Genomic DNA, 144,179 nt, shown 5'->3' with positions numbered 1-144,179 from the left:
TCCGGGTTTCCGGTTCAATCCCCAGGGGGCGTGCAGGAGGCAGCCGATGGATGTTTCTCTCTCACATCCACGTGTCTTTCTTTCCTTCCTCTCTCTCTACAAAATCAATAAAATTAAAAGTCTTACAACCATTTTGGAAAATAATTTAGTACTATTTAGTAATGAGGAAAATACACTTACTCTTGGGTTTGGTATTCCAAGCCAGTGCTTAGATCAAATGGTACACATATGACCCGAAGTTTAAGTACAAGATTGGTCAGAACGGCATTGCCTGTGGTAGTCTCAGACTAGAAACCATGAAGACACTGGCCTACATTAAGTTGGATAATTGTATGTTTTGCTCACAGTGTAATAGTAAGCAGCAGTTAAAGGAAGAGACCACAGCTACATTCAACAAAATGCATAAACTTCACAGACATAATGTTAGATGGGAGAAGATGCAAAAGAATATCCAATGAAGGCACAACATTCACATAAAAATTGCATTCATATACAATTCAAAACAGGCAAAACTCAACTCTAATGTCTAGTGATATATATGTAGATAGGAAAACAATAACGCTAGGTAAGAAAATAATTGCCTCATAAATTGAGATAGAAGTTACCACTCAGAGGAGGATTGGGGGGTTGGGAATGGAGATGGGCTTCAGTGGTGCTGGTGATGTTGCATTTCTTCACCTGTGTGCATTTATGTGTATATAAATATTTGGGTATAGTGAAAAATTTTTGTTGACATTTTGAGCCTTTATTATGGGAGGCTGTCCGGTGCATGGTAAGATTTAGCAGCATCCGTGGTCTCTACCCACTAGATGCAAGGAACACCCTCCCTCCTGAGAACCAAATGTCACCTGGAGAGCAAAATCAGCCCCCATCCTCCACTGAGAACCACTTGTACAGTAGTTTTCTAATGAAAATCTCCACTATTACAAAGAATGGTTGTTACCTTTTCAAGATAGCCAACACAATTTTTTTTTTTAAATCCTCAACAGAGGACACCCTTCCATTGATTCTCAGATAAAGTGGGAGGCAGGGAGAGAGAGAGAGGGAGAGAAACATCACTGGAGAGAGACACACCAACTGGATGCCTCCCTCACGACCCCAACAAGGGCCGGGGATCAAACCAAAACTGAGGTACATGCCCTTGACCAGAATTAACCCTGTGACCCTTTGGTCCGTGGGCTGACGCTCTAACTACTGAGCCAAAACGGCCAGGGCACAACACAGATTTTTACTTGAACCTACAAGCTTTTTAACATAAGTAAAAAATGTGTGTATAACTTTCCCAGGAGGGATGTTTTCTTTTGCTCCTCCTACTCCTGAGTTTGAAGTTGCTTCTATTTTCTAATCTCTTTATCCTGTAAGATTTTCAGGGACAGCATTTTTTAGAAAGGACTTTTAAATCACCTTCAGCATATGTGATGAAAACTCTTTTGTATGGCATAGAATAAGATTAATGGAGAAAGTGCTATATTTCAAATTATGCATCAGAAAATAAAACTAGGCCAATATTTCTGGCCCTTTATATGGGAAAAACAAGTGTTTTTAAAGTATCACTTTGATTTATTTTCATTGCTATTGGTTGAAAGAGAGAGAAGGTGAAAACTTGACAATGCAGTGCATGCTTTCTATTACAGATGTTTTAAAGTACATGTTCTTTTATTTTAAGTGCATTTTGAGAAAAAAAAAACTAATGTTGTAATTCATTATGTCTTAGGCAGTGTCATAAATCTGTCATAGAATATAGGAAAAGCGTCATTTAGTTATGTTGGAAAGAGGATTATTGCTACAGCCCAACCACCTGTATTAAATTGAGTCACTTAAAAACTTGAGACTGTGTGTCTGTGTGCCCTCGTCGACAGACGCAAGCAGTGACTGAACACCAGTTACATCTATCTGTAAAAATTCACTTGAAAACATATTTTCTTTGGTTATGTTTAAAAAAAAAAACTTTAAAAGAAATAAATTTAATAAATGCCTAAAAGCATAGGATTGAATCAAGTACAATACTTTAACTTTATAAAGAGGCAAAGCATATATACACATACCTATATTCATATATTTTAAAAAGTATTTTAGAGGGGTTTTTTCCTACATGCTTTCATTGATTTTAGAGAGAGAGGAGGGGAGAGAGAGAAATGTCGATGTGAGTGAGGAGCATCAGTTGGTTGCCTCCCATATGCACCCTGACTGGGAATCGAACCCAAAATCTGGGTATATGCCCTGGCAGGTAATAGAACCTGCAACCCTTTGGTGCATGGGACAATGCTCCAATCAAGCCATACCTGCCAGGGCTTAGAGGTTTTTAATCTACTTTGTTAGTATTTAGAATATTAAGGAAAGGGTGAACATATTATAAGTGTTAGTATAGTATTATCAGTGCTTGCATTGTGGTCCCGGAGTCATCTGGCACCAGATTGTAAGAGCCAATTGATAAATCTTCAGAAATTTTGCTAGTTGGTGGACATCAAGTTGGTAGTTTGAAATCAGATATGGTGGATTACTTAGAGCACAGAAACTGGCAAACTCAACAAATCAGAATTTTTGGCCTCAGGGATGTGGGTTGTTGTTTTTTAAAAATATGTTTTTATTGAGTTTTTAGAAAGAGAGGAAGGAAGAGAGAGATAGAAACATTGATGTGAGAGAGAAACATCGATCGGCTGCCTCCTGCACACCCCCACTGGGGACCGAGCCTGCAACCAGGGCATGTGGCCTGACTGGGAATTGAACCAGGACCTCTCCGTCCATGTAATGATGCTCAATCACTGAGCCACACCAATCGGGCAGGATGTGGGTTGTTAAACATTTACCAATATGCCCCTGATGGTTGGGCTAAATGGTGTTACATAGAATCTATCCTACTACATTTATAATTTTCAATTATTACTTTATGCTTTAGTAGCAAACTGTACTACTGATTTATGTGAACTATGGAGTTTTGTTTTAGTTATCGTTTCTCTTATAGAATACACCTGAAATGTTCTCCCAACTTCTACCAGGGAACATAAAAATTCCTGCCAGGCAATTATCCCAAAGTATTTTATTAGATAAAAGGCAAGATCGCCTGCATTATCTAATAATTTAATGTATCTAATATTGGATTTCAAATTTTTCTTCTTTTTTTAAAATACATTTTTATTGATTTAGAGGAAGGGAGAAAGAGAAACATTGATATGAGAGAGATACATCAATTAGTTGCCTCCTATTGAAACAGAAACCTGGGCATGTGCCCTGACCAGGAATTGAACCAATGACTTTTTGGTGCATGGGACGACTCTCAGCCAACTGAGCCACACTGGCCAGAGCAAGATTTCAAAATTTTCTTTGATGACAAAGGGAGAAGAGCTTGAAATAGGGAAAAAATTATACTTAGGAATGCAAAATTAAGTATATTAAATTTTATATCTATAAATTTTGTAAGTGTATTAAAATATATTTTGTTAATCCTCACCCAAGGATATTTTTTCCACTGATTTTTACAGAGTGGAAGAGAAGGAGTGAGGGAGAAAAGGAGAGAGAGAGAAAAAGAAACATTGGTGTGAGAGACACATTGATCAGTTGCCTCCAGCATGAGCCCTGACTGGGCCTGGGGATCGAACCTGCAACCCAGACATGCGCCCTTAACCAGGAATCCAACCTGAGACCCTTTGGTGCATGGGCCGATACTCTAAACACTGAGCCACGCTGGCCAGAGCACAAAAGTGTATTAAATGTTATAAGTGAACAATTGTTTTCTACTTTCACTGAAATGTAAACAAAACAAAACAATTTTTAAAAATACATGATTTAAGTTTCTTGGGAAATATTTGGTTTAAATATCAAGAATATTTACTAAAATGAGCTCTGTAAGTTGAATTTCCATGTAGATACCAAGAACGGATAATTTAGTTACACGTTTTATTTCCTTGGAGCAGAGCAATAAGCTCAATGGATACCTGTTCCTTTCCAGTGTCTTCTCTGCAATAAAAATAAATCTTGAATAAATGTGTTAAGTGCACAACAACAGTTCCTGACTTCTCATCCTTCAGGTGCCCAAAAGACAGCAGGTATTTGTTAATAATAAATGCAGTTTCGATTCTTCTTTTTGTAAAGGTTTGGAGCTAAACTCAGAGGTTCTCATACTTTCATGTTATCGTGTCTCTGTGTCTGGAATGTTACCTTTCCCTCTTCTTCGTCTGTTCTTTTTCTGCCTTCCTGTCAGAGTAGCTCTAACGTGTAAGATTTTTCACAGCATGTTCTCAGCCTTCCTATTCTGAAATGCTCTCGACCATCCAACACTTAACTGTTATTATCTAATGCATTATCAGTTAATGCCTTGCACACTAAGAACAGATATTCATGCGCTGTGGCTCTACAGACTGGACTCTAACCCATGGTCTGCACACACCAGACAGAGCACGCTCCATACAATTTGTTGAAGTGAAGACACCAGCTGGTATGCTCCCATGTCCAGGGCCTGGTAATTACTAGAGATCACCAAACATTGTAGGCAATTTTTATACTTGGATTCATGGACGTTTTTTGTTTCCTCTTTGTGCGCAATTTGCCAGATTTGAGACACACAATTGCTCTAGAATAAAATTTGTGACTCCCTCGTTTCCAGTTTCCATTTAATCCTACTTTAAAATCGACACACAAATGCCAGGTTCAGGTAAAGACCAAATATCATGTATCAGAGAGTATAATCACAAAGTCCTGGGGGCAAGAAGTCACAGAAGGGGAACTTGAGGATTTTGTAATACTGGGGTGATTTGTCCTAATAATGGTTGGTTAAACCCCAAAGAGAACCACAAGAAATTATCAAATAAACTGTACAGTATCTCCCCTTACCTATGGGAGATATGTCATAAGACGCCCATTGGATGCCTGAAACCCAAGATAGGACCAAATCTTATATATACTATGATTTTTCCTATACATACATACCTGTAGTAAAGCTTGATTTCCAAATTAGGCACAATGAGCGATTAACAACAATAACTCATAGTAAAATAGTATAATTGTAACCATACACTGTAATGAAAGTTGTATAGATTTGGTCTCTCTCTCTCTCAAAAATATTCTATTGCACTGTCTGTGCTCACCTGTTCCCTGAAGGAGGTGTTTCATGGCTTCTCTCTGGCGTATCTGAATTGCCAGCATCTCTCCTCACGCACTTCGGGGCCACTGTTAAGTGAAATAAGGGTTGCTTGAACACAAGCACTGTGATACTGCGGAACTCAGTCTGATGACCAAGATGGCTAATAAGTGACTAGCAGGCCGGAGGAGCCTATGCAATGGGGAGACACTGGACAAAGGGGTGATTCATGTCCCGGGCAAGGCCTCAAAAGATTTCATCATGCTCCTCAGAAGAACTTGCAATTTAAGACTTATGAATTGTTTATTTCTGGAATTTTCCATTTACTATTTTTGGATCATGGTTGACTTCAGGTAACTGAAATCTCAGAGAGTAAAACTGCAGAATTAGGGGGACTACCGTATTAGCAACTATAATATGTACTTCTTCCCCCTTTCTTTTTAAAAGAAAACTTATTACTATTATTATTATTTCAATAACAGTTTACATGCAATATTATTTTGTGTTAGTTTCAGGTGTACAGCATATTGGTTGCTTGAGGGGCAGGGGCTTGGGGAACTGGGTGAAAAAGGCAAAGGGATTAAGAAGTACAGATTGGCAGTTACAAATAGTCATGGGGATGTAAAATACAGCATAGGGAATATAGTCAATAATATTCTAATAACTAAGTATGATGCAGTTGGATACTGGAAATATCAGGGGGAACACTTTGCCAAATATTTTACTGTCTAACCACTTAAATGTACTTTCTTGATCGACAGTGTGTAAAGGCAGCTTTTTGTACCCAGCTGCCGTTTGTATTTCTTCTATTCATAGTGTCTATTCATAGGTTATTCAAAGTGTTTTCTATTTTCCTATTGGGTTGTATGTCTATTTCTTAATTATTTGCAAGGCTTTTTGGCTATCAGAAATGTTAAACCTTTGTCTTGTATATATTTCAGGCCATTTTGCCTGGTTTGGTTTTACTTAAAAAATATTTCTATTGTGTAGCACACTTTCCAGAATCCTTTTATGGCCTCAATGTTTCATGTTACTTAGTTTCATGTTACTTTTTGAAGAGCATTTGTTATTTTGTGCTTTTTAAATTAGTTGATCTGAAATTTATTTTGATGTACAAATTGAGGTATATATATATATATTTTCTTGATATAAAGGAAATTGCCCTAACACTATTGTGAGTTAGTACAATGTCTCCCACTGACTTGAAACACCATAATGGGCACTATTAGTCTACATCAAAATGAAATTCCGGAGGACAACCACTCTTCCTAGCAGTTTGGCAGTCTTATGATTTGTTCCAGCTAGCTGAACAGTATCGGTGTTGCCTCTGGACTAAGAAAGCCCAGAGCTCCTCGCAGCATCTCCTTTTCTCCTTCCCTGCAAGGACCATGGAGGAGGCTCTGCGCTGAGCTGGCAGAGCTACAGAACCGAGGCGGCGGTATTGTGAAGGTCCTGTCCCACGTTCCACTCCCCAGGGAGTCTCTGATCCAAGGTGGTTGCTGTCTGCAGAGAAAGGGGCTCTGTGAGTCAGCTTCCGAGATTTTGTGGGTTGTTTGACTGCAGCCCCAGTCTTCCTTTACCCTGACTAGTAGACCATTTTCAACATATGTAAATAACCTTATGGTTTTGTTTCTCGAGTGTTTACTCTGATCCATTAATCTATTTTCTTCTTCTCACCCAAATAACTCCATCTTGTTGCAACTTCATAGCAGATTTTAGTATTTGAGAGGGCAAGATCTACGTCATCGTTCTTTTTCAAAATCTTGTTGGCTAGTCTTTTTTTAAATTGAATTTATTGGGGTGACGTTAGTTAATAAAAGTATATGGGTTTCAGGTATACAATTCTACTATACCATACTGTTGTCTATGTCCAGGAGTCTTTCTTTTTTTTTTTTTTCTTTGCTTAATTCCTTCACCCTTCTCACCCAGCCCCAACGCCCTCCTCTCTGGCAGCTGTCAATCTGTTCTCTGTATCTGTTGGTTAGTCTTAAACATTACTTTTTTGTTAAGACAAAAGTGTCATTTTATTTATTTTTTATTAATTAATTAATTAATTTTTGTTACAGATTTCTCCTTTTTTCCCCACTGATAGCCCCTCCCCCTACCTCCCCACCCTGTCACCACCTTTGCTGTTCATGTCCATTGTTCATGCACACATGCATATAAGTTCTGTGGTTTATCTCTCCCTGCCACCCCCTCTTCAGGGGATTGTCAGTCTGTACCCCACTTCCACATCTCTGGGACTACCCCGTTCCTCAGACTGTTATGTTTATTATATTCCGCAAATAAGTGAGATCATGTGATATTTGACTTTCTCTGCTTGGCTTGTTTCGCTTAGGATAAACATTACTTTTTTTTTTTGTATCCTCACCCGAGGACATTTTTTGATATTTTGTTCAGATAGAGTGGGAGGGGGAGAGAGAGAGAGAAACATCGACGTGAAAGGGACACATTGAGTAGTTGCCACCCGCACAACCCAACCAGGGTCGGGGACACACTGCAACTGAGGTACATGCCCTTAGCGGGAACTGAACCCGGGTCTCTGGGGACCGCAGGCTGACGCTCTAACCGCTGAGCCAAACCGTCCAGGGCAACATTACTTTTTAAGATAGATTTTTAGAATTCTATAAATTTAAATTCTGGTTGAGTTTTAAATCGCATTGCGTTAGATTTATAGATTAATTTAGGAAAATTGATATCTCCACCACATAAAGTCTTTTAGCTTTTTAAAAAAATATGGTTTGCTTGTTTCTTTAGTTTTTTTTTTAAACAGGTTTTGTTGCTCTTGAATGAGTTATTTGCCTATATTACATTTTAAAATTAATTCTTACTGGTACATAGGAAGATAATTGACTTGTATATGTTTTTCTTATATGCAGGTTTTCCTGAGCTCACTCACTAGTTTTGAGAAAAATTTGTGATTCTTTTTAACCAAGAGGTGGTTCTAGCATCGCTATTTCTCAAAGCTTAGCAAGGTTTCTTCTGGATTTGTTTCTAGTCACTAGCCTGAGACAATTCAGTACATTTTCATCCTTATGGTTTCTTCTACCATCTGTTCTAGAAAATGTCCTATTTAAATTCTCCCTCCATCTCTTGTTCCTGTAAGGCATTTAGCAAATCTGTTTGTGTAATTAAATTCCTGTACTATTATTACCTTATGGACTAATTTTACAACATTGTGTAGCTTCTTTAATATTTCCATATCAGTTTCACCATTCTCAATAGGAAAACCGTTGTTTATTATTTCGATACCCTGTTGTTATGGAGTTTGTAATCTTAATACAATCTTTTTATCTCTCACTGATTATCCTCTTAATATCAAGTCCCAGGTTGCCGATTTTATCAAGGTCTTTTTGTTACTCTGTATTAAAACTTTCTACGATTGAAATATATGCTTTTATTTTGCTTGGCAAATTGTTTTCTTACATCCGTTATTCAATGTTTAAAAAGGGTTCAGGATGGAAAGGACAGATATCTGATCTGTGCAGATAAATATTATCATATTCTTTTGGGTCTTTTTGGAACAAGTTTAACAAAAATCCTGTGAAGTCCTATGAGCACTTAAATGCCATAGTGTTAGAATGTGTGTGTGCCCAAAGTCTTGGAAACTATTCTTTCCAGTATCTTTTGCCCAAAGAGGCACCTCACAGGACAGTCCTACTCACAAAAGGTAAAAGGGGAGAGGTAGTTCCCATTCTGCTTTTTGGAAATATCACCCATACTCACAAACACGCCATGCTGCTCTTGAGTGTGTCATCAAAGGAAGACAGTGAGTTAATCAGAACAGTGTAGATTATACCTCAGTGACAAAGAATTGCAACTTTGCAGAATGACATTTTTATAGATGAAAGATGGCCACAATTTATTTTGCTGCTTCTTGTCGAGGATTAAAGTCTAATTCACCTTCCTTTTAATCTGGTCGGGCCTTTGGTGATTTGACTAATAAAATGTGGTAGAAGTGACATTCCTAGATTTCTGAAGCAAGATCTTAAGAAGCACTGCAGCTTCCCCATGGGCCCCTGGGAACTCTTGCTCTAGAGAAAGGAAGTATGAGAAAGGAAGTACGATGCTCTCAAACTGCCATTCTGAAGGAAGTCCAAGTAGCCACACGGAGAGGCTGCTTTGATAAGAGAGGTATTTCATCAGTCCTCAGCTGTTCCAACGTTCCTGTACCAGGTGCTAGACATGTGAGTGCAGAAGACTTCAAATAACTCGAGCCTTAGCTTCCATGTGTCTGACACCCTATGAAGGAATGCAAGGAAAAACAGCCCAGCTGAGCCTATCAGCTCCCAGAACCATGGGACATAATATTGGGGTGGTTAGCTATGCAGCAATAGCTAACCCAAATAGGCTTATCATAATGGAAGTTTATTTCTTGCCTATTCAGAGTTCATTAAGAATACAGGGGACCATCAGGGCAATTGTTCCTCATGACCCATCTCAAAAATTCAGGCTTCTCTGGATTTGTAGACTCCTAGATCATGATCCTCCCTCTAAAAGTTCCACAGCAGGAGAAGGGAACACCAGAACATATGGCACCAGTGATTAAATGTTTCTACTTGCAAGTGATACATTCACATCCCTCCTGCTTGCTGACCATTGGCTAGAACTGTTACAATGGTAGACCCAACTTCAAAGAGGGTGTGGAAGCCTACTTCTCTGCAGGCTGGGGAAGAGAGGGACTGAATATGCATCTACCACATTCTTCCTCTCTTTCCTGCTATTGTGTTAGTTCATCAGAGGACAAGGTATTCGTTTTCTGACTTGGAGCCATGTATTTTTGTGTGACCATAGCTGCCCCACAGTGCTACCAGTGGAAACTACTCTAGGGACAAAAGCTTTCTCCCAGTACACACACATGTACACACACACAGTACACACACACACACACACACACACACACACACACACACACACACATATATATATGTTGTTGCTGTTTTGTTGATTTTAGAGAGAGAGAAGAAGGGAGAGGGAGAGAGAGAGAGAAGCATCAATGACAGAGAACCATTCATTGATCAGCTGCCTCCCACACACTCTCTACTGGGGATTGAGCCCACAACCTGGGCATGTGCCCTGACTTAGAATGAATGGGTGACCTCTCAGTGCATGGGACAACACTTAACCAACTGTGTCACACCAACCAGGGTTCAATCTTCTTAAAACTATAATTCCATTCTTTAGACACGTAGAGGATGGAGCACTGACCTATTGCTGCATAACAAATTATCCCACATTTTAATGGCTTAAAGCAACAGTTGTTTCACAGTTTCTCTTGGCTAGAAGACACACTTAAGCTGTTCCTTATGGCTCTAGATCACTCTTATGGCTCAGTCATCTCAAGAGTTGGGGAAAGATCTGCTTCTAGATTACTTTTATGGTTGTTCACAGGATTCAGTTCTTCAGAGTTGTTGGACGAGGCCTCCATTCCTCATGTGTTTGGAAAATGGGGAGTAGCTTCGTGTTACTGGAGCATGGGGGATTGTAGGAATGGTGGACCATAAAGTAGGCAAAACTGAAGCTAGATTGTGAAGGACTTTGTGAACCATGATAAATGAATTTGACTTTAAGAAAAATAGAGAGCCCTTATAGCATGCTGTTGCCTCCGAATGATAATATATAACCTTTTCTGAATCATAGCATGAGTTAGGTATTATATTTATCTCACTCAGTCTTCACAGCCACCATTTGCAGTATGTTCTATTATCACCTGCTATTAATCAAAACCTTGGTGTTTACTAGTTATAGCTCCAAGTCACATTGGTAGGAAGTGTCAGGCTGAGATGCCAATCATGGTTCAATAGCAACTGCTTCCCCAACCCTGCCTGGTCTGTGCCACCATACCCTTGAACCTATGCATTCTTTCTGTATTCTCTCCTACTCACCTTAGTCTGTAGGCCAATAAATGCAGTTTTTGAACACACATTTTGTATTAGATACAGGAAAATCTTCAGCAATAGTTCTCTTTCTTTCTTTCTTTCTTTCTTTCTTTCTTTCTTTCTTCTTTTTTTATTATGAATTGTTCTTCCTTTTTTTATGAATTGGTTTCAGGTGTACAGCTTAGTGGTTAGACAATCATAATTTACATAGTGTTCCCCAGCACCCCAACCAGCACCATATATATTTATCACAATATTATTGACTATACTTCCTATGCTTTACTTGCTTCCCCGAGACTATTTTGTATCTACCTACTTGTACTTCTTAGTCCCTTCACCTCTTGTGCCCAGTTGTCTCTCTGTATGTATGAGTCTGTTTCAATTTGTTTGTTCATTTGTTTTTTCTTTAGATTCTACATATAAGTGAAACCATATGGTATTTGTCTTTCTCTGACTGACTTACTTCACTGAGCATGATACTGTCTAGGTCCATTGATGCTGTTGCAAGCAATAGTTTCTTTTGTCCCAGATATGTTCTCTTTTTTTTTAATTTTGAAAAATTTTCAACATACACAAAAGTAGACAGAATAGCAAAAATGAACTTAGATTCAACATTAATTGGTATTGTGCCACTTTGGTTTCATCCATCCTCCCTCCACTCTCCAAATTTTATTTCTGGAGTTTTAAAAAGTGAATTCTAGATAGCCTATTACTTCAACCATAAATATTTCACTATCTGTAACCAATAAAATTATATAGTCATAACACCATTATCACAACCAACAAAATGAATAGTAATTCCTTAATATCATATCTTATTTTAAGAACTTTTAAAAAACTAATCATATATATATAAAAGCTGCACGGAATAGAATTATAGAATTCACATGAATGAGTCTTTTTTTTTTATTCCTCACTTGATGATATTTTTCTACTTATTATCAGATAGAGTGGGAGGGAGGGAGAAAGACAGAGAGAAACATTGATGTGAAAGAGCAACATTGACTGGTTGCCTCCTGCACAACCCGACCAGGGTAGGGGAGGAACCGCAACAGAGGTAGGTGCCCTTGACCTAAATTGAACGCGCGACTCATTGGTCCATGGATGCTCTAATTGCTGAGTCAAACCGGCCAGGGTGATTCCTTTATTTTTATAAGCAAAATAAAATGTTTTCAGTTGAGTTTATAAGATTAATCTGGTTAAATAGGACAAAAGTCTTAAGGTCTGGGCAGTTCTTACTAAAATGCTATTCTTGCTAAATGTAAAAATGTAGCACAGTATTTTACAGGTGCAGCTGCGATCAGGATGAGCTTGACAGGAACCCAACCTGATAAGTGAGTACAGCCATCCAAAAAGAAGAATCAACATGTAATTGACCAAATAGTGTTTGTAAGAATAGCTAAGCTTCCCTTAGGGGAGACAGAGCTTTGAATATGAATCCACATTTAAAGTAAATAAAACTGCCTTTCAACAACTTTCTAGAATAAATCTCCTAAGCTGCAAACCCCTTGAGTTCGATTATAATCTGTATATAATAACAGTGACTCTTAGTAACATTTATTTCAGGAACATTTTCCAAATTTACAGTAATTTATAAATTTGAGTCATATTTTGATAAGGGCAGGTTCTACATAGAATTTAGCTACTATGAATTAACACCTAACGCAGGTAAGAGCTTCTCTGGAGGCAAAATTAACCTTTATTTCCTATAAGTAGTGATTGTAGATTCATGTCATGTACCCTGCAATAATCATAGTTCTATAGCTTTGTGTTAAGCTCAGTTCAGAAATTACATACTTCTCATGATATATTGATCTCTGTCAACCGATGGTTGTTGGTGCCAATTCAGTGCCAACAGGAATCCCTAATTTAGGATACTGTGAAGAAGGAAACTTTATTCAGTGCAAAACAGCTCAACTGTGATACAGTACAGGCTGTACGCTGTGAAATAGTCCTGGGGCCAGGCCCTTCTCTAGCTAGACATCTCTGCTCCTGGCTGGTCTGCTCTGCTCTAGTGAGATTATCTTCTGAGTTTCAGCTCAGTGAGGGAGACACAGCCTTCACTCTTACCTGGAAAAGGAAAATGGCTCTCAGAGCCTGAGGGGAGCTGTCTTTTCTGGACCGTGGTCCTTGATTGGTCTGTCTTCATGCAAATGAAGACTCCACATCTTTGAAGTTTAATTGGCCCAAAAGGCACTGTCCTGATTGGTCAGAATAAAGCCACTCTGGTTGCTGGAGATGCACAGCTCTGCCTAGATGGGGAAAGATTCAGTCCCATTGTTTAAAGTAGGATTTCAGGAACTGCTTTATAAAGGCTGGCTCAGGCAGCAGAAACACACTGCAGGCAGGTAGGTCAATATAGGCTTCTCCTTTAAGTGACATTTACCCGAAAACCCCCTGTGTAGAAATGGCTGCCAAGCTCTGTTTTTAAACGTTTTATCCCAGTTAGCCACCAGGAGCCCTCCTTAGCCCTCCTTAGTAGGTGTCTTCTTTCTCAGGGTTCACATCACATTACTCAATTTTATACTTTGAATTCTTATAAAGCACACTTTGAAAAGCTCACCAAGCCTCTAATTGTATTTCAATTATATGCACACGAGTGTGGTGGCCTCCAGGTACAGTTGCACTAATGTGTACATGCAAAGAAATTTGGAACTATTTGACTGCTTTTATTTTAGATCTCACAAACTGCAGCCCAAAAAAGTGTGAGGTTCATTTAATTACAACTGGCAATGTTCTTATTAACTGACTCATTTTTATCTATTAGTAACCATGTTTTAAAAGTTTTTTATAAAATTAAAATTATTCTTGTAAAAAAATACAACTGCATAGTCTGTTTAATTTAACTAATACCCCTAATTAGGCAATGATATTGCAAGGCACACCTGCAGAGAGTACTTTAACTTTCTTTGCCCTTTCAGCAAGAGAAGCCCACCACTCCCTCCAATTTTCATTAAACAGGTTTACTTTGCAGTCTATTGTTGTTATTTTTGCTACCATTTGAAGAGGGGATGAATTCTTAAATTATTGGCCATGTTTCTCTTTAGAAAAACCCACACGCGCCAACTAGCCTGGGCACACGCGGTGCGTGTTCTAACTTAAGCAACATCCAGTCATCTGTTTATTTTCTGCTCAGTGGTCAGGAAGAAAGGGAGGCCGTTGCCTTGGCAACAGACACCCGGGGCAACGGCGGCAAGTCTTGGCGGGAGGGGGCGTGGCCTTAGCGCCCCGGCTGATAAGAGGCGGGGCCTTAGATCTGCCTCGGAGCATCGGCTATTGGCTCGGCCGGGAGGAGACGCGCATTGGCAACCTCGCCGGGTACCTGGAAAGGCCCAGCGGTGCAGCGAGCGAGGCATTGAACTCGCCGCTCCCTTTCCCCACACGCCCTGTCGAGGAGCCTCGCTCCGCGCCCCAATATGGCGGGCGGGCGATGCGGCCCGCGGCTGACGGCGCTCCTAGCCGCCTGGGTCGCGGCGGCCGCGGCGGCGGCGGAGGAGGAGGCCGTCCTGGAGCACATTCCGCTGCCGGCAGAGCGGAGCATGGTGCTTCCTATGACCGCCTCCAACTGGACGCTGGTGATGGAGGGCGAGTGGATGCTGAAATTGTGAGTGTGCCCGACCGACCCGCACACACTGTCCTCGCGGGTCCGCCCCGGACGCCGCACTCCCCGCAGGGCTCGACCTCAGGCCCCAGGCCAGCTGTGCCACCGACCGGCCTGCTCGCGCTGCGCATGCGCCGGCCTCCGCGGGCACCGCCGCGGGCGAAGCGCTACCCTCTAGTCGCTCGCCCGGCGTGCCCCTACTTGAGGGAACGTGCATTAGGGATGGGTGGGTGAGCAGCTTACCGAGGAGAGGGCGTGGGAGGGGGACGGAGAAAAGCTGCAAGAAAATAGCATGCATTTGATACAGCTCTATAGGTAGAGGAGAAAGGGCGGTCATTCAATGACATTTATTGCAGTACAGTCACGTAGCCTGGGCTAGGCAATGTATTTGCTGAAGGAATAATTGCAGCACCGTGAAGGGCAGGCCAGTTTGTACGAAGTATCTTAGTCATCATTTTGAAGATCTCAAGATGTGAAAAATAAAGCAGAAAGATGGGTGCTTTTGAAATTTAAAAACAAGCCTCAAGTAAATATTGATACGTGTAATTTTTAGAGGTAGAGCTTTCTGGTTAACTATAACTTGATGTGCTAGTGTCATAAAGAAAGGGGCATTAATAAATTGCCCCTTTTGAACAATAGAAGGTAAACCGTGGGTAGTACCTTTTCCTGAAGGGGATGGGAAAATATAGCTTCGCGTTACGACCAGGCAAGGGATTATCATAGATAAAATTAATTCATATGAGGAAGAAAGTGATTATTTGCAAGATTTGAAGTAGACGGGGCAGATATTTGGATAGGCTTGAGAGACCATTCATGGTGGTCTGGCAGAGAAAATGAAGAATGGAGAAAAGATCAATATACATACGTAATCATTACTATTTGATACTAAATGTTTCATTGACACAGACTTTCACATAATTGGATCTCTCCTTCATTTGTCCAAGACTAAATTTTGAACCTTTCAATTTACATGCAAGCAGAAGCCTATGAAGTGAAAGTGTCCCTGTGAGATCAGGGCCAAAAGTTCTGTCATTTGGCAGATTACATTGTTTAAAGAACAGAATGTACAGTACCCCTCAAATATAACTTACCTTTTGGTCACAAAGAGAGGGATATTTTAGACCTCAAAGTAAAATGCCTTTGGTATAATAATAAACCAATGAAATTTTTAAAGAGATCTGTAGACATGAAGCTCTTATTAAAATTAACCACTTAACTACTTTGAATGGAGGAGTTGAGGAGGTCATTTTCCTTTTAAGAGAGAAACTTTTAAGCATAGTGGAGCTTCATTCTGAACTGTCATGTCTGTAATAATTGTAAGAGGTTTTTTAGAGAGGCTGTGTTTTGTCAGATCGTACTGTAGACAGTTCTTTTTTCAGGAAGTGCTTACAAAATGGAGTTTTCTAGATGTCAGTTTTCTGAATCTTACTGAGTTTGTGTATGTACATGATGACAGTCAAAGCGAAAGGCCCCAGCTCCTTTATAGTTACTTTTGAAGTAGCTTTTTTTTTTTTAAGTAAAACTAAGAACACTAAAGCTGAGGTAAGTGTAAGCCAAGTTAAGCTTGTAAATAGGCACCGACCAACAGCTCTTATGCTTGGCCTTGCGGACAGTTCAAATTTTACTTCTTCATAAAGGTACAAGCCTAGGTGTAGTAATCGGTTGCTCTAAACTTGTCACGTGCCCTTTGCATGGAATGTGTTTGGACTGTGAAACAAGGTGAGACTTGTAGTCCAGAAGTCAGTAAGTTAGTAGTTCTCCTTTCATCCAGTGCACTCCCGAATAGGAATCAAGGCTGAAAGAGGATTTCAACCATTGCATCCAGCTTTCTACATACTGAACCTAGGTGCTTGTACTGAAGAAACATTGTGGCTCTTGCACTCTCAAAAATATAAAATTCATTATCTTCTCAGTACCTCTAATAGGCCCACTATAAATTTTCAAGAATTCATTCAAATAGCCAGTCAGATTTTTCCCCTGATATATATAACAGAGAAAACCAAAATATGTTAATACCAGTTTTTGCCCGGCCAGTGTGGCTCAGTGGTTGAGCATCGACCCATGCACCAAAAGGTCACTGGTTCGATTCCTGGTCAGGGCATATGCCCAAGTTGTGGGCCAAATCCCCAGTGGGGGGCATGCAGGAGACGTCCAGTGGATGTTCTCTCTCTCCCTCTCCCTTCCTCTCTCTAAAATCAATAAAGAAAAAAATTTAAAAAAGAATAGTTTTCATGTTAACACTTTGTTCAGGTGAACTAGTCATAATAAATGGAAATTGTTTGAGGTCCACATTGTTAGATGGTGTATTTAACTTCTCTAAAGAAGCAAGTTAAGCTTTCTGACAGTATTAAAAGTTTAACATTACTTTGAATGCTTATATGCTTCCTCTCTTCTGGGAAATTTTTCTTTTATATTCCACTGTATACAAAGCTCCTATAATGCAATTCCTGATTATATTGGTATCAGTAATGTAATTCATAGGATCTACCAGTGTTTATCTGCTTTGAGACATGAAAAGTTTTTATTGTAAAATTTATTGTTCTGCCCTGGCTGGTTTGGCTCAATGGTTAGAGAATTTGGCCCATGGACCAAAGAGTTGTGGCTTTGATTCCCAGTCAAGGGCACATACCTGGATTGCAGGTTCTATACCAGATCTCCTGCCCCGGTCAGGGTCCAGGGTCGTGTGAGAGGCAACCAATCTCTCACGTTGATGTTCCTCTCTCTCCCTCCTTTCCATTCTATCTAAAAATCAATGGGAAAGTATCCTCTGATGAGGATTAACAGTGGTAATTTTGAAACATGATCAACAAATTAATATATTCTACTTTCAGTCAATTTTTTTGGATCCGTGCAATTGGATTTCCATTTTCAACAAAAGCACTCTTTGCTAAGGAGAAATATCAGTTAAAACTATATTTATAATTCTGAAACCTTTTTTCAGATTTGAACAAACTTCTATTACTACACATTGACTTTAATGCTATGGACTTATATATTCAGTTTTTATCTTATTTTTTTGCCTGCAAATGTTGTTTTATAATTTCTATCCCCATTTCTTCCATTTCTCTATAATTGGCTTTCTGTGCTTTTTTCATCAACCTCTGATGGAAAATTTGCTCTTTCTCAAGGTTAGGAAAGATTATCTAATCTTTAAAAGCCTTCTAATGTTTTATTTCCATTGTTTCATACTATCTTTCATTCTTTCTTTGTAACTTTTGCTATTTTAAATACTTGGTTGGCTCCCATCATTCACTCTTTGAGAAAACTATTTTTGTTCTTTTGAAACAAAAGTATGCGATGTAATACATTCTGTATACTGTTCTGGTGCCTCCCCCCTCACCCCAAAAGAAATATGAAGATATCCAAATAGCTTAGAGTGACCCGCCTACCTTTAAACTGATACACAGAGAAAAAGTATTCTTTGGGTTAAAATTCCTCAGTAAAGCATATAGATTGTTATATTAAGCACTATTCTTTCTTACTTTGTTCTTGGGATGATCATGTTTCATGTTAAAATTACTATTAGTCATGTGGTGGTGGAAGAAAACCTCATTTATTTCACAAGGACCTCTAGTATTGCTTTCTCAATATCCTTATTATATCTAGGGAGAACATCTATAACATTTTTTTTTTTTATCCTCACCCGAGGACATTTTTCCATTTTTTGTACAGATTGAGTGGGAGGGAGAGAGAGGAAGAGAGAGAGAGAGAAACATCGACGTGAAAGGGACACATCGAGTGGCTGCCACCCGCACGACCAACCAGGGCCGGGGACAAACTGCATCCGAGGTACATGCCCTTAGCGGGAACCAAACCCGGGTCTCTCCGGACCGCAGGCCGATGCTCTAACCGCTGAGCCAAACCGGCCAGGGCATCATCTATAACATTTTTTATTCATTTATTTTTTATCCTCACCCGAGGACATTTTTGCATTTATCTTCAGGTAGAGCAGGAGGGAGAGAGAGAGAAAGAGAGAGAGAGAGACATCAACGTGAGAGAGACACATCGAGTGGTTGCCATCCACACGACCCCAGCCAGGGCCGGGGACAGTCTGCAACCTAGGTACGTGCCCTTAGCAGGAACCAATCCCAGGACTCTCTGATCTGCAGGCCGACGCCCTAACCACTGAGCAAAACTGGCCAGGGCACATCTGTAACATTATTGCCTTGCCTTACCCAAGTCAAATAGTTAGAATTTCTTGCAGTGTAAAAAAAAGAATGTCTTGCTTTGGTGGTTGAATTTTTGAAGTAGTCATTGTTCATCATGTGTCAGTTTCAGAGTCGGGGATCTGGTAAGATGAAAATGAATGAGTTACGATCCTTGATTTCAAGGGGCTGGCATCTACTGTATCCTAAAGGAAATAAATATTGTATGTAGCATTCATTTATTTACTAAATATTTACTAAATATTTCTTCTCTGTCTAGCACGTAGCAGTGGTTCTCACTAGGGCATTATTGGCATTTTGGATTGGCCAGTTCTTTGATGTGTGGGGATGGTTCACACATTGCAGAACCTTTGGCATCCCTGACTATACCATTCTGATAGTCGTGTGACACCAAAATAATTTAACAATTTCCGTCCCCTATGCACTTTTCCTAATATGTCTGAGTGAAAACCACTGTTCTGGGTACTGTTACAGGTATTTTAAAACATGCAGAAGAGGAATTCATAAACTAACATCGAAGTATTTGATTTTAAATTTCTTCCACAAAGGATATTCATCCACATCACCATCACCATCACCATCATCATCGTCACTGTCATTTCAGTCACAGTGAACAGTTATATTGATTATATTACAGGTCCTAATGCTGTCTTATTTGATCATCCAAGCAGTCTGGTATAGAATTATCATTCTCATTCACTAGAGGATATGAAAACTTGGAAAGACTAAAGCTTTGACCAAGGCTGGATCCCTTAGTAAGTTGTGGGCAAGGCCAGAACTGGAATGCAGACCTGAGCTTTGCAGTCTCTGATGCAAGCCAGGGCAAGTAGCTGGGTAGTGGAGGAAACTGAAGGAAGGCACAGAGTCTGGCTGATTCGCACTTAGGATCTCAGCTTGCCAGCACCCTGGCCCACATTAGGGGAGACCTTTTCCAAATGGGGTTCAGAGGCCTATCCATGGTTTTACCATTTTTCTAGTTTCTGCAAATGAGCGTTATTGCTCACCACTCAAACAGGCGCTCTGACTTCCCATGCCTCAGGGAAAATTCTTTTTCTTTTTCGGTATGTGCCCCTAGCCAGAACTGAACCCTGGACTCTCTGGTCCGCAGGCCAACGCTCCAACTGTTGAGCCAAATTGGCCAGGGCGGAAAATTCTTTTTCACTGTGACTTTTGTATCTAGCAGGACCCATATCACAGTTTATAATTATAAATTAATGTATATGCTTTTGTACTGAGTTTTTGTCTGACTCCTCCTCTAGATAAGAAGCTTTTAAGAAGAGGAACTAAGTTTTTCTTCTTCCTGTTTATCTCCAGAGTCTTAAGAACTATCAAGTACTAGGTGTGTTCAATAAATACTTTTTGACTAGGTGAATGAATAATAGACTTTATTTGTTTCTTTAATGAAGAGCTTCCTCAAGCATATCACTGAAAGAAACATATTTTCTTGGGTACTAAGGATAATTACCCTCATCTACCATTTTTCATTGGTGTAGTAAACATTTATTGTGGCCTAGGATCTGCCAGGCTCTGTTTAGGTACAAGCTATGCACCAGTCACCACCTTCATGGAGTATTAATTCTAGTAAAAGTAGTGAATTCCATTTTCTCTAGCAAGTGTAATGGTTTTTGTACAGCTGTTGATTATTATTTTTCCTCTACATTTTAAATAACATTTCCTAGAAATAATCTTCTAAAGAAATATATTTGAGCATAAGATTTTCAGCTCTTGGATCACTAAGGGGTTTTTCGGATTTTCCAAAACCAAGCATAGCACTTGATGTAGTGAAGGCATCATTTGTTGGCATTTTGATTTAGATTCACTTATTAAATCACAGAAAGATGAACCTACTATATATACTTCTTTCATCTTTATTGTCACGGATTCTTCTGAGTGTTTTGGTCACAGGAAGTTCTAAGTGAACATTAATTTTATCTGTCGTTGCCCATCTCACTTCTGTAAAGATAAGAAGAGAATGAACTGGGAAACACTGGTGAAATTCGAGCTAAGACAAGAAAAATTGCCCATTATTGGAGAATAAAAATATATTTGTAGTAGAATTTTATTTCTAATAAATATAATTAAGTAACTCCTTCCCTGAAGTGTTTAGTACACTTCATGAAATCTCATACCAAATTGAGTTATACAGTTAAAGAATCAAGGGCCTTCAACCACCTTCCATACAGCAGAACTTAAGTATAATTTGTACGTGAATACTAACATGGATAACAAAAACATGTTGTTGAATTTTGTTTTTTAGAAATGGTTAAAAACAGTGAACTCGATATCCTAGTTACTGTAATTTAACAGTGTCTTGGCTATCTGGAATATGTTTCAAATGTCTTTATGAAGCTTACTAATTTCGTATACCACTGTGATCTGTAAAATATTTAACTAGGAAAGATACTGTTTTACAGTTTCCATGAATATAAAGGTACTAATTTCCCTTGGAGGCTCTTAAATTGAAGGAAGATTAATTTATATATAAACTTAAAAGTTGGGCAGGTTCATTCTTTATCATAATTAGGGGAAGACTGCCATTTTGAACTAGTTTTAAGTACTATAAATGAATGTTGCATTTAGTCCTTTCTGATGAGTTTTACTTATGCATGTGTGCATAAATAAACTACATTTTTATATATTCATGTATAGACGGAGAAACAGAGAGAGTATGAAAGTCACATACCTGACTTTCCTTTGGTCCCTTGAAGTATTTTAAGTACAGTAGGTTGTAAATTACTGCCTAAATGACTGTCCCTTACAGAAAAATATGAATAATTTAAGAAGCTTTGACAACAAAAGACCAATTTCCACACCTGAGACTTGAAGCTGGCTTATCTGCACCAAAAGAACACAGTAGGATGATGGTGGATTCCAACACAATGAATTCTGATTAAATCTCAGACAGAATGGCATTAACAGTGCTACAGGACCAGTGGGTAGCAGCTACATAGAAAATGGAATATCTGAAATTACCTTGCCCTGGCCAGTGGGGCTTGATCTCCTGTAAGGGGTGTGCAGGAGGCAGCCATTGATGTCTCTCTCCCTCTCTTTTCTTTCTTTAAAATCAATAAAAACATATTAAAAAGATAAATAAATAAAATTACCTCAATAGCGTTTGTATATATTTTTATATAATAGCCTGTCTAGAGATTAGGGATTGGGATTTTTTTTAAGTGATGAAATTTGTATGCTTTACTAATTACTGAAATCGCAAATGTTTCCATATGCAAAAACAGAGGTTTAGGGAAACAAAGCAAAGAGGATCTAGAGTTCATTGAATTGCACTTCAAGATTTCTTTCTTATTTTTGGTAATTTCTTTTTTATGTCTCCTCTTTCTCTCCCTCTTTTTCTCCTTCTCTCGTCCTTCCTCTCCCCCATTCCCTCCATCTTCCTCTCCCTCCCCCTCCCCTTCCCTCTTTATTGATAGTAGGTATTATTTTCCTTGGAGGTTTTTGTCAGGTAAATACCTCCACCTGGGTTCTTGTTCTGTGTGGTTTTAGGTGACCTTAAACAAGTCTCTCTAAACCTGCCAGTCTGCCAGTGAGTTTGTAAGGTTCAGATGAGCTAATGTGTCAGAAAAGTGCCATGGAAATGTTAAAGAAAAACCACAGGCCCAAAATGGCGTCACTGGTGCAGAAGGCCCATGGTGCCAAACCTAAGTTTAACACCTGATCTAATGGCAGTTTCAGCCTTACCAGGAAACATAATCTTAATCAACCAGTCTGGAATTTTCTGGTCAATCACAAGTAAGGTAATCTGTTTGCTCCCCACCCTAGAAAAGAAGAGGCAATCTGCATGATAAAAACCGCTCTCTCAACTCTCTTCCCCCAAAGAAAAGGTGTCCTGGTTTAAAAATAATCCTTTCTTTTCTTTTGTTAATACTCCTTTGCCCCACTCTTCTTCCTATAAAAACTCTTCCGTTTTCTGCAAGGCCACAAGAGTACCCTTCTAGTTGGTAGATGGGATGCTGCCTGATTCATGAATTGCTTAATAAAGCAAATTCGATCTCTAAATTTACTTGGTTTAATTTTGTGTGTGTGTGCTTAATAGAAACCAAGCAGTATATTACAAACATAATTAGTGTTAATAATTGTTCATGATATGTGCTTGCTTTACCTGTGTCATCTAATCTCCCAGTAACCTTCTAAGAGAGCTGCGGCTATCTCATTTTACAGTTGAAGCTAGGCATGGAAGAATTATTAACCTGCCCAAATGTTATTGTTGTAATTAGCTAATTTATTAATATTAATAATAGGTAGAGAGCAAAGGGGAGACCAGACATTATAAACATGATTATCTGGGCAGCTTCACCAGGAAGCAAGATTCAAGCTCCCTGGGGAACTACCTATCCATTCCCAGCAGATCGCCGGGGGAAGGGTTCCAACAAAGGGGGAAATGGGTGCATGCGCAGTGAAGTTGGGGTGACATAGAGAAGGTGCTTGCATGTCAGCACTTTCCCCTTTGTTCCCTTTCCTAAGGCATTTTCCCCCTATGTGTATGTCAGTGTAAGAAACATTCAGACCTGTGAAGAATTCTGTGAGTTCATTTGAGCCAAACTGTCGACAGATGCCGGGAAACAAAACCTCGGTGGATTGAGATAATGCTCTGGAGAATGGCAGTTTTGCACCTTAATTTATACATTACAATCAAAAGAGAAGGCTAAGTGGGTTACGTGTGAAATCCATTGGTGATACATTAGGGAGGTGGGAAAAAGCAAAGCAGAGAAATCTCTGGGATTGGGTTAAAAGTAAACGATAGCCTGGCTGGTGTGGCTCAGTGGATTGAGTGTCATCTCATGGACTGAGAAGTCTCAGTTCGATTTCTGGTGAGGGCACATGCCCAGGGTGTGGGCTCGATCCCCAGTAGGTGGCATGAAGGAGGCAGCCGATCACTTTTCTCTCTCACAAAGATGTTTCTATCTCTCCCTTTCTCTCTCTCTCAAAAACAAACAAACAAAAAAATCAATAAAAACATATTTAAAAATAAGCAAAATGTTAGACACATCTTTCTTTTACATAGGTAGGTACAGGATAATTTACAGTCAACAATGAACATGTTACTAACAATGAGGGGATTTGTGCCCCCTCACTCTTACCCTGGTGAATAGGTTGTGCCCTGAGGGGTCTGATAAAAAGGAAGTTACCCCTCATTCCAAAGGTATGTTATTGTTGGTGGAAAAAAAAAGGCAACAGGCTCAATTAAGGTGAAAATTGACCTTTGTCAAGGAAGATGCCTGCCTAGGACACGACTACCCGCCATAAACTGCTTTTAGTTAAAAAATTTAAATTTCAAACCATTCTTGGTGGTTATTTTAGGTTTTTGAGTTTGCAAGGCTGTCACACAGCCCTTCCCTGAGCTTGTCAAGTTAGCATGTGGCCCCTTTTTGTCCGTGTGTGTGTGTGTGTGTGTGTGTGTGAGAGAGAGATGAGAGAGAGAGAGAGTTATATGGCAGGCATTCTTTCCTACCCCTGTTTCTCCCCCATATCCCTTCCCTATCTTAACGTATAAATAATAGATGCCACATTTTGTAAAAACAATTCTGGAATCAAAAATGGAAGATAACTTGGGGGAAATTGATGTTTCTATAGTGCTGAGCCTGCTCATCCAGAACTTGGTATATCTTTTTATTTAAGCAAGTCTTAAAAAAACCTAAACTATTTATTATGACAATTTTTCACAAAATAAAATAGTGTAATGAGCCCTCATCATCCATCATGCAGGTTCAATAGCTATCAATATATTGCCAAGCTTGCTTCATCTGTATACCCAACCCTCTACTCTTTGGTGGCATAATTTACATATGCTAACATTTACCCATTATACATAAACAATTCAGTGATAACAAGTCCTTTTTAATATTACTGTATTCCATCAATATTTTGACTTGAGTTAAAGGTTTTTTAAAAAGTATACTTTAAACAGATTTAAGCAGATTTTTAAAATATATTGTCCAGTTGGTGACATCTTAAAATATTATTCTAAGTGCCCATGATTTTTTTGTCTAGAGTATCCTGTTCTGTTTTGTGAGCATTGATTAATTTGTTTTATTTACTGCTTTCTTCTTCTGAGTATTAAGCCAAACAAAATCTCTCTCTAGTTGTACTCATGTATTTTTGTGACATTATTCTGTACATGTTAATATTCCTTTTAATTGTGCCATATGTTAGTATTCTAAAGTGGATTTACAGCAAATGTTTTGTTTGTTCACAATAATTTATATTAAGCATAGCCCTACCAGCTCTTTAAGTCATCATAAGGAAGATCTGCTCTCAAGTTCTTTCCATTTCAAATGGTATTTTCCTTTCTACATTAGTTTTCTCGCACTGCTGTAAATTACCACAAACTTGGTGGCTTAAAACATCAGAAATTTGTTCTCATAATTCTGGCATCCAAAAATCCCAATTTCACATTTTAGCATAGATGATCCCCTCTGGAGGCTCTAGGAGAGTATCCATTCCCTGCCTCTTCTAGCTTCTGGAGGCTGCTAGAATCCGGGGTGCTCCTTGACTTATAGCTGCCCCTAACACCTGTCTCCATCTTCACATGGCCTCCCTCTGTGTCTCTGTGTCAAATCTCTTTTTTCTTTCTCTTGGAAGAAAGAAATCCAGTCATTGGATTTATGGCCTAACCTAAATTCAGGATGATCTCATCCCAAGACCTTTAATTTAATTATAACGTCACATTTACAGGTACTGAGGCTTAGGCCTTGAACATACCTTTTTAGAGGATCGTATTTGATCCACACTTTCTAAACAGCAAACTTCTCTGGATTCCCATTTTACATCTGTAGGCGAAATCCTGGACAACGTCAGAGCTTTGTGGTCTGAGTATTTGTGATATTTTCTAGGACCATGGGAAAGCATTGTAAAGCCATTAGCGTATTGCCAGTAGGGATGCCCCAGACTTCCAATTCTCTCTGCTTCCATCTTATCCTTCCCTGATCTGTTATTCACAAGCTGCCCAGTTATTTTTTAAAAATGTAAATCTGATCATAATTCTCTTACTCTTTAGAATTTACCATGGAGCTTCAAATAAAGTCCTAACGCATTATACAATTATTTTTAAAGGCTGTGGATAATGTCTTCACCCTATTTCTACTTAGAACATTCTTTGGCCCTGGCCATTTTGGCTCAGCGGTTGAGTGTCGGCCTGCGGACCAGAGAGTCCCGGGTTCAGTTCCCGCTAGGGGCACGTACCACACACAAAAAACAAAAAACATTCTTTGACCCCTCTCTGGCTAACTCCTAACTTTAGATCTTGGCACAGAAGCATTTTTCCTTTGTGGGCCCTTCTGAGACCACCCATCTCCTGAGTGTCTACACAACATCTGTTCCATACTCTTAATCGTGGTATTTGACACCTGGATTGTTAATTTTCCCTGTACTTACCAATGTTTATCTCTGGATTGTATCCACAGGAGAGGAGGTATCACATCTGTCTCATTCATAGTTGTGGCCTCAGCTTCTAACATTGTGCGCAGTTCAGGTTTATTGACTGAAAAAAAATTAGTGTTAAAACCAGAGTTCTCGTTGAAGGGCCAATTTTTTCTAACTACTTCTCTTTAGGAAAGTGTTGGGTAGAGCTGGTTTAGCCCATAGCTTCTACTTCCTTTCTTGGACTGGTCCAGAACTGCCATAGATCTTTGGAAGTGACTCACATACTTGGGGACTCACTAGCAGCAGACTTTCTGGTCTCTGCTCATCAGATCTGTAGCTTTGATGGATCCTAAACTGGTTGGCTAGTTTCGGGACTCCCTTGTGAAAACTGTCCTCCTTTAGTAGAGTGGTCAAATAGTGTTCTCCCTCAGAAATCAAAAGCTGCCTAGAAAGTGACAAACTTTGGGTTGATTGTAAGAATAACTTTGAAATAAAATGTTTTATGTATTACAGTAGTTTGTGAAAATCTTAAACTTTGGCTTACTTTTTCCCAGTGAATTAATATTTATACATTAAATTCTGGGGGAGATACGCTGCTGTTTTTTTTTTTATATCAAATGACTTTGGAAAGGCTTTGTACTTCCTTTTAGATAGTTTTATTTTTTTAATTTAAATATTTTATTTTTCTATTTAGTTTTAAGTTATTTTCATATGTTTATATTGATTATCTATTCTTCTTTTATAGTTATGCCCCTTGGTGTCCATCTTGCCAGCAGACTGATTCAGAATGGGAGGCATTTGCAAAGAATGGTGAACTGCTTCATATCAGTGTGGGGAAGGTCGACGTCATTCAAGAACCAGGTACTGTACATGTTGAACATTGAAGGCAATCATTTGTTACTTTTTATTTTGAATTTTTTCAGGCATATAGAAAAGTTGAAGACTAGGATATTGATACTCAAGAACTGACTACCTAGAATCAACAGATAACATGTTAGCATATCTGGGTCTGTCTATGTATGTGTGTGTTTATACATATATGTTTATTTTTTTACTTTTGTTATCTTTTGCTGAATCACTTGAAAATAAGTTGCAGATATCATGATACTTTACCTTCAATACTTTGGCATGTTAAAATCTCCGTAATCATTCCCCACATGCCTTTTTATAGTCTTTGGAACCAGGATCTAATCAAGGTTTAGCATTTGCATTTTTTTTTTTTTAATCCTCACCCGAGGACATTTTTTGTTGTTGTTCAGATAGAGCAGGAGGGAGAGAGAGGAAGAGAGAGAGAGAGAAACATCAATGTGAAGGGACACATCGAGTGGCTGCCACCCGCAGGACCAACCAGGGCCGGGGACAAACTGCAACCGAGGTACTTGCCCTTAGCGGGAACCAAACCCGGGTCTCTCTGTACCGCAGGCCGACACTCCAACCGCTGAGCCAAACCGGCCAGGGCAGCATTTGCATTTGATTATTAGCTATTTAATGATATAATTTATCAAAAGAAAGGGGAAAAGGCTAGAGGAATGTTTTAAATTCTTTAAAAATATACACAATTTGCATTTGTAGTTTAAAAAATAACTATTATACATAGATTGAGAAGAAAAGTTGGGTTTTTATTATTCTAATCTCAAATTTGACTATTTTCAAACTTTATTAGGCATTTTTTCTTATCTACATTTAGTTCTACCTATTGTATTCCTTTACAAGGATAAACAGAAAGTAGGTATGGAAATGTAGCTATTACCTTTCTTTAATAACTGTGAGTTCCAAAAAGATCAAGTACAGAATTACCAGTTGCTTGAGATGAACATTGGTAAGCACAGGGATAATTAAAATTGATGGTGTCTGTTAAGATCAGTGTGTTGACATACCAATGGAGAGAGATTTCTATTAAAAGGCATTAGTCCTCAAGCCTCCATCCACCTTAAGCATCTGAATCAAAACCACTTCTGCCCATATGCATTTAGAGGTGGAAGATTATAGTTATTAGTTCATGGTTTTGGCTATTATAATGAGTTATTCTGTTTGGAGATCAAATCATTGCAATTCCATATTTACTGTACACTTGTTTTTATCTTTTAGTAGTTTGAGTCCAGAAATCAGGTGTAAGCCTTGTTCATTTATGGGCACAGACACATTTTATGAGGAGTTTCTTGAAAATATAGCTGGCCTATTTACAATGTAGCCACTCAGTATACCTGCTATGAATTCACAACATGATTTGAGTTAAAAAATTAAATAGTTTTGTGATGGATTCACAAATCTGAAAGTCTAATTGAATATAGTTTTTTCATCTAAAATGTTGACTTATAATTATTTTTTCTATTGTGATAATGAAGTAACAAATTGATTATGATGAAATAGTCTAAAAACAAATTTATCATTGACTCATGCTATCTATGTAAATATAAACAATATATATTTGACATATTTTTCAAAGAAGAAGGAACAAAAGGTCTTTGTGTTCAGGTATTCTATATGACTAGTGAAGGAGCAAAGTCTGAAAAGGATATGTGATTGTTTTATGTATTAAAAGAGTTTTTTGTTTTGTTTTTTATCCTCACCCTAGGACATTTTTCCATTTATCTTCAGATAGAGTGGGACGGATGTGAGAGACACATCAACTGGTTGTCTGCCACACGACCCCGACCAGGGCCCAGGACGAACTGCAACTGAGGTACATGCCCTTGTTCGGAATCAAACCTGCGACTCCTTGGTCCATGGGCCGACGCTGTAACCGTTGAGCCAAACCAGCCAGGGCTAAAACAGTTTTTTACAGTATAGGCTCTAGCCCAGCTGGTGTGGCTCAGTGAATTGAGCGTCATCCCATGGACTGAGGGGTCCTGGTTCAATTCCCTGTCAGGGCATATGCCGGCGTTTCAGGGCTCGATCCCCAGTAGGGGGCGTGCAGGAGACAGCCCATTGATGTTTCTCTCTCACTTCCTCTCTCTCTAAAAATAAAAACCAATACAAACATATTTTACAAAAATGCGTCAAAGTAGAGGCTCTATAATTATTTTAAATGATAAAAACTTAAAAACTGTAACTCATAATTAAAAATTAGGAGACAAACTTTACACACTTGATTATTTGAATGGCCTAGAGAATGTTTCACTTCAGATTATGCTGTTGTATAAGTTTAAGTTACAATCCATTTTCAGTTGTGTTTATTCAACAATATTTCAGTTCCCCATGTACCAGGCCCTGTTCTGGATACCAGTGATACAGATGAATGAGACAGGGGGATAAGGAGACAGGAGAATAAGGAAGACAAAGACATGGCCCCTCATTGAGCTTACATTCCAGTGAGGGAGATAGACAGTAACAAAAATGAAATGGAAAATAATATCTGATGGTAGAAGGGCTATGAAGAAAAAGATTGCAGGGTAAAAATGTAGAAAATATTACGAGCCACTATTTTGAATTGGATGGTCAGGGAGGGCTATTTGACCAGAGGTCTTGACATGTTGGGGAAGTGAATTTCAACAAGTTTTCGGGAAGGAACATTCTAGGCAGAGCAAAAAGTATGTGCAGATGGGAGTATACTTGGCTTATTTGGGGAACAATATGGGGGCAACTGGGGGACTCAGGTAAATGAGTCTGGAGAGGTAGCCAGACCATATAGGGTCTTGTTGGCCATGGCAAGGAGTTTTGATTTCATACTAAGGGGTAAGAAGGAAATTAGTGGGAGGTTTTGAGCGGGCGAGTGACATGACAGATTTATGCTTTAAAGAATATCTTTGGCTGCTATGTGAAACATTGTCTACAGGTCAGAAGTGGAAGCAAGAAGAGATGTTAAGATGTTGACTGCAGTAATCTGGAGGGAGAAGAGGGTGACTTGGACATGTAGCAGCTATGCTAAATGTCTGGATTTGAAATACTACATTTGGCTGGAATGTTCAAAGGGATTTTCTGATAGATTGTTGCTGTAGCAGTGTGTGGAAAGAGAGAAGATGGAGAGGACTGAAGGAAGAGCAGGTTTGGGACAGATTTAAGTTTGAAATGTTTATTAGAAATCCGAATAGAGGTGAGCTAGAGATACACCTTTGAGGATCATCAGTGTAGATGGTATTTGAAATGATGGGAAGGACTGAAATTACCTTGGAAAGGTGTTCAAGGATTGAGAACCGGGGGCTCCAGCATTTAGAAGAGAGGAAGTTCGAGCTCTGGCCAGTGTGGCTCAGTGACTGGACTGACAGGGTGCGTGCAGGAGGCAACCATCGATGTATCTTTCATATCAATGTTTTTTTCTCTCTCTCCTTTTTCTCTCTCCCTTCTACTCTCTAAAAATCAGTGGAAAAAAATATTCTCAGGTGAGGATTAATAAAAAAAAGAAAGAAAGGAAACTCAAGCAGAAAAAAGGAGAAAGAAGCTGGTGAAGTGGGAGGGAGATGGAGAAGTGAGGGCTTCTGGAAACCAGATGAAGAGAGTGTCTTATGTGGTAATTTACCAGCACGCCTCGGGGCCCTTGTCCCTATTCTTGGAAGCTGTTTGAGTGTTTACTTCATTTTTATAGAATCTAATATCCTGAATGACAGTGGGAAGCCGTTGAAATGTTACTATTTTTCCTCACAGTTGAGCGTTTTACTGGGTATTTCTGTGTACAGATTTATATGTGATTATAGATCTCTATTAGCATATTCTTTCATCAGGGCTGCCTTGCCACAGCGTGCTAGTAAGGGATAATTTTATTTCTGTTCTCTGCAAAATTTGGAAAGAAGGGACAGCAAGGATTTTTGAAGTATCATGAATAATTCTTTAGTTATTCCTGTAACTATTCCATTGGTATATTTAATAAGAAATATATTAAGGATTTTAGAATTATAAAAACTGGGGATTGTAAGCACATTGCATTTTCACAGCTGAGATGTGTAAGGGAAAGACAGCCCTTAGGTTAGGTAATGTTACATTGCCTGCTTAATATTGCATAGACCAGGTGATGTTTTAGTTGTTGACTTTAGGAAATTAAATTTAAGAGTATTAGATGTACTTGAACCTTCTGTTCCATGCAGATGAGTTTAGTTGCCAAGGACAAAAAAACAGTAGCTGCTCAGAGAGCACCCATGGGTGATGGTATTTCACTAGATTAGAGGTAAAGCATACCCCTGCCACGGCCAAGAATAAGCTTTGTGTTTAAAACCACTGATTGATTTTATTTTATTATTATTTTATAATGACCCGAGGACATTTTTGCATTTATCTTCAGATAGAGCAGGAGAGACTGAGGGAGGAGGAGAGAGAAACATCAACATGAGAAAGACACATAGAGTGGTTGCCACCCACAGGATCCCAACCAATCCCAACCGATCCCAATCCCAACCGATCCCAACCGGGGCGGGGACAAACTGCAACCGAGATACGCACCTTGAACGACAACCAAACCTGGGACTTTCTGGTCCGTGGGCCTACGCTCCAGCTGCTGAGCCGAACTGGCGAGGGCACCACTGATTGATTTTAGAAGCCAATTTAATTTATTGTACTTCAGTTAGTGTTAATAATTTAATTTTATAATTATAAAAAATTAAAATTAGTCTTTTGTGTTCTATTATATTGACAATTTGTTTCAGTCTCAAAGATAAGGTTTGCTCTACTTTTTATTTTCTTTCTGCTTCCCTCTCTTTGTGAGAATTAATATTTAGTTAAGCATTTACTTCAGCCTCTAATTGTGTTAAGCACTTATATACATTTCAGCTTCATAACAGCCCTTGGAAGAACAAACTGTTTCCCTCTATACTGTTCAGAAAACTGTGGCTCCAAGGTAACACAGCTAATAAATGGTAGAGCACAAGTTAGTATCTATTCCTGTTTTCTTACTATAGAACTTAAGTAATTTCTTATTTTTTTAATCTTCACCTGAGGATATTTTTCCACTGATTTTTAGACAGAGAGGGAGGAAGGGAGAGAGAGTGAGAGAGAGAAACATTGATGTGAAAGAGACATGTCAGTTGGTTGCCTCTGGTATGACCCCAACATGCATTGACCGGGAATTGAACCTATCACTGTTCAGTCTGCAGGCCGATGCTCTAAACTCAGCAAAACCAGCCAGGGCATAACTTAAGTAATTTCTATTGTGTTTTTGCATATCAAAATATAGTTTCCTGTAATAATTTTTCTCCAATCTTTTAATTCTTCTTTTTCCTTTGCTATATATATTTAAAATAAACTTGATAATAATTTTTTTTTCTGAATTTTGGATTAATGCTTTTTTTTTTTAATGTTGCGGTATAGTTTTCATTTTGAAGTGATAGTTGACCCTTAAAGTAAAAAAGACATGTAGGCCCTGGCCGGTTTGGCTCAGTGGTTAAGCATCGGCCTGCGGTCCCATGAGACCTGGCCTGGATTTAATTCCTCCTTCCTGCTAAGGGCACATACCTTGTTTGCAGTTTGTCCCCAACCCTGGTTGGGTTGTGCGGGTAGCAGCCACTCGATGTGTCCCTTCACGTCGATGTTTCTCTCTCTCTCTCTCTCTCTCTCTCTCTCGTCCTCTCCCTCCCACTCTATCTGAACAACAACAACAAAAAAATGCCTTCTGGTGAGGATAAAAAAAAAAAAATTCAAAAAAAAAAAAAAGGCATGTAGAAATTTTGGAGACCTTATGGTTAAACTTTATCTCTTGTTTCTCCCACACTTACTGAAGTTTGTTGCAGTGAACCATTATGCGCACCTTAAAATGAGCTTCTGCCATGCTGTTATAATTCTTTTTCTTTTCTTTTATTCCTCACCTGAGGATGTTTTTCCATTCTCATGAGACAGAGTGGGAGGGAGGAAGGGAGAAACAGAGCCATGTCGACTGGTTGCCTCCATGTTACACTACCCGACCAGGGCCAGGGACGAGCTGCAACCCAGGTATGTGCCCTTGGCCAGAATCGAACCTGTGACTCATTGGTCCACGGGCCGACGCTCTAACCGCTGAGCCAAACCAGCCAGGGCTGTTATAATTCTTAAAGGTCCACTCTTAACTTGTGTTTAAACCCTGAAGCCATAACCCAAGATGGTACTTCTCTGGTCGAAGTTGGCCATGCTTTAGCTTTCCAGGTAATGAATGTCTCCCTTGAGACTTCATAACATTGGTGTTAAAGGTTAGAAGACATTTATGGAACACTGGCATGAGACCCAGAGTTTTCTTATGTCTTTCAACCTCTCAGAAGTGACATTTATTTGAGATGAACTTTCTGGGGTGTCAGATCTTTAAGGGCTTAGTCATTACCATTATCTAAGGACTACTTTGGCTGCTCTTGATTTTGTTGTTGATTTTACTGAATACATCCTCAGTGACAGTACGTATGTTATTCCAGACAACAAACAACTCATATCTGAGTTAGATGCTGTAACCTTATTACTGTTCCACATGGGTTGCCATTTGAAGAAATATTAACAAATGTAAATGGAAGCAGTCTTGAGGTGCAACAACTTATTAATAATGGTCATTTAAAAAATGAATCTTAATGCTTTTGTATATTGGTACAACCGTTACAGAAAACAACACAGTGATTCATATCAAGAGCCATAAAATTCTTATACCTTTAACCTAGCAATTTTGGAGCATGCATCCTGTTACACCTTCCACCCTGAATCAGAAAAATTTGAGACCACCTGTCGCTGTGTTTCTTTTTTCTCATTTTCTCTGTATTCATTGATTTCCATGGGCACATTTATTAGTAAAGATATATATATGTTATATTATTCAAAATAATGTACAGTTTCCAAAGTACTTAGTAATCAATAGTTTGTGTTTGTCATATTCTCTCATTTTACTCCAACTTTGAATCAGAGATTTAAAGATAGAAATTAACAGCTAGCATTTATTTAGTACTTATTATACAGCAGATTTTGTTTTCTATGTGCTTTATAAATGTAAAATTATTTAATACTAAAATACTATGAGAAATTATGATGCCTATGTATAATAAGAAAACCAAAGCCCAGAGAGTTTAAATTTAATGTCCCTGGTTAAAAACTTATAAGAGTCAGGCCCTGGACAGTTTTGCTCAGAGGTTAGAGTGTCAGACCAAAGAGTTAAGGGTTCAGTTCTGGACAGGGGCACATACCTCGGTTGCAGTTCGATCCCTGGCCCTGGATGGGGTTGTGCAGGAGGCAACCAATTGATGTGTCTCTCTTACATCGATGTCTCTTTCTCTCTCTCCCCCTTCCTCCCCCCCCCCCCCATCTGAAAATCAGTGGAAAAATATCTCAGGTGAGGATTAAGAAAAAAGATTAAAAAATATTGGCTTTTGTCTTCAGTTATAACACTTATTAGAAATCTACCTATGTAATGTGATAGAAATAAAACCTAAATAGAAACTTGAAATGATGGGCTGCTATTTGTTCATTCCATTTAAAAAAATTTTTTTCCTCACTGGAGGATTTTTTTCATTGATTTTTTTTTTTTTTTTTTTTTTTAGAGAGAGTAGGTGAGGGGGGAGAGACATCAATGTGGGAACTACATCTATTGGTTGCCTCTCACACATGCCCCTGACAGGGGGTACGGGGATCCTACCTGTAACCCAGGTATGTGCTCTTGATCACTGAGCAACACGGACCATGGCTGTTCATTCCATCTTCAAAGATCATATAGTCCCTGACAGGTAATTCAGTTGGTTGCAAGTTCTATCCCTGGTCAGGACACGTATGAGAATCAGCCAATGAGTGTGCAAGTAAGTGGAACAACAAATCAATTTCTCTCTCTCTCTCTCTCTTTCTCCCTCTTCCTCTCCCCTCCCCACCCTCCCTCTGCTTTCCTGTTTCTCTCTGAAACCAACGAATAAAAATTTTTAAAAGAGCATAATTCCCTAACATTGTCACTCTCCTTAGATGAAATTTTTGCGTGGTTATAAGAATCTCTAGTAAAGAAGTGAGCTGTGAAATTGTTTATAATTATTACTTTAAGCAAAAGCCTGTGGTAAGTTTTAAGCTCTTAGTATTACCAACACTTTCTCTTGGTAATTTGGAGTTGAAAATATACTAAAAGATACCCATCCATGTTCCCTGCTAGAGTGGAATTCCAAGCACTATTAGGTTAGAGGTGAAAATGCCCTGTAGTCAGAGATTCATGTTAACAATTCTCAAGCTGACTTCTCAGGTTACCTGTGTTTTGTTACTGCCAGTAGTACATCCTTTAAAAAAAAGTACAATGATAAATGTATGGAGTAAATGATTTTTTTTTGGAACATTGACTTTTACTGCCTTCAGAGTACTATTTTCTTTTAAGTGCTATAGTGCTATTTTAGACTCTGTTTGGTTTGATATGAGGAAAAAAATAGCAAATCCTTCTTTCGGAAGACTCATCACTAATCAATAAATTATTATGCTAAATACAAATTTAATGTATAAAATGGTATAAGCAACTTTTGTGTTATTAAAAGTAAACCTTCAGCATTTCAAATTGCAAGTGACCACAGTGATGTGACATTTGAGCTACTTTATTTGAATAAATACTTAATTTTGTCCAAATTGTTCTTCAGTAGAAAAGGCAGAAGTGATGAGAAATGTGAAAATGATGTCTGTCATTTTTCCATGCTGGCCAGGAGGATCCTTTAACTCTCCTTCTCTTTGGCAATACCAGGCTGCTCATTCTTGGTGCCCATGTAAATATTATTTGTAAACCTTTAAAGAGTAGGGACCTGTTCTTTACTCCTAGTGTCATTCAGGTTTTATGGCATGCTCGTTTCTTGATATCATATATGTCTGCTCATAGTTATAATTGTAAGTATTAAGGTATTTCCCTCTGCTGCTAACTGGACGGTAAGTTCTGTGAGAACAAAGACTACACGTTTTTGCTTACCTATGTGTCTTGAGCAGTTATCACTATTCCTGGAACAAAGAAGATAATTAGTAAATATTTGCTGAGTTATTAAAGGTTTTATTTGTCTTTGTTTTCACATGTATTTAGCAGAGCATTTGATATACAATTAGTGTTTAGTGAAGTTTTGCTTTATTGAAACATTGAGAAAATGTTTAATGTACATATGGTCTCTATGGTATTTGCAAATTTTATAAAAGTGCAAAGATTACACATGATCTTATTTCAAATTCTTTATTATTATTTTAAAACCTACATCTGATATAATAATGCCTTTAATTGACTGAGTCCTTCACTATGTGCTTAGCATTTAACCTCCTGAGATCATCTAACTTTAGAACAATTCAGTCAGGCTTTAATACACCCGTTTTGCAAGGAGGTAACTGAAACTCAGAAAGGTTAAGTAATTTTCTGAGGTTATAGAGCTAGTAAATGGAGAATTTAGTATTTAACCCAGGTTGCATGATTCTATAACCTGCCCTGTGAGCCACCACACAATTCCAAGTGATGTACAAGACAGAAAACTCCCGTGTAACGCATCGGAGATAAGCAAGTTGTAGGTCACTGACTGGAAAATATTAGGTTATAAAAATGGGTAAAAATGGACTTTTTTTAGGTCAAAGTAATAAACAGTATATGTGATTTAATACTGTGGTTATAAAAGCAAGCTCAAGGCTTCTTGTTCTTATAATTTCAGGTAGGTGCTTGGGTTAGTCGGAGTTTGACTTGTAACTTTTTTGTTTATGCTTTTTGTAGGTTTGAGTGGCCGCTTCTTTGTCACCACTCTCCCAGCATTTTTTCAGTAAGTTTAAATACTTTTCTGGTCTTGTAAATATTAGAAATCAGTAGGTGTGCACCAAGCATTCTAAGCTGTTTTCCATACCATCGCACATTCATCTCTGCACTGGAAAGGAGAGTGACAGCTCTGTGGGGTGATAGCTGGTGGGAGAGGGAGACCCAGAGCGCTTCAGGGAAATGAACCTCGTTTTAGGTAGCTAACTCAGGGGGCAGGTGGGTAGAGAAGATTTTTCTGATGACATAAATAAAAGGTGGAATGATTTTATTTTTTTATTTTTTCCTTTATTGATTTGAGAGAGAGAGGAAGTGAGAGGGAGAGAAAGATAGAAACCTTGATGAGAGAACATCGATTGGCCGCCTCCTGCATGCCCCACACTGGGGATCAGGCCCACAGCCTGGGCATGTGTCCTGACAAGGAATCGAACCGGCCACCTTTTTGGTGCACGGATTGACGCTCAACCACGAGCCATACCGGCTGGACCAGTGGAATGATTCTTAATGGATAAGTCAGAATTGGTTAGACAAGGTAGAGAAGGCCTTTCCAGATAGAGGAGATACCACGGAAAAGCCCAGGAGAAAATGAGAACTGAAGCTAGTTCTTTATGGCTGGCCCAGAGGGAGTAGTGGGAGCACCTGGAGGACTGTGAGGCTAGAGGGGCTCAGGTAGTAAGAGGGGAAAGAGAAAGGAAGGGATGAGTTCTGGAGATGCTTAGGATGTGGGATCACAGGGACTTGGTGACTGATTAGCCCTAAGGAAGGAAAAGCTTGTGATGACTACCAGTAGGCCATGTATAATAATACAAGCTATTGAGGAGCTTTAGAATAAGATGGAGTTTGGAAGACAGAGGCCAAAATGGAGAAGGTAGTGTGAAGTGACTACGTAATTTCAAATAGGTTTAGGTGGTAGTCTGATTTGAGGATCTAAATCTCAGAAGACAGAGTTAGACTGGAGATACATATTGGGAATTTCCCAGCACAAAGATAAGAGTTAAAGTGTGCGTCGAGAGAAAGTATGCAATGGGAATAGAAGTAGGTCGTGGACCTACAACCTTAGGACAGGAAGTAAGGAACTGAGAAAGGGTGGTCAGAGTAGGAGGAAGTCCAGAGAGCTCATAAAAGCCAAGGGAGAGGAGGAGGGAGGGGGTGTTCAGTAGTGGCAGTGCCAGTGACAGACAGAAAGTGCTCTATGCCTGTGGCACTTCGGAGTCATTGGAGATCCCCAGTATGAGCAGGTCCATGGAGTCGTGGAAGCAGAACCCTAAGTCACAGGGTTGTGACTGAGTAATATATGAGGAGAAAATGTCGAGTGTGGATTCTTGCCTTAGGAGGCGTGGCTGCGGGGAGAAGGCAGGAGAGGGGAAGATGCATGGGGGCAGGTGAAAATAGCAGGTGTTTTGTTCATTTTGGGGGGGAGGGGCTTGAATGACATACATTTGGAAATGCAGATATAGTTTTTAAAACATCATAATCACTGCTATTATGCTGTTGTAAGAGAAAAATTGAAATACTTGGTAGCAAAAATAAAAAGGTAACTTGGCAGTAACTTTGCTTATAGTCACAAATTTTGTGGTGGTAAAAGAGAATGTTTAATGCTTTCTGTTTTGGAATCTCTCATATGTAATAGATTAATATTTATGCATGCTTTCTGATTTATGCCTAACTATAACTTTTTCTTCATTTGAGCCAAATTAAAATTCAGAGTGTAGTTCACATATAAAACCAACAGTTATTTTGATTTTTATTATCTGTAGCACTTGTTATTTTAATCATTTTATCTATTTGTTTTTATAATTTTTAGTGCAAAGGATGGGATATTTCGTCGATACCGTGGTCCCGGAATCTACGAAGACCTGCAGAATTATATCTTAGAGAAGAAATGGCAATCAGTTGAGCCTCTGACTGGCTGGAAATCCCCGGCTTCTTTAACGTAACCTGCCTTTTTTTTTAATGGGAAGGTATTACTAATGAAACAGGTTGTATCAAGGGAACAGTTCATGCATCTTGAAAGTCTACGTTTTTCTTCATATTCACATCTGGTCATCCAGGCTACACATGGCCATGCTTACCCCATGTTGTGTTTCTGGCTTCACAGCCCACGTGTGTTTCGGCTGGCTGTTAGAGTCCTGGGAAGCAGGGGCCACCTTCAGGCGGGTCGCAGAGCCCCCCCTGCCGTTCTTGTTGAGCCAGCGGTTTTCTCGTCATAAAATATGGTGTTGAGCACATTGCCATTCTTTCTTCCTTTTAAAACGTTGGTAAGATGTGGGAATGACTCTTTTCTTGAATTATAGTTCAGGAAGGACTTGCCCTTGTATGTAGAAATGCAGCCTGTGGTCCTTTGATGGCCTAGCAGAGGGTAACCATGATGATGAACTGCATAATACTTGGTGAGGTAGGAAGGGCCTAATAACTTTGTCCATAGTTGGTTTTAATTTCGAATGAGTTGTCTTATTTTTCATTAATTTTGTTAGTATATACAAGTGTAAGGAATATCCCTGCCAAAAAAAAATTAAATTATGTAATATTTCAGGAATAAGTCATGTAGTAGCATTTATATAACACTCAGGAAATACGTAGCTTAGTCTAAATGCAACTTTCATTCTGTAAGTATCTTGAGTCATCATTTTATGCCAGATACTGTTCCAGGTGCTGGATATTCAAAAGTGAACAAGGCAGACGGGGGCCCTCTGCTCCCCTCAGGTAACTAAAGTAACGCAGATTAAGAAAACACTAGGGATATAAAGAATTGTAGGCTGTTTCAAACAACAACAACACACCTTTACTCAGACGGAATAACTGGGGACATGGGCCTCCATGGGAGGAGGGCTAGGAGAGGTCACTGAGGGGAGGACCGTAAGTGAGACCCGAGGGCAGAACAACCTAGTCCGGTGAGGAGCAGGGGAGGATATTCCCAGGAATGGGTGTGACACGCCTTTGGCCCCATTTGGAAAGAGCTTGGTGTGCTGGGGAGCAGAAAGGTGGCGGGGTCAAGACAGTGAATGGTCGGGAGAGTAATATGTACATAAGCCATGAGAGAGGCAGAAGCCAGATCACACAAGCCTGACCACATTGAGGAACTGGATGTTATCAGTCCCTGCAAGGACAAGGTGACTCTCAGGAGAGGAGACTGGGAAGGGTGGGAATGGGTAGGGCAGACGAAGGCTGTTGCTGTGTCTAGCCTAGGGCTGGTGCTAGTGCTTATTGGTGGCAACTGGGGATAGAGAGAATGGGTGGATTTAAAATATTTTGAAGGTAGACCTGGCTAAGGTGAAGGAGAGGGAAAATTCATCAAAAAGTCTCTTGTGTTTCTGGTTTGAGTGCTTGGTGGATCTTGGCACCAGTTACTGACTTGAGCAAGAGGAAACCAAAGGTTCAGTGGTAAACATGTCAAGTTTGAGATGCAGTCTCTATATGGAGCTGTCAAGTTGGATGCATGGAGGTGGGTCTGTGGAGAGTTCAGGGAACACAAATACAAAACGTATAGATGGTATTTAAAGCTTTAGAAGGGAGGAGATCACCTAGAGAGAGAAAAAGAAGTGCTTGGGACCTCGATACAAGACACCCAACATTAAGTAAAGTTGGGTGAAGAAGGACTCAGGAAACTGAAGACTAGTACCAGTGACTCAGGATGACAAGTGAGGGTATGCGATTTCCTGGAAGCGAAGTAAATTAGGGTGCTCAGGAATGAAGAGTAGTCACTGTGTCCCTTGTTACCAAGAGGTGACAGAAGATCAAGTCTGACACATGGACGCTGAAGGAAGCAGTGTGGGGTCAGTGTGGCTTTCACAAGTGATATTGGAGTAGTGAGGACAGAAGCAGAGTTGCATTGGTTGAAGATAGGGTAAGGAAGAAGAAACAGCAAGGGTGGGCTCCTCCTTGGAGACGTGAAACTGGAGGGCCATGTGAGGTCCAAGGATGTTTTTTTTAGCCCAGCTGTTGTGGTTCAGTGTTTGAGCATAGACCCATGCACCAAGAGGTCGCCAGTTCGATCCCTGGTCAGGGTACATGCCCAGGTTGTGGGTGCGATCCCCAGTGGCGAGCATGCGAGAGATGGCCAGTCGATGTTCTCTCTCATCGATGTTTCTATCTCTCTCTCCCTCTCCCCTCCTCTCTCTCTAAAAATCAATAAAGAAAAAATTAAAAAAAAAAAAAAGATGAGAGAGGGTAGAACTTGTTTTCATGCTGAGGAAAATGATCCAAAAGAAAGGAAGAAATTGCGAATGCAGGAAGAGCGGTTGACAAAAAGAACCACCAAGTCATTAATTAGCCAGAGGGCTGGGATCCAAGGCACAGTGGAGGAATTAGACTGGGGAGGCAGACAGACTTTCTCTGTCGAAACAGGAGATGGATGCAGGTATGCCAGGCTCAGATTGGGTGATGGGAAGATAAGAGAGATCACATTATGGCTTCTGATTTCACAGTGACATGTGAGGAGCGTTTGTTAGCTGAGAGGGGTGTGTGTCAGGGTGTGAGGGGAAGCGCAGGAGCTAGCCTGTCAGGTGGAGCCAGAAAAACGCTGTATTGAGTGCTCACTGAGGGTTGTGACTAAGAACAGTCAGCTGGTCATCTGGTTTTCCCCCAGAGACATGCGGCTGCCCAAGGTTGGGGTTTTGCCAGGTATGTACAATGGAGGGAGAAAGAGCCAGGGGATTTGAACAGTGACTGAAATGATGGTGTGGAGTTGAAGCTCTGTATGAACACGAGTGAATCCAGGAGACAAAGACAGAGTAGTGCAGAGAATGGGAGGGTGGATCCTGTGACCTGAGTTTTGTTTTTTCACACCAGTGGTTCTTCTTCTCTTTATTTTTTAAGGATGTCTGGAATGGCTGGTCTTTTTAGCATCTCTGGCAAGATATGGGTAAGTAATATACCCTTTGTGATTATCTTTGCAGAGGGTTGGTTTTTTTTTTTTTTGTATTTTTTTTTTAAGAGTAAGAATGTAACTTCTAAACTATAGGAAAATAAACATCGTAAATACTTTTATAATTTCACTTTCATCTTAAGCCACACAACTACTCTCACAAGGGGTCCCCTGTGGACGTGTCTTTGTGTAGTAGAAAGGCGTAAACTAGACAATGACCAGTGACTACTGTGTCAGAGTCATGGTTTCTTAGATCAGCAATCATCAAAGCTGAATCAGGCTTATGGGGGTATACTTCATCTTATATTCCCATTGTCATAATCTACAGAGCAAAGATGATCTGAGCCTGAAAGGGATTCTCTGTGTCAGGGATCAGCAGACTGAGGGCTGGCCACCTGCTTTTGTAAATGAAGTTTTATTGGAACAGCCATGTTCATTCATTGCCTGTTGTCTATGTTTGTTTTCCCTCTGCAAGGGTAAAGTTGAGTAGCTGTGACAGAGACCATGTGGCCCATAGGCCTCAGTACTTACTCTCTTTCAAGAGGAAGTTTGGAGCTTGCTGTATGTGATTGTATCCTTCACTGAGTGCTTTCAGTGAATTTGAACTGTTGTTTAGATGAAAACGGTGGACAGTTATGTCATCTTGAATGTGTCACAAAACCTTGTTCCCCGTTTTTGTGTAGAGTGAGCTGAGTCCTGCCAGATTTAACACAGTTGCTGTGGAATTAAATATATATACTTAAAGTATTCCACATCTTTAGAAATAAGTTCCTATATTTGTCTTTTCTAAGCTGTGTGCAGGTCAGGGTGTCCTGTGCGGAACTTCATATTTGAGGAGCGCAAGAAGACTTTTCGTTTCTCATGCATTGACATATGTTGAGGGAAACTTAAGAACAACTTTTTGTGAACCAGATTTTTGGTTGTTTTTTGTTTTCTGTGTTTTGAGATAGACCACCAACTTCATGTTTGTTTGTTTTTTTAACAACAGAAGCTAAATTGGTCACTAGGATACAGTGGTTTTTGTTTAAAATTGGTAACTTTTTTTTGGCAATTGTGTATAATATTAAACTGGCATTTCCCTTCTCCAGGTAGTATGAGTTGCATATGGTTTCCTTCTACTGTTTCCTTAATATTGGTGCTACGAGCTTTGTGGCCTTATTATAATGTCTAATTTAATGGGAGAATGAAAATACATGGATGTCAGCACAGAATCTATAATAAGTGCAGATCAAGAGATGAGTTTGTTCTGTGGGTTGAGTGCTTTAGGTGGAAGTTAGTCATGGCTTTCACACACTGTTAGAGTTTTACTTTCAAACATAGTATCAGGGAACAAAAATAATGGCCCTGACCACATACAACTTGGTATTTAGTACTTAGATAAACAAGAGTGTAGACAAGGAGTAACAGTTTTGTATTACATCATGTAGATGTTTACAACATGTAGCGTTGTCCTGTCAAGGTCAGGAATGGGTGTTTTATCGTTAGCTATGCACAGGGGACAGCATGGATGGATTCTGTGCGGATGCACTGGACCGCAGAGAAAGGGCCAGTGTACAGTCTATAATGTTTCTTTTATCTAATGTTAATACCATATATATATTTTTTCTTTTTGGTTAGCATTAGCCTGGAATGTTTTTCCATGGTCAGTCTTTTTCTTGTTGTGTTTTAAGTGAGTCTTATAAAAAGTATATGGCAAGAAGTAATTCTTTTAACTGATCAGTGTAGTCCATTTATATTTATTGGGATCACTAACACATTTGCCCTGATTATAGATTGTGTGTGTGTGTGTGTGTGTGTGTGTGTGTTTTTTGGGGGGGGTATACCTAACTAAAGGAATGCAAATGGTTAGGTGGGTAGATTATTTTGATCTTCTCATATGTATGTATACATTACCTCAAAAATTTGTAATAGAAATCTGGTATTATCCCCTGTATCATCATCTAGGTTGCCCAAGCTTTTTGACAAAATTTTTTAGTTTCTTTATTCATCAAAAACAAGTTCCGAGCCTTTCATGAAATCTCTGGGAAGGGCTCTCACCCACCTGTGTTTATAGAATGCAGCCGTTGTCTCTGCAGAGAGTAAGATCTCTGGCCTGGTGGGACCCGATCCTTGGCTACCTTGTCAGGTCTCTGGTTTCCATGTCAGCCTCTAGGTACAGTCTTCAAGTGTTGCTCTTATAGAACCACTTACTGAAACAGTCTTCCCAACTGACTACCCAGCCAGCTCCCTCGCCTTCCTTGCCCTAGATCCTTTCATCAGTACTGAATGTATGATTGGGGGAGATAAATCTGTTTTTAACTCAAGTCTAGACAATATAAAACTAGTGCCACCATATTAACAATGAACAGAAGAAACACAGCGGGGGTGGGGGTGGGGGGCTGAGAGAGAACATGGCTGGAATTAAAAGAGTATGAAGTCTTCAAGACAAGGTGGAAACAGGGAGAAGGAAAGAGAGTGGCTGATGCCAGTAAGGCAGACTGTTGACGTCCCCTCAAGCTCTTATCCTGCTGAGAGCTTGTGGACAGATGGGAGTCAGTCCTTCCTCAGCCAAGGTCTCCCCTCGGTGGGTCGTTGGTTAATGTAAATGCCTCCATCGGGGAAAAGTAGGTATCACCCGGTGGGGAGAAGGTAAAACAGTATGTACAGTTTACGCGGAGTGTGTGTTTGTATATAGGAAAACGCCAAGGGGAGAGGACTCGGTATCAGCAGTGGTTGTTTCTGATACTGAAGTTATGGCTGATTTTAAAAACACCTCTTATCTTTCTCTGCATTTTTTATTTTTCTGTGTGAAAAAGATAAAACAGAAATAGGAGCACTAGCTAGAAGGTCGAAGCATACTGAACTAGTGACTCCTTCAAGTCCTCGAGTTTCTGCCTTAGGAGTGGAGCCAAGCTTGCGGGTTGTGGCTCTCGGGAAGCCAGAGTTGCTCCCAGGGCGTCAGGCTCTGAACTCGGGGGTTCTGTTGGAATCTGCATTGGCTTTCTTAACTCTACACCAGCCTACCATATGTTCCAGCTTTGGATAAACCCTTGAGGTTAGGAAGACCCTGAGTAGTTCCTAAGCCAGATTCTGTGAGCTCCCTGCTGTCAGCTGGAACCCGGGGTCCTTGGGAGGTCATTTACACCACTGGGGGCCAGGAGGTCATCTCAAGTGTTCTTTCCTCCACCGAAATTCAGATTGTTCCCAATCTAGTCATGATGGTAATCCCCAATATATTTTAATTTTTACATAAACTCATAGACACCATGGTCACTTTTGCTATAATACCTATCCTCATGTGTAGTCTTGACATGTACCCACCTCACAGGAGTCGCTGAAGACAGACAACTAGAGGAGTGTCTCAGAGTGGACATCTTCTAGATACAGAATTGATACTGACTTCCTACTTATATTAGCAATATAAATTTTTTAAAATTTTATTCAACTTAAAAAGTTGCTTAACTTCATGAACAATGTTACTCTAAAGGGCAGTGTGCGGTGCGGGCAATGTCCTGAGAGGGGCGTGCAGAGGTTGACCTTGGAGGCTCCCCGTCAGAGGTGGTGCCACAGGCAGGTTCGGGATCGTGGGCTGAGGTTTTGTCTGTGGGCAATGTTTGGAGAGACTGCAGTTTTTCTGTCTTCTCGTGTCTCTTCACAGTTAGCTACAATGATGCAGGGGGGTGTTATTTTTTTCCAGAGACACAAGTCATTGTTCTCCACCTTGTGTGTATGTCTGAGCCCATTTGTTTTTCCTGCTATAATCTGCTGTTACTAGAACACTTTGAATGCCTAGCATAGAACCTGGCATCTACCACGTACTTGATAACTGGTTTTTGTTAGTTATATTCATAATTATTGTTGTCATCATTAATTTACTTTTCCCTCTGATGAGGCAACAAGAAACATTTTGTTTTTATTCTTTTTTTTTTTTTAACAAATAGGGTTCTCTGGCAGTTGTACAATGTATGTGTACTTCTGCTAACTAGGTTTAGCATTTGAATGTACTTAAATATTATTTGATTTGATTTGGTGAATTTGTGCTGCTTACTGAGCTAATGCAGTAACTTAACTTCTTCTCAACGTTACTGTTACTATGCAGACATATGGCCAGTTTTAGCTGCAGTAAGGTATGCTGCATCTTTGGGAGGATAATCTGTGTGATGGAGAAGGTCTAATGCTTTGTAAATGTCGCGTGATGAGAAGTAAAGGCCATGGTTATTTAGACTGGAGAATAATAAGAGTGTATTTCAAAACTCTGAAATACCCCCTGGGTTTTAGGTAGTGGTGTCTCTTCTCTTACTGTTTTGTTTTTCTTTTTCTCTTGTACCTAATGTCTAGAACAGGATTACAGTGAGATGGTACACAACCACAGGGTACATCTCTTAATGCCTATCGGAGCTGCAAGGCTGTGCCTTGTTGCACGTGTTGAAGAGGTTATAACGTGAAAGGGGAAGGGAACCCTTGGCCATTGCTGGAGAAGTCTTCTGAGCTGCTCCCACACAGGGAATACGTTTTGAGGATTCTGATCAGTCACTGAAAAGGATATAGGGCTTGTCCTTAATAAACTCCTTTGAATATATCATGTGACGTAGGTAAGATATAAATTCAAAAGGTTCTCTATCCTTCTGGGCTAGCCCAGCTCTGAATGAGACTGTGCAGCACTGGGCTGGATGGGCGGTGCACCTAATCCGACCTGTAGCAGTTCACGTCCCAGAGAAAGTGCTGGCCTCCTTGGAGGGAAGGCTATACCTGATCTGTGAATGTGTCGGCCTGGCTTCATTGCTTAGATCCATCTGGCCACTGGAATGTTCTTATATATTCTACTCTGATGGTATCTTCATTCAGCCTTCTTACACAAATCTGTGTGCAGCTCCCATTGGCTCTAACGTAGTCATCGATAATAATATAAGGTGTCAGGCCCATCAGACAACATTTTTGTGTACTTTACGGAAACAGAATAGAATGCTTCCTTGCAGTGACCACACATAATATTGAACAAGGATCAGTATTTTTCACAAGTGAAAACCGTCATTGCCTGGCAATGAAAGAAACAAACAGAAATCTGAAACTGAATTAAATCAGTTTTAATCAGTGATTTCCTGGAAACATATACAGAAAAACTTCAGGTATTTAGAACCAAGAACCCTAACACCTTTAAGATACTCTAAAATGGTTTTTCACTGTGGTGGTAGATAAAGTAAACAGATAAAGGTTTATGTCTGCAGCTGTGAAAAAACAACTTGATTAATGAGACTTTAGCAGTAATCACCTAAAAGACCACATTTTACCAGAGTTTATTAGGGTCTCTGTAAGAAGCTCACATACATCCTCTGAAGTGTAAGGTGATACAAGAACGTTGAGGGGAGCTTATACAAGTGAGCGGGTAGGTAGAATGGGTAGGAGTGTGACTCAGTGCAGTGACGCAGAGGCTGTAGCACGCTGCACTCTGGAAAACAGGAGGCTTCTGGAGGGTTATTGCAGTCATTGACTTTGCAGAAAGGGCATAAGGTACTGTCTGGAAGGATTTATAACTGCACATTACTGATTCCAACCATATGAGTATATTATTTATAGAACAAGTTCCAGAATTCGTGCATCCATGGGTCAGCACAAAGACAAACTGGCTTTCTCTGCTGATTCTTTGATACATTTCAGAGATTAATCCTGATGATGGCACAGAGTGGTCAAGAAAAGCCTAAACTGTATTCAATACATAGAATTTTCTAACATAGTTGACCTGTGCAATACATTTTAGAACTTCCATGGAAAAGGGTTTGACTAAAACATTTTGAAATCCCAATACTTCTCTTGCCTGCTGGGTTCCCAAATGTTGGATTATTCTTAATAAATAATTGACTTGGCTGAAGACAGAATGACCAGTGGGGTCAATAGATGACAGTTTTACAATTCAGGATTGTTTGTCTTGCCAAAGAATAGTTTAAGGATTTGCTAGTGTCTTTTACTCACCTAACAAATATTTATTAAACACTTTGATTACATGTTTCATTGTCTAAAATACTTGCTGAGACTTTAGATCCGTCTCTTCAGTTGAATAAGAAATTGGAGAGGAAATTTCAGATTATTCTAGATTAGCTGAACAAGCATTTGTGTTTATCATTCAGGCTTAACCCAGAATGAAATATATTATTTAATTGTATTGACATTTATAAACTGAGACATCAATGGGAAATACTTGAGTAATTTAGATTTTGAGAAATGTTAAATTAAAATAGAAACTTGGGCTCATGGTTAGCTATCTCCTGTGGTGTCTGTGCCTGCTGATGGCGTTCAGCTTGGAACCCGTTCACTGTGTGCCCAGTAAACAGCTGGTGACTGTTTTTTAAGCTGTAATGGCCTGAAACCAATGAGCACTGGATCGTCATGGCTGCTGCCAGTCCACATCTAAGTGGGCTTTGGCTCCACACTTGTAGTTCATATCTAATTTCTCTGTGATTTTACCATGGAAGTAATGTCTAGCTCAGGTCGTATCTCTTCATTTTTTTTAGTCTTTGGTATCAAATAGAGTTCCAGAGAACAGTGAGCATGAAGGGATGTGCACTCTACTCAGAGCCTGATGAAATCTCATTTCCTCATGATTAGTTAACTGGGGAAACCTTTTTTCTACTGTTGCATTTTAGGTTTTATGGTGATTTAGGAGAGTTGTTAAAGGTAGATAGGGGTAGAGAAATGAGAGTCTGACTAGAAAGAGGAAGTATGGAGACATTGAAAATTGTAAGTAGTATTTAGTTCCACCTAAAAATAGGTCATGGTCCAAGCAGTTTAATTTTTTATGAATGCCAAATTACAAGTACATATTGAGGTAAATATAATTATTAGCGGAGCTGACCCAAAAAATCTATCATCATGGAAGAAGGGACTAGAAAAGCAACTCTACCAGAGTTCTATCAGATCATGAACTCCAAAGAACTATAACTCTTACTAGATACCACCTTGTGTATTACTCTGAGATTCTCAGTGTTGTAAAGATTGACTTGTTCTTGAAGAATCATAAACCACTGGATGACCTTTGTGGGAGCTCCTATATGTGGAAACAGTTTGCCAACTTGAGTTATAGCCACAGCAGATTTAAACATTTTTGGTCCTCATTATAAGTAATTGTTTTTCTTTTGATTACAGCATCTTCACAACTATTTCACAGTGACCCTTGGAATTCCTGCTTGGTGTTCTTATGTCTTTTTCATCATAGCCACCTTGATTTTTGGCCTTCTAATGGGTCTGGTAAGAGATAATAATGCTAATCTCTTTTCCTCTCTTGAAAGCCAGATAGATGGGTTTCATGCAGAACTACAAAGCAGCCAAGAAAGAAAAAGCCCACAAAGAAACGTCATTTTGTGTGTTATCTAAGTAGTTAAATAGCATTTGCTTGTTCGATTCTGCTTTCAATGGTAATTTGAGATATAATGGAAAATTAATTAAATCATGGTCTCCTAACCCTATCCCTTAAATATTCTGGAGATGTGTGCCTCCACAAATATAGGCAGTGAGGAAAGGAGAACTAGAGACCGTACTTGAATTGATAGTTTCCAAGACCACCCCATCAGCAGGGATTTCACACGTTGCCTACTTGATTGCAACACCGTGGTGATAAGGCCAATGCTGTGGATTTGTTCTCCAGTAAACGAGATGATTTTTTTCTTGTTCATATCCTCCAGTTAAACCTCTAATCCTGGCCAGCTGCTTATACATACACTCTAGTTTTCCCAAGGTGGATTTTATGAGATAATGTTGATTAAAAAACACAGACAGCATTGTGAAAAAAAAAAAAAAGGCAGATGCAAAGCACATCACATGTCTACTTTGGGTATAACAATCAGTATCTAGTAAGTAACTATGCATTTTTCTAAACCTAGATGTTTTAGCTAAGAGTTGGAATAATAAATTTATTTATTTAAGTGTATAGGCAGCTATAAGTATTTTAGCATGTTTTGCTCCTTGATTTAGTTTTTTAATCTTTCTCTTTACCTACACTTGATCAATTTGAATTAATATAAATATAAATTATTTAAATATTAATATAAATTCTTAGAAGTCCTTATAGTACATATCATTCACATAACTCCTAAATGCTATATGATAAGAGTAAGTGGTGATTACAAATATTTATATAAAAAGGACAGACTTTTAGTTAAGTTTATCTTAAAAGTCTGTCCTTACATTTTATAATGAATTTTGGTTCTTTAGCAAAGTCTTTTTTTTTTAATCCTCACCTGAGGATATATTTTTATTGATTTTTAGAGAGAGGGAAAGGGAGGAAGTGAGTGGGGGAGGGAGAGAGAGAAACATCGATCCTGTATGTGCCTACCTGTGGACTGAACCTACAGCCTTTTGGTGCACTGGGCAATGCTCCAATCAACTGAGCCACCTGGCCAGAGCTAGCAAAGTCTTTTAAACATAAGCTTGAAGTATTAGTAATTGTCTTTATAACAAGTCATAAGTTCATATGACAAAATCTTATTCCAGGGAGCCAAAGAGGCTCAATTTTATTTTGCCCTGAGCATGCTTGCTTCATATTATGGTTTATATTGAGATCCGACTGCTGATGTTAACCTCATGGGTAGGGATAGAACTTAGATATGTCATTCATTGAGTCCTAGGTATGTTCCATTCTGATGCATTAATCTTACTGCTATCAACATGTCCTTAATGCTCTGGCCTAAAAGGATTTGACTTTGGATATAAATTTGACCTTGGATGTAAATAATTCTCCCATCTATAGTCTAGTGCTAGATTTTTCTAGCAGAGTATTCTTTCTGAAGCTACACGTGTATGAGGTTCTTTTAGAAGAACAGTATGAGATCCTAGAAGATTATGAGTGGAGTTATGGAGAATGTAGATTGAGTGTGAGCCTATTGCAAGACCACTAAAAAGTTTTCTTAGCATAAAGAGTCTTAGAATTTTATCTTTGAGGTTGACTTTAAGCCCAAGAAGTCACGTCAGGTCTGCCTATGCCCTAAGTTCATTTGGAAACTTACATTCCAATAATTGGTGTAGGAAGGTTATTAGAGGCTTGACCTGAAGAAAGAAGAGAGTTGATTCAAGAATCAACTGATTCTTGTGATTAAGTGATATAAGGTAGTATCCCTTTATAGAAGTTGGGAAGAGGACTTTGTTTAACAAAATAATTTCAAAACCATAATGGATTCATAAATTGTTTGTTAATACATTTTCATAGAATAACGTACACATGTCTACTCAAAATGCCTTCTCTGCCACTGCAATATGTGTTAAAACACAACAGCTAGAAGATTTGTCTTGAGTGAGGTCTCCAGGTGTGCAGTTCGTGCTCTGTGTCACCTCTGCCAATAACTGGGGGCCGATAGTAGAGCCCAGGCATGCAGTCAGGTGAAGCGTGGTCTTGGCGACCTTGGAGGTTCTCCTTCCCTCTAAGAGTTTTTGTGGAGGGGCAGGATGAGAGATAAGTTGAGACAAGTGTCCCATAGGTCTCTCGGCCCCTTACCCTGCCCTCTGGATGGCCCAGGTATTTGTCACAAGTAGGACTTCCCACCCAAGCCCCACCCCATCTCATTTTGTTGTGAATACCAGTGTTTCTTGTCACTGGCAGATGTTTTTTCTTTCTTTTGCAATATGTCAGGACCAAAAATTTTCCCTTTAGTTGGAATTAAGAAATGGAAAAGAAAAAACGGAAAAATATTATGGCCCTACCCAGTTTTGCTCAGTGGTTAGAATGTTATCAGCCCTCGGACCAAAGTTTTGTGGGTTCAATTTCCAGTCAAGGGCACGTTCCTGGGGTACCTGGGTTGTAGGGTCCATCCTTGGCCCTGTCAGGGATGTGGGGGAGGAAACCAGTCATGTGCCTCTCTCTAACATTGATGTTTCACTCTCCTCCTTTCCCTCCCTTCCACTCTGTCTAAAAAAGAAATAAATGGAAATATATTCTTGGGTGAAGATTAACAACAACAAAATATTTCCCTTGAATAGTTAGCTGATAAGCACTTGACTATCACATTAAAATGTAAATTTTAATCTCAGACTTTTCAGATAGAAATATTTTCCTCTTTGGTATTCAAATTAATTGAATAGCTGGAATCCTGTCCTCTGCAACCCACAGAACCTAGTGCATCCTGGTGCCCACCACCGGTCTCCTCAGACTGGCATTCAGAGCTTTCTCTTCATCCAAGAGCCCCCGTGGTCCAGTTTGTTATAGTGTAAAGGGGCCAGACCTCTGGTGCCACCCAGCTTCTCCTGACTGTGCCAGGCCCTTAATCAGCCGCCTCCTGATGCATTTTCTTGGTCCTTCCCAGGGCCATCACTGGCTGTCCTCACTGTATCTCTCAAGTGTCAGTCAAAGTGCTTTATTCCTTTCTCTCTTGAAACTCAATTTTCCATATTGATTTATAAGTAAACTGCCACTTTTTCCTCTTTTTAAATCTTGCCCCCCAGATGCTGACATACCTTGAACCTAATGAACCAAATATTGAGTAAAATAATAAATGAAAATACAGATGGTAGTAATCCTGAACAAAATGTAGGATACTCATTTCATGTTTGTAAAATTGAATCAAAAGGGCTAGGACTTAGTTCTTTAAAATTTTAGAATACCTTTAAAACGCTGATGTAGGAAGTGCTATTGCTGGTGAGGAGCAGCCCGCATACAGACTAGTTCTGTGTGTCCTGAAGAGTGTTCAGTGGGCTTTGTAGACATTCGACTCTGACTCCTGTTCTCAAATAGGAGTATTCCCTGTACTGTGTCACATGTAAAAATAGGAACTTCTTACTTGTACCCTTTTCTTGTTTTGAGGACTTCTGACCAACTGCTAATTATTTACCTGTGAATATCTGGGTGTAGAAGCAAGGCTTCGTTTTGAGGTTCTTTGGCACTAAGTGCCCTATCTACTACTCACTGTAAAATCACCTTTCCCCTCCAGGTCTTGGTGCTAATATCGGAATGCTTCTACATGCCATTTCCAAGGAATTCATCGGACGGTCCTGGTAAGTGTGATCAACTCCAGCAACAGAGTATTGGGGGGATTCTATGTTATGCCTTTTTGCTCATGTAAGTGGTGGATTTCCCCGATTTGCTGTGTCACCAAGCCACTACCACTATCCATGTCCTTGAAATATGTTCTCTACATAAAGTTGAATAAAAATTCTCTTTTCCTCTCTCTTAAATTAAGGACTATTTTGTTTTGGCAATTTCTTTTTCCCTTTAAGTGTATACCCTTCATTAATCAGTTGACACCTTTCTCTTCAAACTAGAATGAAAAGGGAGGGAGGGGACCCACATGTGTGGTCTCTGCTGTTTGCCCATAAGTATTCGAAGTGCTTTAAAAGATATCCCCCCAAAGTTTTGCACTGTTCCACACTTTCTAAGACCAGATGGTCCTGGATTTGCATGTTTTTAATCCTATTTTGAAAGTTTTCATGAAAACTTTTGTGAGACTTTGCAATTGTTGAATTTTATAAAGTCGGAGTTTAAATAAGCTTATATTTCTTTTTAGTTTTTAACATTTAAAGGCTTTGGACTTCTGCAGACACGGTCATGCACCACTTCAGGCTATGGGACATGCGTCAGTAGGTGTCCCGGTCTGTGTGCAGGCGCCGCGGAGCGCCCTTGCCGGGCACAGATGGCGCAGTGCACTGCTGTCCTTGTGGTGTGCCGCGCTGCAGACCACAGGGACAGCAGTGCACTGCCATCTGTGCCCGGCAGGGGCGCTCTGCAGACGGCGGGCGGGCTGTGGTGTGCTGGCGTGGTGCAGTGGGCCGCGATGCAGACAGCGGGTGGGTTGTTTACACCAGTGTCGCCACGCACGAGTGATACATGCGCTGCTGCGTTACCACGGCTGCAGTAGGACTTTTTCAGCTCCGTACAGTTTTCCCGAACCGTTCTGGTAAGTGCAGGGCGTCCCTGACGGAAACGTTCTACTGCGGCATGTGACTGTAATTAGAGGTATATTGTGTTCCTTAGAATTCTTAGAAGTAACAAAAAGCCAGTTTACAGCAACAAAGGGAAAAAAGGAAAAGTTATTAGCACACACAATGGAAAGTCCAGGGATGTTCTAGCTTTAAGCACAGCCCCAGGGATGTTAGATTTCTGTTTCCATGTGACCAATTCAGTGGCTGTCAATAACAATAGCATTCACTGTAGAAAGAGAGAGCGCTTTTCCTCTGGACTCTGGCCAAAAACTGCTGAGGAGTACTCTGGCTCAGTTTGTCATGTGGTGAACCAGTCACCATGACCGGTGCGTGGGTCACTGAGCCTTCTAGAGGGTACAAAATACAACGCCTGAAGGAACCTTTGTCCTCCCTGCTCACATGCTCTGCCAGAGTCAACATGGTCAGTGAATCTCCTGAGTGGGGTGGAGAAGCCCTGGATGGGGCTAGGATGCCAACCAGAGATGTGTCCTGTGGGATCAACAGCTTTAAGCTGGAGAAAACATTCATGTGGCCCTACCCCATTTTATCTCACAGCCGAACACAACTATTTGACTGCTGAATGAGCATTGTTCATTCAGAGGTGGTTTCCCTCTTCCCTCCACAGAGCAGAGTCGGCAGTCAGATGAGGCTCATGGGGCTGAACAGTTGCAGGATGCAGAGGACGAGAAAGATGATTCAAATGAAGATGAAAACAAGGACAGCCTTGGAGATGACGAGGAAGAGAAAGAAGACCTTGGCGATGAGGACGAAGCAGAGGAAGAGGAGGAGGAGGACCACCTGGCTGCCGGTGTGGATGAGGAGAGGAGTGACAGCCAGAAGCAGGGGCCCCTGCGGGAGGCCCAGGAGGACGTAGTAGGACCTGAGGAGACCACAGGAGGTGCCCCTGAGCAGCCTCGTTCCACTGACTCAGAGGTGGCGGAAGACACCCTGAGGCAGCGCAAAAGTCAGCATGCCGATAAGGGACCATAGGGGTGCAGGCGGTGTTTCCCGGAACAGAGCAGAGGCAGGTGCCACCTTCCCTGTGGTCTGCAGTCTAAACCAAATCCTCATCGTTCCTGGGCGGGCAAGCTGCTCCTTAAAAACGGTCTCTAGTCATGTAGTCTCGGCATTAAGCCTAATTATATTAATGAGAATCTTTCAGGCATGACAATCAGGATGCGTGGTGTTAGGATATGTTTGGGGGCTTGGGGTGGGCACAAGTTTATGTACCTGGGGCTGGAGAGTGTTGACCAGAGGAAGCAGCGCCAGCCCCTGTGAGGACTGTTCATCCCCAAGGCTGCAGCCCCAGAGGCTGGAAGCCGGGCAGCCCGGTCATCCTCACATGTAGCAGGAGTCTGGCTTCCCCTCGTGTTAAGTATTTACTTTTTTCACTCTGTAAGAAACATCAGGCATCATAGTACAGGGCCACCATTTTAGAGGTAGACATCGAGAGGCCCTGGATCATTGTGGAAAGGAGCTTGGAACATCCCGATTCTGTTTCCTTTGTTATGTTTTGTTTCTCACCTTTGACATTTTCAGCTTTCCCACCGTGGGCCTGCGGGCTCCCTACACCCCTCACAGCACTCCTAGTGAGCGGACTCAGACAGCAGCCGGGCGACACCAGCTGCTTTGGTCCACTTAGGGTGCAGGTCATCAGAGCCCGCAGCCCGCGAGGCCAGGACTGCCCCGCTGCTCGGATGCAGTGCCGTCACCTCCAGAGTCAACAGAAGTAGGGGTTTCACGGGAGAGTTTGGTTGTTTTTTGCCAAAAATGTAGTAATTTTTTTCAAAAAGTTTCTTTAGCAATATTCTTTTTCAACCCCCAAGTCCCTAAGTCTCTCCAGTACAAGGTAGTCTTGTGAAGACAACTGGAGTATGGTGGTGTTTTGTTTTCATCCCAAGGGGTTCCCTGGTCTTGAACCACTTTCATAATAACTGAAAGACCATTTCAGGTTTTCCTTTAGTGATGTGCTTTTGGGGAAAGAATTAATGAAATTGAATATGTGGAAATGAAAGATTTGGTTTCATTTCCTTCTTCCTTAATCTTGTAAAGAATTTTATCCCTGTAAATCTCTCAATGCTCAATCTACTAAAAGTACCCAGGGGACCCAATTTCTTTTAAAAAATCCATCCATCTACTTCTGCTTACCTGATTTATGTCTTAGAATAAATTCATAAAATTAGATTCCAAACTTATGAAAGATGACTAAAGTTGATTCTACACCCCTTGGGTCCAGACAGAATAATAACTAGTGCAGGCTTATGAAAGTCAGAAGTTTCTGTCCTTTTAAAAAAGAAACATGCAGTGTACTGTTATCTTGCTGTTTAGATAACCCTTTCCTCACTTAACTTTGAACACGGGGTCACGGGTGGGGGAGGTTCTGAGACGAGCTGTCCTGTGCGTGAACGAGCCTGTTGCAAGCCTCACACAAAAGGAGTTTTTATTCTGCCAGAATCTAATTTTTAGAGCTGGTTATTTTTCATCTTCCACTTCAGTTCTCTGACAGCTTCATACCATAGCACGGTGCGGTTCACTGAGTCTCCAGCTTTGGGCAGCTGTGATGCTGGGGAGATCCCGGCCGGGCCGAGGACGTCCGATCTCTCCTCCCAGCCCTTTACCCTCTGCGGAGCACCCTCAATAAAATGCTTTGATCCCTCCTCCTCCAAGAAAGAGTCACCAATAGTTTTTCTCTTCAGAGAGCAACACAACCTCAAGTTTGAGGCTGTCAGAAAACTGTGGGATGGGAAAATCTTGGTTTTTGCTCATGTCCTTTCCCTCCCACCAGGTAGGTCCCTGACACATCTTAACCCAAAGTGCCATCGTTCTGATGGTGGCAGCTCCAGCTCCCTGAATCTGGGAAGCTCTCTGGATCATTGCTGAGCTGGGCACGCCCTCCTTCACTGGGCACGCCCTCCTTCACGGGGTTCTCTTACAATCAGCGGAATCATGTTTTCAAAGATCATCAAGTTCAAGTTCAGAGCTATAAACTAAGAAAACTTTCAGTTGGACTTTTCTGTATAATCTTCCCCCCATAATAATTTTTTTAAATGGAGTATTTGACTAGAGGGGAAGGAATGAAGACATACAATCTACTTTGGCTTTTTAGAAATGTAAGGCCAATTTCCAATTGGACCCCGAATAGTATCTAATTATATAATTTTGTAAGAGAAAATGTATTTTCTTTCTCAGCAATATTTAAAAATATTGGAGTGAGGGGAGAAAAACCATCTTGGAGAAGAAAATTCATTAAAAGTTTAAATGTCTGGCTATGAGAACTATTTTTCCTGTTTGTTTTTTAACATCCTGGCAAAAGTGGGTTTTTTACCAAATGGTCTGATAAATACACATCTAATTTCATGTCTTTCCACTTGAGACTTTTAGGTTTGTTTTCAGTACTGATTGTATAAAACAAAAGGGAAAAAGTCAACCTAAAATAATTTGAAATTAGATTAACATTTCAATAGGATTTTAAGGGTATTTCTTATAGATAATATATTTATTCCAGAAGTGCATGGAAACATGATTTTGATTTAAAAAGTAAAAAGTAATCATGCTTCCCTATATTGTAATATCAGTATTTAATTACACATTAGTATTTTGTATAAATCTAAGGTAGGTGAATTAAAAGTACCTGGTTTTGAAGTCGGGGTGTGGTGGTTTCTGGGTGAGTAGTTGGAGCAGGGCGCCTTTTCATTGATTGGAAGGAAAGGCTGAACTTCTAGCTGCCTTTTTCTTAGTCTCTTTTATTCCTCAGCTCTTGCTGGATCTGCTGCACCATCCCAACTTGCTTAGAGAGCTCATATCGGGGTAACACACGGGCAGCCCCTTCCCTTGAAGTAGAAGCATTGAATGGGTGAGAGGCAGACTCACTCAGCTCACAACCTCCGTTCATGCAAACGACCCCTGCCAGCCTCCGGCCTCTACAGGAAGAAATTCAAGATAACTACTGTAAGGAAAAGTGAACAAGCTTTGGCCAGGTTGGCTTTTGACATTGGAGAAAGCCAAAATTTAGCTATTTATGGCCGAAACCCCTTGATAGCTAACAGTGTTGCGACATGATTTGGGTATACATACACCTGCGGAACCTGCATCCTGTAACACCTTTGGGGTAGACGATGAAGATGTCTCTCAGGGCCTGGACAGTTTTGCTCAGTGGTTGGAGCATTGGCCCAAGGACCAAAGAGTTACAGTGTTGATTCTGGTCAAGGGCATGTACCTCAGTTGCTGTTTGATCCCCGGCCCTGTTATACAGGAAGCAGCCAATTGATGTGTCTCTCTCACATTGATGTTTCTCTCTCTCCCTCCATGCCTCCCACTCTATCTGAAAATATCCTCCTGTGGGGATTAAAAACAAAAGTCCTTCAGGGAAAGTACTTAACATGTAACTTTTTATTACCAAGTCCTTCAACAATGGAGCCTGTGTATTGCTTTTATAGTATGGGAAACATGAAAGAGTAAAAAAAAAGTAGATAAGCCCTGGCCAATGTTTCTCAGTGGTTAGAGTAATGGCCTGCACACCAAAGGGTCATGGGTTCAATTCCCAGTCAAGGGCACCTACTTGGGTTGCAGGTTCGATTCCCAGCCCTGGTCAAGGCATGTTCAGGAGGCAGTCAATTGACATGTCTGTCTCTCTCACATCAATGTTTCTCTCCCCCTCCCTCCCACTCTCTAAAAAACAATGGAAAAAATATCCTCAGGTGACGATTAAAACAAAAATAATAGGGTAGGGGCACCTGAGATTTTGGCATACAACCTTATTAAATTGGGAGAAAGAAAGGAGATTGGTGCTTTTGCTAATGTATCAATATTTATCTGTCTTTTAGCTCAATGTTGAAGTGTTACTTCTGCCAGCGTTATAAATGTGGGGTAGACCCATCCTGACAAATGTAACAACATTTTGGAAAGTATTCATGTACATCTTTTGTGCCAACAGAGAAGTTCCTTGTTTAGTATGTCTTTACCTCAGTCCTACGTTTTGGTCTTCATGAGGATCATAGCTTGTCCTGAAGGTCCAGATGTGGAGTCATCCAGTCTGATGAACCTCTGACAGCTTTCCTGAACCAGGAGGTCCAGTTTGGTTCTAAAGCCTATGATCCCTTCAGATCAGGGCATGGCCTTCAGATGGCTTATTCTCAGTAAAGTTACCTGTGAACTGTGATACTGTATATGTGACTCGTATACCTTTGATGTGTTTCCAATGTAGTTTAATTGTATTTGTTACTAAATAGCTTTTTTGTGCAAATGCAATTTTTATACTGAAAATACTTATTTGTATTGCAATACATTATAAATTTATTATTTATATTCTTTGTAGTAGTCTTGATTATTTAGCCCAGTGATACTTAATAATTTTTCTCTTCATCCATGTATTATTTGCTTCCTCAAATAGTATCTGCAGCAGCTGGAATCAAGATGTGAGTTTCTAGCAGTACATTGCCTGAATTGCAAAGCACCTTAATCACAGAATTGTACATAATCCTTGATCCTGTGTTTTCATTTTCTGTAAATTTACATTCACCTCAAACCCTAATGATAGTGGTAAGTAAGTAAAAACAAAACCATCTATTGCTTTTATTTTCACAAAAATTATTTGCCTAGGAAGTGAAAAATATGACTTTGTGAAAGAGAATTTTTCTCTGTATCCATCCTCCATTCTTCTGTTCACTTTTCTTCTTTATCTCCTTCGTCTTGACTTGATGATACCCAAACCATGTGCCTTTGTCAGCTCTGGAAAGTGCACAGAACCATGGAGGACCATCAGAGGGCTCCTTGTCACAGCACAGTGTGTTGTCCACAGAAGTTCACTGCACTCACCTCTCAGGTCTCCCTGTGTCCTGAGGGCTAGGGTGGCCAGGGCAGATGGTAAAGGAGACTGTCAATCCTTCAGGACACTGCCGACCTGGTGTCCTCGGGTATTCAGAAGACCGCACCCAACACATCTGTCACGATAGCAGTGGAAAAGCACAAAGGAGGTGAGGTGACCCTTACAGACATCTTTGGGGACTAAATTAATGGAGATTAAATTTTTCACTTTTGAAAAACAGTAGGGAGGAATGTGTAGAAAGAAGACCGCGATTACATTTCCATACCATCAAGTCCCTCCCTCAGAGAAATTGGCTCAGAATACATGTCTGTAGAGGGAAAAATACCCAGTATGCAGTGTCTCAGCCTACATGAACTTGGTTGCACATCCTTGGTGGGAGCAGAACCTTTGGATGCCAACAGCACTGAGTTAACATTGCAACCCCTGCTTTACCCCTGTCTTTGAAGGTTCTTTGGGACATTCCACAGTAACAGGAGTTCCTTCTTAGAACATGTGAACTTGAGATTGATAACTGTATAGGCTAGTCTAGACTGTGTTCACAGACCCCCCCAATCTCAGGGCCTTCAAGAACAAGAACTGTATTACCGTTTCACTTACCCCACCTCAGGCATCCCAGACAGTCGTGGCTCTGCTTCAGGCAGGTTTTCCTGGGACCTGGGCCAAGGAAGACTTTGTTCTCTAACGTATGTGGCTTCTGCGGTGGCTGTGGCCACTTTCATCCCAGCCAGTCGGGACGAGTGCATGGAGGAGCATCCCTGGGAGATGTGAAGGGCAGGCTGCCAAGAGGCACACAGGTACCGTTTCTGGCCACATTTCCTGCGAGAGGACTTAGTTACAGGGTCACACCTTTCCGAAAAGGAGGCTGGGATATGTCATCTCTGCCAAGATGACTTCATCTTCCCTACCTTTGTAACCCTTGTGCCTCACAGGGGTAAGCGCCTGAAAAATAGTACAAATGCTCAGGCAGCAGGAGAGAAGACTACACAGGCGCCCAGTGCTGGTTGTCTTCCTCCTGGGCTTTGCCATTACTGGTCTTCAAGACACCAGAGTTTTCAAATTGTGAGTGGTGTGCTCCCACAGAATTCATATTTTACTTGGGAAGATGGACATTAATAAGACAGATAAGAGTTCTAAAGGGAAGACTTAAGAGAATGCTATGTGAATTTATTCAAAAAGGAACCTGACCTAGGCTGAAGGTTTAGGTGCTAACATGTGACCAGGAGGGCCAGATTAGGAATTGTTGAGGCAGAGATGGATTTGGGATTCCTTAGACACACACAAGCAATCTTTAATCTGCACACGTGGAGAAATAGGACTAGCCTTTATCCCAATGGGGGGCTCTTTGTGGAGCCATCAGGGCAGAATCTGAGTTTCATTTTCCCTATGTATGGGGAAGTTGATAGTGGTCTAGTTTCTTATTAGTCTTTCCATGAGCTTTATCTCCCATTTTAATATCTTTGAAATCAGTATATATTGAAATCAGAAATTTATAGACTCCATAAAACTCCCTAAGTGTGATTTTATCTGATTAATCGTGTTAATCACAAATTACCCTTTGGAAAGATTTTTACCATCAGAATTCTTTGCGTTCTGTTGTTACTGGTAGGGCATATCATTTTTATTATATTAATTTTAATTATTATATAATTAGTTATTTACTTATTATACTTAGTTATTAGAGTAGAGACATTGGGATCAACGCAGAGCATATTTGTACCCCAAAAGGAACCACCTGCTAGGCTCACATTCTATGGCGCTGTCATTCTATGGGATTGTTCTTCAAACGCCAGCTCTCCGTGCAGTAAATTCTAAGCATGAGTCTCAATCTAATAGAAATAGAAACCAGCAGTTTAAGGATTGACCATTGACTATTAACTATTTTGACTAATAACAATATTATATGGGGTATTCTAAGATTTCATATCATTGACTACCCCATAAATGGATACCAGCTGTGGGCAAAGCCATATGATCAAACTATAGCATCAAGTCATTTGATCATCCTTCCGGATGTTTATTCTTCTACTGGAAAAGTGGGGTTACCTCCTAACAGTAGGGTTACCTCCTTAAAAATTGTCCTTTTAAGTGGCATAAAGGGTGATTTCTTCTTTTTTTTCTATGCTTTTTAACAAATATGAATAGTATTGACATTTGTTTTAAGACTGCAGGTCTACTCATGCTGTAGCAGAAGGATAAACCCCCTGTCCTCTGAGTACAGCACAATCTTAGTGACAGGTTAAAGTAGTGTTTTCAAGAAACAGATAAACTCCTGACTATTCTTGAACAAGGAGAACTGCCTAATTCATAATATGCAAACACCAAAGTGATTTAGGGTAAACCCAAGTCAGGAGAGATCTCAAAGTACATTGTTTCCAAAAGGAACAATGTCGACCTTTTAGCGGGCTAATGCTATGAATTCCCAAGGAACACTTTAGCATTTCTAAAACTTAGTTCACAAATATTGTGGAGCAGAAAAATGGAAAGCCCTCCAACTACAACAACTAGAAATGTTGGCTAAAGTGTAACTGGCATTTTTTTAAAGGCATCGCTGACAGCGAAAGAAAAAAAAAAAAATGTGCAGGGGCCAATAACCATGAGGCAAGGAAATAGACCTGGGCCTGGGCCTGCCCTGGTGGAGTTGATGGAGAGCTGCTGCCCTGCGTCACCCGAGAGTGTGTGTTTTATTGGCCATATATTAATGGGATTCAAGGTCTCTCCTGTAGTAAGGTGGGATGTTGGAACTAAAGTTGCATACGATTCCCAGCTACATCGTACATGCAACAAACACACAAAAACATCAATAGCACGTGGAGACTACAAGAAAGGTGTTTGTGCTGAAAAACAATAGACGTCCCTGAGAAATCATATGGGCCTAACCTTATACAAATTGAAGTAAGAATTTACTTCATAGGCTCCAAACCAAGAAATATTCATAAAAAATATTAGCAGAAACAAGCACAGAACTATCATTGAAAACATCCTCCACCTGGCATAAAGATTGCTATCGATAAGGTCCCACACAGATGAATTCATAATGCAAAATTACAAATAACACATGGAAACTATGCATCGGACGGCAGGATGAGATGTGCCCTGATCCTTGGAATAATATTGTCAGCTAAAAACTTTAAACTTAAAATTTATTAAAAACATGAAAGAAGGAACTTAAAACACAATAAAATAAGATACTTCTTTCCTCAGAATAATGTATTTCAGATTCATCCATGCTTTCTGTCAGTGTGTAGAATTTCACTGAATGAATACACGTCATACTGTTTATTCAGTCTACAGAATGAATTGACTGACATGTAGAGCATTTCCAGTCGGCCTTCTGAATCTTGGGATTATGAGAGATTCCCAGAACTGCTTTACTAATAATAATCTTTGCTGGAAATACTGGAATGTTAGAAATATATTCCTTACGGCCTTCTGAGATTTGTTCTTGTGTCACCAGAGAGCAGTATATACCACCCTTCCAAGAAGAAGATGCTTAAGAAAACAGATGCAGGAGCAGGTCTCCCTGGGTTTGAGCCCCAGGTCCACCACTGGTCAGTGGTGTTAAGTTAGTCAAGGTACCTAACGTCTCTGGGACTCATCTTCACAGTGGGTGTAGTAAGGGAAATGCACATTCGTTAAGGAAGTTCTTGTAGACATCAGAGTTGAAAGATAATGGATTCTCATGTCACCAGGCCAGGATCTAGAGGAGTTGCAAAGGTCAGGAATGCGATCCTGGTGTTTGGGGCTGCTTTCCTCCTGAGGGCATGTACTGTTTCTGGGAGAAGGGGCAGAGGGTGTGTTACAGAGCCTAAGAGATGCTTTCGAGAGCTTTGGCCAAGGGAACAAGGATTGGCTAAGGATGGGAGAGTCTGTGGAAACCCTTTGGTTGGATTAGGTCTCTGAAAAGACTCACACTAGGAATGAAGATGAACCAGAAGACAGGCCCCCCCAGCTCAGCCTCGGCCCACCCAGCTCCTAAAAACAGGATGATGTGAGCATAAATGCTGGGAGGAAGTGAACTGGTAATGATTGAACTCTTAATTTGAGTGGTGGGTTCTCTTATTTTATTTATTTATTTTTGCTTTGCTATGAGGTAGGATCTAAATAAATCCTGGGGCTCCTATAGCCCTGTCTTTGTGGATTGTTGCATTCAGAGAACCATAATCTAATAATCAAGATGCAACATTAATTTTCTTACACCCCTCTCATTTTCTGCCTCTTTTAGTACCCAAAGCCTTCCTTTCTCAAGCCAGCATTATCTCCCCTTTTATTCTTCAGTCTATCCCTGAAACACTCTCTAGGTAATTCCCAAAGTGTGAGCATGACTTGCTCTGATTCCCCCTCTCTTTTCCTCTTACCTGCTAGATCTCCACGCTTACCCTTCCTGGAGAAACATCCTTTCTGACACCCCATCTCAGGGTACAAGCTTCTTCTCATTGCAAATCATGCACCGAGCTCCAGGAAAGCAGTAAATGCCAACGTGGCATTGCCATCATTCTCCTCGGCTGGGAGGTGAGGTGAGAGAGAGGCTGTGAATTCCCAGGTGTCAGGAGAAACAGGGCCTCCGTGCCACTTTCCATTTGCTGCCCGCAAGTTTCCTAGTTTATTCTGGGCAGATCAAAACCCCTGTCGAGTTCAGCTGCCTTTGCCAAAATTCATCATTGTCCTTTCCACAAACATTGGAGGTGGAGACTGGAAAACTCCCTGATGGCCAACAGGTCCGATTTGGTATTTAATCCCTCCCGCCGAGAATCTGCGCTCCTCTTCTAAGCCCCATTCTTCATGTCATGAAAGATACCCTCGAGGCAGAGGCTACCTTGAGATGCTCCTCTTCTCCACAACAGAAGCCAACATGGACCAGGCAGCCCAAGGGTGAATTCTACATGGACTTACCCTCGCTGGGTTCTTTCAAATCTCCTCGCCTCACAGGAAACCAACCTGAAATAGAAGCAGATCAGTGCCCGGTCTGCAAGAAGAGCTGTCTCTTGGGGTCTCTCATTGAGATTTGGGAGCTATGTATGCTCACCCGAGAAGACTTCAATAAGATGGGGTATCCTTGCTGTCACTTCCAGTTCTCTAAATCTGCTCAAAACCTCTGGTGTGAGCCCCATTACCTGGTCCTAGGTCTTTTATAATCCATTCTTTATCCTTCTCAGCCTGGGTCTGTTCCACTAATAGTGAAAATTCATGAAGCTCTTACATCAGGATTAAAACCTGGCAAATCTTGGCTCACTCACCTACCTGCTGCACCCAAAGGATTTGTCAAGCCTCATCACCCCTGGCAGACAGTTCATCCTAGGAATTCTTCCAGCCACTTACTTCGGTGGACCCATCCTCTCAAAACCATAGCATCAAGGACAACTGTTCTAGCTTTGACTTCATAAGTCGCCCTGGTGTAGGATGCTAGATGCTGGCACCGTTATACTTTTGGGTATGTGCATCTTGATATCATTTTGGTGGAGTACTTAACCACAACTCAGGACTTTATTTGGCATGGTATTTACCACAAATTTCTCAAATTTCTGGAAGCAATTATCTTGTTCCAGTGGTTGCAAAGTCTGCTTCAAGTTGAATTCCACAGCAGCAGCCAGATCCCCCTGGAACGAACCTGTTCACCACCAGGAGAGCAAGGCAGCCGCCTTTGACTGCTCCAAGCAGGACGGACATAGACCTGCTCATTCTGCTGGGAATGGGCTATCATTTTTTAAGAAGTTGCATGGCCATGAAATCTGTCTCAAAATTAATGTCCAGTTTGCAGATTCACAAAGCAATGTTTTTCTTTTAAAGACAATTTCAATTGAATATATTATATTTACAAGTCTGATTTCCAAATTAGAACTATTTTTTCTCCTCCCCTTCCCAGTTACAGCTTTCATTTCAGCAAAGCTCTGAATTTCCAGAGTTAATTCAAGAACTCTTTATTTCACTGTTCCAAGAGTCTGGCCTTCAAACCAAATTGCACTCTTGACTCAGGTGATAATTTAATTCAAGGTGCAGTTGGATGTCACATCACATATCCAAAGACTTGGAGATTCGCTCCCCAAATGGAACCCATCTAAATTCAGAGGCTCCATTTGGTTCAGTCTTTCCAGCCAGCTCAGCTCAGCCCCAAAACCAGAAACATAAGTAATCACTTCTAGCTCTAGAAAGACACTAAAGAGAGGCCCATTCATGATCCAGACTAACATTTCTTGAAAGCTACACTTGATTTCTTTTATCCATCTACTATCTCTTGCATGGGTGCACAGGGTTACCCTTCAACTTCCAGGTCGTCCTCATCCTCCATTCTCCCCCACACACTTTCCTCTGGACTCTGCATACTTTTTTCCTCCTCTTTCCCTTTTTCTTCCATGCCACATTTTTTTTTTTCACCTTTTGCAAAGAAACGCCACCCTTATCCATTGCAAATCTTTTTATTTTTTACTTTATTTTCCCCCCTCTCTGCTTGACTTCTCTGAACTCACATAATCAGGTCTAGGGGTAAGGAGGAGGGCAGAGAAGGAAATGGGATACCACCACGCGTGCTGGCGGTCGACAAGAACTCCGAAACGAATATACTGTCCCCGTCACACTACAACGAAATAATGAATTACAGCCGATAACATTTGTTGCCCCTGTATTTGTGCCCACTTCTCCCCCCCTTTTTTTTTTCTCTCTCTCTGAATTGGACACTTTGAGTCTTTAACGTAAAACTAGAAATAAAATGTTTTTCTTCCTACCAACAAGTTTCACATTTTAGTGAGATGTTATGATGAGTTCCCAAGTTAGTGATATTAATTCAATTTAATTCTTTCTGTTTGTCCAGAAGTAAATCAGCCTTGAGGGTGTAGAGAAAGGAAATTTCGCATTTGCTGCTCCAGCGGAGAAGACTTTTCTCTCTGTGCGTCTCCTCCCCTCCTGTCTCCCTAAGCTCCCTTCAAAGAGTATGCCATGGCTAATGTTTGTTTATTTTTCTGTATGAATTTAATTTTACAAGTACAAGTTTCTCCAGAGGGCTACGTTCTTCTTCGCGTGGGCTGACTTTGCTCTCTTTTTTGTTTGTTTGTTTTTGGTCCATGCCCCTAGCGGGAACCGAACCCAGGACTCTCTGGTCCACAGTCCGACACTCCAACCGCTGAGCCAACTGGCCAGGTTGGGCTGACTTTGCTCTCAACCATTAACAGTGAAGACAATTCCATCTCTTCATTCCAGATTATGTCCTGTTGGCTGTATGTCAGAGGCAAATCTAAACATGTTACATGAATGTCTTTTACCTTCATGACCTTGTAGAGAAGTTTAGAGACCTAATTTTAGTTATTAGTTGTGCTTTTGAAGTATAGTCATTTTATAAGATTTCTTTTTAAATATATGTTTTTATTGTTTTTTTTTTAGAGAGAGAAGAAGGGAGAGAGAGATAGAACATCGATGGGAGAGAGAAATATTGATCGGCTGCCTCCTGCACACCTCATACTGGGGATGGAGCCCGTAACCTGGGCATGTGCCCTGACCAGGAATCAAATCAGGGCCTCTCAGCCCATGGGATGATGCTAAATCCACTAAGCCACACCAGCTGGGCTATAAGACTTCTTTTTTTTTTTCAACCCTCACCAGAGGACTTTTTCTATTTTTTGTTCAGATTGAGTGGGAGGGAGAGAGAGAAAGAGATTAAAAAAATCGACATGAAAGGGACATATCGAGTGGCTGCCACCTGCACGACCAACCAGGGCTGGGGATAAACTGCAACTGAGGTACGTGCTCTTAGTGGGAACCAAACACGGGTCTCTCTGGACCGCAGGTCAACGCTCTAACCACTGAGTCAAACCGGCCAAGGCTATAAGACTTCTTAAAGTAGATCAATAGTGAAGGAGTGACTCATTTTAAGAAAGCTGTCACCTATACATCTAGATATACAAACACATTAATGTGAGATGCTCATTCAAAATTATATGCTGCTGGTTTTCTTTAAATAATAATACATTGTGGTGCATTTGAACAAGAGTTTGATTTCTAAACTTTCAGGCCAGGCTCAATATTTTAGAAGTATATTCACCTTATAAAAGCAAGCTATCCCTGAAGCTGCATCTTCAGATGCACAGGGTCCTAGATATTCTGCCTCTTTGCCAAAGAAGTGATGTTCAGAGCCAGAGAATGACTGGTCAATAAGTTGCCATTTGTATGATAACTAAATATTTGATGATTTAAAGAAATGTTTGTTAAGTTTTAGGTATGATAATGGTATCCTGGCTATGTTTTTATTTAAAAAGCCTTTATCTTTTAGCAATCCATAAAATTATATGATGTCTAGAATGATTCCACAGGACGCTGTTGGAAGAGGATGGAAGGAAGAGGCTTTGCCGGGAGCCGGCAGCTGTGAAAGATCGATGTGGTTAACTGGAGGGAAGGTCATTGTACTTTCTCTCTATTTTTGATTCTGTTTGAAGTTTTTCATAATAAAAAGTAGCCTGTAGAAGAACTCAGGCCTCAGAGTCTCAGCCCAGTTCCTTGTTATCTTTACCAGCCTTTTCCAAACTTGTATTATCTTTATATCTTTATATCTATACGTCTATGTCTATGTCTATGCCTATGTCTATGTCTAGATCTATGTCTATGTCCATGTCTATAGCTGTATCTGAATCTATATCTGTATTAAAAGACAATCTTTATGAAGGGGTAAAATGACTCATACAGCTATAAAAGTGAATATACTTTAAAGATTTTATGTACCTCATAGTCAACGAGAGAACCAGATAGCAGAGATTAAGAAGCAGACACATTTCTGGATCAGAGCATTAAAATGAACCTTCACATGGAAGTAATGCTGGTGTCTCCACACGAGGAGAGGGGAAGTCTACTGATCTTGTATAGGACAGGACTGCTTTACGACCCACAGACATGAATTATTTTGCATTTCCATTAAATGTCTACAACTTAGAGAGTTCTAAAATAGCTCAAAAACTGAAGTTAGATAACCTGGAAGGTTGGCACCTAAACAATCACAGTTTATTTAAAAAAAATTTTTTTAATTGATTTTAGAAAGAAAGGAAGTGAGGGGGAGAGAGAGATAGAAACATTGATGAGAGCTCTGGCCAATTTGGCTCAGCGGTTGGAGCCTTGGCCTACGGTCCAGAGAGATCCAGGTTTAGTTCCCGCTAAGGGCACGTACCTTGGTTGCAGTTTGTCCCCGGCCCTGGTTGGGTCGTGCAGGTGACAACCACTCGATGTGTCCCTTTCACATCAATGTTACTCTCTCTCTCTTCCTCCCACCCTATGTGAACAAAATATGGAAAAATATCCTGGGGTGAAGAGTAAGGAAAAAAAAAGGAAACATCAAGGAGAGAGAAACTGTTTGGCCGCATCCTGCATGCCCCCCACTGGGGATTGGGCCCACAACCTGGGCATGTGCCCTGACTGGGAATTAAACTGGCGACCTCTTGGTGCATGGGTCGACACTTAGCCACTGAGCCACACTGGCTGGACAACAATCGTAGTTTTTCATGGAAGCACATATTTCTTCCTACATATATTTCTGTCAAGGAATATCATCTATAAGTGATCAATGGAACCCACTTCGGGAAATAACTTTAGAAGCTGCTGCCTTTCTGTATGTGTATCATTCAAGAGAAAAGACGGGGCGGTGGGGGGGAGAAGAGGCAGATGCAAAATAGATTCTCTCATTAATTGAACTTGAATTCCAGGTACTGCTCATTTGATCCGTATCCCAACATTTTGAGAACTTATGTATCCTCTGTGGGCAGGAATTATTTAATGTCATCAAATGTTGATTTTTGGAACAGTAGATAGTAACTCCAGACTGGAAGAATAATAAAACACAGTTTATTTCTTCTGAGAAATATTGGCCAAAAATAAATAACCTGCCCGCATGACCATAATTTTAAGTCCATCATTTTATATTTCCTGTGCTCTTTAAACTGGGTTATCCTCTGAGAAATTGTTTCCTGAACACTGAAAATGATGCCATCTTCTTTCTGGAAAATGTTAGTGTCTATCGATACTGAAATCTCATTAACAGACACTTTCCTGCTACTGAGAGCTGATGAATAGCATAATTTGTATGATCCATATTCACATGATTTCTGGAAAATCCTATTAAGATAAAAGGGCTGAGAATTATGGAGCTGGCCCTGTTCCCAATGTTGTCAAACTGAAATGAAGAGATGAATGTGGATACTAAGAGGAGAAAAAGGCAGACGCCACTGTGCTGGAGACTTGGGAGAAAACACCAGAGACGAATACATTGTTATTCTTTTCAGGAGTGACATACGAGCTCCGAGGGCACAACTTTGAAACCACGTGATATAGAGAATGCCAAGATAGATTTTTCCAGTTTGTCATTCTGCTGCAAATTTGCCATTTTCTTTTTGATGATTCCTACCTCTTTTTTTTGTGATTTTTCTCCCTTAGCCAAGTAATACAGTAAGAGTCTTAAACAGACCTGTATTTAACTTCCACGAGTTTTTTCACAGTGGGTAAAGCATGGCTTAGAAATGAAAAGAGTTAAAAGGTATTCTTATAACATCATCTCATTCTAAAGTGGAAAGAAAGCCAGACATGAAAAACCTGTGATCGGTCTTTTCCTCATGGGGCTTAGAGCTTTACAGAGATGTAAAGAATTGAACACCAGCCCGGCGGGTGTGGCTCAGTGGTTGAGCATTGATGAGGTCACCAGTTTGATTCCCTGTCAGGGCACATGCCCAAGTTCTGGTCCAAATCCCCAGTGGGGAGCATGTAGGAGGTGGCCAATCAATGTTCTCTCTCATCGATGTTTCTTTTTCTCTCTCCCTCTCCCTTCCTCTCTCTCTAAAAATCAATAAAGAAAAAATATTTTTTTAAAAAAAAGAATTGAACACCTGAAAATTGTGTGCTTTTATTTACTATAATGAGCTGATTGGTCGACTTGACTCAGATACTGCATGGGAGATGAAAAGCAACCTTTGTTTTTCTGGTTATAATGAGGCTATCGGCATGAGGTACATTTATAATAACCTACAGAAACTTAGAGACATTCTGGTTTTGCTTATTATTGAGGAGAGAGCTGGAATAGCAAAGGTCTCATTCAATAGACTGAAAGAGTCATTTTGGAGGCTCGACAGCTGCTGGTGGGTTCATTAAGAAAAAATAGGGCAATTTCCCAGGACAAAATCACATGAATGGTAGCCTGACTCAGCTGTTGGAGTTACTGTCCACCTGGGATGCTGGGGTTCAGGGTCACATTAGAAGTCTTTTATCTGTCTTCTTGTAGAGAACAGAACATTTCTTCTGTTGGAATCTTAAAAAGCCAAGTGACCTTGTTCAGTGGTTGATTAGATATTTTAGCTATTTCCAATCTAAGAAACTGTGAAGTCCTCCAGTGTGGGGCACATCACTTTAAAATAGTAGTTTATAAAGAAACTGAAAGGAATCCGTCAGTCTACCATTGTGGTATCAGAAGCTACAGCTGAGCTCCGTCAGTATTCTCAATTTCTGTCCTGCCCCATTGACTGTGTTTGATCATACTGAAAATTTTCAAATGATAAGAACCAAAACAGAATCTTCAACTTGAAATTTTTTAGAATCTTCAAATTGAAATTTTTCTGAGTGTCAAAATCACAGAACACATGCACACGCACAAACCCATGCTCATCTCCATAATTTTGTAGAAAAAAAAACAAAACAAGAACTAGCACAGTAATGAGTTTTTCTGGGATTGTACTGAATGAGACTCATTCCAATGACTTCTAATGTCTCTAGTTCTATAGATAGTGTATTAAGTTACACTTAATTCTCAGTTAATTTTAAATCACAGGTAGTCTTATTATATAAAATAAAGTTCACCCTGACCAGTTTGACTCAGTGGTTAGAGTGTTCACCCGCGGACCAGAGAGTCCTGGGTTTGGTTCCCACTAAGGGTACATACTTCCATTGCATTTTGTTCCTGGCCCCAGTTGGGGTCGTGTGGGTGGCAACCAGTCTATGTGTCTCTCTCACATGGATGTTTCTCTCTCTCTTCCTTCCTCTCTCCCTCCCGCTCTATCTGAAAATAAATGCAAAAATGTTCTCAGGTGAGGATAAAACAAAAGTCCAATTTCATATATTTGCATATATACAAATATAGTGTGTATATACAGCATATGTGTGTATATATGTACATATAATATGTTATATATCTTATTGCCCTATTGCATCCTTTCCTGGTATTCCAAAAACACCCCACATGTAAAGAACTTAAAAAAGATATGTTCTATTGTATAACGAGAGTCATTAAACAGGTGCTTTGAAGTTGGATGACAGCTGTTAATTTTTTTTTTTTTTATGGACTTTAGAGCAGCACTTCTCAACCTGTGGGTCACGACCCCTTTGTGGGTAGAACGACCCTTTCACAGGGGTCACCTAAGACCATCAGGAAACACATGTTTCCGATGGTGATTCATAACAGTAGCAAAATTACAGTTATGAAGTAGCAACAAAAATATTTTTATGTTTGGGGGTCACCACAACATGAGGAACTGTGTTAAAGGGTCGCGGCATTAGGAAGGTTGAGAACCACTGCTTTAGAGAGAGAGGAAGGAAGAGAGAGATAGAGAAACATCAATGAGAGAAAACAGCAATTGGCTACCTCCTGCTTGCCCCTCCCATCCCCCAGGGATTTGGCCCACAACCTGGGCCTGTGCCCTGATCAGGAATTGAACTGGCAACCTCTTGGTGCAGGGGTCGACGCTCAACCACAAAGCCACACAGGCCGGGCTGGATGGCAGCTTTATGGGCCTCAGGATCCAGGCTTTTTGTCTCTTGCTGCTCTGCTATCTTGATCACTGGTCTCCATCCTTGGGTCACCTCCTTGTCCCATGACGACTGTGGGAGTTTTGTGCGTTCTTGGCCTAACGAGGAGTAACGGGGGGAGAGGCAGAGTGGCCCAGCCAGCGGAGCGGCGTCCAGTCCATGAGAGGTAGAGGGGAGGGCCATGGGAAGGCAGAGGGGAAGACAGGCTGTTTTCTTCTAACACAGAATCACATACCCCTTGGGCAGTGCAGTGTCCTACTGTGAAATGTAACTACTGTTTGTTTCCTAGAACCTGACAATGTAAATTTGATAAGAAAGACAAATAGTTGAAAGAGCTTGTGGTACCTATATATCATATTAACTTTAAAAAACAATACTTGCTAATACTCCGATGCTGGGATTGCCAGTGGAGGGTGTTGCCGACGCTCCTCTACGTAGGCTATGGCGGTAGTTCTGGCTTTGCACTACTGACAAAGGGACTCCTACTATAATTTCCATCCCTCTCATCCCACGTGGACCCAATGCTTCTAAAAAAGTGACTACCACAGCCGTGGCTGGTTTTGCTCAGCGGTTAGAGGGTCAGCCTGAGGTCCAGAGAGACCCGGGTTCAGTTCCCACTAAGGGCATGTATCTCAGTTGCAGTTTGTCTCTGGCCTTGGTTGGGGTCGTGCGGGAGGCAGCCACTCGATGTGTCCCTTTCACGTCAATGTTTCTCTCTCTCTCTCTCTCTCTTCCTCTCTCTCCCTCCCACTCTATCTGAACAAAAAATGAAAAAATGTCCTCGGGTGAGGATAAAAGAAAAAAACGAAAAACAAAAGTGACTACCATAAAGAGGCTGCCTTTCATAAGTAATAATTAATGTTTTCCAATTCTGCTTTAGCCTAAGATCTATATACCTTTTATCAATGATGTATCATAATATTCTATATTAAAATACCATATACATAATAATACAGCACATGGTATATAATACATATTAATATAATATCATATTGAACAAATATATTTATAGTGAAAAGCAGAGGTTATATTATTAGAGCTTTTAAAGCCTATATCATATTGAGTTGACCTATTGAAATATTAAAAAACATTTTATAATTATTTTTAAAACACAGTCATTTAAAAAATTCTATCAAGCTTAACACTGTTAACAAAATGAAAGAGGATAGATGAAAATGTATCCAACTTGTTCCTTTTTCTAAATCCATTGCTTCTAATAAATTTGCATGGTCCCTGCACACATTGCTCATAAACTATTCTCAGTAATTCCCAAAAGATGTTGGCCCCAACAATTTTTCAGTTTTTAAATGTAACGAGTTTTTCATTTGACATATACATGGACATATGACTTTCAGCCTTTAGTGGTTGGAAACAATTTGTAGGGAATATGCTATTAATACTCATCTACAACATTTATAAGAGTGTCAAGTAGTTGAATAGCTCATAGGACTCCTATACAAACCCTTACACAACCACCCCCTTAGGCATTAAGCCCTCAGGACAATGAAGCTTGTATCAAGGCCTGTATCAAGTAATTTTAGGAACAACCCCTCAGGTCTGTTGACCACAGAGACAGGTGTTTGGTCAAACTAGAGATAGCAGCTAGGCCTCAGTTGTGTTTCAGCTCCAGGCCCAGAAACGCAACAACACCAGATGAAGCAATGCCATAGTTGACCTCAGGACCAGCTGCATTGACTAATGACCTCCCACCCTAGCTCTGTCAGTCAGTAGAGACCATGATCCTGAAAGGACACACCTGGAAAGCTGATGAATATTCTATTGAGATCTTCCCCTGAGACACTCCCTAAAATCCCCACCTTTGAAAACCAAAGACCCTTAAGACAAAAGACCCAGTTATCCCTTTGTCTCTCCCTCTCCCTTCCTCCCTCTCTTCCTCCCTCCCTCCCCACCCCTCTTTGGAGCACACCTGCACCTTTCCACCTTTCTTTCTCCCAGGTGCATTTTCTTTGCCTTTCTTTGTCCTAAGCTCCAAGGGCCCTTCATATGCCTCTGTAAGTTATTTCCTGACCCACTTCTTTTATGGCTCACTTCTTCTACCTCTGTGATTTTATAAATATACTTTCACTTGTATTTGAGTTCTCAGCTCTGAATTCTTTTCTAGCTAAACTCAAGGACCAAGGACTAACTTGGCCAGTAACATCTGGTGCCATTCACCATTAACAATATGAAATAGCATGTCATAAAGAATAGTATTAAATGAATGGCTAGGAAAAGATAGGCTAGTCAATAACTGATGGTGAGCTAATTAGTTATTTGAAAAATAAATTAATTTTTATCCTAGGCCTTATATATATATATATATATATATAGCAATATAATTGGGATATTAGATGCAACTTAGAACAACAAAGTTATAATTTGCGATCACACCGTGTGCCCATCATGTGTTGCCTGGGACTCTTCACTTCACCTTCAGTCTGGGACCCAGGTTGACAACTCAGTTCCAGTTAGAACATAGCTGGCTGCTGTGCCAGGTAAAAGAGAGACAGGAAGGGTCATACATTGACAATTCAATGTTCCAATGCCAACTTGACAGTCATCACTGTCCTTAACTATTCATTGGCCAGACTAGCCACATGGCCCTTGCAATATTGTTTCTTTTAAATAAGAAATATATATTTGCTCATTCTGATGGCCAAAATATTCCTCATATGCATTTGGTCACGGTCCACAGTTCCTGGCTCTCAGCTCCCAAAACTCTTGCAATTTTCTGCGGAGGGATAACAGCAATGGGAACGTCTTTTGTTATAATGTTTGGTCTCTTGTCCTCAGTTCCTAAAAATGCTTCAGAGCTATCAAGGTGAAATGGGTGTCTTGTTATTCATAACAAGGTTCTTTCCACCACAGCTGGGTTTATATTAATGAGGTGACTTTTGGAAATCACTGCCAGGGAAGCCAGAGGGGTGGAATTCTCAGTGCCACCTGATTTTCAGGGAGGAAATAAGGGCTGGAGGTTGAATAAATCACAAAGGTCAATGATGTCATCAAGCATGCCTATGTAATGAAGTGTCCGTAAACATCCACAAGGATGGGGTCTGAGAGCTTACCGGTTGGGGAACCAGATCACGTGTGTGCCACCAGACAGGCCCCAAACGCAGAAAGTGCAGAAGTGCCTTTGATTAGGACTGTGTGCATGCATTTCTTCATCTGACTGCTGATTTGTATCCTTTAATATCCTCTGTAATAAACTGGTAATCTAGTGAGTAAGTGGGTTTTCTGAGATCTATGAGCTGCTCCAGAAAATTAATTGAACCCAAAGTGGGGCTTGTGGAACCTCTGATTTAAAGCCAGTCTGGTCACAAGCACAGGTAATATCCTGGTTTTGTAATTGGCTTCTGAATTGGAGGGCAGTCTTGGGGGACTGAGTCCTATGTCTGATGTATCTCTGAGTAGATATTCTCAGAATTTGGTTGAGTTGAATTGTATAACTCCCAGCTGGGGACCTGGGCATTGCTTGGTAGTATCAGCGGAAAGCCCCCTCTACACATTGGATTTGGGCAGCAGGGCCCCATCCGCAAGGAAATCAGGGCATGCAAAGTTTCCATGTGCCTTGAGGGGACAAGCTAGATATATTTGTTGAACTAAATACGTGATTTAATTTGTCTCCTAAAGCAAAATAAAATTACTCCCTCCCTAAGGCAGAAGAACAGATAGTGCCATTTAATGATGGTTTTCTGCTCAGCATCCAGGATCTCCAATCTGATGTGTGGGAGTTTTTTGTTTTTAATATGTTTCTATTGATTTTAGAGAGAGAGAGCAAGGGAGAGAGACAGAGAAACATCAATGTGAGAGATACATTGATCGGTTGCCTCCTGTAAACACCCCGACTGGGGACTGAACCTGAAACCTAGGTATGTGCCCTGACCAGAAATAGGTGACCTTTCAGGGTATGGGATGATGCCCAACCACCTCAGCCATACCAGCCTGGGCTGACATGTGGGAGTTTTGACAGCAGAGATGATTCATGGGAATTTCTACATTGGATTGAATGTAGCTTTTGTTTTTCTGGAGACAGATGAACTGAAAAACAGAGTTTTCTATCTTCTACAGTGAAATCACTCAAATTGTGGATCAACAGCATCAAATAATTGAAATGTAAATTCTCAGACCTCATGCCAGATCAGAATGGCTGAAGATAGACCTAGAAATTGATGCTTAATCCCCAGGTGGTGATGCTGATGACAGTTTGGTGAGCCCTGTCCTACACAGACAGTACACATGGTGGAACAGGAACAGAACACCCACTGTGAAAGGGAAGAACGGAGACCTTCCCCAAGTGCTTGTCTGTAGTGATTCTGACATCCTCTCCTGTTTTGTAATAAAACACATTGTGGCTCTTAATAGTCACACTTAAATCATACATATAATTTCCACCAATTTTTTGGATGCTGTTCATAAGGAAACGTTTATATATATGTCCCCCACTTGCAATTGAGCACTTTTGATAAAATGATGTGGGTGAAGAGTCTTGCATTACATTCTAATCACAGTTTATAAAACGGCAGAGACACATGCAGAGGCTTTGGAACGTGTGCGGAGGGATGTGTGGGTTACTGCGCACAAAGGAACAGTTTGTTACCAGCCTTTTAAATTGTTCCATCATCAGGAAGTGATATTTTAAGTATTTTTCATCCTGACATGATAGTTCAGAACTGACATGTAGATGTTTTTAGTTCTGTTTTTCGGAAATTGGCTTAGAATGGAATGTTGACATTTAATGTATTGTAAATTTTTCATTTAAATAATAGGAAGTAGTGTCTCCGTTTGCACAGTTTCCGACTTTTAAGAATGGATTACTGATACGCAAGAGGAAGAGACTTGTATTCTTTTGTTTTTTTACCCTCATGCTGCTCTTTATCTTTCTTTTGCCCTCAATGTGCACAAATATTGGTTTTAAAATGTGGCCATAAGTTCTCAGATACTCGTTTCATTGAGAGTTGCATTTTTCTTTCCCTTTGAAACCAGGTGGACTTGAGACTACTAAGACCACCAGTAGAGGACATGACGGTCTGTGATTTCCGAGGCGAGGCTGTAAGAGGGACGTAGCTTTTGCCCCATCTTCTAGGACTTGCCCACTCCGAGTGAGCCATCAGATGAGGTGCAGTCACCTGGGCTTCCATACTGTGAGGAAGTCCTAGCAACACGAAGAAGCTTCATATAGCAGGTGGTCCAGGTGACAGTCCCAGCTGACCCTAGTCTTTGTGACCACCCAGCCAGGTGCCTGATATATAAGTGATTAGTTTGTTGATGATTCCAGCCCTGATCCACTCATGTTATATCATCTGAGGCCCCACACCACAGAATAGTCAAGTCATTCTTGCTTGCCTTGTCCAAAGTCCTTATCTACAAAATCTGTGAGTATAATGAAATGCATGTTATTCCATGTTACTAAATTTGGGACAGTTTGCTATGTAGCACTGAATAACTAGAACAGCATACTTTGGTTATATCAGCCCCATGTTTTTATTCTTTCCTCCAAGTCCTCTTGAAAGGATTTATCTAGTATCACTGTCTTATTTGGGTTTTGTTATGAGATGGCTTACTTTATTTGATTTTTATATTATATATTAAAATATATTTTAATTATATTAAAATATAAATCAAGTTTCATAATTAAGTCAGGTTTACTGACATATCTTCTTCCTTTTATTTTTTAAAATTAATAATCTTGTTTATTAATTAATTCTTATTACAGATGTTTCTCCTTTTCCCCCCTAGACCCCTTCTTCCAATCCTGCCCCGCCACCCCCAGCATTGTTGTCGATGTCCATTGGTTATGCATACATGCATAGACGTTCTTTGGTGTGTCTCATCCCTCACCTGGCCTCCTGTATTTAGTTGTGTTAACAAGGCGTGCGAGGGCTGTGCCCTAGGTTGATCCTTGCATAGAACTGAGTGTGAAATGTTCTTTATTATTCAAGCACCTTTTGAAATTTGTATTTTATTGATAGGGTTTGAGAACCAGTAGTCTCTATAAGCATTTCAGGTCCTCAAATTTCTGGACTTTCTCTTTGGAGAATCTTTTTTTTCCCCGTCTATAAACCAGCCAAGTCTTTATAACGTTATATATTTTTCTTGTAATAATTCACCCAATGCAGCTAATAGTTAGTAGCCAACTCATGCTACATATTTTGCTTTCAAGCTCCTTCCCTTAAGGGTACATGTTCATTAATTACACAATCTGCCTTCCAAGTTATTGCAAATGACATGAGTAGCCATGGTTTTGCCTCTGCAAGGCATGAGTTCTCGTCCTTCCTGCCTTTGACAAAGTTTTCCTGCCGCTCACCTCCTAACAAAATACCCAACAGTTGTTCCTTCTCTAATACAATTTTTTAAGTTAGTCAGGGTAGGTTGGATTACTCTGCAGTAATAAAATCTTCAAAAGTTCAGTGTCATAAAACAACAAAAGCTTCTTCTCGCTTACACTCCTGAGCCATTTCAAATGAGCTAGAGGCTCCTGTTCCATGATGCCCATGTTTGGAGACTCGGGCTGATGGAGGAGCACTATTTGGAATATTGCTAGTTGTTGTTGGAGAGGAAGAGAGAGTCCCAGACAGTCTCAGTCTGCCATTTAATTCTCTGTCCCAGAAGTGACACACTGTACTTCCACCCATGATGCTTTGGCCAGAACCCATCTCATGCCCCAACCTTACCACAAGCAAATCAGGGCACACAATCTTAAGGTGGATCCGGAAGACAAAGGACCTCTTTGCTGAAGAGCAAGAATGACTACCACAGGGCACAAAGAATAGTTTCAGATGCAGAACACCTTCATGACCATTGGAGGCTTTTTCTAAGTAAGACAAAAGAGCCCAGGCCACCATTAAAGCTACTGATAAACCTGACTATATTATAAAACTTTATTTCCCTATGATTAAAGACCCAGAATTAAAGAAAAAGCATAGACTTCAGTTTTTGAAAATATTGTGGATCAGCTTTTCAAAAAAATGTCACAAAACATCTATAGATGCAAGATAAAATTTGAAAACCATATTTTATAATGTGTTACTAAAATGGCAAGGAAGCAATGCATATTCTCAAGAAACCAAACAGATAAATAATACCCTTGCCCCCCAAAGCCCTATAAAAAACTTAAAACCAAGCAAAAGCCCAACAGGCTGGTCAATGCTCTTGAATATGAAGGTTGTCCAAAGGACATGTACTAAGCCCTGTTTTGGTATGTATAGCTATATGGGGTGAGGAGGCAAAGCCACAGAGACTCCCGTATAAAGGTGGGAGCCTGAAGGACAAGTGGAGGGAGAATGGGAGCAAATATCCCTTCCCGCAGGAAAATGGCCCGTTGCCACGTACTGGATCTGGGAAAGTAGGCCGAAGCAAAACTGAATCAGTAATTCACGCCCAGTAGTTTGGTGGTCAAATGACTTGTCACTCATATTCACACTGAGTGATCTAAAATACGTCAGTTCAAATCATCCTGCTGAAGTAATTTAAAGTTATTTTATATCTAACACACATATTTCTAAAGGCACCAAAATGATTGTAAAACAGTGTGGAATAAAAAAAACAAATACCTGGGAAAGCAGGAGAGCAGAGAAGTGAGCAGAGTCCTAAAGCTCGTTTTGCCTCGAGGGCATGTGCTGAGCCCTGTATTGGAGCGTGCTCTCTCTCTCTCTCTCTCTCTCTCTCTCTCTCTCTCTCTCTCTCCCTCTCTCTCTCTCTCTCTCTCTCTCTCTCTCTCTCTCTCTCTCTCTCAATAGCCTCGTGAGCCTTGGGGGAACAGAAGACAAACCATCCATCTTTCAAGGTGGATCCTCAAGAGGATGTTAACTCAGGGTCCTGGAGACACTTAAGTAAACTCCTCCTACTCCTCACCTATATCTTCAGAACACCCAGGACACAGCTTGCAGAATCCTGCCCTGTCGCACAGCATGACGGAGGGGACCTTTCCAGAAGTTGGTAACAATGGCATATACTTTCATCCCAGCTGCAAGCCCAGAGCTCAGGTGGAAACACAGTCAGTGGGTGAACCAGAAAAACAAAACATCCATCTAGCTAGAGGCAACTTGTCTGTCTAGTCCTGAACTCTACTTAGAACAAGGATTGGGAGGGGTGGGGGAGGAAAATAAGAGGAGGGGGAGGAAGAGGAAAGAGAAGATGGCAAAGAAAATAAATTAAAGATGAAAGCAAAGAGAATGGAAGGAAGGGAAGGAAGGAGGGAGGGAGAGAAGAAGAAAGAGAAGGCGGAAAGGAAGGGAAGAAGAAAGTGGAGGATAACCACATGCTTTTAATCATGCAACCTTGAGGCTGATCTTGGCTTATTTGCATTTGAAAAAAGTCAAGAAGTTAGTAAAGTTGTACCTTCTAAATGTATAACCACAAAGTATCTGTGTCCAAAGTATAAAAAAATTCTAACAATCAATAACACCCACAAATCTAATGTAAAAAAAAAAAAAATAGCCAAGGACATGAGCAAGCATTTCACAATGTGGAAAAATGAAAGGCGATCAAAGGTGATCAAAGTCATTAGTAATCAGAAAAACAAAAAAACCAAGCCACAGTGAAATGAGTTGTCCCCTGTAAGAGGCGTTGCTGTCCTGGACATCGGTATTCGAGACAGTGGTGCTTGTGATGTGGTCAACCGCCCTTTCTAGAGCCTGGAATGTGGAGATGAGCAAGATTCTACCCACCCCACATCTCACTGAAAACAAAAAGCCTCTGAAAAGGACAAAAACAGAAAATAAGACATTCTCCACGTGACACTCTGAACTACGCCGTGAGACCAGTGAGAGTGAAGATGCCGTTGAGAGTGTCGACTTCCCACTGCTTCATTCTCGCCCACACTTGGGTGTCCCTTGGGACGAAGGCAGGAGAAGAGTTGCATGGTTTGGAAACTCTCTGGTTGTGCAGATGGTGAGGCATTTATTGGGATATTAGGGAGGGTTGGTGTGAATTAGGATTCTATTAGGTCTAGTGTAAAAAAATCCCTATCTTTTTGGCCACTGGAGGAGAGTGCGCAGATCCAGCAGATGCCACTGCGTTGACCATCCTGCTGCCCACTCTGGCAGGTGGAGGGGCTGTGGGGGGGGGGGACCCACAAATACAGAAGTTAGCAGCTTGAACAAGGCCTGAGCTTGTGTTGTCTTGTTCTGTCCTCAGCGTCTCACTGTATTACTGAACCAAACCAAACAGAGTAAGGGTCTGACCACCTGATGCAGAGAAGAGCCAAACACTGAACAACAGGTTTGCCATGGAGAGATTAAAACTGTTTTGTTTGCAGGGCAGCCAGCAAGGAGAATGAGAAGCTATCACTTAAAACCCGACCTCCCAGATGTCTCTGAATCAAAGGTTGCTAAAGGCAGAGATGGAGGGTTGGCCGCTGGGGGAACAGGCTGGTGTGCAGAGGTGCTGGCCATGCGGGTGTTGATCAAGGTTTGGAAGTTGGCCATCTGTTCTTAAGACAAGATAAGCAGCTTCAGCCCAGAAGGGCAGAAGGGACCCTTTGCTCCTGAAATTGTTGCAGTGTTCGAGTTCCAGCCATGTCTTGGCCCTTTGGTTCTGGGGAGGGGGAGGCGCTATTTTGGTTCAGAGTGCAGCGGAGGTCCAAGTTCTCTCCTCTGCACATGCTTCGGTTGCTTGAGGGGTGGTTCTGGTCTGTTAGGAACAGACTAGGACCATTCTGAGCTGGTTCTGCGGTTTTGTCTTCTCATAGGCCCAGAAGTTCTGTGTAAGGTATTATCTCTGAAACAATGTGAAGTATTTAAACAATGTAATGAACAAAAACTGTTCTAAATTCCAACAACTTCTTTTAGTTCTCTGCACCACGCAATTAATTAAGCAGTGTAGGAACTGTATGTTGGCATATCCACTAAGAGGGTACTCCCAATCAGCTGTTGGGCTGCAATAACACAGAATGAGAGTGGAATGTATTTATTTTTAAATTCAAGCCTCTTAAAAATGTCTTTACGTGCCATCTTGCCAAAGTGGTACTGGACTAAAGGGGTGGATCTAAAAGGGGCCACATGCTAAACCCGACCAGCTCAGGGGAGGCCTGCAGGGTGGCCTTACAAACTCAGAGACCAAAGGTAACCACACAGGATGGTCTGAAATGGAAACTTCCTAACTCAAAGCAAGTCGTGGTGGGTAGTCATGTTCTAGGCTGGTATCTTCCCTGACAAAGGTCAATCTTTACCGAAACTGAGTCTGTCTGTTGTCATTTTTGCATCTAAGATAACATACCTCTGGAATGTCTGAGTAATCTCTTTTTTCCAGACCTCCCCCAAGCCGGACACAATCTCCCACAAGAGTGCAAGACCAGGGAACCCCTTGTTATCTTGTTCCCTGCAGACCATCTCTAAATGTTAATTGTTCGTTATCCTGCACCCACCAAGGTAAAAGAAATATGTGTTCTCTCCATTTTACTTTTTATCCACAGATGTTTCCCTGCTTTGAATTCTCCTGCCTCCCTAATTCACCACCAATGAATTTCATGTAACCTTCCTTATGCCTCCTCCTTTGGTTGTAATGTATAAACTAAGGTTCAAACCTGTCATTCTCTGGAGCATTTTCTCCATTGAGATTTTGCTTCCTGGCAACTGTCATCAGTTTGGCTCAAACCAACTCATGAAAATTCTCAACAGGTGTGGATGTTTCTTAAGTTGACGGGGTCTAGTTTGCCTGTAGATGTACTTCAGTTGCTGAACAGCTAGCTTTCAGGGGAGGCTCCCAGACTGAAACCCAATTCTGCTGGTGTCAAAACCACTGCTTTCTGAATCATGTCTGACCAATGGAAAGTTCTCCAGGTTCCATGACCAACTGAAAGTCTAGACTCAAACCACAGGGTCCTTTGGAATGGCATCTCCTTGTATCCTCTCCAGAGCAAGATAAAACCCCTGAAGAATTAGCTACACATTTGGCCTTAATGTCCCTTCTTAAAGCCAAATGTTTATAATCAGCTAAATTTCACATTGTGTAGACATCTGTGCGTACTGGATACCCCACTCACTCCACACGTTCTTTATCACATGTGTGCACGACCCATGTGTGGAAGGAAAATGAATGGCAACCTCTTCTGGGTACCAGGTAAAGAGCAAAGGCACACACTGTGTGGAAGAAGCAGCCTCAGACAGAACTGAACCGAGAGTGGTTTCATGCAAGCACTTCTCTAAGTTTTTCCTTTTAAACTCATTCCTCTGCCCAGCTGGTGGGGCTCAGTGGTTGAGCATTGACCCATGCACCAAGAGGTCACCGGTTCGATTCCTAGTCAGAGTACATGCCCATGTTGTGGGCCAAATCCCTGGTAGGGGGCCTGCAGGAGGCGGCCAATTAATGTTCTCTCTCATTGATGTTTCTATCTATCTCTCCTTCTCCCTACCTTTCTCTAAAAATCAATAAAGAAAAAATAAATAAAGAAAAAATAAACTCATCCCTCTGCCTTTTCAATGGGACAGACAATGCCGCCCCCCCAGCCCCAATGCTCATGGCTTCGGTGCTGCTCTTCTTTGGCCAAGAGCTACAATGGAATTTCAAAGTCTAAGCATATGTTTGCTCACTTAATGTAACACTAGAGAACTGAATCTGAACTTTGGAAAAAGTCTATTAATCATTGACAAGTAACAGAATTGTCAAGACGTAGAAGGCAACATGGGAAAAAAATGAAAACAACCTGGGTTGCAGTAACCCGTGAAAATGTTCACCTGGCTCATTTGTATCAGTGATTATGAACAACATGCTAAATCGATACTTCCCAAGTCTATATATGACTATTATAGGTCTGGGGCAAACGATCAAGAAACCTTGGCTGATAATATGGCAGCATTTTCCAGGTAAGAAAATGTATTTATTTTTAAATCATGTTTTAAAATGTCACAAAGACATTCTGCCTTAATGAGTACTCCTAGTTTCAATGTCGATGCTGTAGATGGAGTTGTTTCTCTGGATAGATGCTTAGTAGAGAGGGGAAATTCTTGGGATTGTGAGGAAATCTTGATTTTTAAGAAATTGTTTTAAAGATTCCAAGCCTGGAATTGGAAAAAGCCAACCCTAAGTTTCCTCCCTGGGATTTATGTGGATAACTAGCTTAACTGTGTGTGGAAATGGTGGTGAATTCTGATCGCCCCTTTGCCTCTTTCTCCGGGTGTGACAGTGAGCGTCTGTTCACGGTGCAGGAAGGGCATTCACTGCGAGGTAATCATCGTCTCCGGTGGAGCCAGAACAGATTGCCGCCTCAGATGTCCCCATTCTGCTGGCTTCTCCCTCATCTTTCACTTTGAGTCCTGTTGTCTAAACGTTCAGTTAGATTTCAGTTTGTCTATAAAGCATTAATCTTTCCACTTTGCTATTTACCTCTGCTCCAAAGAGTTTCATCTCTCTTCCCAAGTTAGTTTTCCCTTGACTTTCATATTTCAAGGCGCAAGATGGTGGGTGTCATGGTTTATGTTTTCTGCTTGTAATAAAAGCAAGAGGCAAAATAACTTCAAAGGAGTATTTTGTCTCTCAGCAGTTACAGACAGGGTGTATTTGCTTGAGTAGGGGAGAAGGACCCCGACTACGCTGCCCCCTTTCAGGCTCATCCATTGTACATCAGTAAAGACAAAAGGGTCGTAGGTGCTCATTGATGGCAATAAATTAAAGAAGGAAAAAAAAAAAGGCAGAAAGTACCCAGGGAAAAGAACCTCCCTTCCTTCATTACTTTTTTCTTTAGTCTAGAGCAGAAGCACTCAAAATACTTTTCCACGTATCATTTAGGAGAAATGAAACCATTCTAAACCAGGGTGTTGCCTGGCAAGGATCACCGATTCACCCGCAAATCAGTGTAGGAGCCTGAGAATGGGGTGAAGCTTGGGGTGTCCTCCAAACCCCTTTCAGCCATGACTGTCTCAGATCTCCCATGAAAACCAAATGAGCTGAAAAAATGCTGGAAGTCATGGGAAAGGAAAAGTTGGCTAAAACTAGAGGAAGGCTTAAAATTCGGCATCTTTTCCAATCATGAATACTCTGCTTTTGGAAGCTGCCTGTTCTTGAGCCCGTGCCAACCCTGTTCACCAGGTAAGGTGATTTGCTTTTTAGTAGTCTCCTGAAGGCAACACCTTACCCCAAATGGGTCATTTTAACGGAGGAAATTCCAGGCCCTTGATAGGCTTGTGAAGTTGGTGCTCTGTTTTCTGGCATTCCTTAGTGCTCAGGTGCCCACCTATGTGCAGCCTTCTTCCCCTCTTAACTCCTCTCACCCATGCGAGCTGATTAATTTGCCAGCACTTACTAGGAATCTCTATGGGCTGCATGCTGTGGATAGAGCGGTGAGCCAGACAGAAAGTTCCTGTCTGCGGGAGCTTACATTCCAATGGACGCACGTGGAACTGGCCTCCGTAATCCTGGTGGGTTGCAATGATACAAAATGGAAGCAAAATAGTTGGCCCAATGGAGGCCTCCAAGAGGGAGCCAAGGTGGCAGCAAAGTGGACAGATCACCTCTGCAACCCAAGAAATCCCAGAAACTCTGTGAGACACAAGAGGCTGTGCGTGTGGTGCTTCCACGTTGTGGCCTGGGCCTCACGGCTTGTGTGAACCACAGAGTGCTCCTTTCCAGCGCGTCTTCCCAGCCTGTGCATGTGCTGAGCCGCTTAGGGCGGGACACAGGTACTGAGGATGAGTTTGCACTGCCTTTTCCCTCAAACCTCCATCCTTCTCTGTTGCTCAACTCTAAAGGGGAAAACCTGGATCGATTAATTCACTTTCTCTGGAGCATGGCTCATGCTATTTTATTATCAACCACTTGAGGAGTTTGCACAGCAACAAACGTTAGAGATCATTGCCCATCTGACATCTCAGTTTCTCTTTTGCTGTGTAACTGGCTGGGTGACCCTTCATCCCTCACCCTGTATCGAGCTGATCACGTGGAACTAAGAAGAGATTTTTCTGCCAGGGTTGTGGTGGCTTTGGGTTGATGGGGTGAAGGGAATCCATTTGAAATCTCTCATTCTGATTTAAATGAAAACTACAAAACAACCAGACCTTATTTAGCCTGTGTGACACAATGTCAAGGTATTTTAAAGACATTTATGGCCCTGGCCGGTTTGGCTCAGCAATTACGAGTGTTGGCCCATGAACCAGAGAAACCCAGGTTCGGTTCCCACAAGGGCATGTAACTCCGTTGCAGTTTGTCCCTGGCTCGGGTTGGGGTCGTGTGAGTGGCAGCCAGTCGTTGTGTCTCTCTCACATTGATGTTTCTCTCTCTCTCTTCCTCCGTCTCTCCCTCCCGCTTTATCTGAAGATGAATGCAAAAATGTCCTCGGGTGAGGTTAAAAAAAAAAAAGACATTAATGAAATGTATACACTGCCCTTCCCATACGTACAAAAGGAGGTCGTTCCCAGTGGCAGCACTTATCTCTGCCCTTGGCTCTGACAACCACATTTTGGAGTTGTGGGGACATGGGCCCCGTATGTGACCCAGCAGTTGTTTAGAAACATTTCTGGGTAAGACTTAGGATTCTAATATTATTGTGTCCCCTTCTCCCCCCCCCCCAAAGAAAACAAATAAAGTCAAGTAGATGGAACCACTCAGAAGAAGAGAGTTTTCTATTGCAAACATGACAAGAACACAGCTCACACATCTAACACAGTCTGACCCCATTGGAGTTAATTTGAAAAAGAACGGTAATTTCATTCTCTCATACATTAACTCACTGTATCCTTCTCAACCATGGTCTGTCTGTACATGTCTGTGGCTTCTTGTGAAATTATCACTGGTAGAAAATAATTCTACGATTTGGGCATTTTGAAGTTTCATGATATTAGAAAAGGAAGCTATTCTCATTCCTGTTGCATCACTTATTGACACTTTTAAATAAAAGATGGTAAAAGTGATAGCATTCGCTCTCTTTAATATTTCAGAAGCAATATAATTACCAGTGGTGTCCTCGGCGTTCTTTTAATAAGGGGTAAATGTCACGGAATCTTTTAGCTAGTTTGCAAAATGGGGATGTTGCTCTTTGCTCCCGCATTATGAAAAGCAGCTAATTGTCTCTTGTTTTTGAGGATTCACATGAAAAGAGATTTCATATCCCAACTCTGTTTTCTGCTCCTCCTCTTCCCCTCCCTCTGCTTCTTCCCCTCATGTCAGAACTGTGGCTTCTTTACCAGACAGGTGTTGACAAATACACACACACACAACCCCGCACCATTTTGGGAGGTTCTAGGGGCTTCAGAAACCATTAAAAAATGAATGATAAACAATAAGATTATAAAAATTTGTGGTATATTTCACATACATATATTTATGTTTTAAATGCTTAGAGTAAAAAATAAGGAGGATAAATTAGAATGCAACGTGATCATCTTACAGATTTCTAAAACGTGAATCTACTGTGTTCAGTTTGTAGGGTTCAGTAATGGCACACGGCTGTCTCCCTTCAATAGACTAGCCCCTTTGGGGAGTGTGTATGTTGTTTGAATTTTTGATAAATTAAATTTGAGGCCCTTGTTGGATATGAAGTGTGGGTCAAAGGCCCTGTTAAAGGATCCCCTCCTTCACCTTAGTTCTCATACTCAGGCATCTTATTTTCCATCCTTTAGAAAAGGATTATTATTAAGTTTGTTCATTTGTTTGTCAATCTTCATATCCTTTTCCCAAAGTGGAGATCTTAGAAGAGCACAGACCAAGGTTATAGTCATCCCCTATTTTATGTAAGATTTAAGGGGAGGGACAATCACTTCAATTGGGGGTAGGGTTGAGTGGGGCTTAGAAACTTACTGAAACTATCTGACCAGGTTAGTTGTAATTGCTCTTTGGAAAATATCAAAACATGGAGGACATTTTTGAGAGCACACATTCCCCAGTCCAGTGATTTTTACCTAGTTTTGTCTAGGAATTGCATTTGGTGCGTTGGTTGACAAGTCTCTGGAATGTCATTCCTCATCACCAAAAATAATGTGTAGAGAAAGCGGGAACACGCCGTTAGTAAAGTGACTGCGCCACCGTGTGGACAAGTGTAAAGCTACAGCCTGAGATAAAACGGAACCTTGCCGCGTGTGGATTGACCATTTAAAAATGTCCCTCTGCTTGTAGACAGACAGACAGACACACACACACGCACACACACACGCACGCATGCACACGCGAGCACACAGCCGATGCACCGCAGCTCTCTGTGTGCTCTTTGCAAAAGCTCCCACTGTTTCTTCAGCTCGAAGGGACTATTACTGCCTTCCAAGGCCTGCACACCAGTGGCTGCTATGAAGATCCTTTTCTCTCATTCTAATAATACACGGAGAGATGATTAGTCGTAAAAACTGCCTCCAAGGCTTTTCCCTCCCCCTTCGAAACGGAGATCAAAGAACCATGCTGTGAGCGTCAGAGGAGAAGAAAGGACTCCAGCAGCCCAGCACGTGGCCTGAGATCGTGGTGTTCAAAGGAGTTGCAAAGAAATCACACAGTAAAATTTCTTTATTATGCTTTTCAGGAGCTGATGTTTTCACTTCATTATGTGAGGAAGGGTTGGATTACACACCGTTAGCTATTTCTCAAAGCAACATGAAGGCGGAATTTCTCCTTCCGCTGCAGGAAGTAGGCTCCACTTAAGACTTTGGGGGTTCGATTTATTTTGGTTACTACATTGCTAAATCACACTTCACTATATTCACTTCGAACCTTGATCTCCCTGGAAGCAGAGTGAAATGTAGGCAGCCAACGGTTAGTGCTGGGTAGGTATGAATGCGTGTGTTCTCACACGTTTATTGGCTTAGACCTCCTGAGAATAGGGCTGTTTTCTTCCTTTAAATCAGTTACTAATGAGGAGTAAAATAACCCTGAACAAATAGAAGATATAAATTTTGCCAAGGGGAAAGAGAATTCGTTCTGTAAATTTTACTAGTGAAGTTTTGGTATTTTCATGGCAACACAGAACAATCAAAGAGAAAGACATGTAAGACAATGTTCAGCCGTCAAAAATCTTTAAGTCAGAAATTCAATCTCTTCCACATAAACTTTTTGAAGAAAATACTCAATTTTAAACTGAAAAAAGAAATTATCTTCCCTCATTGTCATACTTCAGTGGATACAGAATTCAGCTTAAGGATTTTGAAAAAATATATATAATTTTAAAAGTAACTGTCTGAAGCTAGTCTGTCATATGTATAAAAGACAAAATAGCCATAGTGGATCTTCTTAAACTATAGTTGGACTTCCATACCTTTGCATACCATCTTCGGATGACTTGGAGGAAGGGAAATGAAAGCTATGTTCACACAAACAACTTGAAGTGAATGTTGATAGTGACTTTATTTGTAATTGCCCCAAATTGGAAACACCCTGAATGTCTCGTACCAGGGGAATGGATAAACAAACTGTGGTACTTTCTTACCATGGAATACTATTCACCAACCAAAAGGGACAATGTACTGATGTTTGCATCAGCACCATGAATGAATCTCAAATGTATTATGCTAAGTCAAAGAAACCATGCTCACAAGCCTACATTCTGTGTGACTCAATTTATATGATATTCTTGCAAAGTAACACTATAGGCACACACACACACACACACACACACACACACAGATTGGTGGTTGTAAGGGGAGAGTTTCACCACAAAAGGAAATGGGGACATTTTTCAGGAGGGTAAACTGTTGTAGATCTTGAATATTTTGGCAGTTACATGACTATGCATTTGTCAAAACTCACAAAACTTTACACTCAAATAGGCAGAATTCTGTGTGTTCAACATACCTCACTGTGAACAATGGCTTGAGAAATTTGTTATTATCTTACTGCTAACTTTCCATCTCAGCAGCATTCAAATTGCTCCTTTTCCTTTAGCTCTGTAATTTGCTTAAATAGAAGAAAATGTTCTCTTTTTAACTGAAACATGTCAAAGCTCTAGTTATGCTTTTGAAATTCTAAACCTTTTTTTTTTTTTTTTGGTAATCCTAGGTGGAAGCTCTATCCACGGATGCTCCGGAACGTTGCTGAAATAGACCTGTCGACTTCCGTTTTAGGGCAGAGAGTCAGCATGCCAATATGCGTTGGGGCTACGGCCATGCAGTGCATGGCTCACGTGGACGGGGAGCTTGCAACTGTGCGAGGTAGGGAGGAGGGTCTCACCCAAAGGGACAGAGACACTGATGTTTAGTGACTCTCTTCTCTGTATGCATTGAGCAGACACTTCCTTGGATGTTTTTACAGCCAAAGATTAAGCTCATAGACTCTGCCATCAAAATGCCTGGTTTTACATATCATGCTCCCCTTCTTTCTAACTGTATGTCTCTGGGCAAAATACTCTTTGTATGTTGGTTTTATCAGGTGAAAAATGGGGATAAAAATACTACCTATCTCCTTGGGCTGTACATATAAAATGCTTAAAACAGTGCCGGGCACAGAGCAGTGGCTCCATAGTTATATTATGAGTATTAATGTCAACATCTCAGAAAATGGAGGTCTGAGAAATGGACTCACCCTGAGTCATACAGCTAGGTAGTGACAGAGGTGGGATTCATGGCTACCTTATTTCAAAGCCCTTCTAGCTTTCCCCAAACCCATGAGATTCTCACAATGAAAGAGCAAACGCAGTGACCTGATTGGTGATGTTTTCTGCCATGATTTTTTTTTTACCCATTGGTTCTATCCCCAATAGAGCATTTCCTTAGGCGGGAATTGATGAGAGATTCAAAAATTATGTAAAAATTTTTTTTAATTAGGGCTTCTTTATTAACTTCCCAGTCCTCTAGCAACTATGAACAGTTGAGAAGGTATGCACATGATTAATCTCCCACACTCTGCTTCGGAAACTCATATAAAGTTGGGAATGAATTCTGTCTTACTTCTTTCGATGCTAAGCAGGGCAGGTAATTCAGGCCCAAAGAGCAGGAACTAAATACTATTTTAAAGCATTTTAGTTCTAAGAATTAAGGACCTTGTGGATTCATTTCCTTCTTTGCAATATCTTCCACAGAATTCTGCCAGGGATATCAGCATGTGCTGCAGACACTTAGGTTGGGCCCTGGAGCTTTTCCTAATACCAGGACCACACACAGATAAGTGGCCTTGGGGCCCAGCCTTTGTTTGTGGTAATCCTGACACATGGGCAGGGAGACGGGAAAAAGGGAACAGGAATACCAAGTGGATAGCTGTCTATTTAAAATTGGGATGGTAGAGGCCTTCCCAAGCATGCCATAGACAATAACCATTAAAATCAAAGCAAACAAATCCACACACACACACACACACAAACTTCCATGCTCTAAAATTTCTGTAAAAATGAAAACCAATGGCAAACTTAATAAAACGTAAAAAATATGATACTGCAAAGGGTTACTGTCCTTTCTGTATCAAGCGCCCTTATATTTGAAAAGTAAAATAATATACAGCACAAAATAGATACAAACATGTAAGTAGAAAAAGACATAAAGAGGAAATTCACAAATGGGAACATAAAAGTGGCCAATAAACATATGAAAATTGTTCAATTTCACAAATAAATAATGTAAATTATATTTTATTTTTCAAATATAAAATTATTGTTTTAAGATTATACATTTTGATGAGGTTCGAAGAAAAGTGTACATTTTCAAATACAGTAAGCCTTTGATTTTGTGGACCTCGATTTAACAGACTTCAGATATAATGGACAAAATTTCTGGTCTGTATGTTGTATGTGAAAATTAACACCCTGTTAATTTTAAAATGCTTTTAACCATGATTTGCTTGCAGTTAAATTAACAGGTTATTTTTTTTTTGTTATTAATTTACTGTTATTTTAACATATTTTAGTGAATAGGCCATATGTTGGAAAAAAGACTGTAGTAATTTTGCCAACATAAAAAAATATTACAGATCTACAACTATAGTCTACATATTTAAGTCAAAGAGTCACCACTCGGAAACAGTGTTTTTGGAGAATGATTAGCACGTGATTACACCACATCTCAAGAGGTAACTGGTTCTGTTGTCACGTCGCCTGACTTTCTGCGGCAGTTGGAAGGCTTGTGGCTGCTGTTCCCACATGCGCTAAGCCACACCCCAGCCATGTGCATTTGTTTACTCCAAGTGACTGGTGAATGCACACATTTACTAGACCTATTCAGTATAAATATTTTTTTATTTTTTATTTTTTTAATAATTTATTTATTTTTTATTAATTAATTTTCGTTACAGATGTTTCTCCTTTTACCCCACTGATTCCCCCCTCCCCCTCCCTCCCTGCCCTCTCCCCAGTTTGTTGTCCATGTCCACTGTTCATGCATACATGCATATAAATTCTATGGTTTATCTCTTCCCCACCACCCCCGTATTTAGGGGATTGTCAGTCTGTATCCCACTTCTGCATCTCTGGGACTACCCCCTTCCTCAGACTGTTATGTTCATTATATTCCACAAATAAGTGAGATCATATGAAACTTGTCTTTCTCTGTTTGGCTTGATTCACTTAGGATGATACTTTTCAGGTCCCTCCATGTAGTCTCAAATGATAAGAGGTCTTTCTTTCTTACAGCTGCGTAGTACTCCATTGTGTATATGTACCACAGCTTTTTTATCCATTCGTCTACTGATGGACACTTGGGCTGTTTCCAGATCTTAGCTATTGTAAATAGTGCTGCTACAAACATGGGGGTACATGTATTCTTTCTGGTTGGTGTTTCAGGCTTCTTAGGATATATTCCTAGAAGTGGGATCACTGGGTCAAATAGAAGTTCAATTTTTAATTTTTTAAGGTAACACCATATTGTTTTCCATAGTGGCTACACTCAGTATAAATATTTGAAAAAATCTTTTTTTTTACTTTTTAAAGAGAAAAGAAGGGAGAGAGAGATAGAAACATCAATGTGAGAGAGAAACATCAATCAGCTGCCTCCTGCATGCCCCCTACTGAGAATTGAGCCTGTGATCCAGACATGTGTTCTGAACAGGAATCAAACCAGGACCCCTTAGTTCATGTGATGATTGAGCTCAATCCTGATTGAGCTCAATCCACCGAGCCACACTGGCTGGGCACAATTTAAAACGACTATAAACATCTCGAAAATTTTTCTGTGAAATTAAACTTTTCATACATACTTAATTTTAAGCACACAAACATGTTTATATAAGTAAAAACAGGTAAACTAAGTAATTTGTCAATTTTTTAACATACACATTCAGAAAACCTACTTTATTATGTAACAGACTTTTGGCCTTAATGGACACCCACTCACCCGGATTGGTCTGTTACATTGAGATTTTACTGAGCTGCTGAGAAGAGGGCAATGTGAAATAATTGTTTGAGAAAATAATTTGGCACTGTGGATTCTATGCAATGTTGTAAATTCTCTTCTAAGAACTCTAAGGAAATAGCAACGATTTTGAGGACAGACATTTCTCCAAGGATGTTCATGCTTCTGTCTTTTTAATTTTTTTTTTTTTTTTGCATTTATGTTCAGATAGAGCGGGAGGAAGATAGGGAGGAAGAGAGAGAGAGAGAGAGAAACATTGACATGAGAGAGACACATTGAGTGGTCGCCACCCACACAACCCCGACCAGAGCAGGGACAAACTGCAACTGAGGTACATGCCCCTAGTGGGAACCGAACACAAGACTCTCTGGTTTGCGGGCTGACGCTCCAACCGCTGAGCCAAACTGGCCAGGGAGACTCTGTCATTTTTAATAGAAGAAAATTTGGGGAAAAAATCACCCAAATGTTCCATAATTGGAAATAGGTTGCAAAAAAGAGGGTACCTTAAAAATGGGAAACATTTTTTAAAATCGTATTATAAAGAGAGTGTAGTGGTATAAAAAGATGTGACAATATAAGAAATTTAAAAAGCAGTGACAAACAAGGGAAGGGCCTAAAATACATTTCTTTTCATGACTAAGAAGGCAGACTACTCTTTATAAGTGTTTCTGTATGACTGATAACATTACTCCTGACTTTATAGTCCTTTTATTTCTGGTCCATACTTATAATGTTTTAGTTATTTTGTAAGAGTGGGAACAATACAAATATATTCAAAAGAGGAAAGAAAAATGGAGAAGGGACCATGAAGAGAGTGAAGAAGCAGAGGAAGTAAATGAAGGCAGTAAGCAGAGCTCACTTCGTAAAACACCTGAGCCTGACAATTATTGATCTCTGTATTTCTTTATTTGATGTTTGACAGGGGCCACTGTCCCTGCTGTGAGGGCAAAGAGAGTTCCAGAGAAATCAGGCTCCATAGCTTGTCAATGACAGGGCCTTTCCACCTCACTTCTGATGGGTCCAAGATCAGTGCTCCTTATTTTTGATGGGATGGAAAGAAAAATGGGAAGAAGCCTTGCTTTGAAACTCTAATTGGATAGCCTTGGTGGGACTATTCTATGCAGCCTTGTTTCCTCCTGGCACTAACCATGAGGCATTATTAAACACCTCTTGCAGTGTTTCTTGACGGGCCATTATCAAACATCTACAAGGCAATTAGCATGTTCCAAGCACTATTCTAAAACATTACAACTTCAAAGCATCGAATCCTTGGAGCAGCCCAAAGAAGTGGTGCGATTATGAAGCCCATTTGCCGCAGTAGATGAATAACTTGCCCAGGGCCACACACAACTCATGAAGAATAAAGATGGGATTCAGACCCGGGCAGTCTGGCTCCCTCCCGAGTCTGGGCTCCTAACCACCTCTGCTGCTTTTAATTTCCCATAAAATGTCATGAGGAGAAGCCCATTTATCTGTCAGCTACAATCTCCTAAGAGTAATTAATTTATCACCTTACGTACCCGCTGAGCAGGGTCCCAGGAGAGTGAGGTGGAACAGGACGCACGGCGGCGTGGTGACGTGAGAACACTGGAATGGGCAGTGGGAGGTTCCACATGGTGCCCTGGAGAATCTGAGGTCCTGGATCAGTTCCTGTCTAGGCAGTGACGTCACAGGTTATTGTCCAGGGTTGTAGTAGAACCCTCCCTCAAGGATTTAAACATTCTTACAGTTTTCTTCCATATTCCAATGACCACCAATGGGTTGATGGTCTCTTTAATATTTAGGTTAATCCTGAAAGCCGATAGTGATCAGCTCATACAAACAGTGCTGGTTGGTTGGCATGTGTGGGTGGCGGGATGGATAGGTGCCTTGGAAGGAAGGGTGTGTGCCTGGAGCAGATGCTCTTGGTGACCAGGAGATAGTCTTGTGTTACTTACCATTTGTATCAGAACCTGCAACTTTTTGCCTGCTGTTTTCTCTGTCAGCAGAATAAGAAATGCCAGGAAGGGTGGGTGGGGAGTGGGTGAGTGGGAGGGACCCTTACCAACAGTGCAGAAGAGTTGCAGAAATACCCATCTTTCTTTGATCAGGGTAATGACACATTTTCTAATACTCTTGTCCAGTGCCCTGCAGTGGGACTGGGCCCCAGTTGCCCTCAGAAGTTACCAGCTCGTTAACACCTCCTTCAGTCACTACCTCCCATCCCTCTCACTTTGCTACTTCATCAGCTCCCTTGCGATTATTCCCAGATAAGAGATTTGCTCACATATTTGTCTCATTGTTGGCTTCTGGAAGCTAATGAAAGATGATATATCGCCTCAAACCAACTCGAGGAAGAGTGTAAGAACATTCATATTTGGTAGAGATTATTCTCTTTTCTCAAAACTCAGAAAATCGACATGGAATCATGCAGCTGATATTTGATTTACTCAATTGTTTCAAAATCATGGAAAAATCCTCTCAAGCAAGCCTGATCCTAAGGAAGACTGAAGTCGATGGAAGTTGTTTAGAGGACTTCTTTCTCCCCGACCGTCCTAATTATCTAGCCCCAAATCGAGGTTTCCTGTTTCCAGGGCCTTGGCCCCTAGGAAGAAGTTGGGGCCAAGTTCAAGGGATAGGACCTAGTGAGCCATTTTCCCTGGAGGAAGTATCCCGTTCAGCCTGGTCAGTAACTACAGGTGAAGTTCATTCAAATCCCCCTAAAATGGTCTGGCCTGAATAATTAAAATGGGTTTCCAGAGAGTTCTGGAAGTTGCCATGGTACCAGTGTCTCGTCTTCCCAGTCGGCTCTTAGACTTCTTCCCAGAGCCCCGCTTCACAGGGTTTGGCCTTCCTTCTCAGCACTGTGGGGTACTCCCCGGTGTAAGGGGGGCCCGGCAGCAGAGCTCTGCTCTTCTGTGGCTGTGTGGTGTAGAGTGACCAATGAAGCTACTCTTTTTGTCATTTGCGGCATGGCCGTGACAATATGAATTTCAGATAAACAACAGATCACTCATAACTGGGTGTCCTGTGTGCTTGTTTGCGTATCTGGCAGCCCTAGTTGAATAACAGCTCTTACTTTCAGGGCCTCTTGTGAGGATTCCATGAGATAAATGCTAGGGAAAGTGTCCCAAAATGCAGTGTACTTTTTATTTGCCCCCCAGAGTTCAGAGTCCCCCAAATCTTTCCCTTCTGCACATGAAAAATACTTTCAGAAAAGACCACTCCATTGAGGCCTTAGACAGAATGAAAATGGCTCTTTTTACTTACCTAAAGATATTTTTGTTTGTAAACTTTATGTAGGAACCTCAGGGGGAAACATGGTTTTAAAGGCCAAGCTGGTCATATCCAAAGAGGGACGAAGTTCAGGAAACAATGCAAGCCCAGTGAGAGAGACAACAAACCCGACAGTGCCGGTTCCGTCAGCAGGGGGCAGCCCCAGCTTGGTGCCGGCCAACTGTGGCCCCAAGGGAATGAGGAGGTGGGGTTGCCAATCTTCAAACAATTTTAAAGAAGCCAGGAATCTTGATTTTTATGTGCAATCTCCTGGTTTTTAAATGTTGGCAGATAAATCAAAATTCTCTAAAACACTGGGGCAACACTGTGCGGGCCAACGCAAATACTTTTGTGGGCTACAACTGTCCCTTGGGCTGTCCGGCTAGGGCATCTGATTTATGTAAAAATTCACCACTAGCTAGCTTCACTTCTTGGGGCAGGTCCTTTTCACTCTCGAGGATCAGTTTCCCGGTGATAAAGTGAGCTGCTCAGGCAAGATCACAGGTTTGTCGGAAGGAGTCCGGGGTTTTGCCCGACACTCTCCAGGGAGCTAGCGTGTCACTGAGAAACTTACGTTGCATGTTGCAGTTCAAAAGAACAGTTTTCTAAAGAAGTTCTACCGCTGAGACAAAGACAAGGGTAAAAGCTCCACAATGAGAAAACTCAAAGACAAAAACAGAACATTCTCAACAGCAGATGATCTTTATAATTTTTTCCTGTATATAATAGTTTTGTGCCCACTTAAAATGTTATCAAATACAAAAAGAAAGAGCGTGCACAGTAGAGAACTGACTCCTGCGTCTCTGAAATCCCATCTCTCTCCTCTGCCCTCTCCTTCATGCCAGCCCTGAGAGCGCGGAGGAGCACTTGTGTGCCTTTGATGTTCATTTCCCATAGCTGTTCTTGGAATAGGCATTTATCTCTGGATCTTCCCGAAGACACAAATGGGTGTTTAATAAGTGCTACATAAATGTAAAATGGGATACTTCAAAGTCTTGTGGGGAAAGATCGTAGTAATGAATGTGTGCCAGGAAATTTGAATTTATTAACTCATTCATCCCTGACCACCATCTGAAAATGTGCGAGTGCAAAGCTGTAAGGATCTTTCTCCAAAGCCCGTGGATGTGGACACCGAGGCTTGCAAAGATTGAATACTTCGCTCAAGGTTATTGACCACATATGCAATGCTCTCGATAGTATCCTGGTCAGTTACCGTATTTCCAAGTGTTAACTGCAGCAAGAACCCTAAGCAAGCACTATGCCATACTCTTGAAATATTAACTGCAAATGTTCTGTTTTTACAGTTTTATCCCTTTAGTTTTGAAAGGATGGAATAAGCCAAAGAATATGAAACTCATGAGAAAATATGAGCCTTGTAAAAAAATTCAGAAACGTAAATAAAGGGGCTTGAATCTTAAATGAAAATTTACACTCTTAAGATAGAAGGAAAACAGCTGGGGAACACAGAGTGGAGAGCCGTTGCCGTGCATTGTGTTATGAGTAAGAGATTTATTGCAGTAAGCAGATGATTTAGCCAATGTTTTGATAATTGACAGTTGTAGTTAAACAGTCATAGAAATGCTTCTACTCTTTTTGTCATCCTCACCTGAGGAGATTTTTTTATTTTTTGTTTAGATAGAGTGGAAAGGAGAGAGAGAGAGAGAGAGAGAGAGAGAGAGAGAGAGAAAGAGAGAGAGAGAGAGAGAGAGAAACATCGATGTGAAAGGGACACATCGAGTGGCTGCCACCCACACGACCCAACCAGGGCTGGGGACAAACTGCAACCAAGGTACGTGCCCTTAGTGGGAACTGAACCCAGGTCTCTCTGGACCGCAGGCCGACACACCACTGAGCAAAACTGGCCAGGGAGAAATGCTTCTACTCTTAATGGTAACTTCATTTGAAATGTTAGATGGGATTTTGATTTTTTAAGTTTTATCACTCATATAAACTTCTGGGACAATTTTAAAATTGTTTCTACAGCCCTGGCTGGTTTGCTCAGTGGTTAGAGCATTGGCCTGTGGACCAAAGAGACTCGAGTTTGATTCCGGCCAAGGGCATGTGTCTCCGTGGCGATTCATCCCCAGCCCTGGTTGGGGTTGTGCAGGTGGCACCGGTTGACGTGTCTCTCTCACATCGATGTTTCTCTATCACTGGCTCTCTCTCTTTCCCTCCCACTCTGTCTGAAGATAAGTATCCTTGGGTAAGGGTTAAAAAAAAAAAAGTTTCTACTAATAAAATGGAATAAAAAATAAATGAAAATAGCAGTAATAAACATACATGTTAGTAGCATGTAAAAGAGGTGGTCTCAGGTTAAATTTCCATCTTGCAAGATAAGCAAAGCAGCTCTGACTTCTCAAAGACCCAATGAATGAAATGCTTACCGTTCACTGAGGTGCTTAGGACATCATCACTGAAATCTCTCTGGCTTTACCCACAGTGGCTGCAATGAATTTTACTTCATCGTCTGTGGAATCACATTAGCTCTTTTTGCTCCATTTAAACATGGAAAGTCAAAAAGAAAGAGAAGCAAAGGAATTAAACCTTCACTCACTGCTTCTGACTTGCTATACAGACAAGTGCCACGTGAGGGAGTGCTGGGACCTCAAATGGAGAAAAGTTCAAACCCACCTAATGTGTTCCAGGAATGCTCAGCGTATTAGCAAATTCTTATTAAACTGTCAAAAGAAAGGGGAAAAAAAAGATTCTAAAAGAAATGTCTGCCCCTGGATGCAATTAGAGGCTACCACACAGGATTTGATGGGCCATAAAACCATTAAATCTAAACACTTTCTTTTTGAGCCGAAAAGGCCAGAACATTCCAAAGTGAAGTTTCGGGACTCAGCTATGACTTGACCACCTATTAAGGTGCAGGTGGAACAGATTGCAGAGGAACACAAAGAGCCATACAGACCCCAACGCACTGAATTAGGGTGTAGGTGAGAGCTTTAGCTGTTGAATTTTCTGGATTTTTCCGAGATTAAGTGATCAACCCTAACATTGAGTGAAAGACCATTCAGCAAGAAAAATTGTCATTTCCTTTGCTCCAGACCCAAACGATGTATATTTGAAAGCTTTATTGATTTATATATTTATGTGTTATACTAGGTGACCGAGTAGATATACATTTCAGCATAACTACGAGGAAAATATCCCCGTTATTCTCAATTTTACCTAAATCCAGGAAAATCACCAGATTTGCTTTAAATGAAACTTTTACTCTTTCTGAAGTGAGTGTCTTTTATGCACCAGAAGCTTGGACTTTACATTCCTATCATTAATCCTCAAAATAGACTTGCGAGGCGATGATCATTTATCCTCACTTGACGTGGAGGAAAAGCACACCCTTGACCAAGGTCTAGAGCTGGTCAGCAGTTAAGGTGGGGTTTGATCTGTTTCACTCTGGAGTCAGACCCAGTTATTTGTCTTTGTTCATTATTTTTACTAGGAAGAAACAAAAGTAGGAAGAACCAATGGAGAAAGGACAGTTCACCTAAACTTTGTTCAAATTACATCAGTTAAACATTTGGAAGAGAATATCTCTTTGAATCATTGTAGTAAAAAAAAAAAAAAAAAGTCAATTCACACCTTTTCTCATTTTTAACTTTTACCTGTTTCAGCTAATTTATGTTTGAACCTTTTTTTTGCCAACAATCTAAAGTCAATGGACATGCTCTTTCTGCATACACACATTACATGCACATACACATATATCTGTATATGTACACATACAAGCATGTATATTAAAATATTATGGATCTCTTTTCATTTTATTTAAAAATTTATTTTCTTTATTGATTTCAGAGAGAGAGGAAGGGAGAGGGAGAGAGAGATAGAAGCATCGATGAGAGAGAACATTGATTGGCTGCCTCCTGCATGTCCCCCACTGGGGATTGGGCCCACAACCTGGGCATGTGCCCCGACCAGAATCAAACCAGCAACCCACCTCTTGGTGAATGGGTCTACGCTCAGCTACTGAACCACGCCGGGGAGCTATGGATCTCTTTTTAAATATGCATAGATATATTATATATAAAATATATAATTTATATCTAAAATATTTTTTTAAATGATAGATTCAGTGTTTAAATAGCTATTAAAAATTAGACTTTCACTATGTTAAAGACTGTCAACTGGCACAATTTCTAGGATTTTGCACCATACTTTAACATATTGGGCAGCTTTCTTGAAAAGATGAAATTGCTTCTTCTCGAGTTGTCAGCGTGCTTGGTGACAGAGTGTGACTGTGAGCAGTCAGAGACTCACCCATGTATCCCGACATCGAGGTCGTCAAACTAAGGGAGGCTGATGGAAGTCATCGTGTCCAAACTTGGCATCCCCTGAAACCATTTAAAAAGCCATCTTCCCGTGGTGTGGACTCCATGCAACCTGCCAGTTAGGTCCAGACCTCACAGCTCAGTAAAATGACAGAGAACGACCTGGGAGTCATTACAGTACAGTCGGTGTTTCAGTCTGTTGCAGAGTTCTGCCCCAGAGCTAAAGTGGAAGCAAGGAGAGAGGGTGAAGATGTCACCGGGACTGATGGTTCCTCACAAATATTTCCATACAGTAAAAAAGTTCTCAAGGTGCAATGACGGGGTGATCACTCATGATTTTACTGCCCAAATTCAGACAATGGGCCACCATGGAATCACAGGAAAGGTGAAGTCTGGTTTCCTGACCTTTCCTGGCAGTGTTTACATGGATTACGTTCCCTAAATAGTAAATTAAGATTGTGCTTGACCACTTCTAAGTATTTCAAACATAATTGTAGTGGAAGTTCTGTTCCTCTTTTAGATTACTGACTTGAGAACATTCTTTCTCTGAGTAATCTCAGTGGTAATTTTAGACTTTCATAGAACATTGTTAATTGTATCTTGAACAAACCCATGTCATGGTAGTTCCCATGCAAAGAAAGGTTGACACGCTCAATGGACGTGAGGGTGCACATTTGTGCAAACACTGGGGTGTCAACCCCTGAGTGGGAACCACACCACTGCTTGGTACTTGGTCACTGCATATTTTCCCCATTACATAATGACTTCCTGTGCAGATGACAAAATGCGTTTTCTTAACAAAATTTTAGCACAGCTGTTTTGATGACTAAGTTTTGCAGGAGCTTTTTAATCCAATACACCTAAAAAACACACACACACACACACACACAAAACTTTAGGCCCTTTGAACATATTACCCCTTTTCCTTCAAACACATCATTTTGGAAACCAAGTCATCTTTCCCATAAAGGAAAGCTATTTTCAAAGAAATCATTTGGACCCAAAGTGGCATATTGCTTCATTGTTCTTCTCTAATCTGGGCAGGAGACGGTCCCACATGAATCCATGTTCCACATTATGGGCATTTACTCCTGTTGATGACTAGCTTTTTATGTTTTCCTCTGTTTGTTGTCACAATGGCTGTGGATGAACATCATGCTCAAAGGTATTATAACTCCTTCCTTGCCAATCCTAGCACAATGAACTTTAGTTTTACTTGATAATTCAGCATCTTATGTGGAAGACTGTCGGACCTGATATTAAACATTGGGAAGGGATTTTACATTTGGAAAATGGTGCCTTCTTAGCTTTGAGTAGCCTCTCTCTCTTCTTCCTCATCTTCTGCCATTTTACTTTTATTTTGTCATTTACTTTTGCTTCTATCTAAAATCTAGGAAACTGAGAAAATTCTGTGGAAACAAGCTTATCAAATACATCTGATAATGGTTAAGTGTGCTGAAGTGCTGTTACTATAATGCAACTTAATACCTTGACTTTAAAACTAATAAGAGATGGATGCATAAGAAAATGTGGCAAATACCCCTGTGCCTCTCTGCAGAGGTACACCAGTGGAGAGAAAAGACAGATTCACCAGCAGAATGTGACTGGCAGTTGGAAAGCCATGCACCAGCTACTACCTACACTACCCATCCCTTCCTCCCATTTTCTTTTTTTTTTTATCCTCACCCGAGGACATTTTCCATTTTTTGTTCAGATAGAGTAAAAGGAAGAGAGAAACATCAATGTGAAAGGGACACATCGAGTGGTTGCCACCCACACGACCCAACCAGGGCCGGGGACAAACTGCAACCGAGGTACGTGCCCTTAGCGCGAACTGAACCTGGGTCTCTCTGGACCACAGGCCGACGCTCTAACCGCTGAGCCAAACCGGCCAGGGCTCCCTCCCATTTTCTATAAGGTCCTATCTTTTATCAGGCCATCAGATATCTCCCATTAATGTGGATGAGTCCTGGTGAGTGAAAATGTCCACCTTCTTCTCGAAGTATCCTCCATGAGCAGAAGCATTAGTATCATCGGTGAGCTTGTTAGGCATGTGGAGTCTCAAGTCCTATTCCAGACCTAGTGGGTTGAAATCTGAATTTTATCCACATCCCCACATGATTCCTATGCATGTCAAAGTTTGAGAAGCACCGGAAAGAGTCTGGAATGGAAGTTCCTGGGGCTTCCCAATCAAAGGCATAGTTCAAATCCCCCAAGATGAAACAGTGTTCGATGTAACATGAATGGCATTCCCACCTAATGACCCTCTAAGTTCTTCTTCTGAGAGCCAGCGGATTTCAGGACTACTGCCTGAAATGCAGCAGGAAGTAAGAAGCAGACTCTAGATAAATAAGAGAGATGTGTACAAAGTAATTTTCAAAGAACTGGGACAGGTGGGCTTAATGTCCAGCCCCTAAAACTTAAGCCCATAATAGGTTTCCTATCTTCTCTCCTGCATATCCGGATTACTTGGATCAGAAATAAACATTTTTATTAGGGCCTGAGGTAAAGCAAAACCCTCCCAAAATCTAGAAGCACATTGCCTTTCTTAGCCATAGGGAGGATTCCGCCAGCGCATGCTGTTTTGTAAAGCTCTAGCTCATTTAAATCACTGTACTTTGGAGTTTAGGATTTGTAGCAACCCCAGAGGTGGCTGCATTTATATCTAATAGGAGTTGATATGAACCTCTGTAGTGGATTACAGGTTCTATAATGTAGGAAATTGAGTTAACTCTCTATCGAATGGTGGTTTGTGGATGCTGACCTGCACCCAGTCTTATGCCAGCTCACTGTAGACCCACCCATGCAGCATTTCCCACCCTAGAGTATGTGATGTAACTAAGAAAAATCTTTATTGTGAGTGGGTCTGAGGATAACTTTTATTCTGTTAAACCGAATGCACCAATATTTTCCACTAGCTCACAGCCCATTTCAGGGTGGTGGGGTAGGGGTTACGGGTGATAGTTAACAATGTCATTAATCACATTTATTTCCATGTAATTACACTTACAATTGTATTACAAACGAAAAAGTGTGGGTTACATGCTATTGAGTTGGCTTCAGCTCCTGGCGACCCTGTGAATGAGGGATGTCCATCCACAATGTCCCGCCCCCAACAACCCGGATCAGCTCCTGTGGTCTCCTGCCTATGCCTGACATCTTCTCTGCTCTTCCCCGGTAGCCCTTTGAGTGCTTTCGAACCTGGGTTTCTCATTTTCCACCTTTCTCTCTTGCTTCATTTTGGACTCTTCTCATAGAGTGTTCAAAGTAAAATGAAAGGAAATGAAAGGGTAAGAAAAGAAAATGCAGCAGCGATGTAACCATTGACTCCTTCTCCTGCACTGTGCTTGGGTCTCTGGCGTCACCATCACCAAACACCTACTGGATGTAAGTGCCCAGCAGGGAAATGAAAGAGTAGAGAAACAAAAGTATGTAGTGAAAATTAAAAATTTTCCAGGTGTTATTGTTTTTATTAAACATTTTTTTCTTTATTGATTTTTAGAGAGAGAAGAAGGGAGAGGAAGAGAGAGATAAAAACATCTATAAGAGAGAACATCCACTGGCGGCCTTCTGCATGCCCCCCACTGGGGATCGGGCCCACAACCTGGGCACGTGTCCTGACTGGGAATTGAACCAGTGACCTCTTGGTGCATGGGTTGACGCTCAACCACTGAGCCACACCAGCCAGGCAAGAGCAGCAATTTTCAACCTGGGTGCCACAAAAAAAATAAAATAAAACGTGCAACACCTGACAATTCAGTCAGAGGCACTGACCTCTTTCCCTTAGATTGTCAAATTAAAAAATGACAACAGCCCTGGCCGGTTTGGCTCAGCGGTTAGAGCGTCGGCCTGCGGTCCTGAGAGACCCAGGTTCGGTTCCCGCTAAGGGCACGTACCTCGGTTGCAGTTTGTCCCCGGCCCTGGTTGGGTCATGCAGGTGGCAGCCACTCGATGTGTTCCTTTCACATCGATGTTTCTCTCTCTCTCTGTTCCTCTCTCTCCCTCCCACTCTACCTGAACAAAAAATGGAAAAATGTCCTCGGATGAGGATAAAAAAAAAAAAAAAAAAAAAAAAAAAAAAATGACAACAGCCAACACAACAATAACCATCTGGGCAAATGGATCAAAATTATACCTATTTTTTTGTCAGATCAGCAAAACATATATTTTTTGGTGTGCTGCAGAATTTTAGTAATTAGTTTATGTGTGCCATATGAGATGAAAATGGTTGAAAATTGCTGATCTAAAGCATTAAAAATTTAGGTGTCTACCCTTGAAGATACATCTTAAGGATGATAAAAGAGGGATGAGTGGAAGTAAGGAAATTAACAAAATAGAGTCCTGTCATACGGGATCAATGTTTACTTGATGGTTGTAGCCTCCCGGATATGTTAGCCAAGATTTTTAGACTTGGATCAACATTAGAGACCTTCATCATGAGCCAGAGCCAGGCTTTGCCTTTATAGTAACATCACCTCAGAGGTGGTCTCCATTTTGCCAGCAGCTGCAGAAATGCAACTTGCACTGAGTTTCCCGCCACTGCCCCTCAAGTTGGGAACAGCATTCTACGCAAGCCAACCCCTGTCCTGTGTAAAATAAAATCTGACAGTGACTGCTCTGCAGAGCAGCAGGTCAGAGTTTCACTGTGGAAATGAATAGGGAGAGGAACTAGATTCCAAAAACATTTATGCTTTCAAGCACTCGACTATTACAACTCCAATTAGAATTTCTTAGCAAAGTCTTACTATGCCAGGTCCTTTATAAGATCGAAAAGCTTATAATCCACCCCCCAAAAAGAGTGATGTGAGCTAAAATGGTATATCTGTATGTCTCAGGCAAAGGTGATATTTGAACTATTTAGCAACCAGTACAGCAAAGAACTTTGACCAATAAGAAGAGAACTGAAGTTGCTGCCTCTAGGGCTCTCACAGGGCTCTGGATGCCCCCGCTCTGCCAGGCATTAACATTTACATCGCTGAAGTGGGAGAGCGGCCAGGGATATCTTGGGAGAGACAGGAGTAATGGCACATTGAAGGGACTCTGGAGGGGGGATTATTTACCTTAGAGTCATGGTTATTTACCACATGGAATGGAAGTATTTCAATATTTTAGCAAGCAGAATTGTTATGTACCAACTTAATCTCAGATCTGTCCTTAGTGGAACCAGGCACATTTATGATAGTATCTCTGAATGGTTCTTGCAAAATCCCAGGCTCCCTTATCTCAATCTAACATAAGGCTACGTTGAAAACAATGGGTGTAATTCATCAATAATTTTCCTTCATCACAGCAAATAAACACAAGTAAATGGAGGTCATAGTGATCAGTAGTACATGTTCCAAGGAGCATGGATCCTTCTAAGTTTTGTTCCTGTTCTCTTCTGGGAGTAATATCCTAGCCTCAGCTCATAATATGTCAGCACAGACTATAATATTCCCCCTGCATCCAGGAAGAGTCTCACTAAATTCATCAACTCACCGAATATTTACAGACTGCCTGCAACTGGAAGCAATGGTAACTTAGAGTTTTGGGGGCCCTGATTCAAACTTTCAGCTCCTATGATTTGATCATTGGAAAATGAACACTCAGCACCGGTAACATCAGGAGTCATTTGTATTGGAGCTGAGAGTCTAAGGAAATAGATGGCATGGTATGGCCTAGCTTTTCTCTGGACATACGTACCAAGAGATGTTGGGCAAAATGTTTGTGAGCACTGATGTGCAAGTTGGATGGTTTAGGTGATGTAAACATTTTTGATGCCTTGGTTTGTAGGATTTAAATGTTCTCTGTGGAATGTACTTGGATATAGCCTATCTTTTTGAGGGTGTTTGATCCTCATTGGCAGTGCTGCTGATGCCTTTGTGTAAACTACAAAATGGTGCCCTATTGCCCTGGCCAGTGTGGGTCAGTGGTTAGGGCATTGGCCTGTGTACTGAAGGGTCGAGAGTTTGATTCCTGGTCAAGGGCATGTACCTGGGTTGCAGGTGCGATCTCTGGTTCTGGTCGAGGTGTGTGTGGAAAGCAACCAATTGATATGTCTCAAATTGATGTTTTTCTCTTCCTCCTTTTTCCTCCCTCCCTTCCAGGAAAAAATATCCTTTGGTGAGGATTAACAACAACAACAACAAAAAGGTGCCCTATCATTTCATGGTCCTTTTAGCTGGACCAATTTGTGTAGCCATACTCTGCTCTTATAGGGTGCGGCCATTGTTTTATGAATTTCTATGCCTTCCCAGAGCTGGTAGCATGGTAGTAGCATCCCTCAGGCATGTGGAAAAACTGCTTCCTTGGCTGTCCATGACCCTGAACAATAGGAGGAGTGCATTTAACTATGCTTGATACCAGGGGAGTTTTTGTGTACTTGGGAGTTCGAGGAAGATCATTGCCTTGGGGGAGTGGTCAGACATGCTGTGTTCTCCTACTATGTGTGACCTTTGTTAGGTCACATCCTCTTCAGATGTAATTTCTTTGTGGGAATTTGATGGTTAGGGGATTCATAATCAAGTAATCAATGTCCCCTGGTGTTCCTTCCATGTAACAGTGGATGGCTTGAGCTATTTCCATATTTACACATTTCATAAATATCAGGCAATGGTCCAGATGTTCATATGTGTTATTACTTAATAAAATGTGGTTTGTTAGACAACATTTTGCAAGCCATGAGCCCCTGTGGGAGACATCATCAAAGGAACACTTGGAAGGAACAGATCAGTGCTACACGAACAATATGATCTGCAGCTCAGAGCTTCTGTATCTGACCTAGGACCTGAGGAACAGGGATGAAAATCACTGTCAAAGGCATAAGGAAAAGTGACATGCATCAAAAACAAAATCCACTTTATTATCATTTGAACTTAACATTTTACTATCAAATGATAATGCTATTATTTAAATGTCAAAATGTGGTCCAGGGCCAGCAACATCTGCATCACCTGGAGTTGGTCACAGAGCAAGTCCTCAGGCCCCATGTCAGACCTTCTGAATCAGGAACTCGGGGAGGGCTGGACAATCCATGTTTTTACAAGCACTCTGGGAAATTTGTCCTCTAAAGTTTGAGAAGCACGGAAGCTTTATAGCCTCTTAAAGTTTCTTTATTAGTGGCATGTCACTCAGTTCTCATCATCTCCCCATGTGTCACTTGGGCAACTACTTTTCTCTCATTTGATGAGTAGTGGGCACTTAGATCATTCAAATAATCCAGGGTCATATAGTCAGTTTTATATGTTCATTATTTATCTCTTGGCATGTTTGTTATATGGCATAGAAACATTACATCAGTTTCTCCTCCACTAAAGCTGATGCAATTTTACTACCTATTTTTGGAAGAAAGATTATTACCTATATTCTGTCATGTTCTCTAAAACAAGTGGCTAGAGTAATCTATCCAATTCTTCATTTATTCGCTTAGTTTTTGATAGCTTGCTTGAAAGGTTGTGAGAAAACTGCTTATACTTGGGATGTCTAGCATATGTATTTTTTAAAGTTTTAAAAGACAACATGAATGGTGGAATACACCTTTAGTGAAAACTTTAAAGATAAAATTTAAGAAGTTTAAAAGTTAAAGATATTATATGTAATATATAACATTATCTATCTATCTATCATCTATCTATCTATCTATCTATCTATCTATCTATCTATCTATCATCTATCTATCATCTATCTATCTGGCTATCTATCTGGCTATTTAAGGAATTGCCTCTACATTGATGGACGCTGGCAAGTCCAACATCTTTCTGGTAAGCTGGTGGGATGGAGACCCAGAGATGAGTTGATGTTTGCAGTTTGAGTCTGAGAAAGCCTGCCAGCAGAATTCCCTCCTCCTCAGGGAAGGTCAGTCTTTTCCTTAAGGCCTTTGATTGTTTGGACAAGGCCCATCCACATGTGAAGAGTAATCTGCCTTACTCAAAGTCTACCGATTTAAGAGTTAATTTCATCTAAAAAGTACTTCACAGTAGCATCCAGACATATTTGAGTCAATGTCTGGCTACCATGGCTTAGCCAAGTCGACACAAAATTAACCATCACAAAGATATTACCTTTAATGAAGTGTACATTTCATTTTATTTATGAACTATGTTTTATCTGATTCCCTAAGGTTGGATGTTCAGATTGCTCCCGATTGTTTTTTACCTTACGTACGGCACACCTGTGGCTAGTTGACTCATTTTTGTCTTCATCACCAATTCTCAGAGGGTGGACTCAAAGACGCATATTTCTAATTTTTTAAAGATTTGACTTATTTTTGCTGTGTGGATTCTTTCCCCGTAAAACGACAGCAGGAGGCTTGGGAGCGGGAAAACGCCAGGCTCGCCTTGATCGTCTTCTTTCTTTCTCAGCCTGCAGGTCGCTGGGAACCGGCATGATGCTGAGTTCCTGGGCCACCTCCTCCATCGAAGAAGTGGCGGAGGCCGGTCGCGAGGCACTCCGCTGGCTGCAGCTGTACATCTACAAGGACCGTGAAGTCACCGAGCAGCTGGTGCGGCGGGCCGAACGAACGGGCTACAAGGCCATTTTTGTCACAGTGGATACCCCTTACCTGGGCAACCGCTTCGACGATGTGCGTAACAGGTTCAAGCTGCCACCCCAGCTCAGGTAACCATGGCTCTCTGGTCGCCTGGGCCCCAGGTGGTTTTTGAATTCTCTTTGCTCTTGTCATGAGTCAGCTCCAAAGGTCTTCTCCAGTTTCCAAGTGAGTGGCCTGGGGAATTAGTTCTTAACAGAACATTGGTCCCAAAGTATGGTTGAAAGGGATCTTGTCTGGGAATGACAGGGTCTGGATTCTAGAGATAGTGTCATTGTGAAGTAGCCACATAACTTCCAGCAAATCACACCCCTTTTGTGGTGTCACGTACTTGAGCTATAAAAGTGGGATGGGAAATGCCCATATACTTATAAAAGTCAAATAAATGTATGCACCAGAGTGCAGTAAGGACATTAGGAAGTATTATTTGCCACATAGATAGAAGATACTTAATATAACCCAGGCAACAGTTTTATTGTGATCCCAATACCCTAGTTCTTTGTTGAAGTCAGAGTCACCTATTAATTTTATTTTTCATTGTGTTTGGGACAACTATGGCTAGAAGACTGAAAAAAGCTTAGAGTGGAGAAAAAAGAAGCCACATGCTTGATCCCTCATCAACTACTTCTTTGAGCAATATCCCTCTTTTAAAGTTGATTGATTGATTTGAGAGAGAAATATTGATTTGTTGTTCTACTCATTTATGCATTCATTGGTTGACTCTTGCATGAGCCTTGACTGAGGATTGAACCCTCAACCTTGGTGTATCAGGATTTCACTCTAACCAGCTGAGCTACCTGGCCAGGGCCACAACATCCCTCTTTTTAATTGTAGATGAAGATGAAGTCATTTATTCACTGGTTCATTCACTCACTCACTCACTCACTCACTCATTTTAGCATAAACAATGGTATAGTAATCTATAATTGAACAATGATGGTTTCATTAAGTCAGTCAACTTGTCCATTAGCAGGGAATTATCCTTATTTCTGTGATAATTTAGAATTAGAGTCATCTTTATTAAAGTTGGGAATTCAGTGGAGTTCACTAAGAAAGACCCCAACTTCCCTAAGCTACAGACCCCTTTCCCTTTTTGTTTTTTCCTTCCCCCAGTTCCCACCAAAATTGGCTCTATGTGTTTTTCATACCAGTGTGCGACAACCTTCAGGGCAAAACACATTGGAACAGGAATCAAAACCTTAGTTCTAAGGGGAGACATTTGGATGATGGGATTTCAAAGCCGACACGGGAGTATGTGAAAAGGTGAGGGATGCCTTTTTGGATCCTGGATCTCATTTTACATGGACTGTTGCTTATTCTGTCTACATTTAACATTAATCTTTCTAAAACATCCCAAACCTGGAAGGTTAAAAAATTAAATTGGCATTCCATATAAGGACAAAAAAATTGTTGGCAGCCGGGACTCCATATATTTTATAGAATAGGATGTGTCGAAACCAGCACGTAAGTCCATAGACAGTCCTGTGTGTCACATAACTGGCTGAGTATGTACCTATTTGAGTATAAACTACTGTGCATCAAGTCTTGCTGTTGAGCCATATGTAAATTAGCCGCTATGATAGTATCTACCTCCAGGAGGCTGTAGGAAATTATTCCTGCATGTGGTGGCTTCTGTGGCCAATGACAGAAAGGGAAAGTGCTCTCCCGTTCAGACCTGCTGTCTGTGTCCCAGACACAGGGTTACTCAAATACCCTGTCTTTCTAAGAAAACAAAAGCTAAAGGTCCCTGACATATTCCTGCTTTTTGCCAAATTCATCAGAAAGTAAAGGTCTTCCAATTTCCCTCGTAGGAGATCTGTATTCATATTATTTCTCTATTTTGATTACCTTGTTTTTTAGACTTTCTAAAATTAGTGTCTCACCCTAGGCTTCTGACAGGAAATATTCCTCATTATTTTCCTTTAGCCATTTCAAAAGGAGTTTGCTATTTTTCCCCCCTCCTGTTGGTACTACTAACAACAACAATAATAACAGTAGGGCTGTTTTTGCAGCTTAAGGAGCACTTTTTTTCTCTGGATAACAAAAGGTGTTCACCGTGGCATGTGCTTAGACGCGGAGATGACACTGTTGTTGCTTCTGGCTGGTGTGTCTCGCTCCTTCTGCGCCAGGGCCACTCCGTCAGGAGTAGGATTTGCATTTTCCCCCCTTTCCTTTGCTCCCGGGCTCCCACCCAGATGACCCGCAAGACCGTGAGACAAAGGCTCTTTTCAGCTGTCCATGTGCACAGGAGTGGCCAGGGCTCCGCAGCTTGTCACATCTCCTGTCTGAAGATGATCAAACAATGAGCAATACGTCCAGATTACTGGGAACACAGGACACACCCCACAGCCTGAGTGCCTGCTGGCCTTGTTCGTCCCGTCCCGGGGGGGGGGGGTTGGCTGCAGGGCGGACCGGCACCTCTGCTCGGCTTCCCCGTGGCCCACATTCAGCAGTTGAAGGCAGAGCACACTTAGGCGAAGCCTGGGCTTCCGCCTGAGGCCACATACAACCGAAACGCTCATCTGTTATAGCCTGATATGAAATCAGGTTTCTTTCCGCAGCTGACCTGACTCATAGGAGGTGAAGCCGGGCTTTTCAGAAGTGAGGTTTGGCAGGCGAGGGAGGCAGGAAATCCAGAGGAGAATGAGTCTCTAAAGCGGTGGCTCCTTCCAGTCCTTGCTACTTCCTCTGCCGCAGTGGGGGAGGGTTCTGACTCCTGACATCTGGGACCAGCCAGAGTTCAGGAGTTTGGTAGTCTCTGCTTGGTCTATATGCAAAACACATGTATGTGTGTACTTTCGAAACGGTACAGAGGTTCCTGAAACAGGGCGAGTGGAGAGTATACTTATCTGCTCCTGGAAGAAGCAAGGAATGAAGCCGGTTCACTAGGCTGATTCCAGAGGCTTGGAGTCAGGGCTTTCTCGCCCGGTACCCCATGGGGACAGTTCATTGCCCTGGGTAAAGATCTGACTCCTGGGTGTAGTGCCAGGGCAGATGAAAGAGAAGAAAAGTAACTTTCATCATCGACTAAGTTCAAGGTAAAGCATGATACCTACCCTTTCGGTGCTTTGTCTGGGGACACAGTTCCTTAAACCCTAAAATGATTTATTAATCACAACAGCCAGAACAGATCACACACACACAAAGGTCAAACTACCATTGTCTTCCCAGGCCTCTCACAATAAAAGTGACCTGTGAGGCCTGACATGAGCGGACCCCCATTACTTCTCTGACCTCACCTCCCAGCATCCTTCTCTTCATTCCTCCCAGCCACATGCCAGGCTACAGCCTAAGAACTGATTCTTCCCTTTCCTGGAATGCTCTTCCCCCAAATCAATGCGCTGCTAACTTCTTCACTTAAAAAAAATGTTTTTATATCAGGGATGGGTCTACATGTCTTCCTATTGGGAAACCAAATAAAAATAAACAGCAGAGATCACAATGGAGACACAATATGTGTGGGGACCATGGAGAGGTTTTGAGGGGAGACATATTTGTAAAGGTGATCTTGGTACATGGCCCAATAGCTTCTGAATTTGAGGGCTAGAAAAATATTCACATTAGAACTGTTGAACAGAATAAAGACCTTCCAAAAATGTTCATGTCCTAATCCCTGCAACCTGTGAATATGTTACTTTACCTGGCAAAATAGACTTGGAGATGGGGAGAGTATCCTGGATTAGCTCCGATTAAATGTAGTTAAAGGTCTTTATAAGACGTCGCTGTCAGAGTGGGAGAAGCAGAGGTGGTGATGGAAGCAGATGTCAGAGGGACGTCTTCGGCAGGCGGGAATGTAGGTGGTCTCGAGAGGCTGGACTGCGCAAAGAAACGGATTCTCCCCTAGAGCCCCCGGAAGGAAAAGAGCCCTATCCACACCTTGCGTGTAGTCCAGTGAGACTCATTTTAGACTTCTGACCTCTGTGACTGTAATATAATAAATCTGTGTCATTGTAAAGCCTCTAGGTTTGTGGTCCTTTGTTACAGCAGCAACAAGAAGCATACACAGTAGCACAGATCTGCTAATTTCCTCCACCAGGTAGCTTCTCAGTGAGGCGAAGTTTGATGACCATCTTTTAATTTTCAAGTTAAACTCTACCAGCTCACTTACCTCTTATTCTGCTCTGCTTTTTTTCCCCCTTTCTTTATTTAATTTATTTTTTTTAATACTCACCCAAGGATATGTTTTTGTTTTTTTTTTAAATTGATTTTTAGAGAATAAGGAAGGGAGAGAGAGAGAGAACCTTCAACGTGAGAGAGAAACATTGACCAGTTGCCTCTCATTCACACCCCAACTGGGGATCAAACCCACATCCTAGGCATGTGACCTGACCGGGAATTGAACTCATAACCCTTTGGTGCATGGGCTGATGCTCTAACTACTGAACCATACTGGCTAGGGCTTTTCTTTATTTTTTTATAGCACTTATGATCTAACTTGCTCCATAAATTACTTATTGATTGTATTTATTATTTACTTGCTGTGTCTTCTTGCTAGAATCTAAACCCTATGTGGCCAGGGATTTTTGACTGTTTTATTTACTGGTATACCCTATACATCAAAAACACTGGCACATAGTAGGTGCTCAACAAGTCATGTAGAATCAATAAATAGAACTGCATTAGATCATAAGAGATTTCCCAGTAAAACATGACTAGTAGGAAGTTGAACAAAAATTTGAGCTCAAACATTAAGTCCATTTCTTCAGCCTTTTTTCTAACTGACCAGCCACATTGAGGAAGAAATTAACAGAGCTATGTTCTTAATATAAGTGTATTCTTAACCACAGAATCAAAGGCTGGTGGCCCAATGTTTTATGAATCTCCCTGTCTCTCATATTGTGTTGATATCATGGGCTCCACTGATTGTGATTTTTCATGTTGTTTCCCACTCTGAGGACATGTAGCTTTATCTTTAATGTCATATTATCAATACTTAAAATAATATTATATATGTCTCCATAATACTACCAGTTTTGCTATTGGTGATTTAATAATGTTTAACTTTCTTTTAGTAGTTGTTACTGTTTTTATGATGCTAACTTACTAAAAGCTAAAATAATTTCTATATTAGATTAAAAAGTATATTTGAGGAACATTCAAGGCACAACGAGTTCCTTACAAAGAAGAAATTTTATCCCTTGCCTTTGGGTCATTAAATAGATTGGGATTCGGAGAATTAAGTCATAAGTAATCATGTTATTATTTTGATGTTGCCCCCTTCCTTCCTTACGAAATGGAATACTTTGGTTATCAGAAGCCGCTTTAAGTGTTTCTTGTGTATATGTCATAATTCAAATAAAAATAGCATTCATGGAGGTTTCCTTCGGAGCCATTGGTAAAACACTCCATCGCGGGTCTCTGTCAAGATATCTGAAAACTTTTTCTTGGCTTCTGGCTTTGAACAACGTTTGAGAGTTAACAACAAGGCTTCATTGTGCACTGAAATTTCTGTAAGGCAACATTCATTCAAGTGTTGATCTGCATTTCACCGTCCAAGAATAACAACAGTTATTTATATAATTTTATCCATGTTTCTGTTTTTTCCTATCCATTTCACCCTTCACCCCGCCCCTGCTGAAACACTGCAGCTTGTCTGGGAGGGGGGTGGGGTCTGTGCAGAGTATATACACATACAGATGTTTTTCTTATTTTTCCCCTTTGGTCTTGCTATGGAAGAGACAGACCAGACCTTTTTCTTATTAACAATATTACTTAAAAGTTTGGAATTTAATATCACTTACTATCATTTATAAGTAATGGAATAGCTCTCCATAATATGGATATATTTATTGACCAGAAGATTAGCTTAATTCAAATTAGGATGACAATGGAAGACCAAAGTCAGTGATAAAATGTACAACTTAAGTGGTCTGATAAAAAAGTATTGCAGCTAAGATCTGTACCAAATCAATGTTCTCTCTTATCGATGTTTCTCTCTCTCTCCCTCTCCCTTACTCTCACTCTCAAATCAATAAAGAAAAAAAAAAAAAAAAGCCGGGCTGGTGTGGCTCAGTGGTTGAGTGTTGTCCCGTGCACCAAGAGGTCGCCAGTTCGATTCCAGTCAGGGCACATGCCCAGGTTGTGGGCCAATAGGGACATGTAGGAGGCAGACAGTCGATGTTCTCTCTCATCGATGTTTCTCTCTCTCTTTCCCTCTCCCTTCCTCTCATTCTAAAATCAATACAGAGAAAAATAATTTTTTTGGTACATGCCCCTAGCGGGAACTGAATCCGGGACTCTCAGGTCCACAGGCCAATACGCCAACCGCTGAGCCAAATCGGCCAGGGCAAGAGAAAAAAAAATTTTAAATCCATACCAAAGCTCAACAAATAGATGGGTACTAGTATGACTCTCATGGAACTGGAGTTTTCTGTGATCTGTAAGGGTCTCTCTCCTAAGTCCATGAAACTGTAGGGCTTACTATTTAATTCTTATTGTGAAACTTTGTCACTAGCTTGAATAGAGTTATATGGGACACGAGTGTTCTTGTCCTATAATAATATATGCCACCCAAGCTACCCAATCAATTATTTTAGCTGAAAGTACACTAAAATGTAAAAAGTGAAACTTAGTTTTATATTAAAGGAAATCTTATGAGCCTCTTAAAAATAATTTTATAATAGTATACCTATGTAATTCTAGGTTTATATAAAATTGTTATAGTTATGGCTGCAAGATACTTCCTATATTCAATAGCAGGGCTAGTGGAAGGGAAGAAAGAGCTATGACTAAGTCAGAGATCAGCAAGGCGAATCCAGGTATTGTTATCATTCAAAGACAGCCTTCCAGAGGAATGAGGTTTGCAGTTGGATTTGGGATTGTAGGCAGCGAAGTCACGTGGATGGTGTCATTGGGTGTCCAGATTTCTGTGCACCCAGTTGATGGTCAGAAGTGCAGTGAGAAAAGACTTTGAACCCAGTTTGGAGAACTGTCAAAATCTAGTCAGTATATCAGGACCTTAGACCAAGAGGTTCAGAGCGAGTCAGCAGCAGAGTCTTACAGGTAAGTTAGAGAAGTGCTAGTCAAAGCCAAGTTAACAAAATTAAATGTAGGATAAGGCAGCAACTCCATGGAGCTGTGTCACAGTTTGAGTTCCTCCAGGAGCAGACTGGGAGCCAGTGGTTTAAGTACTAGTGGTTCCTTCAGTGGGTGAAAGGAATATTGGTAGAGGAGTGGGGAGCTGGTACACGGGAGGGAAAGCAGTGAGCAATAGTCACATTATTAAGATAGCTACAACTGTGGGGGAAAAAAGCTTAATATGGATGGGAGATTCTGGGATGTCATGTAGAAGATATCTTAGGGTTAGTCTGCCTACGGGTGAGGGGGCTGGGTATTTATACGTAATATACATCACACTGCAAGTCTGCTATGTGGATGGTGAGTCATACTTCAGGAGTAAGAGAAGCTACATGTATTAGTCAGATTCTCCAGAGAAACAGAACTAATGTGATAGACATATGTATGTGTGTGTGTGTGTGTATGTGTGTGTGTGTATACAGTATTACTTGAATTGTATAGTATGTGCATGATATATTAATGGAGTTATTTTTTAAAAATAATCACACACAAAAATAGCAGCCACAGAAGCCCAATGGGCTGCCAGGAAGAAGGGGAGAGAGATTATGAGAAATTGGCTCACAGGATCATTTAGGCTGAGAAGTCCCATTGTCTGCTGTCTACAAGCTGGAGGCCCAGGAAAACCAGTGTAGTTTAGTCTCAACCTGGCGGCCTGAGAACCAGGGGACCTGTAGCAAAAGTCCTGGTCTGAGTCTGAAGGCATGACAACTAGTAGCTCTGATGTCTGAAAGCTGGAGACAAGCGATGTCCCAGTTCACGCAGAGAGAACACGTTTGTCCTTCCCTCACCTTTTTGCTCCATCTGGGCCCTCCACAGATTGGATGATGGGGTGATCCTTTCTACTGGGTCTACCAATTCAAATGCTACTCTTAGCCAGAAACATCCTCAAAGAAAAGCTCAGAAATATTTTACCAGCTACCTAGGCATTCTTTAGCCCAGCCAAGTGGACACGCACACTTTACCACAGGCAAATCAATGAAGGGAAGCTCATGCCCTGATCAGGACTGTCTGAAGATTGAGTAGTTTGAGTCAGCAGGCAGAGCACACAATGAAAGGAGGAGGGGAAGCATGAGCCGAGTACTCAGGTGCTGAGGAACACCCCGCCTCTCCCTGGCCCATCTCCACCTCAACGGCAGGCAGGAAAGAGTGTGCGGGGCAACACACAAAAGGTGTCAACTCGAGTTACCGCAGTTCCGGTCTCCTCGAGAGTTTCCCACAAGGACATTGAATGTTTCCTGAAGTCAAATTGCCTGATGAAATGGAGATCTAAACAAAGATAACGTAATGAGGAGTCAAGAGATGCTGTTTGAAACCCAAATGCTGCCTTAGCCAGATTTTCTGTCTAAAATAGGAATCAGTTATCAAGCTGTGGGTATCAAAAGTATCCATTTTATTCTCTAAAATTTTTTAAAAATTGTGATAATATTGATAAATGAAAGTCCTGTGTAAATTGTAATGTACCACGCAAATGTCATCATTGAGATTAAAAGGAGCCATTCGGCTGGTGTGGCTCAGAGGTTCAGCATCAACCCATGCACCAGGAGGTCACCAGTTCAATTCCCAGTCAAGGGCACATGCCCAGGTTGTGGGCTGATTCCCAGTGAGGGGCGTGCAGGAGGCGGCCAGTGGATGTTCTCGCTCATCAGTGTTTCTATCTCTTTCTCCCTCTCTCCTCCCTTCCTCTCTCCCTCTCTTCAATATCAATAAAGAAAAAAATAAAAATAAATAAAAAATTAAGAGATATTTGAACTTGGCCATATATTTTTCCTTGAAACGGATTTATTTATAGAAAAACAGCCTAAAATGAAAAACAAACTTGAAGTGGTCAATTAAGTCAACTATTTTAGCCTGGAATCCTACATAATCCTGCATAAAAAATATATGCAACTGACCTATAGATCAGCAATTTTCAACCAGTGTAAAATTGTTAAAACATGCAGTACCTGACTATTTAGTCAGGGGCACTGACCTCTTTTCCCTTAGATTGTCAAATAAAGAAATGACAACAGTCAACACATTACCCATCCACGGTGAATGAGTCAAAATTATACCTATCTTTTTGTCAGATAAACAAAAAATATATATTTTTGGCGTGCTACAGAATTTTAGTAATTAAATTATGTGCCATGAGATGAGAAAAGTTGAAAATTGTTGCTATAGATGGTTGAGGAATGAACAACTAATGGTTTTGAAAAGGGTAACTTTCCTTTTTCTATTGAATAAGTCATTGTAAAGGTATCTCTGACTTGGAGGAGTTTCTCATTCTATGTACCTCTTTATTTCAGAATGAAAAATTTCGAAACCAATGACTTAGCATTTTCTCCTAAGGAAAACTTTGGAGACAACAGTGGACTTGCTGCCTATGTGGCTAAAGCCATAGACCCCGCCATCAGCTGGGAGGATATTAAATGGCTGAGGGGGCTGACGTCACTGCCCATTGTTGCCAAAGGCATTTTGAGAGGTTTGTTTATTCTCCACTTGACTTCATACCGATTTTATGATCCTTTGTGGATGTGATCCTGATATTTTCAAGGGAAAATAATCAGTAAAAATTAACATGGAATTCGAAAGAGACATTGCATCTCTCAAGTCTCCCTTTTGATGTTCGTGAGTAAATAATTTCCTCATTCGTAGGTAATTCACTGAAGGAGAGTAGGACTCCCTTGAAGTAGGAAGTTGCCCATTTTAAAGCATTGGGATACTATTGCCTTTGTTTGGAGCTGTGACCAAATCCCAGAGCTTGGCAAGATCTAGGTAGAAGGTCTCGCGTTCGCTGGAAGCTGCAGCAGTTCCTCTCAGGCCCACGAGAAGCCCCAAGGCTGGTACCCTAATAACCAGACCTGTTTGAAGAGCCTCTTACTATTTTTCTCCTGTTGCTTCCAAGTACCAATGGCGAGGACTGATTTCAGAGTGTGGTGAATCCCGTATCTCCTCTAAAGAATGGTTGACTAGGACATTACAAGCTGTCGACATTAAGGAACTTGACTACTGCCCATGTACCCACATGTATTCAATCCCACAGGGAGTTACAGTGACTGTAATAATTTGGAGTGTAAATGTGTTCACCCTCAAAAATGTTTTCTTGCCTTTGAAAACATTTCTTTTAGTATGGTTAAACAAATAACTGCCAAAAACATATTATTTTAAATGGAGATGTTTAAGTAAGTGGCTCTGGGATGAGAGATTCTATCAATTTATCTCAGGCTTAACAATGACTTAGAATAAAAAACTTTTTATAGGTTTTCTTTTTTTTTTTTTTTTTGAATATGTGAGTCACATGACCCTATTTATAAAGCTTTAGGCACGCCACAAACTTTACTCTTTTAGTCGTTTGTATGCAGAAATGAAGCTAATAAAAGTGAAAGAATGGGCTTTCAAATAGAGATGTGTTTAAATTCAGATCTGTCCTAATCTGTGCTTTAAAAAAATATTGTTATACTCTTTCCTGTTGATCGTTGTTCTAGTCAGTCAATTTCTGAGAATTATACTTCAATGAGTATATCCTGGTCTTACAGACACTTTTAAACAAGCTTCACTTACTCCTATCCATATTGTCATGCACGATTGTTAGACCTACTTCCTGTAGCTACATTCAGTTTTAAGTCCTAAGAACGTTAACCTGAAGGTTCTGCCCCATCCATCCATCCATCCATCCATCCATCCATCCATCCACTTATTCATTCTCACAGTCATCACACAAACATTTATCGTACTTACTGTGTGCTAAAATAAAAAAGATAATAGTAATCTAAGGTCTTTGGCCAAAAGGAGACCACATTCTTGTAGGAGACAGACATATATAAACAAGAATTTGGGTGCAATAAGATGTTACAGAAGCTGAGTTAGAAATCTATACAGTATAAGGGTGGGTTTAAAAGTGTAGACAATTGCCCTGGCCAGTTTGGCTCTGTGGTAATAGTGTCGGTCTGCAGAACAAAGGGTCACATATTTGATTCTGGTCAAGGGCATGCAATTTTGATACCTGGCCCAGTGGGGGTCATGTGGGAGGCAACTAATCAATTCTCACATCGATGTTTCTTTCTCTCCCTCCCTTCCACTCTATCTAAAAGTCAATGGAAAAATATCCTCAGGTAAGGATAAAAAAAAGTGCAGAAAATTACAAGAGTGGATTAAGAAAGGTTTCATTTCAGAAAGAAAAATGATGACTGAGTTTTGCTATGACTCATAGATTGAAATAATGGCAAAATAAAGCAGGCATGAATAATAATTTATAAAACATGTAAACCATATCTGAGAATGTAGACTTTAGGGTGTTTGAGGACTGCTAAGGATCTTGATCATGGAAGCAACCCCACCAGATTAGCATTTTAGAAAAATCGCATGTTGTCCAATGGATCTGGTGGGTGGATGGATGTGGCAAACTTGGGGTCAGGGAGCACATTTAAGAAACTGTTATTGCTCAGCAAGAAATAACTAGCTGACCTGAGGGAACTAAGAGGGTGTAATTGAATTAGAAAATTAGTGTAGTTTCCAGCATTTAATACACTCTCATCACAGAGATGGCCTAGAGCAACCGGCTTGAAAACACCAAAAAAAAAAAAAAAATTTAGTACAGTCCCACATTTGGCCATGTAAAATAGGAAACAAATATAAGAATGAGGTTAATTTTTAAATGAACTTTTCAATTTAAGATTCCCCAATATATATCATCTTCTACAACTTTGTCTTGTGAGAGATGATGGTACTCTATTGTATTAGACTTTACTCTCATGTGTTATGTTAGAAAATATTTTGGCTTCTAGAACTTCATTCTTTGGTCACCTTACCTCAGACCATCACCTCATTTTTCTTTTCATCTATATGGATTGTGTGACTTGTTTCTATGTATTTTCAAAAATTTTTGCACACAGTAGATAGCCCAAATGTTTATTGAGTGAAGTCCTCAGTGAAAACTATGAGTCAATAAATTCGAGAGAACTCATAAGCAAGAGAAAAAGAGTTGAGACACTTGGCATCTGCAAGGAAATAACTTATTTATACATGTACAGTTTACACTGTCTAGTTTCTCTGTAACTATTTATTTCATTTATTTAACAAACAAGAATCGTTTCTATGACAACAACGTCACCGAGTCAGTGCATATGCTCCATCTGGGGATGAGGGAGGGGGTTCAGGGGGCAGTGCCCGTTCTGGGAAATCTCGTGCTCACTGTTTCACAGAGCTTCATCCAGAAGTCATGTGGATGAACTGCAAGCACTATCCTCTTTCAGTTTCCTTTTACCAGAAGGATGCAGATTGTGTTCACAGGCACATAAAGTCACAGGCAACTGGAAGGATATCAGTGAAACATTCCCCTTACCACGCTTTTAAGAACTGCATTTTAATGAAAGCAGATTGGGGAATAAGATGTAATCTCTTGCTGTGGTTAAACTCTGCTCTTTGAAAACTTCAATGCAAACTCCGGACATGTATGAGACAAGATTTGGTCTTCACCAAAACTCATGCTAATGAACAAATGGCTTTATAAGCAAAAGCATAATGCTTTTTAGAGCCTTTTTTTTAATTAAAAACTTTTTAAAACTAGGTTGTTTCACTTCCAGAGTGGCTTTTTATTTTGTAAAAATTGTTCTCTAGCTCTTTGCCTAGACGCAGTTTTTTCAAGACGCTCTCAAAGGACATTCACTCAAATGTTCCTGGAGTATGTTTCAAATGCTGCCATATATCTAGTATTTACTTATTAAACTCCTGTTAAGATAGCACAGAGGACTGGGTCAAAAGCTCCCAGGGCTTAACGGCAAATCTTGAGTATTTACATTTCACTTTGGTATTTTGGATTAAATACAGAAATAATGTATTAAGAAGACAGCAAACACTGCTATTCCCTACTGACTGCTGCATTCGTCAACCAACGAAGGTAATGACTGACAAATTAACAAATGTGAATGCCATGTTAGTGAGCTCTAAGGATTAATGAAAATATCAGAGATTCATGAACATTTTCCTAAATCAGAACATTTTGACCTTCTCAAGGCAGCATTGTTTTCTCTCGAGGTTAATGTAAAATGTAAAATTGTGGACAATGTTTCATAAGTCGCTAACAAAAGGGGCTCATGTCTGCTCACAAGTTATTCTTTCTTTCTTTGCTTCGCTAGACATTCATGATCCTATCTTCTGAGCAAACCATTTCCTACATTCCCAGCACTGCCTAGAAAAACATGGGAAATCACTTGAAATGGGAGAAGATAACAAACTGTTACTTAAGTAGCACTTACTTCAGATGAAAGGCTGTTTATAATCTTAATCCTTACTAGGATGAAAATTTTGTTGTTTTATTATAAATAAAACTCAAATGTGCCAAAGCAACCAGCAAATGAATTTTCCTGCACTTACCGATCTTATTAATTTATGCTCCCCACATCAGAGGAGGAGGAGGATGATAATAATAATAATAGCTAATATTTGTCTGATGTTACTCTAAATACTCATTTAACTAATTTACTTCACAAACCACTCTTTAGTGTATTATTGTCCCTATTTTATGGGTTAGGATACTGATGTACAAAGAAGTTAAGTAACTTGCCGCCTACATAACAAGCAGATATGGGAATCAAACCCATGTGGTCTGACTACTAAGTCTAAGCAGTTAATCACATTTTTATTCTGCACAGGGTCTGTTTATTGATAATATTTAATTTCTCCAAACACAGGTTGCAACTACATGGTTGCAGCCATCTGAATATAAATTGAAGGACAGCGTACATCCTTAATCATGGACTCAAAATATTAATGTTCATATATTTTGACTTTTCTTTCTTACTTTTGATTTAATGTTTGAGAATCATACACACCACCAGATAACCAGAGCAAACCACATGGATTCCAAAAATATTTTACTTTGTTTGTTAAGGTTATTTATGTATACACCTAGACTTTTAAAATTCTCTTTATTAAAACAGGTAAACTCAGGCAAGCATTAAAGCTGATCTAACACAACAGCGACTTGCCAAATGTCACAAAGTTAAATAAGATTAAATAAAAGTAAAATTCCAGTTCCTCAGTCGCACTGCCACAGTTCAGCTACTAATAGCCACGTGTGGCTGGTGGCCTGCGTGGCACTGGGCAGCCCTGGAACACTGGCATCATCAGAGCAAGTTCTGTTGGAGAGCACTCCATCAAGGGTGTATCTTTAGAGAACCATTTTCCAAACGTTTCAAATAATAGTGTATTGGGATTCTGGTTCAAAATGTTGGACTGACTACTTACGTAGTCTCTTATAAAATTTAAGATGTCCCTGAAATTAAGGTACAGAAATCCCAAAACACATAAGACTTATGACAGCAAAGCAAAGGAAGCAGAGGGGTTTCCTTTCTCTGCAGAGGAATTTCAAGAAATTTATGAAAGAAATAAAACGTAAGGGAGACTGTTGATAGGAGGAAAATGTAATGAAATAGTCCCTCAAGATAGGCTGGAGGGCACCCTGGAGGAGGCAGAGGCATTATGTAATGGAGTGCCTGAGAGGCTCTGTGTCTGATCTGAAAGTGTGACAGAGTTGGGGGATGGGAAGTGGGGACTGAAGGCCAGAGGTTTCACTGGAGTTCTGTTCAGGACACTCGGACACTCACGGCAGCTGGCAGTCCCGTTTCCCTCCCCTGCCTCTTGTGGGCAGCTTGACATAGTAGCTTGATCCTTACTAAGGAAATGGGTGGCTGGGCTCGCCTGTGAGCAGGGAACATTTACAATACGACATGATGCTGTCCTCATTCTGACACCTGAGGAATTCCTAGTCCAAGAGACCTTCCGTTAGCATTCCTTGATGAAAACATAAGCCAAATGAATGCGTGAACTTGACTACAAGAGATTCCACGCTGAGAGTGGAGGAGCAGTCCTGTAGGATGGAAGAGGGCCATAGGTAGAGTAATTGGAGCAGGATAGAGCAGGAAGGGCTCAGGGGGTGTCTTCAGAGGGAAAATAAGGTGATTTAAATAGGTTAGATAGAATAATTGAAAGGTTTGAAGAACTTGAGGATACTCTAAAGTCTCTTGATAAACTGAGAAAAAAAAGAAAAGAAAGGCTATTAGAAATCCAGGAAAAGAAAGATCTGTAATAAAACACATATGATCCAAATATACAGCAATATTAAAATGTAAAATACTATAAATCAATCATTCGGGTGGGGAAAAAGTCATCTTTCAATTTTGAGCTAGAGCCTTTTCCTGATGAGTGACTAAAAAATTGCCAGTAAGATCTCACAAGATGTAATGCATGCTTGGATTGAAACAGACAGCCAAAACAGTCTCATAGAAACATTAGATTTTATATTTAATATGAAATAAATACAGAATACCAATCATTTTTTGAGGATATAATTAAATGCATAAGAACTCAGGCTTACAGGTGAATAGATAACACACAAAGTAGTTGGTAAATACTGATATTGATATAACAGAACACCTTTCATACGATTTCATTGCATTTTAGGGTTTGTCATAGCACTACTTAAAGACGGATTCTGACAAAAGCAATGACATGATGACATGATGTCTTAGTCAGCTTTTCATTTTTATTTTGCAGTAACAAAATACTATAGACTGGGTGGCTGAAATGACAGAATGTATTTTCTTACAATTTAGGAGACTTGAAGTCTGAGGTTGGGGTTCCACTATGCTCATTCTCTGGTGCAGACACTTTCCTTGGGTCTCAGAGGCTACCTTTTCACTGTGTGCTCACATGGCCTCTTCTTTTTGAGGACATAGAGGGGTGGTGGGGACAAAGCTCTCTGGTACCTTCTTATGAGGGTACTAATACCATCATAAGGGCTCCACATGCATGACTTCATCTAACCTTAAATATTTCCCAAAGACTATCACATTGGAAGTTAGGGCAGCAACCTAAGGCTTTTGGGGGGACACAAACATTCAGCCCATAAAACATGAGTTTAATATTTTCATATACTGATAATTTTAGAAGAAATATAATACTGGCATAATTTTAAAATATGGAAATATTTAAAAACTAGTATTCCATGAAACACAGTTTGGAAATGGTGTTTCAGCATAAAATTTGAAAGCAATCAGAATTGCAGATTCTCCTATAAATCTTTTTTCTTCTTTTTTTTGTTATTATTGTTGTTAATCCTCAGCCAAGGATATTGATTTTTTTAGAGAGAGTGGAAAGGGGCCGGGGGAAGAGAGAGAAACATGATTGTGAGAGAGACACATTGATTGGTTGCCTTCTGCACATGCCCTGACTGGGGTCAGGGACCGAACCTGCAACCCAGGTATGTGTACTTGACTGGGAACCAAACCTGCAACCCTTTGGGCCAGTGCTCTAACCACTGATCACATTGAGCAGGGCTTTTAAAATTATTTTTTTAATCAGGTCTCCCCTTGATCAGTTTTATTGAATTAATAAATATGTACAATATTCTGTATCCATCTGCTAAAGTTTCCAAAATATAATTTTCATTACAATATTGAATCAACTATTTTTGTTAAACTTGAGAACTAGCATTACTTTCATTATTCTGTTAGCAAATGGTTTGTTATTGGGAACTTGCTGAGAATAATAGTTTAAAATATAAAATATATTTGGTCAGATTATGAAAACTGTAAGGGTATATGGTGTGCCCTCAAACTATAAGTAAATGTTATACTAGTTATAAAATACAGAGAAGTGAGACAAACAGTTAAACTTGGATCATGATAGCTTCTAGGTTAGAAATGATCCAGACTGTTTTTCTTAATGAAGGCCCTTGACTTGACTGCATCACATTTACCTGCATTTCACTTTTAATAAAAATTCAGCCTTTACTTCCATCCAAGGTTAAGGTCTTGTCCCATCCCCAGTGGTCCAATGCTCAGCAAGACAAATGCTGACACTAAGACTTCCTAGGAGTGAGTCTTCCTAGCACCATGGGACTACATTATCCAACCAAATGGTTGGTCATCAGTGTATCCTTTGGATTGATTTATGACCAAAAGGGGGAAGTGTGGACAAAAAGGGGCCACATACTAAACCTGACAAGCTCAGGGGAGGCCTGCATGGTGGCCTTACAAACTCAGCGACCCAAGTAACCACACAGGAAGGTCTGAAATTAAACTTCTTAACTAAAAGCAGGTCATGGCAGTTTGTCATGACTTAGGCAGGTATCTTCCTTGACAAAGGTCAATTTTCACCTTAACTGAGCCTGTCTATTGTCTTTTTGCATCTAAGATAACATGCCTTTGGAATGTCAGGGTGATTTGCTTTTTCTAGACCTCTCTGGGCACAATCACTGCACCAGAGCAGGAGACCACAGAACCAAACCCTCAATTGTTAGCTTGTTCCTTGTTAACTGTGAACTATCCTATACCCACCAATGTAAAACAAGTATGTGTCTATTTGTTTTACCTTTTTTTTTTTTTAATTCTCATCCAAGGATATTTTTCTATTTATCTTCAAATAGACTGGGGGGTGGGGGGGGGAGAGAGGGAAAGAAAGAAGAAGAGAGAGAGAAACATTGATGTGAGAGGGACACATTGACTGGTTGCCTCCCGTACAACCCCCACCAGGACTGGGATGAACCACAACCAAAGTATATGCCATTGGTCAAAATCAAACCCGTGACTCATTGGTTCAAAGGCCAATACTCTACCACTGAGCCAAACCAACCAGGGCTTTGTTTTACTTTTTATCTAATTCTAGAGATTTCCCCTGTTTTGCTTTCTCCCGCCTCCTTAGTCTGTCACCAGTGGATTTCATATAACACCTTATGTCTTCTCCTTTGATTTTAATGTGTAAAATAAGGTACAAGACTGTAAAAAAAAAAAATGTTGGAAATTGATTTTGGAAACTAATTTAAGAGAATGTTAATCTCTTTTAAAACTATATTTTTTATAAATCAATGTATTTTGAAGCCTAATTAGAGGCATAGCATATAATTTTAATATTAGGTTTTGAGAGACACATTGATTGGTTGCCTTTCACACATGCCCTGCCCAGGGTCAGGGATCGAACTTTTATATACGTCAATGGGCAAAATACATTTAATTATAAAACAATATAAATTAAAATAATTGCTGAAGTTATAACTGTGTATTAAAGAATGTTTTTGAATTAGACTTGTTCATTACTTGTTATACTGAAAGTAGTTGCCACTTATATATTCATTTATGCTATCTAAATTGTAGAGGAGTAATTCTGCCCACTGCTAAATGGTGTGATCTTATTAATAACAAAACATACTTATCAGGAGTACTTAGAGGATAAGTAATTTAAGTGCATGTCAATTTACTATCCATTAATAGTTTTATTTTATAATTAAATTGTTATAATTGCTATCTCTTTTTTTTGACCAAGATAGATTTTGCTATTCTAGATCTAACCCTTGGATGTATTTCTGTGCTAAGTGTTCTTAGTAAGGTATATATGTATGAGGTCAGGTTCCCTTGAACTGGAATGCTTCAATCTGTAAACCCAAGTCTCTGTTAAGTAGTCTTTTCTGATGATGGCTGTCTTGCTTTTTTTAGGAGATGATGCCAGGGAGGCAGTCAAACATGGTTTGGATGGAATCTTGGTGTCGAATCATGGGGCTCGACAACTCGATGGCGTGCCCGCCACTGTGAGTTGCGGACTTCTCATTTTGACTACAGTTTTGATTATCTCTGTGTCTGCCTCTTCACTGTGTATGTTTTTGTGTGAATATTCAAGGTAAAATATATGTGAATAAATGAGATCTCAGATTTTAAGTTTAGTATCATATAATTACCTAACTCAAATCAATAATTAATCATTTCTGGGCAGAGATTATTGCATTCATAGGCATACCAATAGGTATAACGTAAATGGAGGTATGAAAGAATTGATTAGACCATTCAAGTAAGTCCAAAGAAGAGGAGCTAACAGACAGTTGCAATAATTGCAAAAGACTTTGGTGGAGTTTGAGATCTTGTGTGTCTGCAACAAGAAGTCAGAAGGAGAGAAAGACTGCCACTTCCTTTGGGTGTGGGAGCTGAAGGCTGTAGAGAGATGGCAGATGGTGGGAAAGGAGATGGACATCCTATAGCCCCATGAGGGGAGGAAGGCCAAATGATTGCATCAGAATCTCTAGGGGTGTGGGGCAGAGGTACCAGTAATTGTTAAAGCCACCCAGGAGATTACAATGTACATCTATGGTTTTTATACACTGTACACACTGTGCTTGGCAAATTAGAGTCCAAAATCTAGATGTAAAAGTAAACCAAACTGCCTGGAAAAGTGTGGTACTAAGTTAAAACTATAAAGGAAAGTAATTAGCCCCAAGACCTACAGAGGCACTGGGGCAGATTTTGAGATCAAGGATTAGGGGCCCAGAAATAGATCGAAAGTCATGGAGACAAGACACATATCATGGAATGAATTTCATGGATCCATAATTCAGAATGGGGGCGGGGGGTAAGGTATTAAAAAGTAGTTCTCATCCATGCTGTCCGCTTGTGGAGACTTGGCCACAGTTCTTCTGGACAAGGCAATGGTTTTGCCTTTGCCTTTCACCTCTGCTCTGTTTTTAGATGTGTGAACCTGAATGTGGAATGGGAAAAAAATGGGATGTGTTTGGATAATTCCAAGTAATCCATTTTGTTTACTGTGTCTGGTTGGGGTGGGGGGAATCCTGGGGACTATGCCTTCCTAGACAGGTAAGGAAGAGGTTCTTGAATATGATGAGTCATTGGGTATACAACAGAAGCGCCTCGATTTAGCAGCAGTGAAACTTATAAATTGGACTTTGGCATGACAGGAGGCAGGAGGACCAGCTGGTGGCCTGGATCACCATGCTAGCCAACGAAAGAGAGAAAAGCCTGAACTTCGCCGGGGTGGAGGGAAACAATTTCCACTTCAAATCTTGTTTTTCCCATCTTTTAAAGTTTAAACATCATTACATTATTTCTTTGGTGCCTTTAAACGTCAACATCCTAGAATCCAATTCATTATAGGCAATGTACGCTAGCATCACAGAACAAGACTGAAAACATATATTTACCTAACAATGTGGATGAATTTTCCAGACCACCATCTCTGAACTGGAATATCATATATATTTCCCCCTTTTATTAAAATCATTATGTCATAGTTATTATAATGAATAGCTTTAATTGGAATGACAAGTTGAGTTGATTCAAGCAACTGGAAGTAGATTAGAACACATGATTTAGTCAAGTAGTAGTGGACTCTTGTTTTACTGAACTAGAAAATTGATTTAGCGAAATCCATAGACAGCTGTGTAGGTCGCAGAGCAGACTAAGTGACTACAAGGGGATATCGGATACAAATATCTGTACTCAGAGTTTTTCCTAAGCACTAATGGTAGGAATGAACCAAGTCTTTGCACACTGTAGGATTACATTGTCAAGAATTTAAATCATACAACTGGAAGTTTTCAGCCCTTTTTCAATTCAGCCTTACTTATAGAGACCCATATTTTTAGGTGTTATTAGACGTTGCCTGCAGGTAAATAGAGGTGGAGAGTGAAGCACCTCTTCTGGGCAGGGAGAAAAAGTTGGTCACAGCTCCTGGGTTTTTTTTTTTGCAGATTTATGCCTCTCTTATGTATGAAGACACAGACTTAGTGTGCGGGCCAAATTAAGTTTGTTTTAAAAAAATAAAATCTAAATCTACTGAAATGAAATCTAACTAGATTTTAAGGGAAAAAAATCTAAATGGTGTGGTTTATTTCACTCTGGCTGAGAGGATATGGAAACTTATCTAAAAGGGCTTTTTGAGCTGTGGTCTCGGAGACTTTTAAGAAAAACAATGACCCTCCCCTTTGCATGCTGCGTGCAAGAGAGGAGATGCTTGCTTGAGTTTTGCCTCATATTTTAGAGTAAATTTAAGGTCCACGATGGTGAGAGAAATATGAGAAAGGATTCGGTTTATATGGAGATGTTTTCCCTTCAGTATGTGGGTTTTGAGGTAAGTGGCAAAATGCTTGAAGGAGGCTGTGGTGTAAAATGTTTCAGTAGATACACGGAAGGACTTGCTGTCCTGCAGATTCTGTGACATCATAAGTCAGAGCCAAAGAGGCAGAGTGATATCATGGGAGGAGCATTGAAATGGGAGTCCAGAGACTTAGGTTCAAGTCCTTGTCTTGCCTCTTCTAAGGGCTAAGACCTGGGTGAGCAAGTTGCTTAAACTTTTTAGTCTGAGCTTTATCATAGTATTGTGTTGATTGCAAAACCAGAGCAGCTGGACTATATGATTTGTACATTTCTATAAATCACAGAGTTCCCTTGGATGGGGAAATACTTATCACTAGGAATCTTACTTCAGCTCATCTTAATACTACTTGAGAACCATGGTCAGACCTCTGCTATACCCAAAAAGAGTTAAAAATTAAGCTCATGTCAAGGTCCCTATCTTCAAGGTAATAATGTGACCAAGATTGATCTTGAAGGAATGAGAGAACATGACAGAATCAAATTTATTTCCAAAATTCATAGCACTGAACATCTCAAATTGGGATCTAAAGACAGATTTTTCTGGAGCCATTCAACCATAGCAGAATTTTTTTATTTTATTTTTGTTTTGATGCTAATTGGACCCAAACTAACTTAAGCTTAAAAAACATGCTATTCTTTTTCAGTGAAAATTCCTACCTGTAGAACATTATCATAAAATAAGTATGTGGGTAGTTAAGTCAAATGTTTACAAAATTGAAACACTTGCGCATCTTCTATAAGATCTGAGATATTTTATTTTTCTTTTAAAAGAGATTCATACAATTCTATCTCTGAGAAACACGTGATGTATCAGTTAGCTTTTGCTGTGTAACAAACCACTCTGAAAGTTGCTGGCCAAAATTCAATAGTCATTTACTTATGTCACAAATTTGTGAGTTGGCAATTTGACCTGAGATCGACTAGAAGGCTTCTCTGGTCTTGGTTGGGCTCACTCATATGCATCTGTGGTGAGCTGCCGGATCTACTTGGACAGGCTGGTGTAGGTTGACCTCAGCAGGGTTAGCTCTGCATTGTCTCACACCTTGCACATTAGTCGGGCTGGTTCTCACGAGGTGGCAGATTTCCTAGAGAGTACCGTATGTGCAAGTATGCAAGACCTCTTGGGGTCTAGGACATTGTCGCTTTTCTCACAGTCTGTTGGTCAGAACAGCTAGCTGAGATTCAAGGGTGAGGAAATAGACTCTTCTGGTCACATTTTCCCCCGGAGGACCTGAAATGTCACATTCCAAGAAAATGAAGACAAGAAGGGAAAGAATCTTGTCCATTTTTGCAGTTGCAGACAATCAGGCTTGCCTCTGTGGGCCAATGATTTTCTAAGTGGGCTTAGTAGAAACTCCCCAGGGATGCCTGGTGAAGAGTGATGGGTAGAACAGAGAGTCAGGGAAGGATTGATGGGCAGTGGCCTGGACTCTGTCTCCTTTGCTTTTACCTAAAGCAACTCTGGTTTTATCTGCTTTTGTTTATGTTCAATTACTTTGGTTTGAGACATTCAAAGGGTTTCATGCCTAAAATGTTAGAAATTAGGAATGTAACAATGGTAGCTATAGGAAGGCGGAAAGGTGAGAGCTCCCTGTGAGTGGAAGTTTGGAGGACAGGGAGCCTACTGGAAGAGTGTGACGTGAGCAGGGATGGGAAAGAGGAGTCTGTGAATTGGATCCATGTGGGATCTTTTAAACCACCTGCCATAAGGACTTGAATATACCAGGTCCTCAATAAAGTGTTTGATAAGTTGATGAATGGATGGGTGAATGAGCAATAGAATATTTGGATCTTACCATATTTTCTGTATATTAACCCCACTGGAGTTAAGCCCACAACTAGTTGTCTAAAGAACCACTAGGGAATGAAAAGCTGAAATGAATGGTTTCTTAGATAGGTAGCAAGCTGAAAGGAAGGAAACATAACAGAATCATAAAATACTGGATTTGTCTACTGTATTTATTTATTTATTTATTTATTTATTTATTTAATCTCCTCTGATCAGAATTATTCTCTGAAATACACACCCAGTAAATCTGCAGTAAAGGAAGAAGGGAAAAAAAAGTGTGGAAGGACAGAAATCCTTAGGAAAGGATAGAACATCCTTGTCCACACAGGAAACACCAATCTGGGTTCTGTTTTATAATCCAGGATTCACATTTAATGTATCCTTAACAGTTTCCTTTAAAGCCAGCTTGGGCATTGGTAACAACCTAAAGAGACTTGATTTGCATGGCTTTGAAAATGTGTATTGAACCCAAGCTAGCTAATATTTTTCTTTGGTTCTGGTTTCAAATGGGGAAATATGCTTAATTATAGCTTGCATCATCCCTTGGAAATTGTAGCATTTATATGTTGATGTAACTTGCCTGACTGTAAAAGGAGGACTATGTATAGGTAAAGGGGCATATGTAAATGGATCCAAAGCATGTTTGGCAGGGCAGAAAAGCCAAAAAGAAAAAAGGGGAAAATCACGTTACTTGCCAAACATTTAGGGGCCGTATGCCAAATGTTGCCTTCACTTCCTTCAAATCTGTTGCTGGGTTTGGTCTCCAGCCTTTTACATAAAACTCTTTTTAAGTTTAGCCTCTAAAATTTTAGGGGAGAAGTGGGAAAACCTTTGAGTGATTTCAGCACAATTATTTCAAGAAAAACTGCGCTTGAATGTATGGTAGCTTTAGAGTATGCATTTAAAATAGGGATTGGATTTAATTTTAGATTTAAATATATTGCTATGAATGTGAGTAATTTCTATAGATTTTGACCTACAGGTCACTTTGAGAATTGCTTTCATTCCCAAGTGCAAAGATTTACATCAAAGTAGCTTACCGTATCAGCTATTAACTATTAACTATATTGGCTATTAGCCAACTATATTCACTCTTGCCACATGATACTATAAAACAGATTTCAAACTCAGTGATTTAAATCAACAGTAATTTATTCCCATGAAACTCTGTGTGAACTGGAGGGCTGCTGATACGGACTTGGTACTGGCTAGGTGGCTGTGCTCCCAGTTTCTGGTCCAGCTGGGCTTGGCTGGGCTGGCTCAGCTTCCTGAATGTTTATCCTGGGGCCCAGCTGAAGGGAAGGCATTGCCCCGGGGGATGCTCCTCTCATGGCAAATGGCACAGGTGCAAGAGAAAGTTGAGACTCACAAGGTTGTTTAAGGCCTACGCCCAGAAATGACACTCTATCACCTCTGCTCACAGGTTATTGGCCAACGCCAAAGCCAATGTCAAGGAATGGGCAAGTGCACCTTTTTTTTAAATTGGGAAACTGCAAAGTGGGTTCAGAGTGGTGTAAAGGATCAGGAACAATGCTTTAATTTACCAGATCAACTTCTGTGAGGATCTTGTGTTCTCTAGTGATGATATAAGCCCATATGAATTGCCAATCAAGCAGAGGACCTTCAAGGTGCATATGGTCATATTCCTTTAAACAGTGGCTCTCGCCCTCGCCAGTTTGGCTCAGCAGTTAGAGCGTCGGCCTGTGGTCCAGAGAGACCCGGGTTCAGTTTCTGCTAAGGGCGTGTACCTTGGTTGCAGTTTGTCCCCGGACCTGGTTGGTCATGTGGGTGGCAGGCACTCGAAGTGTCTCTTTCACATCGACGTTTCTCTCTTTTTCTCTCTCTCCCTCCCATTCTAGAACAAAAAATAGAAAAATGTCCTTGGGTGAGGATAAAAAAGAAAATTAAACAGCGGCTCTCAACCTGTGGGTTGCAACCTTTTTGGGGGTCAAGCAACCCTTTCACAGGGGTCACCTAAGACATAACAGTAACAAAATTACAGTTATGAAGTAGCAACGAAAATAACTTTATGATTGGGGGTCACCACAACATGAGGAACTGTATTAAAGGGTCGCGACATTAGGAAGGTTGAGAACCACTGAAAAGCAAGAAAAATATTTTCATTGAGAATTCTCTAATGTACAGCTGGAGGCAAAGTATGTTGGATAGGGAAATCAGAGACTAAGATTTCCAACTAGTCATGTTTGCAGTTTTATACACCACTACTTCTACTACCATCTAAAAATGAATTTTAACAACTGATTTTCAATGTGTAATAATATTCAGAATTATTTATGTGAGCAAAATACTTTATTTACTTTTTCTATTTTGTAAAGAATAGCTATAAAAGGACATTAAGTGTTTTAAAATTGGGTTTATATTGTTAAAAATCATACTCTTTGGCCCAGGTCAGGTAGTTCCGTTGGTTAGAACATTGTCCCCATATGCCAAGGTTGCGGATTTGATACCTGGTCAGGGCACATACATGAATCAACCAATGAATCCATGAATAAGTGGAACAACAAATCGATCTCTCTCTCTCTCTTTCTCTCTCTCTCTCTCTCTCTCTCTCTCTCTCTCTCTCTCAGATAAATAAAAATAAAATAAAATCATGCCTTGGCCGGTTTGGCTCAGCGGTTAGAGCGTCGACCTGCGGTCCTGAGAGACCCGGGTTCAGTTCCCGCTAAGGGCACGTACCTCGGTTGCAGTTTGTCCCTGGCCCTGGTCGGTCGTGCGAGTGGCAACCACTCGATGTGTCCCTTTCACATCGATGTTTCTCTCTCTCTTTCTGTTCCTCTCTCTCCCTCCCACTCTACCTGAACAAAAAATGGAAAAATGTCCTCCGGTGAGGATAAAAAATAAAATTAAAAAATAAATAAAAAATCAAATCATGATCTTTGAATTTGAGTATCAGGAACAGAAAAAATATTGGAGACTCTGAAAGAAAAATAAGTCATTCGGCTCCAAATTTTGTTTCATTAGTTATTGTGCGTTTGTTTGTTTTTCAGTTACTAGCATTTGCACCTCTTTTATTTCAGGAGGGATTTACTGTTGATTTCACGTCTACTTAGCTTCTTGTACTCTGAGCCCTAGTCAGATGGTCAGGGGCCTGTGCAGGTTGAGTGGTGTAATGATTCATCATGCAGAGTGTTGTCATGCTATTGACCTTTTCTTTCTACAGATAGATGCTCTGCCAGAAATTGTGGAGGCTGTGGAAGGCAAGGTGGAAGTCTTCCTGGATGGCGGTGTTCGGAAAGGCACCGATGTTCTGAAAGCTCTGGCCCTGGGAGCCAAGGCTGTGTTTGTGGGGAGACCAGTCATTTGGGGCTTGGCTTCCCAGGTAATTGGAGCACACATTTATAAATACATAAAACAGGAAAACTCGACAGTGAAATAAAGACATAAAACAAGCCAGAATAACCTACACAAAAGATTTGTATTTTTTACTTCCTTAGGGAGAGAAAGGGGTTCAAGATGTCCTTGAGATACTTAAGGAAGAATTCCGGCTGGCCATGGCTCTGAGTGGTAAGACTGGTCTTTGCAATTTACAACTTTCTTTTCTCCCGCTGGTCATTAAGCAAGGCCCTTGGTGGGGAGATGTGGATTTGAGAAGGAAGAAGATAGAATTATTTGGGGGTGTAATTAAATTTAAGTTGGTTCCATAGTTACATCTCCAGGGCAGAGCACCCTCTGAACAGAGGAACTACCTTGTGCATGGTCTGTAACATTCATTTGGCCTCGATCTTTGAAAGTCTTATCAGGATATTTTGGTAATGATGAGTAGCTTAAGGGTGAATGCTGCCCTGGCTGGTTTGGCTCAGCGGTTAGAGCGTTGGCCCGTGGACTAGAGAGGCCCGGGTTCAGTTCCCACTAAGGGCACGTACCTCGGCTGCAGTTTGTCCCCGGCCTCGGCTGGGGTCGTGTGGGTGGCAACCACTTGATGTGTGTCTCTCTCTCTCTCTTACTCCCTCTCTCCCTCCTGCTCTGTCTGAAGATAAAAGCAAAAAAAAAAAAAGCGTGAATGGTACATTGTGCTCTTCCTCATCTCATAACACATGGACAATAAATGTAACTGGTTAGTCAACACCTCTACCTGGATGTCTAACTGGCATCTTAGACTCTCCTTGTTCAAGACTACACTGCCAACTTTTCCTATTAAACCTGCTTCACCCGCAGACTCTCCAATCTCAGTTCCTGTCAATGCCATTGTATCACATCAATGTGCTCAGATCACAAACCTTGAGTCATTCTCGACTTCTCTTTTTCCTCAAAGCGTTACATCCACAGAGGTTCTATCTGCAAACTGTAATCAGAATCTGACCTCACCTAACACCTCTGTGGACATCACTCTGGCAGGAGCCAACACCATCTCTCTTCACCTTGGATCTTGTGACAGTCCCTCCGTGTGCCCTTCCCATCATCTCTCTTCTCTTGGGAATTATAGGTCTGTCTGTCTATCCTTGCCTACCTCCTCTTTCCAATCGATTTTGATCACAGTAGTCAGCATGATCTTTTACACATTATTTCAGTTCCTGTCACTCTTCTGATCAGAATCCGCAAACGGTTCTAGGTTTTTTCAGAGTAAATGCCACAGTGCTTACAGTGGTATACAAGGCTCTGTGTGGTTTGACCTCTGTCACCCCTCAGACCTCAACTCCTGCTACTGCCACGGTGGCTTTTTCTGCCTACCCTTCGTTTATTTCCCTGCTGTTCCTTGGCTATGCCAGACATGATTCAGCCCAGATATCTACATGGCTAACTCCCTCACATCCTTCAAGTCACACTAACATTGTACTTTCTCAAAGGGTTCCGTCCTGACCACCCTATTGAAAATGGCCATTTGCTCTACACCCACCCACTCAACTTCCATTTTTCTTTTCCTATTATTATTTCATTATTTTAGCATAGCACCTATCACCTTCCATAGATCATCTATCATATGACTTGTTTTTAAATTATTTGCATTATGTATTATCTCTTTCCTCTCTAGAAAGTAAGAGGCACAAAGTAGCGACCTTTGTCTGTTGTCTTCACTGCAGTGTTCCTAGGGTCTAGAGTAGTGCCTGGCACATAAACAATATTTGCAGAATGAATGAACAAATAAATAAGCACCATTATTACTAGTAATTGTTTTGAATTTGACTCAGATGGACTTCTAGATGCAAAGAATGACCTTGAGTTAATTATCAACTTCCCAATTTTGAAGGTAATGAGGGTTTCCTTTTCTGTGATCCATGTCACCCAGGTTGTCCCCATAAATAGAATTCCCAAGATCAGTGGTCTGCTCACTTCTGTGCTAAGCCTCTGTGGACACAGCTTCAATGAGAAGACCATTCTGTGAATCCTCACTACGCATTTTAATTTGCTACAGACAAATCCTAAAAGAGAGCTTTCAGCCACCGACTCTTTATTAAATGTGGCAGAAAGAATATACTCTTTGTGTTAATAAAAATATGTGCCAGTCATTTTGTGTTAAGGACTGTTTAGGTAATAAAAATGGTCTCATGCCACATAAGATTTGGCAAGGCTACCTTGAATCATAAACCTTACATTTGTCAAGTTTTACATTCCTTGGGAAAACGATTACCTGCCTGATTATTATTGCATTCATTTCATATTAAATGTATGCATTATTTTTTCAGGGTGCCAGAATGTGAAAGTCATCGACAAGACATTGGTGAGGAAAAATCTTTTGGCCCTTTCCAAGATCTGACAGTGCACAATATTTTCCCATCTGTATTATTTTTTTCCAGCATGTATTACTTGACAAAGAGACACTGTGCAGAGGGTGACCACAGTCTGTAATTCCCCACTTCGATACAAAGGGTGTCGTTCTTCTCCAACAAAATAGCAATCCCTTTTAGTTCATTGCTTTTGACTTTTCAATGGGTGTCCTAGGAACCTTTTAGAGAGAAATGGACTTGCATCCTGGAAATATATTAACTGTTAAAAAGAAAACATTGAAAATGTGTTTAGACAACGTCATCCCTTGGCAGGCTAAAGTGCTGAAAAACAAAAGATATCCTTTGGTAAAATCGGAGGTAGCAATGCTGAGGTGAAAAGATTATGGTCTCATTGTTTATTGACCTGCATTGTCCTGAGATCCTCGAAACAGTGTTCTTAAATGGTAAGCTCGGGCTCAAAAGGTTCAACATACCTGGCAACATGGGAGACTCGGATCTGCATCACTGAGGAGGTAGCACTTATATAATTGGGATGAGTTGCTGGTAATTTGTGATTTTTCTAGATACTTTTTAATACCCTGAGCTATGCTATCTCCTTGAATGTAGATTTCCATTCACATCTTTAGTGTCTGAATATATCTAAATATTTTGTGATATATATTGCTTTTTAATCAGAAAGTAATAAAGTGTTATTTGGAAAAGAATATATCTGGTTTATTTGCAACAATATGGAATTCAACCATTTTAATTTCTGAATGCTAATTAGCTCCCTGTGCCCCAGGCATACCCCATTATTTCTCATACCTTCTAGTTCCTCTTCTTTATTCTGTTTGCTTTTTTCCATTCATAGCACTGCCCAGAGCCAGCTATATTATTTGTGAAGATCATTCCCAATAAAAATGTCAGCCCCTTGTTCCAAAAACAGGGAAAAAAAACTTTTTTTCTTTTTTCCACCATATTTTCTCTTAACCTGTCATGGTATGTTTTATTTGCTATTCAGTGTCACGTTTCCTTGGCTCAGGGACACTCACAGGGCAAGTGCAGACCCTCACAGGTGCCTGGGACACCATCCTGTGACCTGCCCCCACTCTTCTGTGTCCAGGTTCAGGACCCTTGGGTGGAGGACAGCCTTGTCACTGGGTGGGCAGGTGAGCCAGCAGGTAAGGATTCATTCAGGGGAGGTGGGGAGATGGCCAGCGATGAGACAACAGGTGATTCTAGACTCCAAGCATGTCTCTTTGGCCTTTTGTCATAAAACATGAACTCAATGATGACGTTGTTAAGAATTTTAAGACGACAACATCCCCAGAACATTAAACCCAGGCATGAGGCCGCCCTCTGAGTGTGGAGTCCTGTGCACTGGTTGCATGCCCACGGAGCCCTGGTAGGTGAACTTGGTAGCTAGTGTAATTTTGGAATTGATTTTTCACCATCTCCCTGGTTGTTCAACCACTGTGAAGTTTTGAGTGAAACAAATGAGAAAAACACTGCCTTAAAATAAAATTGTTTTATTATTAAGGATCTCTCTCTCTCTCCCTCTCCTTCCTTTTCTCCCTCCCTTTCTCTTTCTTTAAATACTAAGTATTTTGTAAATACTATGATGGACACAGACATTGATTTTTTGTTCTGAAATTATATTAATATCTGATAAAGAAGAATCGCTTAACCTTCTAAAAAGGAATAGTTATCACTTCGTGTTTTGTCCAAATACAAAGAAAGAATATTAGTCATATCATGTAAGTGTTTTATGTTTTTTGAATTAATATTAATAGGTATGTAATAAGCACCTCTGATTTTCCCCAACTGACTTAGAAATGACTTTTCTGTTGGAAAAGAACCGCCTCTCTGGTTACACTATAGTATGTAGTTGGATGGTGACTTGCTAAAAACTTGGTAACTCCTCACAGCGAATGGAGATCCACACATGGTGTTTTCAGTAAATGTTGCATGAGCATGGGGATCAGTGGTCTGAATTTGTGAATTCCTAGATTCTTTTATGACCTTTAGGGCCATGCTCCCTCCTTTTTTCTTCAGAGTTGCAAATAATGGAATACTTGATGATCTGCATTGTTTCCATAATTGAAAACACGGAAAGTTGTTTTTTTAGTGTTTCCCACCCAGTTGTAACAATACTAAATTCAAAGCTATCTGATAGCTGAGACAGGAATGGGTATGTTTGTTGCACATAATTTCTGGAGATTTTGTTACTTGAAGTTGATATAAATGCTTCGAGGAAGCCAATTGTCTTTCCTGTATTTGAGTTTCTTGAAATATGTCGGGGGAGGGTTAGTGGGGACTAGACAGTTAGTACAGGCCAAGTCTGCTTTTCTTGTGTGTTGTTTAATGTGTATAATACTCCAGAGTAGTGTTTCTCAGACTGTAGATGCATCATAGTCACTGGGGGGCTTGTTAAAGCAGATTTCTGGGCCCCCTCCCAAAGATTCTGAGTGAACAGGTGTGGAGTGGCGCCTAAAAGTCTGCGTTTCTAACATGATCCCAGGGGAGGCTGATGCTGTTTGTCTGGGCATCACACTTTTTTTTTTCTTTATTGATTTTTAGAGAGAGAGAGAGAGAGAGAGAGAGAGAAGCAGTGATGAGGGAGAACATCATTTGGCCGCCTCCTGCTTGCCCCCCACTGGAGATTTGGCCCACAACCTGGGCACGTGCCCTGAATGGGAATTGAACCAGCGACCTCTTAGTGCATGGGTTGATGCTCAACCACTGAGACACACTGGCCGGGATGAGCATCACACTTTGAGAGCAACTGGTCTAGTCTACAGGAAAGAGCATTAGGTCAGATTTGCTAGTAATGAATGATAGAAACAATCCCTGAAAGTATAAAAGGCTGTGGTCCATTGACATAATGGAATACTATTCAGCTGAAAAAAGGAAGGAAATCTCACCTTTTGTGACAGCATGGATGGAACTGGAGAGTATTATGCTAAGTGAAGTAAGCCAGTTGAAAAAGACAAATACCATATGATTTCATTCACATGTGGAATCTAATGAACAAAATAAACAAACAAAATAGAAACAGACTCATAGATATAGACTCATAGATACAGGAAACAGACTGACAGCTGTTAGAGGGGAGGGGCATTGGGAAGCTGGGTGAAAAAGGTGAGGGGATTAAGCAAAAAACCAACAAACAGCCGGGCTGGTGTGGCTCAGTGATTGAGTGTCAACCCATGAACCAAGAGGTTGCCGGTTTAATTCCCGGTCAGGGCACATGCCCAGATTGTGGGCCAGATCCCCAATGGGGGCATGCAGGAGGCAGCAATCAATGTTCTCTCTCATCAATGTTTCTATCTCTTTTCTACTCTTTTCCTCTCTTTCTAAAATCAATAAAGAAAACAAACAAACAAACAAACAACCTCATAGACACAGATAACAGTATGATGATTACCAGAGGGGAAGGGGTGAGGCAGGTACAAGAGCGTAAAGGGGGGGATAGTGCTGGAAGGGGACTTGACTTTGGGCGGTAAACACACAATACAATATAAAAATGAGGTATTATAGAACTATATGCTTGTAACCTATGTACTTTTATTAACCAATGTCACCCCAATAAATCCAATACAAATTTTATAAAATGTTAGATTTGCTAAGCAGATCACCTAATGAGCTGACTATTGGGTGTGAAACATGCCTCACCTACAAAAGCCAACTTTTCTTTAACCAATTATTTTCATTAAGTTTTATTTCTCGTTGAGGTATAAACTGCCTACAGTGAGGTGTGTAAAGTGCTCAAACCTAAGTGCATGGGTGGGTACATTTTACATATGCACCCATGTAACCCCACCACCTAGATCAAGGTCTAGAACATCTCCATCATCCCCCAAAGGAATCCCTCTACCAGAAGTAAACTTTGGCTAACTTAACTCTGCCACTTATTAGTTTAGGCTATTTTTGAACCATCAGAGTATGTATTTTTAGTTTTGGCTTCTTTTGCATAATGTATGCGAAGTCCATTCACGTTTTTTAGTATATTAGTAGTTAGTTCTGTTTATTGATTTGTACTAATTTACTGTATGACTATACCACACTTTATCTATACATTCTCCTATTGTTATATGTTTGAATTGTTTGCAGAAGCCAATTTCAACAAATGTTTGTGAAAATGCAATTCACGTTATGTTCTTATTTTCCAGACAAGCTAGTAGGCATTTATATTGTTAATTAAAGATTTTCAATGTTGGAGAATAACATTTTGAACTCTGAGCAGGTAATGTTAAACCGGTTGTTGCCCATGTCTGGCCCATGAGTCACAAGTTCCCAAGCCTGTAACATCTTATCCTCACAGATGTCTCTCTCATGGCTAAAATCACTCTTACGCGAGTATACAGACGCATGCCTGGGACATGTAGCAGTGATGGGTGCCTGCCAACAGAAATCTTTTGTTGAAGTTTGCTTATATTCTGTTAACTGGAAGAATGTGGGTGTGAAATAAACTTCCTTCTCTCCACCAGGTTTGGGGAGCCCAGGTTCCCAGGCCTGTAGGAATGAATTGAGCGGTATTGATGCTTCTTAGCATAAAGTTGGCAAACTGCATTGTGTCACTGCTGTGTTATTCATTCATTTGTTTATCTTGCCAAAACATTAGCATTTGCAAAACAGCTTTAGAGGGCTGTGGTGGTTAGTATAACATGAAAGGAAGTTGTGGCTTGTTCTCAAACAAAGAGAAAATAGTTTTTATTGCAAAATTTATAATTTATTTACTGTCTGATTGGCTGTATTGCATTTTGGTTGCATAGCAACAAAACAGTTTGTCTGTTTAGGAAAGTCTGAAAGTTTCTTACAACGTAAAGATAGAAGATGCTTTCTGAACTTCTGTTTGCTTCCATGTGTACTCTATCACATGCCAATTATAGATGACACCAGGATGAGAGTTTATTTTGGGTAATGCAAATGTTAACCCAAATGGTAGAGGCTATTATTATATACTGATCGGATGGAAACTCTTATCTGTTTTAAAAGATGCAATTTCCTGTCCTTATCCAAATCTAACTTGAGCAACAGTTATCTTCTTTCCTCCCTAATGTGGTTTCCCAGAGTTTGTTGAAGAAATAAAGAATGCTTATTTTTATTGTTCTTAGTTTCTCTACTGAAATTTTTCTGAATATTACTTTAGATAATGATCATAGGTTCAGCTGAAAATTTTCCAGGATCTTCTGAAAATGAAGAGTGTGTTACCTTGAATGATGCCAAAACAAGGGCTGGAATTCAAGTAAGCAATAAATTTGATTTTCTTTGCTCCTTTGATTCAGCATCATTGGGGAAAAGATTCTGGCTTGGTTTCCTGCCTGTATTTTCTGGTTAGATCATCTACCTTTCAAGCTGATTCTCCCCCCCCGCCCCCCGCTATGGTCAAACTCCTCAGTCTGTTTCTAACAGGGAGATCTTATTGATAGAGTCATGTATTGTCGTGTCCTTTATTACTAACCTCATTAAATGGAGGTGAAAGCAGACCCTCCTGAAAGCATGGGTTACGTTCCTGAAGATCTGAGTGACTAGCTGGGTGACCCATGATTTCCCATTATGACCCCCAGATCCTCAGCTGTGAAACGAGTACATAGCATCGTGAAATATGTGAGAATGTATCGAGAATTAGAAATCGGCATTTAAAGTCTTAGTAATAATAATTATTACCAGGAGAGATAGTGTAGCAATTTCCACTATGTATTTGGTTTTTATAGTATTTAATTAGAAAAAACAAACTTTTAATTTAAACTGGTAAAAATTTTAAACAATTCAAGAGTAAAAACATAAGTCACCCTTACTACATAGAGAACATTGTTATTTGTATTAGATGAATGCCATTTCAGATGTTGCTATATGTGTATAATAAATAGCAGCTCTGCATATAGATAGAAATGGCTTTACTGAAATAAGCGTGTACAATAAATGTTACATTTAAGTAAAATATGCAATTTAGTTTTACTTGAATTTAGTAGAAGAGAAAATAAAATTGAAGAAATTCTAAAAATTAAGGTAAATGCTTCTTTCAAAAAAGTCATATTATAGCTTAAAAGTACATTGTATTTTTAAAAATTAAGAGGTTGGGATAGTTTTTTTGTCTCTGGCATATACATGTTTTAATTTTAGACAGTGTCAGTTCACTCATTATTATAAAAAATAAAGAAATTAGCCTTACCCCTTCTCTTCCTTATTCTTTCCTCTCCTTTTGTCCCAATTTTGTTAATATATTATTTTTATCATCAAATTATAAAGCATCCTTTTCTGTAACAATAATTCCTAAAATTATTTAATATTTGTTTCTATTGATATGGGTTTGGTACTTACCATAATCTTCATAGGGTCTCCATTCTCTGGTAAACTTTGAGTCCCTTCTTCTTAGTTCCTTGGATTTCATTGGTAAAATTGTATTTTGAAGATTAGTTGTAGTCCTTGAGTTTGTACATGTTTAAAAATCTGCCTGATTCTTTTGTTTTTGTTTTTTAATGTTTTA

General features: G+C 40.6%; 2 protein-coding genes across 3 annotated transcripts; both read left to right on the top strand.

Annotated features, from left to right (window-relative positions):
• The first annotated feature begins 14,216 nt into the window (after positions 1-14,216).
• TMX4 (thioredoxin related transmembrane protein 4) lies at positions 14,217-57,667 on the top strand. The gene is made up of 8 exons (XM_036244473.1): positions 14,217-14,557; positions 26,843-26,958; positions 36,659-36,704; positions 38,499-38,627; positions 41,510-41,555; positions 48,675-48,776; positions 52,445-52,508; positions 54,058-57,667. Exons 1-8 carry the CDS (start codon positions 14,370-14,372, stop codon positions 54,420-54,422), a joined length of 1,056 nt encoding a protein of 351 aa, XP_036100366.1. The 5' UTR covers positions 14,217-14,369; the 3' UTR covers positions 54,423-57,667.
• A 25,952-nt stretch (positions 57,668-83,619) lies between these two features.
• Positions 83,620-137,828, top strand: HAO1 (hydroxyacid oxidase 1). 2 transcript variants are annotated; one of them, XM_036245417.1, is made up of 8 exons: positions 83,620-83,813; positions 89,917-90,068; positions 109,063-109,318; positions 118,610-118,785; positions 127,793-127,884; positions 135,208-135,366; positions 135,482-135,551; positions 137,669-137,828. In XM_036245417.1, exons 1-8 carry the CDS (start codon positions 83,677-83,679, stop codon positions 137,737-137,739), a joined length of 1,113 nt encoding a protein of 370 aa, XP_036101310.1. In that variant the 5' UTR covers positions 83,620-83,676; the 3' UTR covers positions 137,740-137,828. The 2 variants fall into 2 exon arrangements, with proteins under 2 accessions (XP_036101310.1, XP_036101309.1); XM_036245416.1 differs by lacking the exon at positions 137,669-137,828 and having other exon boundaries at positions 83,642-83,813; positions 135,482-135,699.
• The last annotated feature ends 6,351 nt before the right edge of the window (positions 137,829-144,179 follow it).

The sequence above is a fragment of the Molossus molossus genome, unplaced genomic scaffold (assembly GCF_014108415.1).
Source record: "Molossus molossus isolate mMolMol1 unplaced genomic scaffold, mMolMol1.p scaffold_m16_p_6, whole genome shotgun sequence".
In the NCBI taxonomy this organism is placed as follows: Eukaryota; Metazoa; Chordata; class Mammalia; order Chiroptera; family Molossidae; genus Molossus; species Molossus molossus.
Note: the sequence above shows the minus strand (reverse complement) of the source record. Positions and strands in the feature narration are given on the sequence as shown.

What these genes read in the sequence shown, in the direction of transcription:
- HAO1 (XM_036245416.1), top strand. Translation starts at nt 83,677, where the DNA reads ATGTTCACCTGGCTCATTTGTATCAGTGATTATGAACAACATGCTAAA. An exon ending in GGAGCTTGCAACTGTGCGAG is followed by an intron (nt 90,069 to 109,062) that starts GTAGGGAGGAGG and finishes TTTCTTTCTCAG; the next exon opens with CCTGCAGGTCGCTGGGAACC. An exon ending in TCGATGGCGTGCCCGCCACT is followed by an intron (nt 127,885 to 135,207) that starts GTGAGTTGCGGA and finishes TTCTTTCTACAG; the next exon opens with ATAGATGCTCTGCCAGAAAT.
- TMX4 (XM_036244473.1), top strand. Translation starts at nt 14,370, where the DNA reads ATGGCGGGCGGGCGATGCGGCCCGCGGCTGACGGCGCTCCTAGCCGCC. An exon ending in AAATCCCCGGCTTCTTTAAC is followed by an intron (nt 38,628 to 41,509) that starts GTAACCTGCCTT and finishes TTATTTTTTAAG; the next exon opens with GATGTCTGGAATGGCTGGTC. An exon ending in TTGGCCTTCTAATGGGTCTG is followed by an intron (nt 48,777 to 52,444) that starts GTAAGAGATAAT and finishes TTTCCCCTCCAG; the next exon opens with GTCTTGGTGCTAATATCGGA.